This window comes from Lynx rufus, unplaced genomic scaffold, assembly GCF_022079265.1.
Source record: "Lynx rufus isolate CCGP_SWC_20201006 ecotype Redwood Valley unplaced genomic scaffold, mLynRuf1.p SCAF_9, whole genome shotgun sequence".
NCBI classification, from domain to species: Eukaryota; Metazoa; Chordata; class Mammalia; order Carnivora; family Felidae; genus Lynx; species Lynx rufus.
In genome coordinates, this window is record NW_025814897.1 from 62154017 (window position 1) to 62298195 (window position 144179).

The 144179-nt window shown below is 42.6% G+C and overlaps 12 protein-coding genes across 12 annotated transcripts; 3 read left to right on the forward strand and 9 right to left on the reverse strand.

Annotated features, from left to right (window-relative positions):
- Window positions 1-4667: 4667 nt before the first annotated feature.
- On the forward strand, window positions 4668-5636 carry LOC124505589 (olfactory receptor 52D1-like). The gene has a single exon (XM_047071573.1). It carries the CDS (start codon window positions 4680-4682, stop codon window positions 5634-5636), a length of 957 nt encoding a protein of 318 aa, XP_046927529.1. The 5' UTR covers window positions 4668-4679.
- A 16184-nt stretch (window positions 5637-21820) lies between these two features.
- LOC124505482 (olfactory receptor 52D1) lies at window positions 21821-22786 on the forward strand. The gene has a single exon (XM_047071442.1). The coding sequence runs from the start codon at window positions 21830-21832 to the stop codon at window positions 22784-22786; it is 957 nt and encodes a 318-aa protein (XP_046927398.1). The 5' UTR covers window positions 21821-21829.
- Window positions 22787-26673: 3887 nt separating this feature from the next.
- On the reverse strand, window positions 26674-28251 carry LOC124505957 (ubiquilin-3-like). The gene has a single exon (XM_047072000.1). The coding sequence runs from the start codon at window positions 28249-28251 to the stop codon at window positions 26674-26676; it is 1578 nt and encodes a 525-aa protein (XP_046927956.1).
- Window positions 28252-40173: 11922 nt separating this feature from the next.
- On the reverse strand, window positions 40174-42141 carry LOC124504582 (ubiquilin-3-like). The gene has a single exon (XM_047070016.1). It carries the CDS (start codon window positions 42139-42141, stop codon window positions 40174-40176), a length of 1968 nt encoding a protein of 655 aa, XP_046925972.1.
- Window positions 42142-45963: 3822 nt separating this feature from the next.
- On the reverse strand, window positions 45964-47808 carry UBQLNL (ubiquilin like). Its single transcript, XM_047070817.1, has one exon. The coding sequence runs from the start codon at window positions 47806-47808 to the stop codon at window positions 45964-45966; it is 1845 nt and encodes a 614-aa protein (XP_046926773.1).
- Window positions 47809-50228: 2420 nt separating this feature from the next.
- Window positions 50229-64850, reverse strand: LOC124505958 (olfactomedin-4-like). The gene is made up of 6 exons (XM_047072001.1): window positions 64782-64850; window positions 63896-63958; window positions 63504-63647; window positions 53300-53462; window positions 52738-52897; window positions 50229-50952 (listed from the first exon to the last, which is right to left on the reverse strand). Exons 1-6 carry the CDS (start codon window positions 64848-64850, stop codon window positions 50229-50231), a joined length of 1323 nt encoding a protein of 440 aa, XP_046927957.1.
- A 2142-nt stretch (window positions 64851-66992) lies between these two features.
- LOC124505959 (olfactory receptor 52D1-like) lies at window positions 66993-68012 on the reverse strand. The gene has a single exon (XM_047072002.1). It carries the CDS (start codon window positions 68010-68012, stop codon window positions 66993-66995), a length of 1020 nt encoding a protein of 339 aa, XP_046927958.1.
- Window positions 68013-83390: 15378 nt separating this feature from the next.
- Window positions 83391-84338, reverse strand: LOC124505364 (olfactory receptor 52H1). Its single transcript, XM_047071304.1, has one exon. It carries the CDS (start codon window positions 84336-84338, stop codon window positions 83391-83393), a length of 948 nt encoding a protein of 315 aa, XP_046927260.1.
- A 12348-nt stretch (window positions 84339-96686) lies between these two features.
- Window positions 96687-97649, reverse strand: LOC124505494 (olfactory receptor 52H1-like). The gene has a single exon (XM_047071458.1). The coding sequence runs from the start codon at window positions 97647-97649 to the stop codon at window positions 96687-96689; it is 963 nt and encodes a 320-aa protein (XP_046927414.1).
- An 11366-nt stretch (window positions 97650-109015) lies between these two features.
- Window positions 109016-109978, reverse strand: LOC124505368 (olfactory receptor 52H1-like). Its single transcript, XM_047071310.1, has one exon. It carries the CDS (start codon window positions 109976-109978, stop codon window positions 109016-109018), a length of 963 nt encoding a protein of 320 aa, XP_046927266.1.
- Window positions 109979-126795: 16817 nt separating this feature from the next.
- On the forward strand, window positions 126796-127746 carry LOC124506193 (olfactory receptor 52B2-like). The gene is given in 1 exon segment (XM_047072210.1): window positions 126796-127746. A coding segment is annotated over 1 exon segment (951 nt).
- A 5268-nt stretch (window positions 127747-133014) lies between these two features.
- LOC124505528 (olfactory receptor 52H1-like) lies at window positions 133015-133965 on the reverse strand. The gene has a single exon (XM_047071491.1). It carries the CDS (start codon window positions 133963-133965, stop codon window positions 133015-133017), a length of 951 nt encoding a protein of 316 aa, XP_046927447.1.
- Window positions 133966-144179: the final 10214 nt, after the last annotated feature.

Genomic DNA, 144179 nt, shown 5'->3' on the forward strand with positions numbered 1-144179 from the left:
AACCTCCTCTTAGGACCATTGCTGATTACAGCAGTTACTCTCAATTATGTATGTATGTGGCTTAATTGCCACAACACAGAAACAAAACTCCCTCCACTCCCAACTAAGTTACTTACGTAACCAAGGGTTCTCCCAGCTTACTTTTATAAAAGTAAAATTGAGAATAGCTAAGTATGAACCCCACTTCATTGAATCAATATTGACTTGTGAATACATGAGGTAATTTGGAAAAAAGCAAAACTCCATCCACCTCATTAAGGAATACAATGTCCAAAACAAATTAGTCTTATGATTATAATTTACAAAACATAAAGATTATTATATTGTTTTTATTAATATATTATTATAATGATTGTTATAACAAAACATCTTAACATCTGGAGCCTATTGTTACAGTCAATAAAATAACTCCTCGTACTATTACAATTATATGAGTTATCATAATGAGATATTCAAGCAAAAATACACATGTGGGAAAATGGACCAACTTCAAAGAGACAGAGCAATAATTTCGAATTTCTGACAGTTAAGAAAAGCTTGTTCATATACTTTTAAATGGGTAATGTTGAGTTGTAAACTTCTAGGGCATAACGTTTCCATAGGATAAATTAAAAAGTGTCCTAAGGGGCTTTTATTTTTAAATGCCAATATTTACATTATAATAGAAATTACATCTTTTTCTACACTTTAAACTTCTAATGATAAATCTTAGAGTCAACTTAAAGTATGAAGGGAATTGGGGTGCCTAGGTGGCTCAGTCGGTTGGGCGTCCGACTTCACCTCAGGTCATGATCACACAGCTCCTGAGTTCAAGCCTTGTATTGGGCTCTGTGCTGACAGCTCAGAGCCTGGAGCCTGCTTCAGATTCTGTGTCTCCCTCTCTCTCTCCACCTCCCCCACTCATGCTTACTCTCTCTCTCTCTTCTCTCAAAAATAAATAAACGTTAAAAAATGTTTAAAAGTAAAAAAAATAGAGTATGAAGGCAATGCAGTGTTTTGAAAATTCTTTTAGGAATTTCCCATTTCGATTGAAGACCATTACAATGAAATAATTTGAGAGGAGAAAGCTTGTTACAAGGGAAGAGAATAGATTACTCTTAAGTTATGGGAGAAAATACAGTTAATCCTGGAAAGGGCTTTGACAGAGGGAATCCTTGGCGCGGGGACCAGAGAGATGGCTGAGTTAAGCGATCTGAGAGGATCTACCTAGAACACTGATATCATTTCCTGCCAGGCCCAGCTTCAAGGCTAATGAGTGGGGCAGAGGACAGTTGCACAGTGCCCAGGCTCGGAAGGGTCTTGTGCTCTCCTTAAAGCTCTGCTGTCATCATAATAAAATTCTTGGTAATTCGATCTTTGAACTTGTGTTTTGTAAGTGAACGTATGGTACAGTGATGCATGTATGTACCTGCCACCCTTATTTGCTTCCCATGAGCATGGAATTTTGGTCTATTCACAGTGAGAGGGAGTTCAAGAAGACACACAGAAATAAAGAGAAGAGAAGAAATCAAGGAGACAAGGAAAGAAAAGAGAAACAGAGCGATGAGAGGAAAGGATAAAACATAAAACAAAGTATACCGGATGTTTCATTTCCACTTTCCTGGCAAAGTCATCAAGGAAGATTCTCCTTCCTTATTTCTTCCTCATTTTATCACCACCCCCCTTCTTGTTCTCTTTCTCAAAGTGTATTTCATGGACCAAGTCCCTGGAGGTCGCCACTTTGCTTTACACTCCTGAGCATCACAGACAGAGTCAATAAATAAGCTCACTTACCAAGCCCGTTGACCAGAGGAGGCTGGGCCATAGAGCTGAGCCGAAGACATTCACTGAGCCCAGAAAACTCAGGTGAGAGAAAGATCAGCTACTTCAACCCAGATTACACATTCAGCCCCCTCTGCTCCCTCATCCCACACCCACCCAAACTTGCACAGAAACACAGTTTTTACCTCCTTTACTGTAAAACCAGATACACACCTCCGGCACAAGCTGTCCCTGGACGAGCTGTCCACACAGCCTCACACTCAGGACATCTCCAACACAGCTCCAACCTCAGCATGCCCCGCCTGCAAGTGTGTGTCTACCCCAGAGGTTCGGTCTTGAAATCAGATTCCAGCAACCATGTTCAAGGAAAAAACACAGAGTTAACTAATTGAGGTCTAGGTCAGAGAGAGGACTCAAGGAAAAGACCCTGGGGCAATTTGGGGAGAATGCCCCTATTGTGGACCAGAGTGGCACTACCTCAATATCTTATCCATTGTTTCCTAAGGGGGGAATAAATCCAATTCTTCCGTAACCACAGTTTTTCTGGTCTTCACAACCCAGAATATCACAGAGTACCACTATCTCATAATAACCACTTAAAAACTTCCTTCAGGGGCAAGAATAGCCTGGGAAGAGAGGGTGTAGCTGCACACTGAAGATAAAGTTCTCAGACACTTAGGTTGAGCAGACGTGCAGGGCTGCCTCTGCTAGAGAAACAGCAGCAGCAGCAAAAGCAGCAAACTGCACATAGTTTTTATTTTATGTTCACCAGGTATAAACATCAAACAATGTTACAATCTGGGAGGAAAACACAAAGAGCCTCCAGACATAGACCAAACACACATCTGGTGTTTACCTGAAAGCATGCAGGGAAGGTGTGCAGTTTCAAGGACTGCTAGGCAATTACAGTGGGTCTGTCCCCTGAAGGGCTCCTGGGGCGGGGGATCTTGGGGCTCTGTTCTCATGGTGCATTCTACAGCCTTGAGACCAGAACATCGCTGATGTTTCAGCAATTACCCCATTCACTTTCCCAGGGCTTACAATACACTCTCTACAAATAACCCCACAGAGGGGAAGAGAAAGAGAGCTCTCTGCCCTCCACCATTTAAGCCTCTCTCCTCTAGTGACAAGGCTCATGTCAAGGCTGAGCCCAGGGCCAGTTGAGGTCATCAGTGAAAGAGTCTGTGCAAACAGGAGAGGCTCCCTAATTCTCTTTACCTCTTTCTTATTCAGGTAACAAATAAAGTGATTACAGCCTTATGAATTGATATTAGACAAAGTGCCTTGTTTGAAAAACATAGGATTTCAGATATTGGTCACATTTATGCACATTTGGGTAAAGTAAAACTTGAAACTCTGAATCAGGACGCGTAAATCATTTCAGTTGTGCAATTAACATGCTTTGTGATGTGGATGACATCAGTTTACTTCTCTGGACTTTGTCTTCCCACTGATTAGGGGTGCAAATGATGATTATACTCTGTTTTATCCAGAGCGCTGTTAGGAAATAAAGAAGTTGAAAAAAAGGGGGGGTGATTATTTGAGGTGTCAAAATTATAAATCTCATGAATATTACTTTTTGCTGAACCATAAATTTTGTTAAGGTAATAAATCACATGATGCCATTTCAGATTTAGAGATGGAAAAAAAAGAAGTCCCAAAAAGATTGTCATATTTTTCGAATGCCACATAATGAGCAGACCTCAGAGGAAAGAATGACTAGAGTCATTGGTTTTTTAAATTAAAACTGCCCAAAGAAATGGAAGATTTGTTCAAAATCACACATCAGTTTTGTTAGAGAATCCAGTCTAAAATTCAAGTTTCTCAATATCCTACTTAGGTTTCCTTTCAGTAGGTGATGTGCTTTTAAAATTAGTTACCCTTCTACAACAAAACCAGATTCCTTCTCAGAATATCTTCTCTGTGAACAACCCCAGGACACTCCATTTTCTCCCTTAGTCTGCCTTTTCAGCACTTGGTGTTCCGATCTAGCCTCAGTATCCAGCCATCTCACTGGGAGGCATGCAGGTTGGCTTTGCCACAGTAGGGAGTGCCTTCTCTCAGCTACAATGTTTGATGTCACTTGCTTTCTTCTATCATACCCTGACAAATACTCAAACCACCGTAGACACTCAATCATGAGAACTGTAAACATATTTAGGTGGCCTAGCCTCTTTATAATCATTCGAGGTGGGATACAAAATGAAGTTGTGTACTGTATATATATGAAGATACATTACAAATACAGAAAATATAGATTGTATTATTCTTATGAATTTTCAAAGTCAATGGTATCTTACTAAAGTTATCAAAATTGAGTCTTGAGTGAACATTGATCAAAATGTCTAGATCCAGACACAGGCATGATCAGTGTAGAGTACACAATTTCATAAAAGCATGATCTCAGCCAACAGGATTTTGTAAACTATTTGAATGATCAAAAATTAAAAGACCATTAAGGAACAGAAGAAAGTTATGGCATCTGGAATCCAGAAAAACTTTCACTGAAGCATAGAAAAAAGAGAAGGGGAAAATAAAGACAGAAGACTCCATAGGCATGGAAAAGGCATGAACGAGAGAGTCAAGGAACAACCATCAACGTGAGTCAACTAAAAGTTAAAAAATGCTGGACAAGATGTGTAGGAGGTAAGTCGTGAAGGATCAGCTTGGAAATATGCTTAAATACTTTGGAATATGGAACTCAAAACATGATTGACAAGTACAAGAATTAACAGAAAGAAAAATCAGCAGACTGTATGTGATAGAATCTTTCAAGATATTTGAACAAGTTAATAACAGTAAATATTTTTCTTACCTAAAAAGATTATTTAACAGAAAGTTCATCATCTTATGTGAATGATGTTACAGGGAAGGCATTCCATTACCCCTTGGATAAAGGCCTTTATTTACCAAGCAGAATGCCTGCTTCCAACATCAGTGATGACAGTCTCCCAGGCACACTCATCCTGACGGGCATCCCAGGGCTGGAGTGGGCCCACGTCTGGATCGCCATCCCCTTCTGCGCCATGTATCTGGTAGCGCTGGCTGGGAATGCTGCCCTCATCCTGGTCATTGTGACAGACAGTGCTCTTCATGCACCCATGTACCTCTTCCTGTGCCTTCTCTCACTCACCGACCTGGCTCTCAGCTCTGTCACTGTGCCCAAGATGCTGGCCATTTTGTGGCTTCATGCTGGAGAGATTTCCTTTGGTGGATGCCTGGCCCAGATGTTTTGTGTCCATTCTATCTATACCCTGGAGTCTTTAGTTCTTCTAGCCATGGCCTTTGATCGCTATGTGGCTATCTGCAACCCACTGAGATACACAACCATTCTCAACCATACCGTCATAGGCAAAATTGGCCTTGCTGGGCTATGCCGTAGTGTGGCCATTGTGTCCCCATTCATCTTCTTGTTGAGGCGACTGCCTTACTGTGGTCACCATGTCATGGCCCACACATACTGTGAGCACATGGGCATCGCTCGCCTGGCCTGTGCCAACATCACTGTCAATATTGTCTATGGGCTGACTGTGGCCCTGCTGGCCATGGGTCTGGATGCCATCCTCATTGCCATTTCCTACGGCTTTATCCTCCATGCTGTCTTCCGCCTTCCATCTCAAGATGCCAGGCACAAGGCTCTGAGTACCTGTGGCTCCCACCTGGGGGTCATCCTGGTCTTCTACATTCCTGCCTTCTTCTCCTTCCTCACCCACCGCTTTGGCCAGCACCGAGTCCCCAAGAATGTGCACATTTTTCTGGCCAACCTGTACGTGCTGGTGCCTCCTGTGCTCAACCCGATCATCTATGGGGCTAGGACAAAGGAGATTCGGAGCCGACTTCTGAGGCTGCTACATATGAGGAAGGTCTCATTGTGAGTTCTGACCAGTGGTTGGAGATGACAAGACTGCTAAATAGACCTGATAATTGTCTGGATGCATGTGTATGGGTGGAAGCCTTTGATGTGAGAAGGATAATCACTTGTAAGGAAGCACTGGAAAAAAGGGAATGGCCAGATAATTTGGACATGTTAAGGATTACACTGAATATCCCCCTTTAGCAATTCTGAATTGCCCAGAATGAGATTATATTTTTTTCTGTCATCTAAACAGGGAGTATAATTTACCAGGAAGCAATGCATCTCTATCTGTAGTTCACACTGCTTCTCATTGTAGAAATATTCTACTGGGCAATGAAGTAGAATAACAACAAAAACAGCATATTTGGAATGAATCTGAATCTGAGCTTCAAAACTCTGAGCAGTGATTAAGAGCATAAGAGCACAAATGGTGTAATCAGAGTGCTTGGGTTTGAAAACTTGTTTCTCCATTCACTACTTTTGTGCTTTGAGCCTGTTGCTAAATTCTTCTATGCCTATTTAGGTCAACTGTAAGTGGGGATAATAAGATCTAACTCTTGAGGTTGTGGTGAGGATAAAAGAAATTATTGAGTGTATGTAAAAACTTAGAAAAGTATCTGAAGCTTAAAATGTTCAATAAAGAAATGTAAGATGTAAAAGTCATGTGACCTCTCAAAAATTATTTTAGTTTTATAAATCATCTAAGAACAATTTTGTATTTCCTCATCTCACATAATTTTTGTTACTATGTTTATAACTGCTCTATACAGTTAGACTTGTTTGGCACATGATTAGCTCTCACTAAAACCATATTTTTTCCCATTACTACCCACTTCTCTGTTTGCAAGGGTCATTTCCTTTTTAGCCACAAATATATCTCTTATTAGGATTTATAGAAACCTGTTCAGAGTCCCAGTGCTTTTCTGCACAACCCTTGTTCATTTCAATTACTAAGTGTATCTTTTAAATTTATCATATTTGTCATTTATTGAGCTTCTGTTAATTAATATTGTTCATCAAATTAGGAGAGTTTCAGTGTTACTTCTTCCAATGTTCCTTCTCTCTCCTCTGCTCCTTCTCAGACTTTCATACATATATATTGGCATTCTTCACGATATCTCATAAGTGTTTGAGCCTCTGCTCATTTTCTTTCATTATTTTCTCCTTCAGTTACTCAGACTGCATGATCACTATTGACCAATCCTCATGTTTGCTGTTTCTTTCTACTGTATTGTCAAATGTACTGTGGAGCCCTTAGATTAAAATTTTATATCAATTATTGAACTTTATTTAATGCTTATTGATTCATTCTCAGAGAGAGAGAGAGAGAGAGAGAGAGAGAAAGAGAGAGAAAATCCCAAGTAGGCTCCTCACCGCTAGTGCCTAGCCCAACGCAGGCTGAATTTATGAACTACAAGATTATGACCCGAGTCAAAACTCAAAGTCAGATGATTAACAGACTGAGCCACCCAGGTGCCCCTCAATTATTGAATGTTTTTAACTCCATAATTTATATATGTTTTTTTTCCTTTTGTTATTCACATTTTTATTTATTTATTTATTTTTTGAAATTAGAAATTGCTTTTATTAGAAATTACTTTTCTTTTTTTTATATATATATGAAATTTATTGACAAATTGGTTTCCATACAACACCCAGTGCTCATCCCAAAAGGTGCCCTCCTCAATACCCATCCCCCACCCTCCCCTCCCTCCCACCCCCCATCAACCCTCAGTTTGTTCTCAGTTTTTAACAGTCTCTTATGCTTTCGCTCTCTCCCACTCTAACCTCTTTTCTTTTTTTTTTTTTTTTCCTTCCCCTCCCCCGTGGGTTCCTGTTAAGTTTCTCAGGATCCACATAAGAGTGAAACCATATGGTATCTGTCTTTCTCTGTATGGCTTATTTCACTTAACATCACACTCTCCAGTTCCATCCACGTTGCTACAAAGGGCCATATTTCATTCTTTCTCATTGCCACATAGTACTCCATTGTGTATATAAACCACAATTTCTTTATCCATTCATCAGTTGATGGACATTTAGGCTCTTTCCATAATTTGGCTATTGTTGAGAGTGCTGCTATGAACATTGGGGTACAAGTGCCCCTATGCATCAGTACTCCTGTATCCCTTGGATAAATTCCTAGCAGTGCTATTGCTGGGTCATAGGGTAGGTCAATTTTTAATTTTCTGAGGAACCTCCACACTGCTTTCCAGAGTGGCTGCACCAATTTGCATTCCCACCAACAGTGCAGGAGGGTTCCCGTTTCTCCACATCCTCTCCAGCATCTATGGTCTCCTGATTTGTTCATTTTGGCCACTCTGACTGGCATGAGGTGATACCTGAGTGTGGTTTTGATTTGTATTTCCCTGATAAGGAGTGATGCTGAACATCTTTTCATGTGCCTATTGGCCATCTGGATGTCTTCTTTAGAGAAGTGTCTATTCATGTTTTCTGCCCATTTCTTCACTGGGTTATTTGTTTTTCGGGTGTGGAGTTTGGTGAGCTCTTTATAGATTTTAGATACTAGCCCTTTGTCCGATATGTCATTTGCAAATATCTTTTCCCATTCCGTTGGTTGCCTTTTAGTTTTGTTGGTTGTTTCCTTTGCTGTGCAGAAGCTTTTTATCTTCATAAGGTCCCAGTAGTTCACTTTTGCTTTTAATTCCCTTGCCTTTGGGGATGTGTCGAGTAAGAGATTGCTACGGCTGAGGTCAGAGAGGTCTTTTCCTGCTTTCTCCTCTAAGGTTTTGAAGGTTTCCTGTCTCACATTTAGGTCCTTTATCCATTTTGAGTTTATTTTTGTAAATGGTGTGAGAAAGTGGTCTAGTTTCAACCTTCTGCATGTTGCTGTCCAGTTCTCCCAGAACCATTTGTTAAAGAGGCTGTCTTTTTTCCATTGGATGTTCTTTCCTGCTTTGTCAAAGATGAGTTGGCCATACGTTTGTGGGTCTAGTTCTGGGGTCTCTATTCTATTCCATTGGTCTGTGTGTCTGTTTTTGTGCCAATACCATGCTGTCTTGATGATGACAGCTTTGTAGTAGAGGCTAAAGTCTGGGATTGTGATGCCTCCTGTTTTGGTCTTCTTCTTCAAAATTCCTTTGGCTATTCGGGGCCTTTTGTGGTTCCATATGAATTTTAGGATTGCTTGTTCTAGTTTCGAGAAGAATGCTGGTGCAATTTTGATTGGGATTGCATTGAATGTGTAGATAGCTTTGGGTAGTATTGACATTTTGACAATATTTATTTTTCCAATCCATGAGCAGGGAATGTCTTTCCATTTCTTTAAATCTTCTTCAATTACCTTCATAAGCTTTCTGTAGTTTTCAGCATACAGATCCTTTACATCTTTGGTTAGATTTATTCCTAGGTATTTTATGCTTCTTGGTGCAATTGTGAATGGGATCAGTTTCTTTATTTGTCTTTCTGTTGCTTCATTGTTAGTGTATAAGAATGCAACTGATTTCTGTACATTGATTTTGTATCCTGCAACTTTGCTGAATTCATGTATCAGTTCTAGCAGACTTTTGGTGGAGTCTATCGGATTTTCCATGTATAATATCATGTCATCTGCAAAAAGCGAAAGCTTGGCTTCATCTTTGCCAATTTGGATGCCTTTGATTTCCTTTTGTTGTCTGATTGCTGATGCTAGAACTTCCAGCACTATGTTAAACAACAGCGGTGAGAGTGGGCATCCCTGTCGTGTTCCTGACCTCAGGGAAAAAGCTCTCAGTTTTTCCCCGTTGAGGATGATGTTAGCTGTGGGCTTTTCATAAATGGCTTTTATGATCTTTAAGTATGTTCCTTCTATCCCGACTTTCTCAAGGGTTTTTATTAAGAAAGGGTGCTGGATTTTGTCAAAGGCCTTTTCTGCATCGATTGATAGGATCATATGGTTCTTCTCTTTTTTTTTTTGTTAATGTGATGTATCACATTGATTGATTTGCGAATGTTGAACCAGCCCTGCATCCCAGGAATGAATCCCACTTGATCATGGTGAATAATTCTTTTTATATGCTGTTGAATTCGATTTGCTAGTATCTTATTGAGAATTTTTGCATCCATATTCATCAGGGATATTGGCCTGTAGTTCTCTTTTTTTACTGGGTCTCTGTCTGGTTTAGGAATCAAAGTAATACTGGCTTCATAGAATGAGTCTGGAAGTTTTCCTTCCCTTTCTATTTCTTGGAATAGCTTGAGAAGGATAGGTATTATCTCTGCTTTAAATGTCTGGTAGAACTCCCCTGGGAAGCCATCTGGTCCTGGACTCTTATTTGTTGGGAGATTTTTGATAACCGATTCAATGTCTTTGCTGGTTATGGGTCTGTTCAAGCTTTCTATTTCCTCCTGATTGAGTTTTGGAAGAGTGTGGGTGTTCAGGAATTTGTCCATTTCTTCCAGGTTGTCCAATTTGTTGGCATATAATTTTTCATAGTATTCCCTGATAATTGTTTGTATCTCTGAGGGATTGGTTGCAATAATTCCATTTTCATTCATGATTTTATCTATTTGGGTCATCTCCCTTTTCTTTTTGAGAAGCCTGGCTAGAGGTTTGTCAATTTTGTTTATTTTTTCAAAAAACCAACTCTTGGTTTCGTTGATCTGCCCTACAGTTTTTTTAGATTCTATATTGTTTATTTCTGCTCTGATCTTTATTATTTCTCTTCTTCTGCTGGGTTTAGGCTGCCTTTGCTGTTCTGCTTCTATTTCTTTAGGTGTGCTGTTAGATTTTGTATTTGGGATTTTTCTTGTTTCTTGAGATAGGCCTGGATTGCAATGTATTTTCCTCTCAGGACTGCCTTCGCTGCGTCCCAAAGCGTTTGGATTGTTGGATTTTCATTTTCGTTTGTTTCCATATATATTTGATTTCTTCTCTAATTGCCTGGTTGACCCATTCATTCGTTAGTAGGGTGTTCTTTAACCTCCATGCTTTTGAGGTTTTCCAGACTTTTTCCTGTGGTTGATTTCAAGCTTCATAGCGTTGTGGTCTGAAAGTATGCATGGTATAATTTCAATTCTTGTAAACTTGTGAAGGGCTGTTTTGTGACCCAGTATATGATCTATCTTGGAGAATGTTCCATGTGCACTCGAGAAGAAAGTATATTCTGTTGCTTTGGGATGCAGAGTTCTAAATATATCTGTCAAGTCCATCTGATCCAATGTCTCATTCAGGGCCCTTGTTTCTTTATTGACCGTGTGTCTAGATGATCTATCCATTTCTGTAAGTGGGGTGTTAAAGTCCCCAGCTATTACCACATTCTTATCAATAAGGTTGCTTCTGTTTATGAGTAATTGTTTTATATATTTGGGGGCTCCAGTATTCGGCGCATAGACATTTATAATTGTTAGCTCTTCCTGATGGATAGACCCTGTAACTATTATATAATGTCCTCCTTCATCTCTTGTTACAGCCTTTAATTTAAAGTCTAGTTTGTCTGATATAAGTATGGCTACTCCAGCTTTCTTTTGGCTTCCAGTAGCATGATAAATAGTTCTCCATCCCCTCACTCTGAATCTAAAGGTGTCCTCAGGTCTAAAATGAGTCTCTTGTAGACAGCAAATAGATGGGTCTTGTTTTTTTATCCATTCTGATACCCTATGTCTTTTGGTTGGCGCATTTAATCCATTTACATTCAGTGTTATTATAGAAAGATACGGGTTTAGAGTCATTGTGATGTCTGTATGTTTTATGCTTGTAGTGATGTCTCTGGTACTTTGTCTCACAGGGTCCCCCTTAGGATCTCTTGTAGGGCTGGTTTAGTGGTGACAAATTCCTTCAGTTTTTGTTTGTTTGGGAAGACCTTTATCTCTCCTTCTCTTCTAAATGACAGACTTGCTGGATAAAGGATTCTCGGCTGCATATTTTTTCTGTCTAGCACACTGAAAATCTCGTGCCAATTCTTTCTGGTCTGCCAAGTTTCAAAAGAGAGATCAGTCACGAGTCTTATAGGTCTCCCTTTATATGTGAGGGCACGTTTACCCCTTGCTGCTTTCAGAACTTTCTCTTTATCCTTGTATTTTGCCAGTTTCACTATGATATGTCGTGCAGAAGATCGATTCAAGTTACGTCTGAAGGGAGTTCTCTGTGCCTCTTGGATTTCAATGCCTTTTTCCTTCCCCAGTTCAGGGAAGTTCTCAGCTATTATTTCTTCAAGTACCCCTTCAGCACCTTTCCCTCTCTCTTCCTCCTCTGGGATACCAATTATGCGTATATTATTTCTTTTTAGTGTATCACTTAGTTCTCTAATTTTCCCCTCATACTCCTGGATTTTTTTATCTCTCTTTTTCTCAGCTTCCTCTTTTTCCATAACTTTATCTTCTAGTTCACCTATTCTCTCCTCTGCCTCTTCCATCCGAGCCGTGGTGGTTTGCATTTTGTTTTGCATTTCCTTTAAAGCGTTTTTCAGCTCCTCGTGACTGTTCCTTAGTCCCTTGATCTCTGTAGCAAGAGATTCTCTGCTGTCCTGTATGCTGTTTTCCAGCCCAGCGATTAATTTTATGACTATTATTCTAAATTCACTTTCTGTTATATTATTTAAATCCTTTTTGATCAGCTCATTAGCTGTTGTTATTTCCTGGAGATTCTTCTGAGGGGAATTCTTCCGCTTGGTCATTTTGGATAGTCCCTGGTGTGGTGAGGACCTGCAGGGCACTTCCCCTGTGCTGTGGTGTATAACTGGAGTTGGTGGGCGGGGCCGCAGTCAGTCCTGATGTCTGCCCCCAGCGCACCACTGGGGCCACAGTCAGACTGGTGTGTGCCTTCTCTTCCCCTCTCCTAGGGGCAGGATTCACTGTGGGGTGGCGTGGCCCGTCTGGGCTACTTGCACACTGCCAGGCTTGTGATGCTGGGGATCTGGCGTATTAGCTGGGGTGGGAAGGCAAGGTGCACGGCGGCGGGGGGGCAGGCTAGCTCGCTTCTCCTTAGGTGATCCACTTCAGGAGGGGCCCTGTGGCAGCCGGAGGGAGTCAGATCCGCTGCCGGAGGTTTGGCTCCGCAGAAGCACAGAGTTGGGTGTTCGCGCGGAGCGAGCAAGTTCCCTGGCAGGAACCGGTTCCCTTTGGGATTTTGGCTGGGGGATGGGCGGGGGAGATGGCGCTGGCGAGCGCCTTTGTTCCCCGCCAAACTGAGCTCTGTCGTCCGGGGGCTCCGCAGCTCCCCCTCCCTTTGTCCTCCAGCCTTCCCGCTTTCCGAGCAGAGCTGTTAACTTATGACCTCCCAGACGCTAAGTCGCGCTTGCTGTCGGAACACAGTCCGTCAGGCCCCTCCGCTTTTGCAAGCCGGACTCGGGGGCTCTGCTTGGCCGGCGAGCCGCCCCTCCGCCCCGGCTCCCTCCCGCCAGTCCGTGGAGCGCGCACCGCCTCGCCGCCCTTCCTACCCTCTTCCGTGGGCCTCTTGTCTGCACTTGGGTCTGGTGACTCCGTTCTGCTAATCCTCTGGCGGTTTTCTGGGTTATTTAGGCAGGTGTAGGTGGAATCTAAGTGATCAGCAGGACGCGCGGTGAGCCCAGCGTCCTCCTACGCCGCCATCTTCCCCTCTTATATATGATTTTTAAAAATAATTTTTATCTCTTTACTGGTATTATCACAATCACAATTTCCTTTAGTTCATTGAGCCTATTTAAAATGATTGATTTAAAGTCATGATTAATAAGTCTAATGTTTTGACTTCCTCAGGACAGTTTCTGTTGGTATTTTTCCCCTCTGCATGGACCATAATTTTTGTTTCTTTTGATGCCCCATAATCTATTGAAAACTGGACACTTTGTGGCAATTCTGGGAATCACATTTTTCTCTATCCCCAGAATTCATTTTTATTGCTATTTGTTGTTGTTATTGCTGCTGGCATTTACTTAGTGAATTTCTGAATTAATTCTGTAACATCAGTTGTTTTGTGTGCAGCCACTGAAGTCTGCTGAGTTAGCCCAGTGCCAGCTAATAATTGGAAAGAGATTTCCTTACATACCTGGAAGCAGTATTTGTCTTTGCTCAGAGATCTGTAGGCATGTTGGAACACAACTTCAACACCCAGACATTCATTATGGGACTCTACGTTAGTCTTTATCTTTCTGCTCAGGCACAGTCTCAAGATGAGCCAGGGATGAGACATGAGGGCCTTCTCAGACCTTTTCTGGTCATTTCTACAGCCCTGGGCATATGCAGAGCTCTGACATGCACATGGCCTTCTATACCTCAGGTATACGTCAAAAATATTCAAAGCTCTTGTAAATATCTCATTCTTCAGCTTTTCCTTTTTAGCAGTTTGGTTAATTTAATATTTTTCCCAACTGTTATCCACTGTCACAGTCAGCCGCAGAGTTAATTGATTACTGGTAATTGTTTTTGACTTACCCACTGGGAAAATGATGTTTGCATTAAGAGGGCTACAGATCAGATGAAATAGAAACAGTCTAGCAAGAGTGATCTTCACAGGAAGTATCAGGCCAGATAATGACAATTTTCTGGAAAGGAGATTTTGAAAGAAGTCCAGCTCCAAACTGCTCCCTCTGGATGCCCCTGGACTATTGGTTTTCACTGTGCATTCTGGTTATTATTTTTTAAGGCTACAGTAGAGCTAGAGAGTGGGTGAATGGGATTAGGACAAATCAAAATGACACATAGCCACTGATCTTGCAAAAGGTCAACCATTTTTCTTAAATACACTCTACTTGGACAGATGCAAGCCTTTGTTCAATGTCTAGAATTTTGAACAAGTTGATTCAGACCATTTCTTGTCCATTTTCTCATTTTCTCAGTGGAAGAAGAAAATTTCCGAGGTCCTTTACTCTGCCATTTTCACAGATGTTACCACCATTCTCCATATTATTTCCTTGCTGGCAGAGTGGGAGGCAAGATATCCATTAGGGAAAAAGGGAAGAAGTGTGTTATATTTGAGAACATGTTTTTTGGATCATACCTGTTATGAACACCAGGTCACTCACTTGTCAGACGATGCTATCTAAACCATGACTGAAACCTTAGTTTCCCTATTCTTAGAAAAATATAATATCTTACAAACCCCCTCCATATGTTGTTGTGAGTATCATATAGATTATTTACTTAGGTTGCAGGATGGCAGGGGTACAACAGATGTTATTTTCCAGACCAGCATCTATCCCCCTTTTGGGACAATCATAGGACAGACACGGTAGAAACCAGAGAACTTGTCTCCCATCAGTTGTGGATGTTCTCAGGCAGGAATGCTGGGCTGAGAAGGGAATTTCTGACTTCACAGAGGAAGGACTTTCTGTCACTTTTCTTCTAAGGGCACTGCCATTCTCAGCTCTGGTTTAAAATCTTCCACTCCTCTTTGACTATTACTCTCATCCCCATGTCCATTTAGTTTTCAAGTTTCATGGCCTTTCTGCAAACATTTCTTCCATTTTATGTATACCTTATCTGCCTGAATTTAGACTTTTACCATCTGAATTGCCAAAGCAATCTCCTAATTTTTCCCTGCACCAGCTCTGCCAGAATGCATCAATTTCTTCCCTTTGCTCACAGAGTGATCATTATAAAATCTAAATATTCCTCCTTAAGTTCTTCAAAGCATACACATTATCCTTTCTTCCAAAATTAGGTAATGACCGAGGTGTGTACCATCCTTCAGGTCTTGGTCTTAACTCATCAGTCTACTTCTATTACGCATTGATTTTTGGCTAGAATACTTAATCTTCCATTTCTTAGGCAGAAAAAGAAGTGTACATATTATAACCTGGTACAAGTCGCTGTACCATGAGTTGCTCAAGGATATGCTTATTTGGCATTGGATTCCCTTATGTCTTCTTTCATGTTAGTCATTCACTCCTTCATGGACAATATTGTAGTAATATCATACCATAAAACTGTGCGTCCACTGTCACCACTGACCTCAATATTCCTATATATGTTGGATTCTCAATTATGAGGCTGTTACAGTTGACTGTTCCATATTTCTTGATCGTTTCTCCTTTCTCGGATCACTAACTGCCGCACTTCATTGATCCTCCACCTATCTCCACGTTTACTCCCATATTTACCTCCCTTCAGTTTCCTTTACCCTTGTCCATGTAACTGCAGAGGCTGAAAAGTCCCATATTTGTCATGTGCAAGATGGAAACCCTGGGAAGCTGGTGATGTAATGCTATCTAAACCTGAAGGCCTGTGAACCAAAGCAGCTGAAGGTAGAGATTCTAGTCCACTTCTGAGGGCCCGAGAATCAGGAGTACCAAGAACCAGAAAAGATGATGTTCCACCTGAAGCAAACAGAGAAGAAGCACCTAGGTTTTCTTCCTGCAAACTTTTCTCTATTCAGGCCTTCAGTGGCTGGGATTATGTTCACAGATGTTGGGGATGACAACCTGCTTTACTGAGCCCATCAATTCAAATGCTACTTTCATGCAGAAACACTCTTACAAACACACCTAGAAAACTGTTAGCCAACTATCCAGGAACCATGGGAACCATTCAAGTTGTCACATAAAATTAACAACCACACTGTCTAATCTAGACTAGGTGTCATTTGCATGTATTTTTCTCATTCATTCCCCATATCTGTTTCAGTAGTCACCAAACCTTAAATATTCTATATCCCGAGTATAAGTCTGACAGCAAGCTCCAAAGGGGCAATGAATGTTGGAGATAACCCCTAATGGGGAAAATAAAGGTAATTAACCAGAGCAAACAAAATGATTGCTAGACAAAGCTAACGTTTGAGGCCAGGGATATACATTGGGTTAATTTGAGGATATTTATGATTTTTATCCATACTATTTCTATGGGCTGATTGTATATCACAAACAAACAAACAAAAAAAAAACAAAGAAACAAACAAACAAAAAAACACCTCATATGTTGAAGTTGAAGTTCTAAGCCCTAATGTAACTGTGTTGGAAGTTAGCATTTAGAGGCATAATTAAAGTAAATGAGGTCATAAAGTTCTGTCATGACTAAGTTCAGTCATGACTAAGTAAGTCATGGTTCTTTTTTTTAAATTTTTAATGTTTTTGAAAATTTTTTGAGAAAGAGAGAGAGAGCACAAGCTGGGGAGGAGCAGAGAGAGAGACACACAGAATCTGAAGCAGGCTCCAGGCTCTGAGCCGTCAGCACAGAGCCTGACATGGGGCTTTAACTCATAAACTGAGAGGTCATGACCTGAGCTGAAGTCGGATGCTTAACCGACTGAGTCACCCAGGTGCCCCAAGTCATAGTTCTTAATGAGGAGTTACATGAAAGATAATTAAAGAAAGATTCAAAGAGTAAAGACCTCTTTTTTTACTTGGTTAACTTCAGGTAATTTTTGCAATTTTATTTAAATATCTATCACTAGACTATGCTGTTAACTGGAAAGAAAAATAATTCTGAAAGGTGAATTATTAAATTTAGTACTTGTAAATATAACTGTCATATTTTATGAACTCCTCTATTTTTCAAAATTCATTAGATGATTTCTAAAGATAAAAAAATTATGTCATGTTTTATACATGTTTTTGGTTTTAGTGAAGATGTACGTTAGAAAAGTTATGTATTATTCATTAAACACTATTTTTATAAACTTTATAAAATATTTTTGAGTTTTATTAAATCCTAAATTTCGTTAATCTCAGACAATTTTTCCCATGTTCTTAGTGATATGTTTCTCATTTATTTTATAATAAAAAATTATCAAGTATAGCTAAACGAATGGATTTATTTTGATTTTTATATATGATTTATATTTATTAAATCCCAAAATGTCATACAGGTTATAACACACGCATGCACAAATATGAGTACAGGGCTTTTGTGTTACTTGCTAAGCCATCGTCTCTCAGCTTCAAACCCTTCTGTGCTCTGCTTGGGGATGCCTAGGCTGGGACCACGCTTTCCCTCCACCTGCTGGCTGGCTGTTAGACGCTGGCAGTAGAGGGCAGTAGAGGCCGATTAGAGAGCTGGGTCAGGGCTAGGGGATTTGATTATCCCATGCACACTCTGTTCCTGTTCGTGTCAACCAGGTTCCCCTGTTTTCACTGGTGATACCAGTTGATTCTAAGAAACAGTAGGTTTTAAGTGGCTTTTTTTTTGGTCCTTACTTTGAAACAACCTCGTCATGTTCTTCAGATATACCAGCACCACCTGGCTGGAATCCCTCCTCAGAGTACCCACTATGAGGGCACTCTCCTTTGCCAGAAACTCCTCTCTCAGGACCATTGCTGATTACAGCAGTTACTCTCAATTATGACTGGATTCCCACAGTGCGGAAGAAACTCCCTCCATTCCCAACTAAGTTACTTAACTATGGGTTCTTAGAGCTTATTTTTATAAAGGTACAATTAAGAGCATCTAAGTACAAACCCTACTTCACTGAATCAATATGGACTAATGAATACATGAGGTTAGTTGGAAAAAAGTAAAAGCTCCACCAACCTCATTAAGAAAGAATATTCTGAAAACAAATTAGCCCCATGTATATAATTTATAAAATTTAAACATTATCATATTGCTTTTATTAATTAATTATTATAATAATTGTTATATTACAACATTTTAACATTTGCATCCCATAATTACAAGAAATAAAATCTCCTTGTATTATTAGAAACATATAAGTGTTATAATGAGATATTCAAGCAAAAATATACATGTGGGAATACAGACCAACTTTAAAGAGAGAGAGCAACATTTTTGAATTTCTGAAAATTAAGAAAATCTAGCTCAAATACTTTTAAATGGGCATTGCTGAATTGGAAATTTCTAGGGCATACAATTTCCATAAAATAAATTAAAAACTGTCCTATGGGAGTTTTATTTCTAATGTCAATATTCACAAAATACTAGAAATTAGGTCTTTTTCTGCTCTTTAAATTTTTAGTGAAAGTTCTTAGAGTCCTTTTAAAGTTTTGAAGAGAATATAGTGATTCGAAAATTTTTTTAGGGTATATCCACATGAAATGTTTGAAGACCACTAGATTACAATAATTTGAAAGGAGATATGTATATTACAAAATAAGAGAGGTGAGTACTCTGAAGTCATGGAAGAAAAATTACCTATTCTGCAAAGGGTTTTGATGCCAGGAATCCCTGGTGCAGGGACCAGAGAGATGGCTGGAGTTAGGGAGCTGAGGGGATCTACCTAGAGCACTGATGTCATTTCCAACCAGGTCTGGCTTCATGGCAAATGAGCAGGACAGTTACATGGTGCCCATGCTCAGAAGGTCCTTGTGCTTTCCTTAAAGCTCTGCTGTCATCATATTGAAATTCTTGGCAATTTGATATTTGAACTTGTGTTCACTTTGTAAGATCACTTTGTAAGTGAAGCCTACAGTACAATGATGTATGCACTTGTCCACTACCATTATTTCCTGCCCATGAGCATAGAATTCTGGTGGGTTCACAGTGAGAAGAGTTCCAGGAGGACAGAAACAAAGAGAAGAAAAGAAAGGAAGAGACAAGGAAGAAAAGAGAAACAGAGAGATGAGAGGAAAGGATAAAACATAAAACAAAGTATACCGGATGTTTCATTTCCACTTTCCTGGCAAAGTCATCAAGGAAGATTCTCCTTCCTTATTTCTTCCTCATTTTATCACCACCCCCCTTCTTGTTCTCTTTCTCAAAGTGTGTTTCATGGACCAAGTCCCTGGAGGTCGCCACTTTGCTTTACACTCCTGAGCATCACAGACAGAGTCAATAAATAAGCTCACTTATCAAGCCCGTTGACCAGAGGAGGCTGGGCCATAGAGCTGAGCCGAAGACATTCACTGAGCCCAGAAAACTCAGGTGAGAGAAAGATCAGCTACTTCAACCCAGATTACACATTCAGCCCCCTCTGCTCCCTCATCCCACACCCACCCAAACTTGCATAGAAACACAGCTTTTACCTCCTTCAGTCACACAGTGTATTCAGATTCATACCTCCTGCACAAGCTGTCACTCGACCACCCTCTGTCCCCAGAGCCTCACTCTCAGGACACCTCTCACATAGCTCCAACCTCAGCATGCCCCGCCTGCAAGTGTGTGTCTACCACAGAGGTTCGGTCTTGAAATCAGATTCCAACAACTATGTTCAATGAAAGAACACAGAGTTAAATAACTGAGGTCTAGGTCAGAGAGGGGGACTCAAGGACAAGACCCTGGGACATTTGGGTGGATGCCCCCATTGTGTACCAGGGTGGCACCCCCTCAATATCCTTATCCCCTTGCTTCTCAGGGGAAATAAATCCAACTCTTCTGTAACCACAGTTTTGCTGCTCTTCACAACCCAGAATATCACAGAATACCACTATATTATAATAACCACTTAAAAACTTCCTTCAGGGGCAAGAATAGGCTGGGAAGAGAGGGGAAGGGAAGATGGTAATAATTGTCGCTCTCTGCCCTCTACAATCCAAGCCTCTTTCCCCTAGTGTCAAGGCTCGTGTCAAGGTTGAGACCAAGACACTTTGGTGTCATCAGTGAAAATCTCTGTCCAAATAGGAGAGGCTCCCCAATTCTCTTTATCTCTTTGATATTCATTAACTAATGAATTAATTGCAGCCTTATGAATTGATATTAGAAAAAGTGCCTTATTTGAAAGAGATATCTAAGAATTCAGATATTGGTCACATTTATGCATATTTGGGTGAAGTAAAACTTGAAAAATCTGAATCAGGACACATAAATCAGGACCCCTCATTTCAGTTGTGAAATTAACATACTCTGTGATGTAGATGACATCAGTTTACTTCTCTGGACCTTGTCTTCCTATTGATTAAGAGTGCCAATGATAATTGCACTCTATTTTCTCCAGAAGGTTGTTAGATAATAAAGAGGTTGCAAAAAATGGGGGTGATTATTTGTGGTGCCTATATTTTTAATTTCATGAATATTACTTTTTGCACAACCGTAAGTTTTTTGAGGATAGAAATCGCATGATGCCATTTCAAATTTAGTGATAAAAAAAGAAGGCCTAAAAATGTTGTGGGATTATTCCAATGCCACATAATGAGCAGATACAAAACAGAGAATGACTATTGAGTCATTAATTTTTCCAAATTAAGACAACCCAAAGAAGAAAAATATTTCTTCAGTGTCACAATCAATTCTGTTAGAGAATTGGGACTAAAATTCAAGTTTCTCAGAATCCTGTACAGATTTCTTTTTAGTAGACAATGTTTTACTAAGGGAAAATGTTTGAAAATACCAGCTAGACTTCTACAACAAAAACAAATTCCCTTTCCAAAATATCTTTACTGTGAGCAACACCAGGACACTCCATTTTCTCCCCTGATGTGCTTCTGTCAGCACTTGGTCTTCTGATCTAGCCTCAGTATCCAGTCGTTACACTGGGGGTCACACAAGACCTCAGGTTGGCTTTGCCACAGTAGGGAGTGCTGTCTCTCAGCTGGAATGTCTCATGTATCTCTGTCTTTCTTCTACTGTATCCTCGGGAATACTCAGCACACTGTAGATAATCAGGAGATATGGAAGCACAATCAGGTGGACTAGCCTTTTTCTAGACATTCCAGGTAAGATATAAAATGAAGTTATGCACTGTATATTTATGAAGATACATACAAATGCAGAAAATACAGTGATTGCATTATTATATCATGAAGTCAAAAAGTCAATGATATGTTAGTAAAGTTAATGGAATTGAGTCTTAAGTTGACGATTTACAAAATGTCTACATCAGGACTCAGTCATGGTCAGTGTAGAGTATACAATTGCATAAAGGCATAGTCTCAGCCATTGGGATTTTGTAAAGTAGTTGAAGGATAAAAAATAATAATAAAAGATCATTAAGGACCAGAAGAAAGTAAAGTCTTCTGGGAGGCAGAAAAACTAACTGAAGCTTAGAAAAAAGAGAAAAAATCTTAGAAAGGAGGGGGAAAATGAAGACAGAAGATTCTATAAGCATGAATGAAAGAGAGAAGGAATATTCCTCAATATGAGTGGACTAGACTAATAAATGATGGACAGGATATGTAGCAGGTAAGTTGTGAAGGATCATATTGGAAAGATGCTTAAATGTTTGGTGCTTGGAATATAGAACTATAAACATCATGGATGGGTACAGGAATTAGCATAAAGAAAAAAAAGACTATATGTGATAGCATATTTCAAGACTCTTGAGCAAGTTAATAATAATAAATATTTTTCTCCACCTAAAAAGATGGTTTCACAGAAAGTTCATCATTTTATGTGAATGACCCAACAACCTGATATTACAGGGCCAGAATACCATGACCCCTTGGATAGAGGCATTTATTTCCAAGCAGAATGTCAGCTTCCAACTTCAGTGATGATAGTCTCCCAGGCACACTCATCCTGACGGGCATCCCAGGGCTGGAGTGGGCCCATGTCTGGATCGCCATCCCCTTCTGCGCCATGTATCTGGTAGCGCTGGCTGGGAATGCTGCCCTCATCCTGGTCATTGTGACAGACAGTGCTCTTCATGCACCCATGTACCTCTTCCTGTGCCTTCTTTCGCTCACCGACCTGGCTCTCAGCTCCACCACAGTGCCTAAGATGCTGTCCACTTTATGGCTGCATGCTGGAGAGATTTCCTTTGGTGGATGCCTGGCCCAAATGTTTTGTGTCCATTCTATCTATGCTCTGGAGTCCTCAGTTCTTCTAGCCATGGCCTTTGATCGCTATGTGGCAATCTGCAACCCACTGAGATACACAACCATTCTCAACCATACCATCATAGGCATGATTAGCCTTGTTGGGCTATTCCGTGGTGTGGCCATTGTGACCCCATTCATCTTCTTGTTGAGGCGACTGCCTTACTGTGGTCACCATGTCATGGCCCACACATACTGTGAGCACATGGGCATCGCTCGCCTGGCCTGTGCCAACATCACTGTCAATATTGTCTATGGGCTGACTGTGGCCCTGCTGGCCATGGGTCTGGATGCCATCCTCATTGCCATTTCCTACGGCTTTATCCTCCATGCTGTCTTCCGCCTTCCATCTCAAGATGCCAGGCACAAGGCTCTGAGTACCTGTGGCTCCCACCTGGGGGTCATCCTGGTCTTCTACATTCCTGCCTTCTTCTCCTTCCTCACCCACCGCTTTGGCCAGCACCGAGTCCCCAAGAATGTGCACATTTTTCTGGCCAACCTGTACGTGCTGGTGCCTCCTGTGCTCAACCCGATCATCTATGGGGCTAGGACAAAGGAGATTCGGAGCCGACTTCTGAGGCTGCTTCACTTGGGGAAAATTTCAACATGAAATTTGAGTACAGGCTAGGGATAAGGAAAGTAAATGGGTTCTGAGCGTTCTAGGTACATTTACATGGATGGAGGCCTCTAATATGACATAAGCGTGTTTTTAGGAGAGGAAGTAGTGGAAGCAAAGGGAAGGTCGGATGAATTGGAAATACCAAAAATCACATTGAACACACCACATTCTTGAGGCTCTTTGGGCAACGCTGAATAACTCAGAGAGATGATAATATTTTTACTCTTGGGGAAATTTTACAATTAGGAATAAGCACACCTTGGAGATATCTCAGTAGCTACGATAGTGCCCGTGCAGAATGCTCCTGATTTTTTTTCTTTTCCTGCAAATATTTCCATGACTTACTAAAGATCAAGTCAATTCCTTTTCTTAAATGAGTCTGTGTTTCATAGTGGAAATATTCTTCTGTGAGTCCAAGTTTAAAAAAATGATCATTTTAGGTAAATTCGTCTGATTTCAATGTTTTGGATAGTGATGAAGAGCAAAAAGTCTAAGGTCAGAGTTTCTGGGTGTGAATCCTGGTTCCTCTGCTTACTCTTTTTGTGGTCTTGAGCCTGATGCTAAATCTCTCTATGCCTTGGTTTGTCCAACTGTCAAATGAGTAAATGTTAATATCTAACTGTTAATGCGGTGGTGAGGAATAAGTAAGTTAATGAATGCAGAAAACTTAAGACAGTGCCTGACATGTAAAATGGTCAACCAATAAATATGAGAACGTTATGTACACTCTGAACTTTATTAGTCAACTTATAACTTATTTAGGATGGTTTTATATTATATCATTTTACAGGATTATTATGATACCTATATCAAATAACAACTCTAAAATATTTAGACAGGTCTTGGGATATGAATAGTGCCTGTTAAAACTGTATTTTCTCCCATTCCTCCTCTGGTCTTCTGTTTTGAAATCCCTTTCCTTTTAGCCATAAAATTATCCCTCATTAAGAATTCAGAGAGGCCTTCTCAAAATCCAAGTGCCTTTTTTAATAGCCCTTCTTTGCCCTAGTAACCTCAGTTCTAAAATACACAAATAAGTCACCGGTTGCTCCTTCCCATAATTCAAAACATGGTTACTATCAGCATCTTTCATTAAGAGCCTATGATTCAGAGAAGCTAAAAGTGCCAAGATTATGCATCTATATGGACAGTATCTCATACCTTCTTCAGTATGAGATACATGTGAGGATGCCCAGCTGCACAAACACATAGTAGCGGAAGTGAAGACCTGTTATCTTCTGAGGCAGTAAATGGTAAAGAGACCCAGTGATGTAATGATCTCAGGAACAGAGAACAATATATACAAAGGAGCAGAAGATGGGAATGTGGAGGGGAAGTGCTGTTCTGTTCCTGAAATGCTCCTTTGTGGGCCATATGCCTGCTCCCCTAAGATGCTGGCTTCATCTGATCAAAAGGTCTACCTCACAAGGTAACGCTCACCATCACGCTAATTACCTGCCGTGAACCTCACATTTTTCCTAGAAGAAAGAGAGAGTCAGTAACCCAGGAAGTTACTATCAAAGGCAGGGCCAGGATTCAGGACTTTGGACTCCCATAGTAATATTGAAAATGCATCCATCTGGGGGCTAGACTTACAGTACCACAGAGCTACAGGAGACTGAGGTATTGGTAAGTAAATTTAAGTTCAGGAGTGGACAAATGTGTCCGACATAGTTTGCAGGCTAGTGTTCCCTCGTCTCCCCCAACAAATTCATCAACAATTCTCCCCTTTCATGTCTGAGGTCTCAAGGAAGCTTCGAGGAGAAAGCTTACAGGGGTAGAGTGGAAAATAGAAGAGAAGGGGGGATGCAGGATCAACCGGCTGCTAACACCTTGGTACCGGGGTCGGTCTAGCTACAGCCTGTACTCTGGACAGATACCCTGTGGATACAGCACTGGGCGTGTCTTCCCCAGGGTTTCCCATTACTGACTGAAGTCCAAGTTTCACACACGATAGATAATAGACAGATGGAGGATTCTACAGCCCTGGCAGCAAGCTCCACTCCTTAAAGTTCTGTTTTTGGCCCTTTTATCATCCTGAAGCTAAAATGCAATAGTTCCCTAGATGGGGAAGGGGATTTGTAGAAGTCCATAGGCTTCTATAAAACTGGAGGTAGCAGGGTCCAGTCCACAGGAAGACTATTAACATTATTGTCAAGATTTCCCACCTCACTCAGGTGTCTGACCATGGGACTCCACATGATAAAAGAAGAGGCATGCTTCCAGAAGCTCGGGATACTGCCTTGCCCATCACTCACACTTCACCCCAGACTCTCACTCTTCCCTGGGACCAAATGTGCATCCCTGATCTCAGAAATTCAGACTAACATCCTGGTGCCACAGGGAAGTGAAGAATAGAGTGAAGTGTATCAGGACCGTTGGTGGGTCATGTGGTCCCAAAGGTATTTTATCCACAGCCCCTGAAGGCCACAACCTTCAGGTCTCTAGGTTCATGGGGTGTCACAAAACAATGAAGTCACAGTGTGTAGCTCAGAGATGTCCCTCCTCTCTAGCCCCCAGGAAGCACGAGATTCAGCTGTTTTTCAGCCCAGGGTCAGTTGACCCCTGGAGCTGGCTCTGAATCTATAGTCGCTGGTTTCCCCAAAGTAATGCTTCTAATATGCTTCCTACCTCTCTTTCATCAGCTGCTATCCTGCTGCATGGCTACATATGACCCCTGGTCTTCTGGTCATGCTTCATGTGCCTACACTATGAATCTCCTCACTGACAGATGACAGTTTACAAAGACAATGAGTGGATTAGGAAAGTATTGGTGACTTTCACTAAGACACAAGGACCCCAGAATTGAGAGTAGGAATGGGGCCCAGGGAAGGATGCTGAGCTCTTTCTGACCATGCCAGCCAGAGGTTCCTCTGTGACACCCAGGGGTAGGCTGGTAAGCTAAGGAAAGTACAAATGGACTAAGATATTAAGGAACCACAAACATGGAAGTAAGAGCCACAGCAAAGGACATAGTCAAATTCCCTGAATGGTGAATGGAGAATCAATCAGTGTAGCATACTCACAGGAATCACCACTCAAAAACAAAAAAAGGATAAGAAAATAGTGTAAATAAAGCAGCTATATGGGTCTGCATATAAGACTCCATACAAAAAAAATAATGGGAAGAGGAGAAATGACTCACTGCGGTAAGTGTCTGATTGCAGAGGATGGGGAAACATGGGTATTGAAAGAGGAGGAGTTTCACGAAATTCAGAGACAAAAGGAGAGAGAAGTTCAGTGTCTGATAAGGCAGCAGAGTCAAGTATTTTATGACATAAAGGGAAGAAACCTGCCTGGGGTGGGGGTGGGGGGGCGGGGGGGTTCACCTCCTAAAGCAGGATTCTGGCACAGACAGGCAGGAAAGAGCCAGAGCTGAGAGGGAGGTTGAACAGGTTTTCTGTAATACGGAGACACTGGACCCGAAGATGAAAAGAGAGAGGGGCTTCCCGCAGTGGAGTGGGGGGGCGGGGAGGGGGCAGAGCCGGGATTCATTCAGAGTCACTCTGGCGTTGGACCAGAGGTGGCTTGTGACGATGATGGTAATGTTGATAGGGAACTAGGTTGCTGGAAACACTCAGGATTTCCCCACCTCACATTCAAATTTAGAAAAAGCTCTGAGATTAGGGGTATGAGAGTAGGTGCAGCCCAGACCCAAGACCAGGTAACATGATCAATCTCTCCCCCAAACAATATTTTCTTTGCCTACAATACCCCCAAATTGACACCACACATGAGATCCAAGCAATGTTTTTAATGTAGAACAGGCTTGGGCAGTGAGGGAGGGGAGTTGTTCAAGTGTGCACACGATCTAAGTAGGAAGGATTCAAAATAGGCTACTTCCTCTCCCCTCCCTTCCCCCTTCCCTTCCCTCCCTCTCAATGAGGTGGTGCACTGGGGGCGTCAGCTGGAGGCACCTGGGCTTCCGGTACCCCCAGCATCCTGTCAATGGCAGTATGACTATCTCCGCCTGTGGCCATAAGGGCCTGTAGATTGGCATCCCGATTAGTAAAACCCATGGCCCTCAGATGTTCCAGTTCTCGCTGGTAGAGGCCTTCAGTGAGGGGGGATGAGGGTAGTGAGGATTGAGTGGACTGGAAGCAGGCATTGTCCAGTGCGTGGAGAAGCTGAAGAACAGCCAAGGTGGGTTGTATGGAGTCTGCTCTCTGGCCCTGCCCTCCAGCCTTAGCTTCAGGACACTGTCTAGTCCCGTGTGGCCTACCCTGGCCCCATAAGTAAGGTCTCAGCCCAGCCACCTCCTTGGACAGTATCTGCAGGCCCTTTTCTATCTGTATCAATGCCTGCAGTGCTCGTGGATTGGTCAGGATGGAAAGCAGTGGCATGTGATGTCTCAGGGGGCTTCCAGTTGCCAACTGGTGGAGAAGAGCTGGATTCTGCTTCAGGACATGCAAGGTTCTATGCAAGGCAGAGGGTGAGGGTCTAAGCTGACCGGTTAAAGTGGTTTTCCCTGTGGGCTGCTGACCATCCTGAAAGAGAAGATCCTGGCCCAAACTTACATCTGGCATACCAGGCCCGTATCCTGAATTGGCCTGATTTGAGGCCACGCTCCTGGCCTGGGTAACCTCTTCTGCACTGACCTTTTGTGCAAATGGCCTGGCAGGTGCTGAGGCTGTGGGGATGTTGGTAGTAGTGTCAGTACTGCTGTGAGCATTGACCTCCTCTTTATAAACCTCTGAACTTGGGTTGTGGCCTTTGGAGGCAAGTAATGGGGCCAGAGTGAAGAGCATGAGCTGCTGGATATCAGAGCAGACTGGATGCATAGCATTGTCACCACCTGGCACTGCCTTCAAGGCCTCTAGCCCCCACTTGTCTGCCTGCAGGAGCTGCTGTTGCCGGGCTGGGTTCTGCAAGGTTTCCAGAGCCTTAAGAGCTGGCTCAGATTTCTGTACTGGCCTTGAGGATTCAGGAGCATGGCTGGCATTGGCTGCTTTCTCATTTGCCAGGCCTTGGACCATAGGGTCTTCCGAGAAGACCATTAAGAGTTGAGCCATCTGGCCAAGAAAGTCAGCCAGATCAGGGGACCTCCGGGCCAGCCGGCCCAGCCTGGCCAGCATCCCAGCACTGTCCGAGGTGGACGGTCCAGAGCGATGCACACAGTGGCCGGTGGGGCCTAGCAGAGTTCCGGGACCAGGCGGAGTTCCTTTCAGATGGGTCCTCACCACCAAGTGGACCATAGTGCCATCAAGGATGCCACGCTGGCTCAGTATGTCTTGATCCCGGAGGATCTTTCCGGTGAAAATGAGCACCAACTGGTCAGTGTTATAGTGAAGGCGTTTAGAGATCTGTTTCTTGAAGTGGTGGACACTGCTATTTTCTGCCAGCATAAATTCCTGGCAGTCCTGTGGGGTCTTGACAGACACTCTGATGATGCGTGATGATGGCTCCCTACGAGATACCAGCCGGCTGTCCCCTGCTTCTTCCCTAGCCCGGGCCATATGTCCTCAAGCGTGAAATGCAGGGCCACCTGCGGTCATGTAGAAACCCAGATGCAGCACTAAGCACACCTGGATGCAGGGACCATGGGTGTTCAGGGACGTCCACTCACCCACGAACTCCGGACACCACCTCCTAATGCAGCCCTGCAGCCACCTGGCTCTCATAGGGTGTCAGCAGCCCTTCGCCAGGGCCAGCCTCAGGGAATATGATGTCAGTGATGAGGTCACAGTTGAGAAGTAGACCAGAATGGGGGAAGGGCAGAGGTCTCTTCTCCCTGTGTGAGGTTGGCTCTGTTTACAATTTGACTTAAATAGCAATAGAAAAAAATTAAATGTTTCTGTCTAGAAACATGTTTTGCACCAGCTTATTTCACTGTTGAAAATCATACCTCTCGAGTTTTTGGTAAACGAATGTAACTGAGCAGAAAAGGCGCTGGCTTAAGAATCTGGCTCAGGAAGTGCTGATTCTAGTCACCTGTCATTCACTAAATTACTGTACTGGGACCATGGCCCCGTCAAGGCCATAAGTTCCCTTGTTTCTAAATGAACAGAGTGGGGCGCCTGGGTGGCGCAGTCGGTTAAGCGTCCGACTTCAGCCAGGTCACGATCTCGCGGTCCGTGAGTTCGAGCCCCGCGTCGGGCTCTGGGCTGACGGCTCAGAGCCTGGAGCCTGTTTCCGATTCTGTGTCTCCCTCTCTCTCTGCCCCTCCCCCGTTCATGCTCTGTCTCTCTCTGTCCCAAAAATAAATAAACGTTGGAAAAAAAAAATTAAAAAAAAAAATAAATGAACAGAGTGAAGATAAGTATAACCAGTCCATTTGGCCTCATCTGAGGCTTGTAGGAAGCTTGTATCTCTGAGGCCTACCACGCTGAGTAACTTATTGACATGGTTCTAAGAAAAACAGCATCATGTTCCCCAAGAACTTGTGAACTCAGTTGTTCTTAGAGAGATCAAGTCGGATCTCAACTCTCGAGGATCAGAGCTGAGACAAAAGAGATTATGAGAAAGTAATTCTACTCTAGGTCTTGATGACTTAATAATGATTAGATTTAAGATACATTTGAAAAGGAAATTGTCACTTGGGAGGGGACATATTTCAGCTGAAAAAGCAGAAAATGGTGACTCTCTAAGGCACTGTTTTGACCACTCCAGGCAGGTGAGACCCCAGGTAAAGTCGGTCAGATCTCTGAGGTAATTGTATTTTAACTGTGAAGATGTCAGGCTGTCAGTCTTTTGCCATTATATACTTGACCCCTTTTCTGATTCTGTGATTTCCAAGGACTATAAATTTAGAACTTAGCTGTCTACAAGACCACCTTCAGAAGGTACTGCTAGACGTGGGGAACATGAACATCTAGATCCCTCTACAACTAAATTGTTTATGGGACATTGATATATGCTCTTAAACTTGGGATAATTGAAAATTTTTAATGTTTATTTATTTTTGAGAGAGAGAGAGAGAGTGAGTGGGACTGAGTGGGAGAGGGGCAGAGAGAGTGATGGGGAGAGGGAATCCCAAACTGTCAGTGTGGAGCCCAACATGGGGCTTGAAACCACAAACCACAAGATCATGACCTGAGCCGAAGTCGGATGCTTAAACGACTGAAGCCACCCAGGGGCCCCAAACGTGGACTAGTTTGAATCAGCATCTCCTGTATTAAACTAATAGCAGGACTCTGATAAGTTGTAATTTCTGAGTTTAAAAGAGCTCTTCAGTCCTGGGGAACTTCATACAGTGAGCCTCATGGCTGGCTGGTAGCAAGCAGTCTAGTGGGCCTTTCCTAGGAATGCCCAGACCTCAGAACAACTTCTATCGTATGAATATTATTAGCAAACAATTCCTTGTGGGAATTTTCTTTGAGTTTCACCCAGCAGAATTGGATAGTCAAATTAACTTTCCTGGCTTTTCATTAACTAATAAATTAATCTGTAACAGGAATTAAAGAACATTCCAGGTAACAGTTCTCCAGAATTGCCTTCGCATATCTCATGTTTCCAGGGATTTTTCTTCCCATGTAGCCTGTGAGGTGAACCATTGCCTTGTCTCCTCTCTCACAGGTTCTCTTGTCAGGTGGGTGCTCGGGAAGGAGACATCTCAGATCCTGACAATAGAACCAGTAAGAGAGGAGACAAGGGGACCATTCATACACTTGTGTCTCAATGAGGATGCCTTTCCCACATTGTCCACTGAGTTATTTAGCACAGGAATCTCACTTCATCCTTCCTGAGAATCTGACACCATTTGAATATTTTACAGTGTACCTATATTCATTTTATCATTAGAAAATAAAACAATCAACTTGCTATTTTATTTAATCAATTAAAACTTACTACCCAGGGGGAAAATGGGGAACATGGGCTCTCTAGAGTAAAGTAGCCCTGGTTTAAATCCCACTCCTACTACTTTATAACCATCAATAAGTCATTTATCCTTTTTGTAAGCCAGAGTTTTATCATCTATAAATGGGTAGTTTTTCATAGATTTGTTTCAGAGATTCAAGGAGATAATGCATACAAAGTGCCATCCAAAGTAACTGGCACAGAGAACACACTTGTCAAATTGAGTATGACTTCAATACCACAGTCAGTGCCAAGCTTTGGCACATCCTGCGGTCAGGTCTGTAACTAGACTGGGAGACAAGGAGAATAGGTATGTCTGTTAGAGTTGACCAAGTGCCCAGAGGCATATTCAGCTGCAGATGATGGAGACAACTCCAGATGGACTGGTGAGGGAAGTGTGGTCTCCTCTTAGGAGTCCAACCAGTTCAATAAAGCACTGACTTTATGCACCTGCCTTAAAGTTTATTATATTAAGATCTAATTTCCAGAAAACATATTACATTCCCATATTCTTCACAGAGATTGGTTAAGGTTTTCCCATCTCAATAATAGTTTTATTAGACATCAAACTCTATGAAAAGCTTATTATTAAATGCAGTTTCAGTGTTTTTGTCAGCAATTTGCTCCAGAAAAAACTAATGAGAGTTTAACTTTTTTTTTTAACCAAAAATTGTCACCTGGGAGAAGATGGCTCCTGGGTGGCCATGCTAACTGGACATGGACTGCTGTAAGGATTCCCCTTAAATGAAAAATGCCTAATTCTGACCTGCTAGTGAGCTATTTTCCTTTCTATACTCCACTGAGTCGGTTTGAGCCAAGTGTGATTTATGATAATCTTATAAATTTAACTAAACCCCAGAAGGGATTACTCCCCTGGTGGGAGTAGCAAAGATTACCTCCGTATCACCTTTGCAATAAAATCCAAAGCCTTTGTCTAGCTACAAAGCCTTCCTTGGTTGGACTCCTGCTTATCACCTTGACTTTCTGATGGTGATTTCTCCTTCCTTATGAAACCTGGCCACACTGGCCTCCCTCTTATGTCTGAAACAGGCCAAGTGCCTCCCCATACTTAAAGCCATTGCGATTGCCGTTCCCTAAACCTTTAATGCTTGTCCACCTAATCTTTACAGGTTCATCCTTCTTATCTTTCAAATCATCTCTTCACAAAACCCTTTCCAACCATTCTGTATCTTATCAGTCTATTTTAATTATCTGCACAGAATTGATTATGTCATATTTCTTCTTTACTATTCATTTTATGTTTCCATTCCCCTTCACTAGAATATAAGCTCCATGAGAACAAGGACCTTATCTTACTTGCTACTGTAGCCCCATTGCCAGCAGGCCCTTAATAAAATACAGGTAGGAAGGAAGAAAGGAAAGGTGGAAGGGAAAGAGGAAGGAAAGGAGGCAGAAAGAGAAATTGAATTAAGGACACAGACAATGATTTATCATCATGGAAGTTTGTGACGTTTTGCTCACCTAAATAAAATCCAACAACAGAATGAATGTGGAGCAAACATATACAAGAATCCTTTGTTGTCATGATAAATGGAATCATATAAAACAGTGAATGAATTCTTGACTCTCTCTCCGCAAACCTGTTTCTCCCATAGTCTTCCTTATCCCAGCTTGTTTGACAAACAAGACAGCTAATGTCAGAACAGAAACTCAAGTTACTGCTCCCCCTGGCCTCTTCTCCCTTTTCAAAAGATCATCATTCATTTAGTTGTTCAGGCCCAAAACACAGGAATCACCCCTGAGTCCTTTCTTTTCACATTTAATTTATCAGCAAGTATTAGGGCCTTTTTCTTTGACATAAATCCTGACTCTGATCACCTCGACACTTCCAACAACGCCACAGCCTCCTAGCTGGTTTCCCTACTTCCTCTCTTGGCCCATTTGAGTCACTACTTCCCACAGTAGCAAATATAGGTCAATTAACCTCACTTCTGTCTGTTTTTAAAATGTTTATTTTTGAGAGAGTGAGAGAGAGACAGAGTGCAAGCGGGGGAAGGGCAGAGAGAGAGAGAGAGACACAGAATCCGGAGCAGGCTGCAGGCTCTGAGCTGTCAGCACACAGCCCGATGCAGGGCTTGAACTCACGATCTGTGAGATCATGACTTGAGCCAAAGTCTGACACTTAACTGACTGAGCCACCCAGTTCCCCTTATTTATTTTTGAGAAAGAGCATGAGTGGGGGAGGAGGAGAGAGAGGGGGATAGAGGATCCTAAGTAGGCTCTATGCTGACAGCAGAGAGCCTGATGTGGGACTTGAACTCACAAATCGTGAAATCATGACCTGAGCCAAAGTCAGACACTTAACCGACTGAGGCACCCAGGCGCCCCAAACCTCACCTCTTTATGCAAAACTACCAAAGCTTTTCCTATTCTACTTGGATTAATCTAAATGCCTTACCAAGTCTAAAATGCTCTGACAATTTGGCCCCGGGCTGACCGCCTGACTCATCTCCTGAGCACCCTGCCCCGGTCACAGTGGCTTTCTTGTATTCCTGGAACATACCCAGCTCATGCCTGGTTTTTAACTGACATCCCATTTGTGTGGGAACTCTTGCTCCTAACTTTCACTTGCTCACTCACATTATTGATCATATCTCTGATTAAATGCTGTCTTTGGTGATGTTCTTGGTGATTACAAGCTCAAAAAGTCCACCTGTCAATCTCGGTCTCCTTGTTCTGTATTTCTTAGCCTCTTCTTTTGCTTGAAATTACATTACACAGTTAGTCGATGTCTGCCTCTTCTCTGTTGGCTCCATGAAGGCAGGGCTTTGTGATCTAGAACACCTAACATCTCCAGCACCCAGCACCGAACCTGACAGAGATAGAGTGTTCAATTAGTGTTAGCTGAATAAATGAATCTCTAATTCCTCCTTTTCTTTAATCTTGCACGTCCAGTCTTATCAGCACATCAAAAGGGTTTTTTCAATTCCATTTCCAAAATTCTTCAGTTGTCCACTTCTTGCCATATGCCCTTGTAGAGAACCTTAATCTAAGGGCAACACCATCCCTCACCTGGATGATGGCAGGATCTTCCCTCTTGACTTGGTTTCCACCCCTACCACCTTCTCATTCATGCTCCACAGAGAGGACAATGAAATCCACACTCCATGTGGGGTAACAAAGCCCTGTGCCATCCTGCTCACTGTCTCTCCCACCTCACTTTGAAGTGCTCTCCCTCCTTTTCTCAGTACTCCAGACACACTGGCTTTCATTCCTTTTTCTTCAAACGTGTTGAATTCTATTTTTTTTAATGTGTTTAACTTGGGGGTGGGGGAGAGACAGAGAGTGAGAGAGAGAGAGAGAGAGAGAGAATGAATGGGGTAGGGGCAGAGAGAGAGGTAGAGAGAGAGAGAGTCCGAAGCAGGTTCTGCACTGTCAGCTCAGGACCCCACATGGGGCTCACAAACCCTGAGATCCTTACTTAAGTGGAAATCAAGAGACGCTTAACTGACTGAGCCACCCAGGTGCCCTGAACTCTAATTTAACTCAGGGAGCTCCTTTACACTTTCCCCTCTACCTGGAACACTCTTCCCCCAGCTCTTTGAATGTCTGACTTCCTCTTACCCTTCAAGTCTCTACATAAATACTCCCTCCAGAGAGATACACTCACACCACTCTTCTAAAAATATATTTCTCCTCTCTCTAAATGCAATATATGCATGTATTACATGCAATAGAATAGAGACTGAGAGTGTGGCCTCTGGGGGCATCTGGGTGGCTCAGTGGGTTGAGAATCTGACTTCATTTTCAGCTCGGGTCATGATCTCACGGTTCCATGGTTCCCTGGTTCTGGGGTTCGAGCCCCACATTGGGTTTTGTTCTAACAGTGTGGAGTCTGCTTTGGATACTCTGTCCCCCTCTCACTGCCCCCCTTCCCAAAAATGAATAAACATTTAAAAAAAAAGTGTGACCTCTATAAACGCCGTTTCAAATCCCAGCTCCTACTCCACTACTTACTAGCTGTGCAACCTTGGATTAGACACTTAACATTTCTATGTCTTTATTTATCTGTAAAATTGGCTAATGATAGTACCTACATTTGGGGGTTGTTGTAAGAATTAAATGTTAATATGCACAACGCTTATGGAACAATGCCTAGTTCTCAGTGAGTGTTCTGTTAGCTATTCTATTTCTTGTTTTTTTGAAGTGTCTTATCTCCACTATATTGTAAGCTTTTTAGGGCAAAAACTTTATCAGTCTTGTTCACCATTGAATTCCTAGCACCAAACACAGTTTCTGGCATTAATAAGCCTTCAGGAAATATTGGTTAAAGTATGAGTTGCAAAAGCTACTTGGCAACTTGGAAAAAATCTTCGTGATATATTATCAAGTTAAAAAGACAGGTTATAAAACATTATGTATAATAGAATCACTGTTTTGTAAAATATGTGGAAGGACAAACATCATGGTAACAGCATCTCTGGTTTTTATATTCTTACTTTGCTTATCTGTATTATCTGATATATACAGTTAACCCTTGAACAATGCCGAGGTTAGGGGCACTGATCCCATGCAATAAAAAATCTTCTGCATATAACTTTTGATTCCCTAAAAACTGAACTTGATTCCCCAAAAACTTAACTACTACTAGCCTTCTGTTGACCAGAAGCCTTACTGATAATATAAACAGTAGATTAATTCATATTTTGTGTATGAATTATATACTGTACTCTTACAATAAAGTAAGCTAGAGAAAAGAAAGTGTTATTAAGAAAATCAGAAGAGAAAACAGTATTGTATATATATTTATTGGAAAATCTGTCTGTAAGCGGTTGGTCACATAGGGCTGGGGCAGGGGAGGGAGCCATGGGCCTGGCCCGGAGACGGCAGTGTTCTGCAGTGGCCCCTGGGGTGACTGTGGACAGCAACAACAGCCTGGAGCTGTGCCGCCCACCTCTGGCCATCCGCACCTGCCGCTGCAAGTGAGTGCGCTGGCCTTTCTGCGGGGGGAGGGGGGGTAGGGGACACGGGGTGCAGGACTCCCTGCACAGTGCCATCCCTGCCCTCTGGGCGTCTTCCTCCACTTCAGCCCAGCCTCATGCCCGTGAGTCACCTTGGGCACATGGGGTGACCCGCAGCCCAGCCTGATCCTGGCCTTTGGGGACCACCCAAGGTACTCAGAGGGCAGCCGTTACGACCTCTGTGCCAGTTGCCTTGTACTGGGTCTCAAAGAGACCGCGGCAGGCAGTTGTAAATAAATGGCTCGTGGCTTTTGCTCTCAACTCGTAACAAAACTTTAAATTCCACGTAGAAGTAGACCCTCATGGTTTGTACCCGTGTTGTTCAAGGATCAACTGTACTTCTATGTTGTTTTTAAACTGAGAAAACAAGTTAAATTACATTTTAGAAAAGAGGCTTAACAGAACCGTAGAGGCTTTATAACTGTTTTTCAAGGACGCATATAGTTGTTTGCATGGGAATCAGCAAAAAATCTGTGTAAAATAAGGATTCATAATGTAACCAGTGGCAGCAGTTTCATCAGAATAATATCCATCCTGGAAATATAATGGAAAAAATTTCACTCAAAATAATCAGAAAAATATAACAGTTAAATAAACCCAAATGTGTGGGACTTACATAAACTGTAGTTCTTTTGTTATTGTTGTTGAAGTATAATCGACACACAATATCCTCTTAGTTTCTGGTGCACATTACAGTGCTTTGGTATTTTTATACATTATGTCACGAAATGCTATTACAATATGACTAACCACATTCCCTATGCTGTATATTACATTCTCATGATTTATTTATTCTATGGCTGGAGGTTTCTATACCCCTTAATCCCGTTCATCCATTTTGTCTGCTCCCAACTGCTCCTCCTCAGTTAACCAGCACTTGGAGAAACTACCCTTCTTTGTAGAGAAACAAAGGAAACTTGAATGGACACATTCCCTATTCTAAAAGGAAAGAGCGCTATTGTAACTCTCTCGATTCCCTCTATCATAATGTAGAGGAAAGCCAATCAAGATCTCATTTGGCCTTTTCTGAAATTTGACATCTACTCTAAGTGTATGAAGAAAAAGAGACAAAATTAGACAATGGTATTTTGCAAAGGAATAAGGAGTCAAGCATTGAAAATTTTGTCATCAAATATTTCAAACTTAAGGGGCACCTGGGTGGCTCAGTTGGTTAAGTGTCCAACTTTGGCTCAAGTCATGATCTCATGGGCCGTGAGTTCAAGCCCTGTGTCAGCCTCTGTGCTGACAGCTCAGAGCCTGGACCCTGCTTTGGATTCTGTGTCTCCCTCTCTCTCTGCCCCTCCCCGGTTCGTACTCTGTCTCTCTCTCAAAAATAACCACTAAATTTTTTTTTTAAATCTTTCAAAGTTAAAACAATTTAAGAAGAGTGGCCCTAGTAGATTGTTTTAAAAACACCATAAATACACATGTAGAAGCATATATAAGATACGGCAAAGGAAATATTCAGTCCAGTGTAGTTATTTGCAGGGAGGCAAAAATTCAAATTAAAGACGACAAATCCCTGCCCTTTGCAATTTTTTGGGTAGGGATTAAAGCATGAATTAACTTGACTGAGTACAGTGGACTCTGGAATAGACTAATTTCAAATCCTGCCTCGGCTGCGCGGGAGCTACCCAACTTTAAGCAGTGTACTTTCCCCTCTCCCTAAGCCTCAGTTTTTCTCCTCTGAAAGATGGGAATAGTAACACCACCTGCATTAGAGGACTGTTGTGTGGATCCAGATAGGAATTGCTCAGAACAGGGCTGGCATTTGGAAAGCCTCAATAAACATTAACTTTTAAAATTAAGTAGTGAAACCCTAAAATATCTAGAAAAAAAATGTGTGCGTATATTTATGACAGAGGTATTAAGGGAGTATCTAAAGGAAAAAAAAAAGAACAGGTGCATAAAAACACTTTCTGTTGTTTGAAGAACACCTTCCTTTTAAATTGCTGTCCACCTACCTGGCTGGCTATTTGTGATGCAGCGTTACAGGCTTCAATGCTGGTTTTTTTGTTTGTTTGTTTTTGGGGGGGTTTGGGGTGTTTGTTTGTTCTTTTTTATTTCTAGCAAATCACTTGGTCTTGGACTTCTACTAACAGAGGAATCAGAGCAGGGAGAAAGTGGGACATCTCGGGAGGGCTGCCCTTTCAGTAACATCAGCCTGATGGGATTCCCTCTTCCCAAACTCCAATGGCTGCCATTTTCCCAAGCCCCATCCCATGGTACCCTCTTTTGATCCCTGTATGCCTCATTTCCCTAACCTCTTTCTCATTTTCTTGCTCATTTCCTCACTCATCACTCTCATTCATTTATTCAATGTTTTTGATTGCTTTCCATGTGCCAGACCGTACATTAGGTGGAGTCCTAGGTGGCTGACAAGGACTTTCCCTGCCCCAGGAACCCCTTTCTTCCTGGACACCACCATGGAGCTGGACATGTGTCCATGAGTTCAGTCTCTGATGAGGCTACAGCAAATACTCCAAACACCCAATCCACTGTCCAGGGTTCTCCTAAGATATGGCCAGGAAACAGTCTATTAAATGAATACTCTCCTCCTTAGCCAGAACTTTTAGACCCAGACTGTCATCCCCTACCTGCCCTGAGACCTACTCCAAATGAGCTCTTGTGCCTCCTTTGGCCCAATGAAAGACAAATGAAAGGCATATATCTTTCCCAGAGGCTTTTTGTCTTACCTACCTAGCCTTCTGGGGATTCCACTTAGAGATTGCCTTGTACACCTTTCCAGGTCAGAGGCAGTCCACAGCAGCCACCTTGTTAGTTACAGGGGACAGACAGGCAAAGACTGTCCCCTGCCTGCCTAGTACCCTGCCTAGTAGTTCCTTTGATCAGGACAACTCCTGCCCAACTGAGGGGGAGGGAAGAGGAGGTAGAAAGGAGGCTTGAAGCCTCCTGCTTCACCTAGAGACTGAACCCAAAACCAGGGGGAGGAAGTTGCAAAGTTCATTTCACCGCTGACACCTGCTGGCCGCTAAAAGGTAAGACAGGTTGGTTAGTACAGCATCCTGGGTCCCAGGCAGAGGTTCTGTTTCTCCAAGTTCCTAAAGAACCCCCAATGCGAGGTCTCTGATGTTTAAGTACATACCACGGCCACTTTTACCATAGTGGTCCCCTCTGTTAAAGACCCGTTTCCCTGCCTTGACAAGAAGGTCACATTAATGTTTGTGTTTACACCTTCATTCTGTGATGAAACTTTAGCAGACTGTTCTGCGTGTATGTGTGAGCACATGTACACAGATGTGGCCATGTAGTGATGGATTTAAGTGTGAACACGCACTGTATGTTGGTGCATTTCTCCAGAATGTTCACTCATGTGGGGGAGGTATGGTTTGCTTGTTTGATTCATGAACTGTATCACTCTTCCCCTGGAAGGACACGGGTAACGGGCAGCATTTCTGAGTGCAAACAAGAATTTAGTGTGAGATGCCGAGGGCACCTCCTGTGTGTTGTGCACAGCTCGCCTCAGTACCTTTGTCCACAATGGCTCTGTTGCTGGAATGCTCTCCCTTTTCCCATCACATTTTGGCCTACTTCATTCTTACCACTTTTAAGATGTCAGCTTAGAGCACATACTCATGGAGCCTTGCCTGTCTCCCTATACAAGATCAAACCTGTTTGCTGTTTAACAGCTTCTGGTCCTTGCAGCACCTATCATAGTTTGTACTATATATAATAAGTATTCTTCAACTACAGTTTAAACACTCCATGCCACCAGACGATAACCTCGTGAAAGAGGATCGTGACTCTCACGTTGAATTTCAAACCTCGAGCAGAATGCTGAGCGCCGGGTGAGTCCTCCATTTCTGAGCTGCAAGAAAGACAACATCCGGGGTGCCCACCAGGGACAGTACTTTGTGATCTTGGTGGGATTAGGGAATCTTGGAACTTAGCCTGAAATCCTGGGGCTCCCATTCTACTCAGGAATCAGCATCAAATCCAGAAAGTGAGAGCCACCTGTGGGATGCTCTTCAGGGGTGATAGAAATAAGAAACTGTGCCCACTTCCTGGTCAGGCTGGTGGCAGGAATGCTCTAAAGAACAAAGTACATGGTGGCAGCTTCTACAGGACACAAAGTCTGGGGGACCTCTGGAAAGACACCAGGAAAGCTGAAGGCCTCAGCTCACGCTCCTTTGTTCTCTATGCCTCTGAATCTTTGAACTTCAAACTTTTGATCTTCCCCTCCAAGCCCCGCTCCCCACCCATGCAGAGACAGCTCCTATTACCACCTTTCGTCCCATATCCCCCCTTTTACCCATAACCCACAAAGAATCAGACTCAGGCAACTGCAGACACTGGAGATTGGATGTAATTGCATCTCCAGATAGGCATAAGCAGAGTGCAGACTGGGGCCCCAAGATTGTACAGTGGCGGGCGTGGTTGGGTTACTCATAGCACCCCCACCCTGCTTCTGGCTCCAAATCTTCCTCATTGACTCTGGAACAACATTGTCTCCACAGTAAAGGGCATCATAGTGGATTTGGTTTATACTGCAGCTGCATTCAAGATCGGGGGAGTTAGGGTAGTGGCATACGGGGAAAGGGAACAGAGGAAAAGACATGGTCTGAACAACCAGGTCTCCTATGCCTGCCTCAGCTTCTCCACAGCAGCATCCACATCACCCCCAGTGGCTATGAGGGCCTGGAGATTGGCTTCGGGATTCAGGAAACCCATTGCTCGCAGCTGCTCTAGCTGCACCCGGAAGTGAATCTCGGGCTGCATCTGCTGGGGATTGGCACCACTTAGAGCCTGCCACATCTGGAGGAAAGGGATGGAATGGGGGCCCAGCTCCACAGAGCCCTGTTCTGGGGGTACCTCAGGAGCTGGAGCTAGAGGGGGATCCTCAGGCATAAGGGCACCCCCTCTAGGCTCTGTACCACCTACCATACTTCCCAGCCCTGTTAGGCAAGGCATGAACCACAGTAGGAGGCGAGGTGCTTCAGTGGCCAGGATCTGCAGACCCTGCTCAATCTGTAGGAGCGCGTGCATGGCACGAGGGTTGGCCATGGCTGCCTGAAGGTGCAGCAGCAGGGGCAGCTGCCGGCGCATCTCGTCCTGCAGCTGTGGGACCTGGTTCACGCTGGTGGGCCTCAGAGATCTTGGATAAGCTACCGGTGGCAGCCGGGCATGCTCGGGGATCCCAGGGGTAGCTGGCATAGGGGAAACTGATGAAGGGACGAATGGGGCCCTATTGGCAGAATGCCCCAGCCCTAAGACAAGATCAGGCATGTTGGTGCCATGGCCAGTGGAGCCATTCCCTGTGCCACCTTGACCTCTATCTTGTCCAGTACTGCTCTCTGGGGGATATCTCAGGAACAATGGGCAAGAGGACTTTCCCTTGATGGCTCCTGATTCCTTAGGGAGAGGCTGGCCTGACTCACGTTCCTGGGAGGAGGATGAAGTTGGGGGCATTCGGTTTCCTGGTGGTGGTGGTTCTTGGCTCGGACTGAGAGTGGATGTAGTCCCTTGCAGATAGGTTCCCAAGGACTGGGGGGTCTCATGTAATTGCTGAAGATAGTCATAGAGCCTTATATTACCTAGAATGGTGGGAACCCTATTTCTAGTCTCGGATACATCCTGGTCCCCAGGATGCCTGCCTCGCCTGCCAACAGAGCCCCCATATGTGGAAGCCCATGGGTTAGGGAGAGGGTCACAATTCTCTGTCCTCGAAGGTTGGCTGCTGCTGCTGGTGGCATTCGCAGTAGTGGCAGTGGCAAAGGGATTGCCACCAAACTGCTCCTGTACAGCATTAAGCATCGGGTCCATAATATCCGTGTACATAGTACGAAGCACATTGTAGCCACCAGGGATGCTTTCCAGGTTACTGAGTGCCCGGTCCTGGCTACGCATCATCTCTTGCATCATGGCTGGGTTGCGGAGAAACTCCAATGCCTGCCGCATGATTTCGGGGTTGTTGAGAATATGCCCGATCTCAGGGTTGTGCTGGATCAGCTGCTGCATATGGGGGTTATCGAGAACCAGCTGGCGCATCAAGCCTGTGTTGGACAGCAGACCTTGGATGAAAGGGTCATCAATGATCTGAGCCACAAACTCAGGCACAGAGACATGCTGCCACATCAGTGAGCTTGGCTGGTCGGGGAAACTACCGGAGGTCAGGCCTAGCCCATTGAGGCCTGTGAGAACACCTAAGCTAAAGGCGGGTGGCCCATCTGCTGGGTACATGGAGCTTGGTTGAGGGAATGATCTAGGGCTGGAGGCTGGGGCAGGGATTGAAGCAGCTGTGCACTCAGTGCCCATGGTGTGGCGTTGCATCTTGATGACCAGGTGGACAGTGAGGCCATCTCGTACTCCACACTGTGCCAGTGAGTCAGGGTCCTTGAGGATTTTGCCAGCAAAGATTAGGACCAGCTGATCAGGGTGGGCCTTAAAGCGCTGAGATATCTCTTCCTTCAGCTGCTGGATGGTGCAAGTATCTGTAACTGAGAAATCCTCCTTGTCCTTGGGTGTCTTCACCGTCACCTTGATGAGGTGGTGGTCCGGGATCGGCGCTGGGTTGCCCTGTGGCAGGGCCTCTCCGCTTTTGGCCATGGTAGGCAGCAGGAGGCCCAGGTCTGTGGGGACACAGCTGGGGGGTGGGGATGGGGTACCAACATCATCCTTTCAAGCAGTGGTGAAAGTAGGAAAGGTGAGCAGGAATAGGGCTTGGAGTCTCAGGGTGAAAGCACAGGAAGGTCTGCATGGAAGGGTCAATGAGGTCCTCAGGATGGGATGGTTATGGAGGATTATGGGTCTGAGAGGCGTTGGGGTTGGGAGAGGAGACCAAATGCCCTGAGAAAGAGGTCTATTGATGAGTGAAAGGCAAAGTCAGGAAGAAGGGTTTGGGTCGGGGCATACATACCACTCAGCTGTGGCCCCGTCCTTCCTCTTATACAGGGCTCCAAACCGCCCTCATCTTGCTAACAGCCACCCCTGAAGCCTTCTGGGCCGGAACCCACTCCATCAGGAGACCTCTGTGACCTCAGCACTGACATCACAGCCTCACACAATGGATTCTGGAGACCTCTCCAAGGTGCTCTGTATCCCCAGGAACTCCAAACCACCCTCTCCACCTTTACCTCTTCTATTTCCTTTCTCTTGATTGGCTTCTTCATAGGGAGGGGCCTGGGCTGACCCTTCCATCTCAGGCCAAGAATCCTACTTCCACATAACCTGTAGGTAGTGAGTGGAGCCTCAGCTCTGGATTAAGCAATTAGGAAAGGCTTAGCCCCCTATGTCACTGTTAAGACCAAATTCAGCTGCACCCTGAATTGGTCTTCTTGGCATTTGATGTTTCTGTATTCTCTTTGATTCATAAGCCATTAATTTTTTATATATTTTCAGAATGTTGACTTTCTGATGGGCAGGATCTAGAGCATGAAAGAGGGTCCAAAAATGACAAGAAGTTTTTATTTTACTTCTAAAAAGATTATTGTTATTCCCCAGAATAACTTAAAGAATGAATTGGCTATTTACCAAGATGTAAAAAAAAAAAAAAAAAAAGACCGGGGAATAAAGTTGTTAAACAGAAAATCCGGAGTTCGTTGTCACATACATTCAAGATGTCTTATACCCAAATGGACATGAAGGGAGAGAGTTCGTTATTGGGAGTCCACAGTTATCCAGCACTGACTATTTAGAACCATAAGATTAGTGAGTATAGGAACAAGATAGAAGTAAAAAGACCAAGGCATGGGCACTACATATTTTCAAATATGGAATATTAGATGTGTTCTACAAAAGAAATTGAGAAGAAATAAAGCATCAAGTCAGAAAAAGGAGAGAAGGAGAGAAAGCAAATGGAGAAGAGTTTCAAAACGGAGAGAGCGACAATGTCAGATGATGCCAGTAGGTCAGGAAGATAAAGGAAGAGAACTGACCTCTGGATTTGACCAAAAAAAAGGGGGGACCATGATGAGCCCAGTTTAGAAGAGTGGAGGGGGCACTGACTGGAGGGGGTTTCAAAGCAAGTGATTTGGAAAGGAAATGGATTAAATAAGAGTATTACAGGTAAGAGAATGGGTATGATGGCTGTGTGGACATGTGGGGATAAAGACATTTTTGTTTTGCTTTTTCTTAAACTGAGAATGTTACAGCATGCTTTTATTCTGGTGGATATAACACAATGAGGGAAAAATGACACAGAAGGAAGAGAAGATGATTGAAAAAGTCAGCTGTTGAGTAAATGGATTGGAGAGGTTGGGATAAGTGCCCAAGAAAGGGGAGAGCTTGATTTGGGTCCACAGACAATTTATGCATTACAACAGGATGGAGCAGAGAACATGCAGGCTGTCAGTGGAGAGCCAGATCTCAGTCATGGTGAAAAGGTGGGGATCATTTAGAGAAAAGGTTGTAGATACAGTAGGGTTTGCTGTTGCTAAATTATGAGTTCTAAATGGTAGGGTGGAAAAGTGTGGGGGATCGATGACCGGTGGAAAATTGGGTCAGCTGAGGGATTTTCAGAGCATAGTGGGACAAGAATCAGAAAGACGACTCAAACAGCTTGGGTTTTTCATGTAACCTGAGGCAAACAGGGTATAAAGCTTAATCAGACTAATTGATTGGATGGAGGCATCTTAATGGGAAAGTAGAAAATCCATTTTGGTGGTCATGTCTTTCTTGAGACCGATCTTTTTCCTAGTTTGAAGGGGAAGAGTGGGATTCTGGTAGATCCACAGGAGTACTTGGAGTTTTGTGGGCCCTCCTTCACTCTCGCTGATGGCAGAGACAGGGCTGGAGGAAGGTGGTCTGTGAGGAGCACACGGAATTCTGTGGTAACCCTTTGCAGACCACAATATGAATACATGTCACCATCTCCACTGCTCCAGACACTACCATCTCCCACCTGCTCCACTGCAAGGGAGCTGCACCAGCGCTCCCACTTCTACTTGGACCTCTATCATGGTCTTTCTGCACTCGGCAGCTGGAGAATCCACTGAAACACCTCCATCATTTGGTCAAAACCCAGCAGTGATTTTCCGCTGCGTTCATAGTAAAATCCAGAGTCCTTACCAGACCTACAAGGCTCTTCCTGATTTCTCTGATGTCCTGTTTTCCCTCCCACTGTTTTATTCACTCCACTCTAGCTACATCATCTCCTTGTTATTCTTCAAACACATCAAGAATATTCCCACCTCACATTTTTATCCTAAGTCGTCCTCTCTGTCTGGAACATACTTCTCCCAAGGGAGTGCGTGTTCATTTATCCCAATCCCCTCTGGTTTCTGCTCTACTCTTGCCCTTCCAGAGAGGCCTTCCTGGATTGCCCTCTATGTAGAAGACCTTATCCTGCTTTATTTTTCTTCATAGCACTTATTCAAAAGTTAGGTAAAGTACTGTCTTATCCCACAGAAGTAAACCCCATAAATAAAAAATAAAGGAACTTTATATGGTCACTGCTATTTCTTCAGTACCTAAAACAACATTTAACTTATTAAATGATTGAATAATTGCCACAAGTGTTTACATGCCAATTGGCTAGGATGCTCTTGGTGAGGCCAGGAGAGGGGGAGATAGGACCTTGGCTAACTACAGAGAACTCAAGTTATGAACATTAGATATGCTGAAGGACATGATATTCTTGGAAGGTACCATGTCCCCTTGAGGCTGTGTTTTGGTGATGGCAATATACAGTGAGGGTAAGCAGCTGTACCTCTCTAAGTTAAAGAGACAGTGGTAACAGTCCAGAAAAGTCCTATGATTATGACAATTAGTAAGAAATTCCTGGGAGGATAAATACTTACCAAGACCTGGATGAAATGTGGACTTATCCTACTCTGACCCACCAGGCCATTCTTCTCCCACCTTCAGACTTGAACAATTTGACTTGAAAACTTGAGGAAGTCTTTATGACTGAATATCTGTGTCCATCTATAGTATTTTTCCCTTTTTGTTATGACTGTCTTCCTCTACACGTGGGTCAGTGTAGTGTTTTTAGGTATTTGTGTGTTGCTGCACATGCCCATGGCTGTCTGTGCAGTGTGTTGAATGTGTGTGCCTTTATATGTAAATCTTTGGCCATGTGACCTTGTGTATGTGTGCACACCTGTCTGGGGCTACATATACACGTTCTTGGGTATGAGAGTATGGTATGATATCTGTGCTTTATATGCATGGTGTGTGTGTGTGTGTGTGTGTGTGCTCATGTCTGCATCATGAGACAGGGATATCACACACAGACGGTGGCTTTTCTTGCAAGAGAAACAAAACCAAACCTCAGATGGGGGCATGTGGGAGTAGCCATTTTACTGACAGATCTTTTACCCATGGCCAATGCTTCCTGGCTGGAAGCATTGGAAGAGGTGGAAGGGGCAGATGATGTAGTCAAATGGGTCAGCAGGCAGGTAACAAGAAGCACAGAAGTAGGCATGGTGGTTAGAATCCCTGGGATCTCTTGAGCTTGCGAATAGCAGCACCGGTGTCCCCCTCAGTAGCGATGAGTGCCTGCAGATTGGCATGGTGGTTCCCAAATCCCATGGCCTGGAGAGATTCCATTTGCTGGCTGAAACGAATCTCAGGGGCTTGTGGAAGGTGGGAAGAGTCTCCAGCTAAGGATTGTAGCCTCTGCCGGGCTGCTCCGGATTTGTGGCAGCACTCAGGACCTTTGGGTTCAGCCATATCTGGCACATCCCAGGCCCAGGGCACTGTGTCAGGGTAGCTGCAGCTGGGTGAAGGAAGCCAACCCAGGCCCCATAGATAGGGTGCAACCCAGGGTAGAAGAACAGGAGCCTCTGTGGCCAACAGCTGCAGACCCTGCTCAATATGCAATATTGCTTGTGATGCTTTAGGGTTGGCTAAGGCCAGAAGCATGTCGGAAAGCTGTGTCTGCTGCAGGAATGTGGGCAGCTGCTGCCTACACTGTTCACTCAGCTGGGGCATACTTATGAACAACATCATCTGGGCTGCCAAGTAGGGGTTATTCAAAAGCAACTGCACCATGCTTCCTGTGATCTGGGAGCTGCTCTGCTCATCCGACAGCTGGGGATCATCCTTTAATTTCTGGTCAGAGCTATCTCGAGAGGTGGTGGCATCTTTGTCCTCTGCCTGGGGCTGCTGGGTAAGCTCTATGCTAGGTAAGGCTGGTACACCAGTCGGCTGCTGAATGGCCCAGTTATGACTCCGGTCTTTGGTGGAGATAGTGGTAGTACTGGCACTGGAAGTATGGTTCACCTTGTCAGGGGCAACATTGGCTGAGGTGATGGAGGATAAACCACAGGAACTAGTATAGATGACTCGGGTTGTAGGGAGCTGCGGGAGCTGGTCCCTCCGTTCCTGGGGTTGTGGTGGAGACAGGGGTGAGGACTGAACTGGTTCTAAAACATGTCCTTCCAGGAGAGCTGTGAAAGGGTTGCCCCCAAAGGGATCTTGCAAGCTGTTGAGCATGTGGTCATTGCAATCAGCATAACTCCGGCCCAGGGGATTGTCCCCACCTGTCATTGTCTCCAAGCCCGGGTATGACTGTGGGTTCAGTGGATGCTCAAGATTCTGTTCAGGTTGCTGGATCTGCATTATCTCCTGAATCATGGCAAGGTTTCTGGCCAGCTCCAGAGTCTGCCATAGGATCTCAGAATTGTCAAGGAGGTTGGAGACTTCTGGGTTCTGCTGCATCAGCTGTTGCACGTCTGGGTGTTCTGAGATGAACTGTCTCATGGGAGCCATGTTGGACAGGAGCTGCTGGATGCTAGGATTCTGTAGCATCTGTGCTATGCAATCTGGATTACTCACTTCCAGATCCTGGGTATGCACTTTGGGTGCATCAGGCTCCACAGGAAGGGCCGATTCCACTGGAGTGTGACTCACATTGGCAAGTTGGTGTACCCCACTGCTGTTTCCTTTGGTGTTTCTGTTCCGGTGGCAGGGATCTTTGGTCAGCAGGTTCTGGGAGGAATGGGCTAGGGATCTGGACCTATGTTTTGACTTGATGACCAAATGAATGGTGTGGCTGTCTCGGATGCCCCTCTGTCTCAGTGTGTCATGGTCTTTAAGAAGGCGGCCCATGAAAACCAGCACTAGTTGGTCCATTTGGCACTCAAAGTGAGCAGATAGCTTCTCCTTGAACTGCCTCACAGAGGTGTTGTCCGCTATCATAAAGTCCTCCCCCTTGCCTGCTGTCTTCACTATCACTCGGGTGACACTAGGAGAGATGTTCTCGTCTGTAGGCAAACCTGAAGGACGCCCACTCTGGGCCATCTTGGGTGTCTGAGAGATGACATGCGGCATGGACCTTAGTGGGAGGACAGATGGTGAGGAGGTGGAAGCTGGGGCAGAAGGGGTGAGGGCAGACAAATGTTTCCACTGGCCTTCGTCTCAGGCGTCGTGTTCTCAGGCCAAAGGCTGGTTTCCTGGATGCCCAAAAAGGGATGAGTGATGAGGCTGGGGCCAGGTATTTTATGATGTTATACCCCCCACCCCAGGTCTCCAGATGTGGCCCAGCTGAGGCCTGTGGTGGCTACTGATTCATACTTAGTACAAGGTGGGCTAAGTAAAGATGACTCCACCCAGGGATGCCCCTCCCTTTTGCCCCACCCACAGATACCACAACCTCTCAAAAAAAAGGGATATTGTGATGTCAACTCTAGTCTCACAGCCTTTCCAAGGACTAGCTGGGGCAATAAGACATATTTGTGTGGGGGTGGGAGACACCGGGTCTCCATAATAAAATTAAAAAGGTCATTTTCCAGAAAACAGGGGACAAAGTTCTTAGGATGGAACTATTAAAAAAAGGAAGGGGGGAGACCAGATTGCTTATGTGGGATATGTTTCTCTGTGGTCCTGTGTGGGGGTCCCTGTTGGGATGATAGGCTTGCTATAATGGAAAGTTGAGTTTATTGAAGCCATAGATAAAACTACATACCTGTAAGAATGGAATCTTTCCTGTAGGAACGATCTTCTCACTTTTGTTAGTGATCTTGAAAAAGTGAGGCCTTACAAAGAAAAATGGAGCAAGAACAAAGTTCACAAGGGGTAGAGGAGGTCATGTTTTTCTCTGCCTCTAGGCTTAGGGATTCTGCACTTAATTGAGAGTGCTCCCACGTGGGGAAAGATTTCTTCTATTCTAGAAGCAGGAGCGGGGCTCATTGGGGAGGTTTTCTGAGGGCCATTTAAAATTAAAGGTGAGTTAGCCCTTCCTTGCAAAGTATTTTTTATTCATCTCTCACTTGGTCTTTTCTATGTCATTATAGCAGAACTTTTAAAAAGATTTGTTTCAACGTCTTAGCCCAATCTTTGGTGCCCACCTTTGTGTCAAAGCATTAGGGGGAGAGATGCCTGTAAATCAAGAGGTGATGGGGGTGGTGATTCATAGTGAAATTCCTAACAGGGCAACTAGAACAGATTCTCAGTTCCATGCAGCTGTAGGGGATTGTGCTTGATCTTTATTTGGGTAGCACATGAATTTTCTAATAGATATGTTAAAATATACATTTATGTCTATGTAGATGGAATATTGTATACATGTCTGATTGGATGTATATTTGCGAATGTATATACATATGGGGAAGTATAAGCATGAGACTGGGTGTATAAAGTATCTGATATCCTTCATGTGACTGTGAAGACTTTGGGGTCTGAAATCTTGAACATTCCATCCCATTGCATGGAAAAGAAGTGAACCATGCAGATAGATAAGTAATAGGTGGAGTGTCTGATGCTCAGCCATCAGTTGCTCACTTCCTAGAATGGAACTCAAGCCTAAACCCCTCTCCTAGTTGCACTCAGAGTGAGTTTGATTCAGAACAGTGAAACATTGATTTTCACACCAACATGCTGCACTTTTCTCCCCAGCTACCCTGCAAGAGGTTGAGGATAAGAAAGGGGGCCTCTTTTGTAGCAACATGGATGGAACTGGAGAGTGTTATTCTTAGTGGAATAAGTCATATAGAGAAAGACAGATACCATATGTTTTCGCTCTTATGTGGATCCTGAGAAACTTAACAGAAGACCATGGGAGAGGGGAAGGGGGAAAAAGTTACAGAGAGGGAAAGAGGTAAACTATAAGAGACTCTTAAAAACTGAGAATAAACTGAGGGTTGATGGGGGTGGGAGGGAGGGGAAAGTGGCTGATGGGCATTGAGGAGAGCACCTGTTGGGATGAGCACTGGGTGTTGTATGGAAACCAATTTGACAACAAATTTCATATTAAAAAAATCTTAAAAAAAAAAAAAAGAAAGGGGGCCTCTACATACTATTCTAATGACAAGCTGTTTGGAGTCTTCTGCACTGGTACCAGATGCTCTCAACCTAAGACTTACCATTCTAAGCCTAATTCACAGAATTTTATAATTGTAGGAGTTGGATTCACAATTTTCAAAGCACAGAATAGGAGATTTGTTTTACAAATTGGAGTGGAGCTCTTAGAATTGTAGATTTCTAGTAAAGAGGTGTCTTGTTAGGGTTGGTGCTTGTTTCCCAATCAAACCCCAATCAAATCCACCTAGACCATTACTAAAAAGAACTTTAATGTGATTGAGTCATTAGTCATACAGAATTGTCAATTATAAAGAATGATCAATCATAAAAATATAATCAACACTTCTCAATCAGTAGGACTGATGGCCATTTGTGGGGGGGTGTGGGGAGTGATCCATCTGGATGGTGAGGAGGAGGACATATGCTTCCCCCAATACTCTGCCCCAGGGGTCTCAGGGACTAGATGCTTTGTTGGGTTTGACAGGCTTTGGTGCAATAGGAAACCAAGAGAACTTTTCAGCTGGCAGTTTTGATGGCTTATGCTTCAGCATCTGGAAGCTGAGATCATAATTGATCAGATAGCCATCATTGTAGACATAGAGCTTGTGATCCAAGGGGGAGTAATTGATACCATGCAGTGTTTCCAGCATCTTATCCAGCAGGATGCTGAGATGGCGCTCCCGCCCAGTGTTGGTATCAAAAGCATAGAAAATCTCTTCCTGGTGGGTGCTCCGTGGGCGTAGAGCATACAGCACTCCACAGGCCATGAAGGCTCCTGACATGGCTGGCTTGTACTGGTTGGTTTGCCAGGTTTTCTCCACTTCTAAGGTGCTGGTATTGAGGCGGCTTACAACCAGGTTTCCCTTGCTCTCCTCGGTGGCATAGAGCACCCACAGTCCCTTCTCATCACCAGCAAAATCTAAATCTTTCCAGGGCACACCAACATAGGAGAAGCGGTTGTTGTAGGTGGCGCTGGGCAATGGGCGTCGTAGCACCAGGGTGTTGGAGGAAAGATTCAGCTTGGCAATGTCACGTGTGCCATAGTAGTTGAAGTACATGAAGTTTTCGTACACGGTGTTACCACTGCCATCACCATAGCCAAATGACCTCTTCTCATAGTTCTTCATCAATACCAGGTCATCATAGGACTTGTACATCTGGTAGTAGTCAAAGTACCTAGGCCAAGCCCCACACCAGAATTATCAGGGTTCACAATGCTAATAAAAATGAGCAGGCTAGTGTTCAAATTAATAGTTGGAACTTTGGAATCATACAGAACTGATTGGTAATCTCTCTTCTGCTTATAACATACTGTGACAAAAAAATAACTGTAAAAAATCAGTAACAGCAATAACATTAACATCAAATGCAACAATGTCTCATGGACACTGTGCATGCATTATCTCAGTTAATTATAGTGAAAGTACCATAAAGTAGGTTTTATCCCCACAGATTTGAAGACTGGGTCTCAGAAAGACTGAGTAATTTGCTCAAAGTCCCTCAGCTCATAATTAAAATCCATTAAAGGAAAAAAAAGATTCTATCTCATTGATTGTTGGGACTGACCAAAATAATGCAAATAAAACAATTAGAATATTTATCTCAAAGTAAGCAATCAACAAGTGATGGTTATTATTCTTTTCTTCTTTATGGATGCTCTTCCTTATGGATGCCCCCTCCACCCGTCCCTGAGACAATGTCCTGTGGTAGATCATAGTTCTGGAGCTGGATTTGGAGAGATTTATGCTCATTGAGGTCACTTTGGAAACTCCTTTAAATTATCCCTGAATGAGGTGCCTGAGTGGGTCAGTCAGTTAAGTGTCTGACTCTTGATCTCAGCTCAGGTCATTTTCTCATGGTTTGTGAGTTTGAGCCCTACATCAGGCTCTGCGTTGACAGCTCAGAGCCTGCTTGGGATTCTCTGTCTCCTTCTCTCTCTGCCCCTTCCCTGCTTGCACATAGTCTCTCTCCATCTCTCAAAATAAATAAATAAACTTTTACAAATAAATAAATAAATAAATAATTCCTGAATGATGAGTGTTGTCACTGCTTGGCCTTGGTCAGTAAGTCTTCCTTAACCACAGAGATTTGGAGAAGATTTAAAAAGCAAAGACACATAAATTGTGCTTCATATGCTGCAAATGCCTATAGGAATTGGGAGCAATATTATCAGTAACCCTAATCTTTCTGAGATGAGCTTCCACTGAGCTCTTCAATGACAGGTTTAAGCCACGTTCATCCTTCCCTCCTGTGGTGTCCTACTCAGTTGGATCTTTGTCATATTCCTATATAGACTACCTTTAAACACCCTGCCTGTGAGTTGCATCTAGCTTCCTAACCAGGCTGCCAGTTTATTTAAGGGCTCATTCATTTACTCCTTGATTCAATTAGCTATCCTTTCATCTAAAACAAACAAACATTTATCAACACCGACAATGCTGTCCACACTTTTCTTTATAAAATCTCATGTGATATTCTCTAACTATCCTCACCTTCCAGATGGCTAGAATGGGTCTGAGACATTCATGTACTTCTCCAAGTTCACTTATCTTATGTGGCAGTACTCAGATTCAAACTCAACCCTGTCTGAGTCCAAGTCCCAAGTAAAGTCAAGTTCATCTTCTAAATTTCTTCTGAGAAGAACCTAGGATTCTGAAGCCCAGGTAGAGAACAGTTTGTTCTTGAGATAAGATCAGACTACCAATAGAGCCAGTTTGGATTACAATGGGTTTAGAAATTTCAGACAGCAGGTTCAAGAAGGAGCTCACAGCCATCTGTGGCATTCTTAATCATGAGAGGAGCTCTAGAACGTGACCTGTCAGACCTAGGTTAAGTTTGTCCAGGGGCATACCTAAAACAAAGAGAGGAAGTTGTGCTGGGGCCATAAAGAATCCCGTTAGGGTAGGGTAGCAAACATTTGGAATGAACCTGGGTACAAAAGAGAAACCATCCTGAACTTACCTGTTGTCTGTAGTCATAGGGGCCACCCAGTAGAGGGAAGAGTCTGGATTGGGTGCTGAGTCTCGACCCCAGGTACCTGCCTTGTGTGCAAAGCCTCTCCAATTGAGTTGCACCACAAAGGGTCTGCTGACTTTCTGGAGGCCTCCATGGTCACAAGAGCCTGGAGAAGAGAGCAGGCAAGGTAGAAACTAGGAGTGAAGCACAAAGCCCACAGGGAGAGGGCTATGAAAGTGTAATAGCTATGTGTGTGTTTCAGCATGTGTCCGTACATCTGAAGACATGCATAGGTGTATAAGCAGGCTTGACTTTGCACAAATAGAGGTTAGTGTATATGTCTGATTTTAGGTGTATTTATATATATCTATGTTTACTAGGATGCCTATATGTGAGACTATACCTATCTCTGTCTGCATTGCTTAATGATGCACCAAACAAGGAAATGAAAGATTTATTCTACATCAAGACATTCACTGCCCACCCCTCAGTATGCCATAACCAACGCTGCATTCCCAAACCATCTTTGGGGAGAAGAAATTTTCAGAAATTCAGTCTGAGGCCTCACCGGGGGGCAGGGGTGGACCAGAGTGTCCAGAGGCCACTTCTTGCTTCTCCCTCTCACACTCTCTTAGCTGGTCCTTGAGACTATCCACCTCCTGACGAAGAGCACAGAGATCGTGCTGGTCTGAGTCAGCCAGAAGCTTGAGTATGAGGCTGGCATTAGCCACCTGTGGAAATGAGATGTCAAGGATATGGGTCACAGACTGTTCTTAAGAACTGATGTCAGCCTTCCATATTGCTCAGCTCTGTGTCTTTTTTTCCTCCAGAAATAAGTGATTTGGTAAATCATCAAATTTATGAAATTAAGTAAGACAGGAGACTATGGAGGCAGAGGTATTCTCTAATCTATCTATGTATATGGCTCTGGAATTAAGAGAAGAGGCTCTCAGCCTCACTAAGTCCTCCCTTGGCCATAAGCCAGGTCACCAACTCCTGTGGTCTCTCCAGCTGCAGGCACAGCAGGTTGTAGATTGGGGCCTCCTAGGAGGAAGCAAGGGTGGTGGGAATCCTGGACTTCAGGGCACCGTTCATTTCCAAGACCTGGTTATCCTGACCTTCAGTGGTGCGTGTGTACTCACTGACCTGGGTCTGGAGGCATGGACAGGCAGTTCCCCCAAACCTCAACATCCATGACTTTTTTCTTTTATTTGCATGCCCTCAGTGCCACGTAGCCTAAAAAATACTGTCTTGGATCTGTCATTTTATTTTGTTCCATTAACATCCCTTGAGAGAAGTTAAAATGGTGGAGCAGCATGAAGACCCTGAGCTTATCTCATCCCTGAAACGCAGCTAGATCAGCACCAAACCATTTTGAACACCTAGGAAGTTGATCTGAGGATTAATGCAACCACCTGCATAACTTAAGTCACAGAACTTGCCAGGTACACAGTGTGGAGAGGTGAACTTGGGGGAGAAAAGCCTTGGGGGGTAGGGAGCTATTTTTGCAGAGAGAAGACAGAGAGAGAAAGAGAAAGGGAGAGAGTGCAAAACATTGGCATGGTGCAAGAAAGCATTCCCTGCAAAAGTAGCTGGAGAGAAAGAGAAAGAAAGAGTGAAAACACTCGCAGGGGACTGAACAAGAAACCTGTTCCCCAAAACCATTGATGGGGAGAAAAGAGAGGGTGTCAATACCACCAGGATTCTACAAACAGTGGATTGCTGAGTCTGAAGTTCTGGAGCTCAGTACCTGGTGGCGCTCTGATGAGGAAGCTGGGCAAATTCCCAGGAGCAAGCAGTGGGGTCTGACGGGTCCGTGTGCCACAGGGGGAGACGCAGTTCCCCTGCTTGGAGAGCATTTGGTAGAGGCCAAATGGCCTCCCCACAGCAAAGGTTCCAGGGGACCCTGGAGAGGAGCCACATTTGAGGGTATTGGGACAAAGACCCCAGAGTATGGTGAAACCTGGAGCCGGCTGTGTGCTGTGATTTGTCACCATCTCTGAACCTCTGCTGCTGCAGGATCACACAAACATTTTCTGGGGCTAGCTGGCACCCAGCCATTGCTCAGCAAGACCCTCCTACAGAGAATCAGTGGGACCAAGTGAAGGGGTCTCTGAAGTGTTGTATTTTGAAACAACCCCATCTGAAATAAAACTCTGGAGGAAGGTGCCATCTGGCAGGCAGATGGCTTGGACACAGACAGGGTAGAGACAGGAGTGAATGAAGTCCTGAGACAAAGGAGGGATGCTTTATCATGGGTCAGTCAGAGAGGGAATTTCCTGTGCCACAGACTAGGGAGTTGGGTGAAGTCATTTCCACCTATCCTACACATGCACAATGATCCACCCCAGTAAGATAAGCAGCGTCACCTAGTGGATAATGGAGCCATTACACCATGGAGCCACTAGAGTGCTTAGTTTAAGTTCTAGGGGAAACTGGATGTAACTTCATTGGGGTTTCATTGTGTTTGCTGGTTCATTTATTTGTTCACTTTCTTTGCTTCTGTTTTTGCTTAAGTTGTTTTCTTTTTTCTTTCTTTTCTTTGTTGGGTACAGAAAGTGAAAATTTATTTATAGTTTTTTACTTTATTTTATTTTTATTTAAATTTTTTATTGTATTTCATTTTCTTTATTTTATTTTATTCTATAAATATTTTTTAATTTTTAAATTTTTTTCTTACACTTTTCTTCTCTCCTTTCCCTTTTTTCAATATTCTTTCAACAATCAGACTGAAACACACCTAGGATCTAGTTCTTTTATTTGATTTTTTATTGTGTATTTAATTTTTCAATTTTTATTTTTTATTTTATTAATTTTTTCTTCCTCCAAAATGACAAAAATGAAGGAATTCATGCCAAAAGAAAGAACACGAAAAATAACACCAAGGGACTTAATCAACACAAATATAAGTAAGATGTCTGAACTAGAATTTAGAACCATGATAATAAAAATACCATCTGGGGTTGAAAGAGCATAGAAGACACCAGAGAATCCCTTTCTGCAGAGATAAAAGAAGTAAAATCTACTCAGGCTGAAATTGAACATGCTATAACTGAGATGCAATCTCGAATAGATGTCACAATGGCAAGGATGGATGAAACAAAGCAATGAATCAGCGATATAGAAGATCAAATTCTGGAGAATAATGAAGCAGAAAAGAAGAGAAACAAGGGCAAAAGAGCATGACACAAGACTTAGAGAACTCAGTCACCTGTTAAGGAATAAAATCTGAATCACAGGAGTCCCAGAAGATGAATAGAGAGAAAAGGAGGAAGAAGGTTAATGTGAGCAAATTATACCGGAAAACTTTCCTAATCTGTGAAAGGACACAGACATCAAAATTCAAGAAACCTAGAGAACTCCCATCAGATTAAATAAAAACTGACCATCAACAAGGCATATCATAGTGAAATTCACAAAACACAGACAAGGAAAGAATTATAAAAGCAGCAAAGGAAAAAAATCCTTAAACTACAAGGGAAGACAGATAAGTTTCACAGTAGACCTATCCACAGAAACTTGTTAGGCCAGAAAGGAGTGGCAGGATATATTCTACATGCTAAATGAAAAAAATATGAAGCCAAGAATTCTTTTTTTTTTTCAACGTTTCTTTATTTTGGGGACAGAGAGAGACAGAGCATGAACAGGGGAGGGGCAGAGAGAGAGGGAGACACAGAATTGGAAACAGGCTCCAGGCTCTGAGCCATCAGCCCAGAGCCTGACGTGGGGCTCGAACTCCCGGACCGCGAGATCGTGACCTGGCTGAAGTCGGACGCTTAACCAACTGCGCCACCCAGGCGCCCCAAAGCCAAGAATTCTTTATTCTGCAAGGCTGTCATTCAAAATAGAAGGAAATATAGTTTCTGAGACAAACAAACACTAAAGAAATTCGTGACCACTAAACGGCCCTGCAAGAAATTTTAAGAGGGACTCTCTGAGTGGAGAAAAGACAAAACAAAACAAAACAAAAAAGACCCAAAGCAACAAAGACTAGAAAGGACCATTGAACATCACCAACTCTACACATAACACTAAATTCATATCTTTCAGTACTCACTCTAATTGTCACTGGACTAAGTGCTCCAATCAAAAGACATAGGCTATCGGAGCCAAAGCAATCTTGAAAAAGAAAACCAAAGCAGGAGGCATCACAATCCCAGACTTCAAGCCATACTACAAAGCTGTAATCATCAAGACAGTATGGTACTGGCACAAGAACAGATACTCAGATGAATGGAACAAAATAGGGAACCCAGAAATGGACCCACAAACATATGGCCACCTAATCTTTGACAACGCAGGAAAGAATATCCAATGGAATAAAGACAGTCTCTTCAGCAAGTGGTACTGGAAGAATGAACCTGGACCACTTTCTTACACCATACACAAAAATAAACTCAAAATGGATGAAAGACCTCAATATAAGACAGGAAGCCATCCAAATCCTCGAGAAGAAAGCAGGCAAAAACCTCTTTGATCTTGGCCACAGCAACTTCTTACTCAACACATCTCCAGAGGCAAGGGAAACAAAAGCAAAAATGAACTACTGGGACCTCATCAAAATAAAAAGCTTCTGCACATTGAAGGAAACAATCAGAAAAACTAAAAGGCAACCAACAGAATCAGAGAAGATATTTGCAAATGACATATCAGGTAAAGGATTAGTATCCAAAATCTATAAAGAACTTATTAAACTCACCCAAAAAACAAATAATCCAGTGAAGAAATGGGCAAAAGACATGAATAGACACTTCTCCAAAGAAGACATCCAGATGGCCAACCAACACATGAAAAAATGCTCAACATCACGCATCATCAGGGAAATACAAATCAAAACCACAATGAGATACCACCTTACGCGGGTCAGAATGGCTAACATTAACAACTCAGGCAACAACAGACATTGGCGAGGATGCAGAGAAAGAGGATCTCTTTTACATTGTTGTGGGAATGCAAGCTGGTGCAGCCACGCTGGAAAATAGTATGGAAGTTCCTCAGAAAACTAAAAATAGAACTACCCTACGACCCAGAAATTGCACTACTAGGTATTTATTTACAGGATACAGGTGTGCTGCTTCGAAGGGACAATGCATCCCCATGTTTATGGCAGCACTATCAACAATAGCCAAAGTATGGAAAGAGCCCAAATGTCCATCGATGGATGAATGGATTAAAAATTGTGGTATACACACACACACACACACACACACACACACACACACACAATGGGGTATTCCTTGGCAATCAAAAAGAATGAAATCTTGCCATTTGCAACTACATGGATGGAACTGGAGAGTATTATGCTAAGTGAAATTAGTCAGTCAGAGAAAGACAAAAATCATATGACTTCAGTCACATGAGGACTTTAAGAGACAAAACAGATGAACACAAGGCAAGGGAAACAAAAATAATATAAAAACAAGGAGGGGGACAAAACAGAAGAGACTCATAAATATGGAGAACAAACTGAGGGTTACTGGAGGGGCTGTGGGGGGGGGATGCGCTGAATGGGTAAGAGGCACTAAGGAATATACTCCTGAAATCATTATTTCACTGTATGCTAGCTAATTTGGATGTAAATTTTAAAAAATTAAAAGTAAAATGTAAAAAAAGACCTAGGCTATCAGAATGGATAAGAAAACTAGACCCATCTATATGCTGCTTATGAGAGACTCAATTTAGACCTAAAGACACCTGCAGATTGAAAGTGAGGGGATGGAGAACCATCTATCATGCTGATGGTCATCAGAAGAAAGCTGGAGTAGCCATACTTATATCCAACAAACTAGATTTTAAAATAAAGACTGTAACAAGAGATGAAGAAGGGCATTATATCATAATTAAGGGGTCTAACCACCAAGAAGATCTAACAATTGTAAATATTTATGGCCCCAATGTAGAACACCCAAATATATAAATCAATTAATTACAAACATAAAGAAGCTCATTGATAATAATACTATAATTGTAGGGGACCTCAACACCTCACTTACAACAATGGACAGATCACATAAGCAGAAAATCAACAAGGAAACAATGGCTTTGAATGACATACTGGACTAAATGGACTTAACAGATATATTCAGAACATTTCATCCTAAAGCAGCAGAATACACATTCTTCTCAAGTGCCCATGGAACATTCTCCAGAATAGATCACATACTGGGTCACAAATCAGCCCTCAAGAAGTAAAAAAGATCAAGATCATACCTTGCATATTTTCAGGCCACAGTGATATGAAACTCAAAATGAACCACAAGAAAAAACTTGGAAAGACCATGAATATTTGGAGATGAAAGAACATCCTACTAAAAAACGAATGGGTCAAGCAGGAATTTAAAGAGGAAATTAAAAAGTTCATGGAAGCCGATGAAAATGTAAACACAACAGTCCATAATCTCTAAGATGCAGCAAAGCTGGTCATAAGAGGGAAGTATGTAGCAATCTAGGCCTTCCTAAAGGAAGAATGGTCTCAAATACATAACCTAACCTTACACCTAAAACAGCTAGAAAAAGAACAGCAAAAACAGCAGAATAAAGGAAATACTAAAGATTAGAGCAGAAATCAATGATACTAAAATTAAAAAAAAAAGTAGAACAGATCAACGAAACCAGGAGCTGAAAGAATTAACAAAAGAATTTAAAAAATTAATAACCTCCTACTCAGATTGATCAAAAAGAAAAAGCACAGGACCCATATAAATAAAATAACAAATGAAAGATGAGAGATCACAACCAACACCACAGAAATACAAACTACAATAAGAGAATATTATGAGCAATTATATGCCAATGAATTGGGCAATCTGGAAGCAATGGACAAATTCCTAGAAACATATACACTACCAAAACTGAAACAGGAAGAAATAGAAAATTTGAACAGACCCATAACCAGTAAAAAAATTAAACCAGTAATCAAAAATCTCCCAACAAGGAGTCCAGGGCCAGATAGTTTTCCAGGGGAATTCTACCAAACATTGAAGCAAGAGTTAATACCTATTCTTGTGAAGCTGTTCCAAAAAATAGAATGGAAGAAAAATTTCCAAATTCATTTATGAGGCTAACATTACCTTGATTCCAAAACCAGACAAAGACCCACTAAAAAGGAGAATTGTAGACCAATTTCCCTGATGAACATGGATGCATAAATTCTCAACAAGATAGTAGCAAACCGAATCCAACAATATGTTAAAAGAACTATTCAACACGATCAAGTGAGATTTATTCCTTAATGTAGGGCTGGCTCAATATCCACAAATCAATCAATATTATACATCACGTTATACTTTCACATAGAAGAAAGGATAAGAGCCACATTATCCTTTCAATAGATGCAGAGAAAGCATTTGATAAAATACAACACCCTTTCTTTTTTTTTTTTCTTTTTTTTTTCTTTTTTTTTTTCAACGTTTATTTATTTTGGGGACAGAGAGAGACAGAGCATGAATGGGGGAGGGGCAGAGAGAGAGGGAGACACAGAATCGGAAACAGGCTCCAGGCTCTGAGCCATCAGCCCAGAGCCTGACGCGGGGCTCGAACTCACGGACCGCGAGATCGTGACCTGGCTGAAGTCGGACGCTTAACCGACTGCGCCACCCAGGCGCCCCCACCCTTTCTTTATAAAAACCCTGAAGAAAGTTGGGGTAAAAAGATCATACCTCAAGATCATAAAGGCCATATATGAAAAACCCACAGTTAATATCATCCTCAATGGGGAAAAACATAGTTTTCCCACTAATTTCAGGATCACAATAAGGATGTCCACTCTCACCACTGTTATTCAACATAGTGTTAGAAGTCCTAGCCTCAGTAATCAGAAAACACAAAGAAATAAAAGGCATCCAAATCAGCAAGGAGGAAGTCAAACTTACACTGTTCACAAATGACATAATACTCCATATGAAAAACCCAAAAGACTCCACCAAAAAACTACTAGAACTGATCCATTAATTCTGCAAAGTCGCAGGATATAAAATCACTGCACAGAAATCAGTTGCATTTCTATTCACCAATAATGAAGCAGCAGAAAGAGAAATAAATGTATCAATCCCATTTATAATTGCACCAAAAACTATAAAATACCTAGGAATAAACTTAACTAAGGAAGTGAAAATCTACACTGAAAACTATAGAAAGCTTATGAAAGAAATTGAAGAAGACACAAAAAACTGGAAAAACACTCCATGCTCATGGATTGAAAGAACAAATATTGTTAAAATATCGATACTACTCAGAGGAATCTACATATTCAATGCAATCCTTTTCAAAATAACACCAGCAGTCTTCACAGAGCTAGAACAACCAATCCTAAAATTTGTATGGAACCAGAAAAGACCCCAAATAGCCAAAGCAATCCTGAAGAAGAAAACTAAAGCTGGAGACATTATAATTCTGGACTTCATGCGGTATTATGAAGCTACGATCATCAAGACGCTATGGTACTGGCACAAAAACAGACACATAGATCAATGGAACAGAATAGAGAACCCAGAAATGGATCCACAAACATATGGCCAACTAATCTTTGACAAAGCAGGAAAGAATATCCAATGGAGAAAACACAGTCTCTTCAGCAAATGGTTGGGAAAACTGGACAGCAACATGCAGAAGAATGAACCTGGACCACTTTCTTACACCATACACAAAAACAAACTCAAAATGGATGAAAGACCTAAACTTAAGACAAGGAGCCATCAAAATCCTAGAGAAGAAATCAGACAACAACCTCTTTGACCTCAGCCACAGCAACTTCTTACTCAGCATGTCTCCAGAGGCCAGGGAAACAAAAGCAAAATGAACTATTGAGTCCTCATCAAGATAAAAAGCATGGTGAAGGAAACAATCAACAAAACTAGAAGTAACTGACAGAATGGGAGAAGATATTTACAAATGACATATCAGAAAAGGGTTAGCACCCAACATCTACAAAGAACTTACTAAATTCAACACCCCAGAAATAAATAATCCAGTGAAGAAATGGGCAAAAGACATGAAAAGACACTTTTCCAAAGAAAACAACCAGATGGCTAACAGACACGTGAAAAGATGCTCAACATCACTCATCAACAGGGAAATATAAATCAAAACCACAATGAGATATTACCTCACACCTGCCAGAATAGCTAAAATTAATAGCTCAGCCAACAATGGATGTTGGTGAGGATGCAGAAAAAAAGGAACCCTTTTGCACTGCTGGTGGGAATGCAAACTGGTGCAGCCACTCTAGAGAACAGTGTGGAGGTTCCTCAAAAAATTAAAAATAGAACTCCCTTACAACCCAGCAATTGCGCTACTAGGTACCTATCCAAAGGATACAGGAGTGCTAATTTGAAGGAGTATATGCACCCCAATGTTTATAGCAGCGCTATCGACAATAGCCAAAGTATGGAAAGAGCCCAAATGTCCAACAACTGATGAATGGATGAAGAAGATATGGTATATATATACAATGGAATTTTACTTGGTGATCAAAAAGAATGAAATCTCGCCATTTGCAACAGTGTGTATGGAACTAGAATGTATTATGCTAAGTGAAATAAATCAGCAGAGAAAGACAAATATATTATTTCACTCGTATGTGAAATTTAAAAAACAAGAGATGAACAAAGAGAAGGGAAGAAAAAAGATAAAAACAGAGAGGGAGACAAACCAAAAAGACTCTTAAGTACAGAAAACAAACTGAGGGTTGCTGGAGGGGTTTTGGGTGGGGGGAAAGGCTAAATGGGTGACAGGAATTAGGAGGGCACTTGTTGGGATGAACACTGGGTGTTATATGTAAGTGATGAATCACTAAATTCTGTTCCTGAAATCATCATTATTATACTATATGTTAACTAATTTAGATGTAAGTAACTGAGAACAAACTGAGGGTTGATGGGGGGTGGGAGGGAGGGGAGGGTGGGTGATGGGTATTGAGGAGGGCACCTTTTGGGATGAGCACTGGGTGTTGTATGGAAACCAATTTGACAATAAATTTCATATATTGAAAAAATAAATAAATAAATAAATAAATAAATAGATAAATAAAATAATTTGGATGTAAGTAAAAAACAAACAAACAAACAAAAACAACAACAAAAACAAAAACAGCTCTTGAGGTGAGCATTAGTGTTATTTCCATTTCATAGCTGAGGACATTGTGTCCCTCTTTGCTACAGAAAAAAATGACTCTCTCCTCTGTATACCCAGGTTCTCTCTCCCCTTTCCTGATTACAGCCACATTCTCAGGAGTGTCTTGGTGAGTGAATGAATGGACACAGACAGCTAGCTTTCAGGCCCTCTCTCATCAACCTTCCCCAAGTGCCCATTACAAAAAGCAACTGCCCACATCACATGCTGGATGCCACATTTCCATTCACTCCTCACTCTACTGACAGCATCAATTCCAAGCTCACTAGCCTGGTCCACAAGTCTCTCCAGATATTGCCCCTATTTTAGCTCAATTCAAACTCTTTTCTGTCTCCTTTCCACTGGCCATTCCACTTCCTTCTTCTTCTCTAACCTCTTCCCATCTCCCACTGCACTTATACCCACAAATTGGCCTGTTAATGTAGGGAAAGCACATCCTCCACAAACCTCTCTGTATGGTGATGGCCTCTGAGAATCCCAAGGACAATACCTAATTTTTTCCTTCACACTCAGAATTCATCTCAAAGATGAGGGCTATGCTTTCTCCAGGAATTTCTCTACTGGCCCAGCTCATCCTCATGCTGGATGCAGGAGAGAATGTGCTCATGTAACTCCCAGCCTCAACCCGTAGCTCCAGCACTCACCCTCAAGAGCTCCTGATCATACTTGTCCATGAGCTCCTGGGCTGTACTCTGTAGCTGCTCCAGCTTCTTCAGGGGAATGAGGTCATTGGCCAGGTGAACCACACAATGGCACAGGCCATCCTTACCCATAGAGCCTGGCACCAGCTGCAAAAACAAGATCACAGGCACGTTAAGCATAATGAAATACATTGGAGCACAGTGCACGGTTTGGGAACATGAAGCAGAAGAGCTGACCCTACTCTGGAGAGTCTGAGAAGAGACCTCTTGGCACAGGAGGGTGTTCATGACTGTCTAAGTCTCCTTCCGTCGTGAGTTTGACCCTTCCCTTGATTTCCCAGAGCTGAAATATAGTCTCCTTCCAGCTCCTACTGGTGGAACCATCCTCACCCTACCTCATGCACTGACTGGGTCTGGCTGCAGTTCACAGAACTGGGAGTAGACTCTTCTCTGAGGCTCTGTGGAAAAGAGGAAAGATGATCTGAAAAGAAATGTTCGGGGACTAGCTTGGTGGCCGCAGTACCTCTACTCTGGACATAAGTAGATTCCCACAAGTTCACTTTGTCTTGAAGACAGCAGGAACAGAGAGTTCCAAATTGTCAAAGAAGGGAATGAATATTAACAGCACCATTAGGCACCAAAGTCTGGACTGATATTTAGCATTCCCAAGAACACAGGAGGGTATGACTTGAATTCTTTATTTTGTAGTTGAAAAACCAGAGGTTCTCAGAATGTAAAAAAAGAAAAAAAGAAAAAAAAAAGAACCATCTAGGGTTTCCTTATAGATTTTTCAAGAATCAAGATGTGTGGCCACTGTCCTTCTCTGAATAGTCCCACACATATCTTCTGTGGCCCTGGGAGTTAATTTGGCTGTGTCTTCAGTCTTCAACTCCAGCCCAGTGGTTTAGCTTTTGGGGATCATGACACAAAGGGTGCATGCTTACAATAGCCCAGGTTGTCCTTCCTTAGTTCCAGCATCCTTCATACAAGAAAAGGGTGGCATATTTCTGCAGGAAATGATGCCTCATAAAAGAGCAGGATGTACAGCCCAGAGTTCATCCTTGTTTTCCCTCTGTCACCCTACGCCTGACAACAATCAGAGCAACAATCAGAGCACATTGGGTATCCCATCCTCCTTTCAGATGTCCCTGGGTCTCTCCACCTTCACTCTCTCTCAGAACCTGGGGCTTCTTGAAATGGATCAGAGCGGTGAGGGAAGCCAGTCCAAAACCCAGAACCATCTCTTCACCCACTTGAGATCCCTCCATCCTCTGCCTGTACCTGAGGCTGCCCTGGGAGTGCCAGAGGCAGCAGTAGGATGGTTATCAGGAGAGCCAAGGAAGACTGCATGTTGCATCTGCTGCAGGAGGGGAGCAAGACCTATGAGTTCCCCTAGGCTTTTATCTCTTGTCCATGTGAATGGTCTCAGTAGGAGAGATAAGGATTTCATCATCTGAAAGTTCTGAGGGTGTGAGGGGGGTTGGAAAGGGACAGGGCGGGGCATGGGAGGAGAGGGCTGTGCTTCCAGAGAAGGGCTGAAAGTGTGTTTGTGCTTCCAGAGAAGGGCTGGAAGTGACTTTTTACACAAACAAGATCTTTCTCGTCGTGTTCTCAAGCTGAGATCTGTCCTCCATCTGCTGGGCCCTCCTGTCCACATAGATTAAGACTAACCTGAGACACACTGAGGGGGCCTTGGGATGGGTCTCTTTCAGGAGGGACTATGGTCTTTCCCTCAGCTTTAAGGGAGGAATACTCTAGAGGAAAATGTAACCCTACCTGCTCCATCTCCAGGACAGAAGCCATTTATTTAAATAAGTGACCTTGGATGCAGGCCAAGCTGTGAACCTGGGGGGATTGCTTCAGCAGCACAGTGCTGGCTGCTCTGCTCTGTGCCCTCCCTCACAGCTAGAAGTCTGTCCTCCTCACTGTTCTGAGCACTCTATATGTTTCCATCCCACCCAACTAGTATTCAAATGTATCTGCTAATTCAAGCTCCGGATGTCAGCAGCCTCCACTCCCTGTCCTTCAAGAGAGCCCCCTCCCAATATCTCCTTGTCAAGCCTCTGGTCCTCTGGGCTTGGTACCTGGGGTACCCTAAAGAAAAGGAAGAGTTGGTCCTGAGTCATAGCTCAGTGTTCCTAGGGCTGGCCACCAGAAATTACCCCTTTCTCTTCCACTGTGTCTACTGAGAACTTCCCAGGCAGTGGTGAGTCTCAAACCCCCAAATACCTAAGAGGATGTCAGCTTCCTATGAAGACTGCATTTTCCCATTGAGAAATTTGTATCCCTTATTATTTTCCTACTTGTCATTGCAACCCCAATTCAGATATCATAGACATTCAGCATAAAGGCCATTTGCTAATGCATCCCGTCCTTTATAGCCCTTTGCCCAGCACATAATACCTACTAGAGAAAGGCATATGAAGTCTCTACTTTTCCTCCTAGGGAAAGGATGAGAGAGCTTAAGTGAATGGATGACTCCAGGAAGAAATGCCTTGGACTCTCTTGGGCAATCCTTGATGAGAGACCATACCTTCATCTTGCTTTACAGATTTTCACCTTCTGACTCCCTGCTCACAGCCTGGGATCCATTCTCCATCAGCTCCTGTGGCCTAGCCTCTGTCCCAGAGGAGCCACAGAGGTTAGGGAGGTATGACAGGAATGAGTTGGGAACCCTAAGCTACATGGAGCAGAAAACCTATCCTGAATCACTGCGCAGGTGGTTGTTACTAGAACGTTCTGGAAAGAGGGATGGAAAGGAGGAAGTATGAAAGAACACAGAGCCTGAAGCAAGACAACTAGTGCTGGGGTCATCTTCCTATATTCTGCCAATGAAAACTAGTGAGGGGATCTAGCTAGGAGAGCAGGGGAAGGCTCGGCACGTGAGCAGACAGGAGAAAGAGCTTAGGTGGGCAGCATGGGGTAGTCCACTGCCTTCCCTCCCAGAACCAGCAGCTCTCTCAAGATTTAGGTGTTAGTCTCCAGGTCAGAAAGCACATCAATTTCCAGAGCTGTGTGCTCTTTTACTCATATTGTGCCATTTCCTCAGGCCCTCCTGTCTTCATTCCTTCAGCAAACATGGAGTTCCTGCTTAGCGTCATGCGCTATACAAAAGGCCCCACTCAGAGCAACCTTTCAGTAATCTGGCCCTGGCTGGTCAGAGTGATGGGGAAAGATGAGATCTTGATGACCAGGCTGCATCCTGGGCCTCCCTGTTTGCCACAGTCCGGGCCCAGTCTGTTCTATGTGTGTGAGACGCAACTGTGGAGAGCAATACAGAGTTAGAAAGAGCAGGAAAAGTCTATGGAACGGTAGACCCCGGTGGCGAGATGTGTTCAGTGCGCATTCTGTCCACGAGATGGGAACAGGGCTGGGGTGACCATAGCGCCACCTATCGGCAGATGATGAAGATGCCCTGGTCAGAGCTCTGCTCCAAGGATTGCTGTAGCACGACTTGGCCATCTGACGGCACAGGCTGCAGAAAACATGTGCTCATTCACTGCTATGGGAGGCCCTCTCAGGGCTCACACCCCTTCTGGCCCCGACCCAGCACAATCGAAGCAAGTGCCTGAGCCTCTGAGCGATCTGTTGGGTACGTACTCCATAGACCACAGGGTTCAGGGCAGGGGGCACCACCACATACAGGTTAGCCAGTAGGATGTGGATGTGGCCGGGCACCGTGTGGCGGCCGAAACGGTGGGCCAGGAAAGAGAAGAGAGCGGGTGTGTAGAAGAGAGTGATGACACTGGCATGGGCCCCGCAGGTACCCAAGGCTTTGCAGCGGGCACCGTGGGACGGCAGGCGACAGACAGCACGGAGAATGAAGGCATAGGAAGTGGCGATGAGCCCGAAGTCCAGTGCTGGGGATAGAAGTGTGGTGGCTAGTCCGTACCAAACGTTGGGGCGCGTGTCACCACATGCCAGCCGAGCCACACCCATGTGTTCACAGTAGGTGTGGGGGAGCTCCCGCTGCCCACAGTAAGGCAGTCTTTGGAGCAGGGCCACAGGGGGTGCCATGACACAGGCACCACGGGTCACGGCAGCCACCGCCACTCCACCCACCACACGCTGTGTCAGCAATGCCCCATAGCGCAGAGGCTGACAGATGGCCACATAGCGGTCCACGGCCATGGCCAGGAGCACTGAAGATTCAGCAATGAAGGCCACATGGGTAACAAAGAGCTGAGCTAGGCAGGCCGCGAAAGAGATCTCTGCTGACAGGCCCCACAGCACAGCCAGAGCTTTGGGTACCGTGGATGTGGCCAGAACCAAGTCAGCAGCTGCCAGAAGCCCCAGCAGCTGGTACATGGGTGCCTGAAGTGTCTTATCAGCTGCCACCAGCCCCAGTAGAAGGACATTCCCTGCCAAAGCCGCCATGTACAGCAGACATACAGGCACCGCAAGCCAGGCATGCAAGGTCTCCAGTCCTGGCACCCCCAGCAGGACAAAGGGACCGGGCCCAGAGATGAGCACAGTCTGGTTGAGAGCAGCCAGTACAGGATCCATTTCCATCTCCTGGTTCCACTTGGCTCTGTCCCTGCAGGGTATGAATGAGGCCTGTGAGAAGCAATCATCAGTTCCCCAGAGATTTCAGATAGGTGGGGGTGAGGGTCCAGCCTTTGGGTACTAAAGCATTTGCTGATAGCCCTGTGCTGGCCTATGGATTTCCTAGCCTTCTGTGGGTTTGCTAATGTTTCCATATGATAAATGAAGGAATCTGGCTTCTGACAGGTCAACAGACCTACTCCAGGATACCCATCTGGTTAATAAAACTAGGATTTGAATCAAAACTCATCTGATTACAGACCACACTCTTCTGACAGTCATCTCTGGGAGGAATGTCTCCTCAACATCCCAGGCACATGAAAACATTGGAATATGCTTTTCCTGATGACCTGTCCCAGAGGAAGTTATTTGTGTCAAATAAGCCCAATCTTGCCAACATTCTCTGTGTCCCCCTCTACCCCAGGGAAGCTATAAGTCAGAAGGAAGCATATATGGAATGGCTGTTTTTCCATTCATTCACCCACAGGTGCTCAGACAAAGCTCCTCTTCCAAAGTCCTTTTCCAGAAGCCACTTTATTAGCTCACTTACCCTCCCAAACAGTATATTACTTTTAGTTTGTCTAGTATTTTGTCCCAGCTTTCAATGGCTTTGAAATTCTTACCTCCAGCTCTATTCATAATAGTTCAAAATGCCTGGGTTGTGAAAATTAATCCCTGCTTTGACCAGTGTAGAAACTCATCCCTTGACTCAGCTTTGTGGCTCTTTTTTCTTCTGTTCTTTGTCCATGGACAGACCCTTTGGGTTCTGAAGAACTCAGTCTGGAAAAGTTCTGATCACCCGGAGGACACAGAAGAGCATCAAGGTTTGGCTGCAGTGGAAGGGACTAGGGTCAGATACCACAACGACAGTGCAGTATGGTGCATCCAATGGTGGATGTGGACAAACTTTACTTACCTGGGTTTAGGTGGATAAGGAACAGCCTAGAAAAAGGATGCAAGCTAAATGTGCTTTCCACACTCTTCCTAAAGACCACAGTTGTGTCCATGAACTTCATGAGATATTGCATTTGGTATTTTAAGCTGTTCCAGGGAATGAAGGGGCAGGTGAACGGAGAATACAGTGGTCTGGGCATGGGGGCGGGAAGGATGGCTATCAAGCATTTCATGGTCCATGTGTGCTCTAGGCTTCTCTGCAGCAGTGCCTCCTGGGCCTTTTTTCACAGCCCTACATTTTGACTCTTGCAGAGAAGTGTTAGGTAATAAACCAGGATAGACTTTCCCAAATAAAAGTCTTATTGGTTTAGAAACCAGAACTTCCTTCTGAAGAATAAGGCTTTGCCAAGTCATGGGGTCTGGTCTTGACACTCTCATGGTGGGGGAACCGTGGGTTCCTCTGCACCCTGGGGACGTCATTCTAGGACCAACAAGACAGGGCCAGCCTTTCCAAGGAAAGAAAGATGTCAACACCCTCAGGGCCTGGGAATGTCTCTCCCCAAACCGCAGGACAAACATGACCTGTACCAGGCAGGGGCCCCATAAAAAAGTCCTGAACTCAAGGTGTGGACCCTATCAACACACTTCCTTATGGCAAAATTCCAGGAACAACTGCCCCATATCCCACATGCCCACAGTCCACACTTCTGCTCCTTCCATCTCCTTTCAAAGGCTAAGAGAAAGGGGAGAGGGAGAGGCAAAGACCCTGCTCCCAACCTCCAGCCTCAGCTTCTGCTTTGTGCCTGGCTTTCTATAGACAAACTTGCGGTTTCTCATCTTTCACTGCCTGCTCTGCCCTCTGCCCAGTCTCATATGGTCTCCAGGCCTCACACAGCTCAGCATCCTCTCTGAGTCAGGAGTTGCCAAGGGACATGCCGAGGGGGTGGAAGTTGGATGCCCCTCCTCCTGAGCTCCAGGCAGAGCAACGTCTCCGAGCTAAAGGCTGAAGTCCTGGGGCCTCTCCTATGTGCTACCGCATGCATAGTATCACCCTGTCGTGGGTCCCTTTCCGTGATCAGGACACCAATGCACAGAAAAGCTAGGGTCACACACAGCTGGGATATGGAACAAGGACCCCTGGATCCCAGTCCAGGACTGCTTCCTCTCCCGGAAGCCTTGCCATGTTCCTCACTTGACAGCAATTACCCTCTGGGCAGGAGAGGCCGCCTCTGCCACTCACACAGACTCTGCACATCATCTGGTCCTGGGTCTCACTTCCACGCTGAGGGTGTCCTGGCTCTGACTCCATTCACACATGCGCACCTTTGTACTGGGAGGGTCCCTGGGGGTGCACAGACCTGCCTGCACCTGCTGCAGACTGAGACCCGTCTCCCTCCATCGATGCCTCCGCCCCGTGGGTTCCAGGCCAGAGCCCGTGTCCTCCCTCGTCCTTCTCTGTGGATCCTTCTCAGAGAGCCTCCCTGTCCTCAGAGTGGCTCACGTACTGTGTCCTGCCCAAGGGGCTTGAGGGACAAGTTTCCCCTCCAGGGAAGAGCAGAACAAGAACATATTAAATGTGGCTGGCAGCAGTAAGACAAAAAGAAGGCAGAAGGGAAGAGTTCCAGAACTGAACTCTGGCAACATGAGTTCGCCACTATGAACCTGAACTGACTGAGCACTTTGAACCTCCATTTAATCAGAATTTGACATGCCATCCTGATTGTGGGGGGGAGAGGAATGAGAGGGAAACCTATCACAAAGGTCCATTTTTCTTGTTCCCCAGTATTCCCACGTCAGCACAGCCATTTAGATCTAGAGAGGGCTCCGAGGCCGTGTTATCTCGGTTCAAACCCTAATTATTCCACAAACGAGCTGTGTGACTTTGTACAAGATGCTCAACTGCTCTATGCCTTTATTTCTTTTACCTAAACTAGGGATAAGAATAAAGGCACCAACAGTACAGGAATCCTTGAAGGATAAATAAATAACATGTTAAAGCAGTTCTCCCTGGATGACAGTGAATCCCCATACATGTTAAATACTATGGACATAATTATTTGAAGCACTTGTATTGTTTCTTGAGCCCGTTCCTACTGAGCTCCTTTCCAGTGTGATCATAGCTCTCAACTTTATCATCTGAACATCCACCCTTTAAATTATCTTAAAAAGAAATTAAAACAAACCCCAAACTGTGAGTTGGAGACTGAAGGAAGTGTATTTGAAAGCAATGTGATCCCATGTAAGGAAAAAATAATGGCTAAAGACCGCGTAGAGTATCAGATTAGACAGCATCAACCAAAGAAAGAACCTTCTTGCAGGACGGAGCCAATAAAAGGGGGCTGAACACAAGACTGCTTCCACAAAAAAAAAAGAATGTGGTGGTGCTGTCCTCTAATCCCTACTCCTGGTCCCCAGCCCACACCTTCCACATTTTCTGACCCGGAAAGGGTGAGAAGGGGGTGCTGATACCTCACCCCCAGTTCTGAAACTTAACGGCCACGGTGGCCTCTGCCTCATGCTCTCCTTTGCACCCCGAAGTTGTTCTCTGAAAAAGAGTCTGAACCACCTATTTCCATCAGGACAAAGAGGCTTCTCAGACCATCCCATGGGGATGGGCATTTTAGCAGCACCTTCAGTGCTTGGCTCACTGTGGGATAAATCCAGGTAGGGCACAGGGAGGAGACTTTTCAGGAGCCCCCACACCCTGTCTAGGGGGTGCCTGATCTAGGCTGATGAATTCCTGCTGCTGAGGGGTCGGGAGCTCTCACCTCTCTGCTGCGGAGGTGCGATTAGAGACGAGGAAGGGCATCCAGCCTCCACGTACCCAGTGCTGCCTCAGTCCCTACTGCTCCAGCTGGTCCATTCAGGAGTCAGTGCACTGGTGACCAGGGAGTCTCCACAGGGACTCCCGGGGCAAGCCTGGGGGAGAGCAGGGATGGGTGGGATGGATTTATGGGTCGCTTCTCGGGGCCCTCGGGAGGGCTTGGACCCTGCATCCCTGGTGGGGGATTGAGAAGCTGCTGGTCACAGCTGTGCACTGTTAATGAGGAATTAGCAGCGGTCTGCGTTCCTGTCTGCCGACTTTCCTGGTCCCAGGTCTCTATACCTGACGGGCTCAGGACCCAGGAGAGGAAGAGACCAGGCAGGACCACTGGAAGGGGCACAGACAACTCAGATGGAGACGTGCCTCGCCACACACAAATAACACACCCGAGTGCCACCCAGACACGGGCCGTCATCATCACTTGGCATCCGTTCTGCCCCCCAGCCCTATAAACAGACAAAGAAGTGTGATGGGAAGAGCCTGGGCTGTTGAGTCCTGCAGACTGGGAATGATTAAGGCTCCACTACCAGACAGCCTGCAGCAAGTTACTTAAGATTTCCGACCCCAGTGTTTTCCTTTGTACAATGAGGATTCCCGGATCTTCCCAAATAGGTGATGTGAAGATGAGCAGCGAGCGTGGAACCCCAGCAGGTGCCTGTGTTAGGACAGCGGACACCACATCAGTCAAGGCCGTGGCTTGCAGAGTCAGCTGAGGAAAACTGGCTGTCAGACACGCCTGCTGGGCCCACATGGGGTCCTGCCCGGCCCTGGGGTAGACACAATTCCTTTCACAACATCGCCCCTCCCTCAAAAGTGCCCTCCCTTCCAAGTAGCAGGGCCTGAGAGGATGTAGTAATGACAGGTCTTTCACGGTATTTCCTCCACAGCGTGGATTTTTTTGGAGACCTAGATTGAATGAATTGTTTTCTGTTCACACTGTCACAGAACAAACTTACAGGTTATCAAAACAATTCTGTACTATTGTAAAAGTGTCTTTTAATATTCTAGAACAGTCCAGTAACCTCCTCTCATGTCCAGCCTTTCCCTTGTGGAGTCATTGTGGATGCGTTGTAACGGGAACTGTAAAAGCAGCTGTTGATATAAGGCGAGGGACTGTCAACAGCGAGCCCACTGTGCAAACATGGTGATTTCTTCCTAAGAGTCCTAAATGAGGAATGCACCCTGCACTTGTGGTTGCCGTAGGCCGGCTGCCCATTTTACAATGACAGCACAGCACCACATGTTTGGGAACTAGGTCATGTTACAGAAGCCAACTCACAGAGCAAATAAAGCTTTAAAGTATTTTTCGTTGCCCAACATCATAATTTTATTATATGTGTGATTTGCACATAGCAGTGACTTGAAGGTTTCTAAAGTTGCCAACAAACCCAACTAACTCTGAACTGATATAAAACTATGAAGGATACAAATACCAACAAAGGTTTTAAGTTTGGTGTCGAAGTTGTTCTGATGGAACAGTGGCAGCAATGGACAAGAACTGCAGTGCTAACAAGATTGTAACAAGCTTACATCAGAAGTCTTGTTAGGAAAAATGGAGCAGCTAAACAGAATAAGGAATAAGAATGGGGAATTGTAAAAATGTGTTAACTCCAGATTACTGTCTTCATTGTGGGATAGCCCCGAAGCTGATTAAAACCACAGCGGAGTGACTGTTATTTTTTTTAATGCCTTATAAAATAGTTTTAAACTTTTTTTTTAGTTTATTTTTTTCAAATTTACATCCAAATTAGTTAGCATATAGTGCAACAATGATTTCAGGAGTGAATTCCTTAATGCCCCCTACGCATTTAGCCCATTCCCCCCTCTTACAGCCCCTCTAGTAACCCTCTGTTTGGTCTCCATATTTATGAGTCTCTTCTGTTTTGTCCCCCTCCCTGTTTTTATATTATTTTTTCCCTTCCCTTATGTTCATCTATTTTGCCTTTTAAGGTCCTCATATGAGTGAAGTCATATGATTTCTGTCTTTCTCTGACTAATTTCACTTAGCATAATACCCTCTAGTTCCATCCACGTAGTTGCAAATGGCAAGATTTCATTATTTTTGATTGCCGAATAATACTTCATTATATATGTATACCACATCTTCTTGATCCATTCATCATCGATGGACATTTGGGCTCTTTCCATACTTTAGCTATTGTTGGTAGCACTGCTATAACCATGGGGGTGCGTGTGTCCCTTTGAAACAGCACACCTGTATCCCTTGGATAAATACCTAGTAGTGCAGTAGTAGGGTAATTCTACTGTTAGTTTTTTTTTGGACATATTAATAATTAAAATTTTAAATTAAAAAATTTTTACTTTAACGTTCCATAGAGTTTTAGCTGAGAGACATAAATGTTAATAATACCCCATTACTGATGAATTCTCTAAGTAACCATAATTAATAGCTCTATGCAATTATTTTAATCAACACATTGGCTCTTAGAGATATGCATATATACCTACTTAAAGAATTATGAAATTCAATGGGCATTTGAATTTCTATGTATTTTTTGTAATCATCAAATAGGTAGTAAGATAAACTTGAGCTCAACATAGTATTTAGAAATAGTTGATTTTATTTTTTAAATTGAGTTTTTTACCTGTTGAATTTTATTTATTTATTTATTTACTTACTTACTTATTTACTTATTTTAAAGTATAGGTTCAAAGTGGCAGGTATATAGCATAAAAATCTCCAACTGCCCTCTCTCCCTGGTATCTCACCGCTGCGTCAGTGCAGGCATCAGCAAATTAATGAGAGGAGAGAGGAGGCCCCTGCTCTTGGGCACCCGCAGGAACTTACTCCAGCTCCAGACACACCATAAACACTTTCATCTAACGGAAGATAAGCTGTGAGATCGGATTTCTGAACCACAAGACACTTGTGTAAAAACTGCATTCCATGCCAGGCCTGAAATGTTCCAAAGCTCAGTTCGCTATCAGCATCCCAGAAATTATTTTGGCGAGGAGAGAGGGAAGATGGCGGCGTAGGAGGATGCTGGGCTCACCGAGCGTCCTGCTGATCACTTAGATTCCACCTACACCTGCCTAAATAACCCAGAAAATGTCCAGAGGATTAGCAGAACGGAGTCTCCGGAGCCAAGCGCAGACGAGAGGCCCACGGAAGAGGGGCCCCTCCTGAAGTGGATCACCTAAGGAGAAGCGAGCTAAGCCTGCCCCTCCTGCCCCCATGCACCTTGCCTACCCACCCCAGCTAATACGTCAGATCCCCAGCATCACAAGCCTGGCAGTGTGCAAGTAGCCCAGACGGGCCACACCACCCCACAGGGAATCCCGCCCCTAGGAGACGGGAAGAGAAGGCACACACCAGTCTGACTGTGGCCCCAGCGGTGGGCTGGGGGCAGACATCAGGTCGGACTGCGGCCCCGCCCACCAACTCCAGTTATACACCACAGCACAGGGGAAGTGCCTTGCAGGTCCTCACCACGCCAGGGACTATCCAAAATGACCAAGCGGAAGAATTCCCCTCAGAAGAATCTCCAGGAAATAACAATAGCTAATGAACTGATCAAAAAGGATTTAAATAATATAACAGAAAGTGAATTTAGAATAATAGTCATAAAATTAATCGCTGGGCTTGAAAACAGTATAGAGGACAGCAGAGAATCTCTTGCTACAGAGATCAAGGGACTAAGGAACAGTCACGAGGAGCTGAAAAGGGCTTTAAACGAAATGCAAAACAAAATGGAAACGACGACAGCTCGGATAGAAGAGGCAGAGGAGAGAATAGGTGAACTAGAAGATAAAGTTATGGAAAAAGAGGAAGCTGAGAGAAAGAGAGATAAAAAAATCCAGGAGTATGAGGGGAAAATTAGAGAACTAAGTGATACACTAAAAAGAAATAATATACACATAATTGGTATCCCAGAGGAGGAAGAGAGAGGGAAAAGTGCTGAAGGGGTACTTGAAGAAATTATAGCTGAGAACTTCCCTGAACTGGGGAAGGAAAAAGGCATTGAAATCCAAGAGGCACAGAGAACTCCCTTCAGACGTAACTTGAATCGATCTTCTGCACGACATATCATAGTGAAACTGGCAAAATACAAGGATAAAGAGAAAATTCTGAAAGCAGCAAGGGATAAACGTGCCCTCACATATAAAGGGAGACCTATAAGACTCGTGACTGATCTCTTTTTTGAAACTTGGCAGGCCAGAAAGAATTGGCACGAGATCTTCAGTGTGCTAAACAGAAAAAAAATGCAGCCGAGAATCCTTTACCCACCAAGTCTGTCATTTAGAAGAGAAGGAGAGATAAAGGTCTTCCCAAACAAACAAAAACTGAAGGAATTTGTCACCACTAAACCAGCCCTACAAGAGGTCCTAAGGGGGACCCTGTGAGACAAAGTACCAGAGACATCACTACAAGCATAAAACATACAGACATCACAATGACTTTAAACCCGTATCTTTCTATAATAACACTGAATGTAAATGAATTAAATGCGCCAACCAAAAGACATAGGGTATCAGAATGGATAAAAAAATAAGACCCATCTATTTGCTGTCTACAAGAGACTCATTTTAGACCTGAGGACACCTTTAGATTGAGAGTGAGGGGATGGAGAACTATTTATCATGCTACTGGAAGCCAAAAGAAAGCTGGAGTAGCCATACTTATATCAGACAAACTAGACTTTAAATTAAAGGCTGTAACAAGAGATGAAGAAGGGCATTATATAATAATTACAGGGTCTATCCATCAGGAAGAGCTAACAATTATAAATGTCTATGCGCCGAATACCGGAGCCCCCAAATATATAAAACAATTACTCATAAACAGAAGCAACCTTATTGATAAGAATGTGGTAATTGCAGGGGACTTTAACACCCCACTTACAGAAATGGATAGATCATCTAGACACAGGATCAATAAAGAAACAAGGGCCCTGAATGAGACATTGGATCAGATGGACTTGACAGATCTATTTAGAACTCTGCATCCCAAAGCAACAGAATATACTTTCTTCTCGAGTGCACATGGAACATTCTCCAAGATAGATCATATACTGGGTCACAAAACAGCCCTTCATAAGTTTACAAGAATTGAAATTATACCATGCATACTTTCAGACCACAATGCTATGAAGCTTGAAATCAACCATAGGAAAAACTCTGGAAAACCTCCAAAAGCATGGAGGTTAAAGAACACCCTACTAACGAATGAGTGGGTCAACCAGGCAATTAGAGAAGAAATTAAAATATATATGGAAACAAACGAAAATGAAAATCCAACAATCCAAACGCTTTGGGACACAGCAAAGGCAGTCCTGAGAGGAAAATACATTGCAATCCAGGCCTATCTCAAGAAACAAGAAAAATCCCAAATACAAAATCTAACAGCACACCTAAAGGAAATAGAAGCAGAACAGCAAAGGCAGCCTAAACCCAGCAGAAGAAGAGAAATAATAAAGATCAGAGCAGAAATAAACAATATAGAATCTAAAAAAACTGTAGGGCAGATCAACAAAACCAAGAGTTGGTTTTTTGAAAAAATAAACAAAATTGACAAACCTCTAGCCAGGCTTCTCAAAAAGAAAAGGGAGATGACCCAAATAGATAAAATCATGAATGAAAATGGAATTATTACAACCAATCCCTCAGAGATACAAACAATTATCAGGGAATACTATGAAAAATTATATGCCAACAAATTGGACAACCTGGAAGAAATGGACAAATTCCTGAACACCCACACTCTTCCAAAACTCAATCAGGAGGAAATAGAAAGCTTGAACAGACCCATAACCAGCGAAGAAATTGAATCGGTTATCAAAAATCTCCCAACAAATAAGAGTCCAGGACCAGATGGCTTCCCAGGGGAGTTCTACCAGACGTTTAAAGCAGAGATAATACCTATCCTTCTCAAGCTATTCCAAGAAATAGAAGGGGAAGGAAAACTTCCAGACTCATTCTATGAAGCCAGTATTACTTTGAGTCCTAAACCAGACAGAGACCCAGTAAAAAAAGAGAACTACAGGCCAATATCCCTGATGAATATGGATGCAAAAATTCTCAATAAGATACTAGCAAATCGAATTCAACTGCATATAAAAAGAATTATTCACCATGATCAAGTGGGATTCATTCCTGGGATGCAGGGCTGGTTCAACATTCACAAATCAATCAACGTGATACATCACATTAACAAAAAAAAAAGAGAAGAACCATATGATCCTGTCAATCGATGCAGAAAAGGCCTTTGACAAAATCCAGCACCCTTTCTTAATAAAAACCCTTGAGAAAGTCGGGATAGAAGGAACATACTTAAAGATCATAAAAGCCATTTATGAAAAGCCCACAGCTAACATCATCCTCAACGGGGAAAAACTGAGAGCTTTTTCCCTGAGATCAGGAACACGACAGGGATGCCCACTCTCACTGCTGTTGTTTAACATAGTGCTGGAAGTTCTAGCATCAGCAATCAGACAACAAAAGGAAATCAAAGGCATCAAAATTGGCAAAGATGAAGTCAAGCTTTCACTTTTTGCAGATGACACGATATTATACATGGAAAATCCGATAGACTCCACCAAAAGTCTGCTAGAACTGATACATGAATTCAGCAAAGTTGCAGGATACAAAATCAATGTACAGAAATCAGTTGCATTCTTATACACTAACAATGAAGCAACAGAAAGACAAATAAAGAAACTGATCCCATTCACAATTGCACCAAGAAGCATAAAATACCTAGGAATAAATCTAACCAAAGATGTAAAAGATCTGTATGCTGAAAACTATAGAAAACTTATGAAGGTAATTGAAGAAGATTTAAAGAAATGGAAAGACATTCCCTGCTCATGGATTGGAAAAATAAATATTGTCAAAATGTCAATACTACCCAAAGCTATCTACACATTCAATGCAATCCCAATCAAAATTGCACCAGCATTCTTCTCGAAACTAGAACAAGCAATCCTAAAATTCATATGGAACCACAAAAGGCCCCGAATAGCCAAAGTAATTTTGAAGAAGACCAAAGCAGGAGGCATCACAACCCCAGACTTTAGCCTCTACTACAAAGCTGACATCATCAAGACAGCATGGTATTGGCACAAAAACAGACACATAGACCAATGGAATAGAATAGAAACCCCAGAACTAGACCCACAAACGTATGGCCAACTCATCTTTGACAAAGCAGGAAAGAACATCCAATGGAAAAAAGACAGTCTCTTTAACAAATGGTGCTGGGAGAACTGGACAGCAACATGCAGAAGGTTGAAACTAGACCACTTTCTCACACCATTCACAAAAATAAACTCAAAATGGATAAAGGACCTGAATGTGAGACAGGAAACCTTCAAAACTCTAGAGGAGAAAGCAGGAAAAGACCTCTCTGACCTCAGCCGTAGCAATCTCTTACTCGACACATCCCCAAAGGCAAGGGAATTAAAAGCAAAAGTGAATTACTGGGACCTTATGAAGATAAAAAGCTTCTGCACAGCAAAGGAAACAACCAACAAAACTGAAAGGCAACCAACGGAATGGGAAAAGATATTTGCAAATGACATATCGGACAAAGGGCTAGTATCCAAAATCTATAAAGAGCTCACCAAACTCCACACCCGAAAAACAAATAACCCAGTGAAGAAATGGGCAGAAAACATGAATAGACACTTCTCTAAAGAAGACATCCGGATGGCCAACAGGCACATGAAAAGATGTTCAACGTCGCTCCTTATCAGGGAAATACAAATCAAAACCATACTCAGATATCACCTCACGCCAGTCAGAGTGGCCAAAATGAACAAATCAGGAGACTATAGATGCTGGAGAGGATGTGGAGAAACGGGAACCCTCTTGCACTGTTGGTGGGAATGCAAATTGGTGCAGCCGCTCTGGAAAGCAGTGTGGAGGTTCCTCAGAAAATTAAAAATACACCTACCCTATTACCCAGCAATAACACTGCTAGGAATCTACCCAAGGGATACAGGAGTACTGATGCATAGGGGCACTTGTACCCCAATGTTCATAGCAGCACTCTCAACAATAGCCAAATTATGGAAAGAGCCTAAATGTCCATCAACTGATGAATGGATAAAGAAATTGTGGTTTATATACACAATGGAATACTACGTGGCAATGAGAAAAAATGAAATATGGCCTTTTGTAGCAACGTGGATGGAACTGGACAGTGTGATGCTAAGTGAAATAAGCCATACAGAGAAAGACAGATACCGTATGTTTTCACTCTTATGTGGATCCTGAGAAACTTAACAGAAACCCATGGGGGAGGGGAAGGAAAAAAAAAAAAGGAGGTTAGAGTGGGAGAGAGCCAAAGCATAAGAGACTGTTAAAAACTGAGAACAAACTGAGGGTTGATGGGGGGTGGGTGATGGGTATTGAGGAGGGCACCTTTTGGGATGAGCACTGGGTGTTGTATGGAAACCAATTTGACAATAAATTTCATATATTAAAAAAAAATCTCCAACTGCCTCCTTATCTTTAAGACAGACATTGAAATCTATTCCATTCCTCATTTTTAATAAGCCCTACATTATTCTTCTGAGCACTAACCTACAATTAGTTGTCATTTTCTTACAATATAAGACATAAGTACACTATCCGGTCTAGGTAAGTGTGCAAGTGTCTGGCTAAGGTGTGGGTAAACAGGACGGTGGGGTGACTAGGCATCGAGAGCTAAACTATAAGAGGCAACGCAATGGAATCACAGACACCTTGAGAATGGTCACATGTGGAAAGTTTGGAGGAGAGGGTTTAGAGAGACACATTCATGGATTCCTATATCTGTAGAATACAGCTCTAAATTCTGATGATGGGATAATAAAACAGTTTCATCCCCCATTGATAGGGTCAACGTATTTTATATTTAATATAAGGGATGGGGAATTTATAAAAACAACGTATAGGAAACGATAACTTACGTATGAGAAAGTTACCTGCTGATATTTGCATAATTATTGTCTTTCAAATCCAACCAGAACACATAATTTCATTCATAGTCTGACACTGGAACGGAATGTTTGCAGCCAGTGTCACCACAAAGAGCCATTGGGGCAGCCAGGGAGGAGATCGGACCTTGAGAGAAGAGAAACACCAGGCTTAACCTGTTTTTTCCATCAATGAACAGTACAGTGGAGGGAGGATTTTAAGTGACAATGATGAGCTCAGAGTTGCACATGCTGCTGAGATTCTGCTTCCAGATGAGAATGGCAGTGGTAATTAGTCAACTACTAACCTGACATTAGATTAGTATTTTACAGTCTGCAATCCACATTGATCTACATTTTTCATGTACTGCTAATACCGAGCCTATGAGATAGGAAAACAGACACTGAGATTTATCAGGATGCTCTTTTGAAAACTGAGAAAGAGAGTTACCAGAAAAGAGGCCATAAGTCACAGAAATAAATGAACTGTCCTGGGGAAGAAGTAGAAACATAATAACATATAACTGGCCCAAAGATAGTGGGAGAGGGTAAGGGAGACAGTGCAGGAGACAACTGCTTCCTACGTTGGTTTTTCTAGGTCATTAGGCTTTCATGTGAGCGGTTCGTGCCTGTTGGTGAATAACCACAAGTTTGAGTCCCTACCACGATGAAATGAGTATGTACTCTTAAGTTAGCTCAGTCTAGGGGCGCCTGGGTGGCTCAGTCAGTTAGGAGTCCAACTTCAGCTCAGTTCATGATCTCCTGGTTCACAAGTTTGAGCCCTGATTCAGGTTCTGTACAGACAGCTCAGTCTGGATTCTGTGTCTCCCTCTCTTCCCCTTTCCTGCTAGTGTTCTCTCTCTCTCTCTCTCTCTCTCTCTCTCTCTCTCAAAAATAAATAAACTTATGAAATAATAATCAATAAAAATAATAAAAATACAAAATAAATAGCTCAGAATCTATTTATTTACTATCCCTTCCTTCGTAAACTTTTAAAAATATCAGCTCTTGGTTAATCCATGTTCTCAGCAGAATGGAAATAATCAGAAGAGAGTAAAAGATCATCTCTTCAGGGCATTTCTAGCAGCTGGCACAGAAAGCAGACTCCTCCCTTACAAGGATGTGGCTTAATTTATGACAATGAGGCTTCACAGAAACAAGAAAAATGGGCTCTGATATTCCTACTCATGTTTTCTTTTTTACGAGAGTGAGGTTATGTCAAGTGGGGAAAACTCTGAACTGGGGTTTGGCAGAGTCTAGTGTAGCTCCACATTGATGACCGCCCCGCTGTGTGCCTTGGAAAAGTCACGTTCACTCTGCTGGCATCAGTTTCCTCCTCCTACAATGAGGTTCCGATGATTCCAGCCCCACAGGACCCGGCCACGCTCCCCCCTCCTCCCTGCTCCTGCATCCCCGCCTCGCTCTGCTCCAGACACGCTGGCCTCTGCTCTGTGCACAGTCACGTCACACTGTGTCCTGCCCCAGGGCCTTTGCCTTTGCTGTCCTCGCTGCCCTGTCCTCCTCGTCCACTTGTAATGTATCACTGTATTCGCTGCATTTTTCCATCGGTTACATCCCTCTTTGAAGGTGTAGAACTTGTTCTCTCGTTTCTCGGGTGTCACTCTCCTGAGAATATAAGCCCCACAAACGCAGGGTGGAGTCTTTGTATCATTAACCTTCATTTCCCGAATGCTTAGAACCGTGTTGCAATACAGTGGGTACCCAACAAATAATTCCACATCGGCGGATAATGGTCAAAAGAAGAAAAAAGATTTATTGTAAGAACTCTAGATCTTTTTGTGAACACAGCAGTGTTGTCTCTAATGTAATCCTGTGGAACTAGATGCATCTTACCATGGATGCATCACTTTCTTGTAGATTTTCTCTCCTCATCCCCCTTCACTGCACTGATGTGTCTTGTAATTGATTCTCTCTTCCAGTCCAGGAAACACACTCTGTCGATAAAAGTCCCACAGGTCTTCTGCAAATGGGGTTAAACATCTACTTTGCGTTCTCACTGAACTGGCTTGAGGTCTCCTGGCACATCTCTGCAGCTCACTTTCTCAGTGTCTTGGAGCCTAGAAGCTCCTCTCTTCTGCCAGCACTGGGGCTAGAATGCAGGTGTTGAGAAATACATGCTCTCTCCTCCCCGTCACAGGACTGCTGGTTGATCGTGCTGCTCCTAGCTCTGGTTGAATGATTTTATGTGTGTGTCTGTTGGGGGTAGAGGGAATATAAAGTGAATGGCAGAAGCACATGATGAACACTAGTGAGAACTGAATATTATCATAAATGTCCTAAATCCATCTACCAATCCCCTCAATAATGAGTTATTTGTTGATATTTTCACTTTTAGTCTCACTTCCTCAGGGTCTCTGTTGTGCATAACACACTTTTCTGTCTCCACAGAGTCAAATGTCAATTTCCAAATTTGTATTCCTTTGTCCATTTACGCTAAGTCAGCTCTCTGTTTTCACCTCTTCTTCCTGATCATATCCTATACAACTTCATATTCCAGAAGCAAACACACCATCGAGGATTTTTTTATATATAGAATAATGAAAGTCCTTTAAAGAGACCACACCATTTTCCTTGTATGCAAAAGCACCTGCAGACAGTTCTCACTTCAATTAGCCATTTTCTCAGTCTTGCTACATTAATATCCCCTATACAATGATATCTGCTTTTCCATAGCACATTGAAACATCATTCCGTAGCCTTGGTGGAAAACAAAAGTATGACCTTATCTCGGATCTGCTTGGTCTTCACTCCATAGACAATGGGGTTGAGTGCAGGGGGAATAACTATGTAGAGGTTGGCAAACAGGATGTGGAAAGTGCGGGAGACATTGTGTCCAAAGCGATGCGCAAGGATGGAGAAAAAGGCGGGTGTATAAAACATGAGGATGACACAGACATGGGAACCACACGTGCCAAGGGCTTTGTGGCGGGCATCCCGGGAGGGAAGGCGGAAGACGGCACGGAGGATGAGGCTGTAAGAAACGGCAATGAGAATCACATCTGAGATGACCGTCATGATGGGGACACCAAAGCCATACCAGATGTTGATGGAGATGTCAGCACAGGCGAGCCGGGCAACACCTATGTGCTCACAGTATGTGTGCGGTATGATGCGTGTCCTGCAGAAAGGCAGGCGTGTGAGCAAGAATACAACTGGCAGGATAACGCAGAAGCTTCGAAAGGAGATGCCCACTGCAATCTTGATGATGGTCCTGGGAGTCAGAATAGTGGTGTACCTCAGGGGAGAGCAGATGGCCACGTAGCGGTCGAATGCCATGGCCATCAGGATGGCTGAATCCAGGACAAAACTATAGTGGAGGAAGAACATTTGTGTAAGACACCCTGGGAATGTGATTTCTCGAGCCCCGAGCCAAAAGATACTGAGTGTCCTGGGAACACCAGCTGTGGACAGGACGAGGTCAGTCACGGCCAGCATGGCGAGAAAGGAAAACATGGGTTCGTGAAGGCTACGCTCCACCGTGATGAGGTAGAGAAGGATGCAGTTTCCCACCACGGCCACAATGTAGATGATACAGAAGGGAATCCCAATCCACACATGGCATTGCTCCAGGCCTGGGATCCCCACCAGAATGAAGGGTCCTGGGTTGTAATTGCTCAGGTTGAAAGTGACCATGGTCGAACACGGTGACACAGGCCTCAGGTCCTGAGGACAGAGGGTAGTAGAGAGTAGTTAGGGTCATGTGAGTCACTCTCACTTCCAACCACTCATGACTATTGACTCCTAAAGATAAGATGATTTATCATTCAACGTGGGACACCTTTGAAGTGAAAATAGGTTGATATTAAAACGACTGCAGGGAACTTGCATAATCCTGGATTGTCATACTTGCATAATCCTGGATAGTCATACTACCTAATGAGAATATGTTCATTCTTCTGGCCACCTTTGCCCTGTACACAACTCCTCCAAGCAGCTTTCCAGATGGGCTGCAATCACTCTTCTCATTTTATGGTACGCCACTGATACGAGTTTAAAACTACAGCACTTACTTTTTCCAGGTGGAAATAGTCTCTGTGAATTCACAGACATTGTTGTTTGCTTGGTCTTGACAAGACCTTGACAAGATCTGCTTGCTCTGTCATGTGGAATTTCAAAATTTGTCCCAGGATACTTGCTTGCTCTTTCAAGGATCTGTGATGACCATGGCTCTCAGTTTTGTGAGGTCAACACCCCTTCATGGCCATCCAAAAATATAGTCAATTCAGCAAACACAAATTGAGTTCCTACTCTACACTGGATAATACATATAACAAATAAAAATTAGCAACGTTCCATCTAGTGAAGTTCTTGGGTCCTTACTCCTCTCCTCCCCACACACACAAAAAAAACTCATTTTCAAGTACCCCTTAGCTATACAGCTGTATAACATCCTAACATTTGAACTAATAACACTCCAAGTTGAGATTTCTGTCCAGAAGACAAGTGTGTCCTCATAAACTCATATCCTATTGGATATAAACATAGGCCCCTCGAGATACATTGTCTCAGATACACACAATTTATATTTATGATCTCAAATATTCCCTGATCTATACTTACATTCTCTCATACATTTCACCATAATAGATTCACCTACCTATACTCCTACAAGATACACTCCCCCTAGCACCTTGCTCTCTGTGTCACACATACTCACACAGACCTTACACATGTGCATACACCATACACATCATACACAAGGCACACATCATACAAACACATGGCGAGAAAAATATAAACAACATATTTCACAAATGAATTATGGAACTGCTAGTTGCCATGTACGTTTTTACTTGCAAAGCTGCTCTTTCAAAGCCTAGTTTCCTTACCTTCTTCCTCCTCCAGTGATGTCAGTACATAGGAAGTTACTTATAATCTACACATAACCAACCATAGAGCAAGGCCAAGCACTCCCAGGAGCAGCACTGGGAGAGGAAGATGGTGATGTTCCTACACCTACGATTCCTGGACTTACAAGGCCAAGCTCATGTTCAGTCTTGTGCCAACCCCCACATTTTAGCTCATTCTAAGGCCCAGCTCGTCAGACTTACTTTCACCACTCTTCTGCTTTTGGTAAAGGGAAACAAAATACTCTCTTCTTTTCTTTCTGAACCCCCATTTCTATCAGTAAAAAGGTGTAAAAACGCTTTTCTTGGAGCAACAGAACCCTCCTCCATAACATCTCCTTTATATTAGGTTCTGGGCTCTGTGAACACATTCACTGTTCAAAGGTGGCCACAGTCCAGCTCTCGTTTGCTGAGTATTCCTGCTCTCCAGCTGAGTGACCTTTATCTGGTTCTTAAGCACGGAGGGCACTTAGTCACCACCTGTCACCAACAGGAGAGAGCTGATTAGATTGTTCAGGCTTCTTGTGAAAAGTTCCATCCATGTGCTGGTCACATCCTAGAACAAAACCCACATCATGTCCTTGAAACCAGTGCTTGGAATCGCTTCTCTCCCAGCTCCTGTGAGGTCGTCCTTTATTCACACCTATGCGAGGAGGGATCTTCTCTAGTTTTTGTGTGTCATGCACTCAGACACAACGCATCTTCATACAGTCATCCAAGCATCTACAAACACACATACGGACACACATGGGGCGAGTGAACTCTGAGGCTTGTCATTCTAAGGTCAGATGAATCTGGAATGTGGGGCAATCTATGAAACAGTTCGGTCGGTTCACCAAGTCAGTGCCACCAATAGAGTACAGGGAACATAGATGTTAAAAATACTTTTCTAGATTAAATGAATTTAAGAAAGTGAAAGAAGAAATTCTTGATTGGATTCTGTTGAAACAAATCAGTAATGGAATATGATGTATAATTGTGGGAATTTAAATAAGACTCAGGTAATGGATGATATAAAATATAAGTATTCATTTTATTAAATTTTGTGTGTATAGCATTATGGTAGATAAGCGCATACACACACACACACACACACACACACACACACACACAGATGCCACAGTATCTCAGTAAACTATGGGCCATAAGGATATGCTATGGAGCCAGATGGATAAGCACTTTCGTCCCAGATCCATTTTTATTGTCAACCTGTGTGGACATACCTGAACGATAATCCTTAGGTCCCACATTTTTCAAAAGAGCCTAATATCTATAATTCTCATTTATTATAAGGACAAATAATAGATCATATTTGATATCGCCTGTATCATCAGATGACAGAGACAGACAGATGCATATACTAACCAGAGTATCCCCGGCACACACACACAGACACGCACACACACACACACACACACACATCTGCACACTTATCCCACATTTTAGGTGAGGACAGTGAGTCCTTGTCACATGTCCGACCCAGAAGTTTGCTGAACTCAGTTACTTGGCCATGCTTAACCCAGGTGTATGACTGTGCATCCGTTCAAATCTTTTGTGGTCCCTTAAATGGAGTATCTGTGCGAGTCATGTGACCATGACCTGGACTTCTAAGTGGAAATCACTCCAGAAAGGAAGCGACAGTCTCAGTGCGTGTCTTCTGGAAATGGAGCCCTGAGCATTCACCCAACCTCTCTTTCTGGCCAATCCTGGTCCAGGCCCCACACCACAAACAGCCAACACTCACCTATTCATGGAGATTGGGCCAGATCAGAAGAAGAAAGGTCATACTGAGAGATAGCCAGAAACTGCAGGAGGAGCAAACACACCAAAGAAAAAAATGGACGGGAAAGCCCGGGACTGGTGGACAGGTAGATTCCCTGCCCATTTATTATTTCTGGCTGATGTTCAATGGGGGGGAGGAAGAGGTAAATAGGGCCTCAGGGACATCCTATCACTCTCAAGGGGAGAATGGAAAGAAGTTCACGTTAACCCTGCCCATGCCTGGCAGTTCCTATTGCCTACAGTTGTTTATTTTTATGTTTTGCATCACACGTGAGCCCGTATGCCTACGGGACATGGCTGTGCACGTGCCCACCTGCTACATCTCCTCAGGTTCCAGCTCATGTCCTTGCCTCTGTGGTAAAGGGCTTGGACGACGCACTTAATGTGTGCAGGAAGGTGGTAATACAGTACCTACCTCTCGAGATTCCAGAAGGGTGACCAACTAGATAGAACAGTGCTTGTGAAAATGTCTAACACAGCGCGGGCTCACTGAGCCCTTGTTAAACTGCTCACATGGCCCATGTCAAGATGCTCTACTGCCTTCAAAGTGGGGCCCCAGCATCTGCCTTCATAGGCTCCACAGTGGATCTCTGTGCCTTGTTTTCCCCTGGGGGCCCAATGCATATGTGGATGTGAGCATTACAACCGGAAAACAAGAAAGTGGGTTGGCACTGCCTCTACGGAGGCAGAGGAGAGCAGATCCTGGATGCTATTTCCTTTGATGGCCAAAGTCAGTATGTTGCCCTTGGCAATCCAGTGGCTGCTGTTTTGCAATATCTTTGCCTGAACATCCCATTTTTGTTTGAAATCCATCACGTCCTGAACTGCATCCACTCCCCACCCTAGCCCTGCTCTCAGTGCTCCCAGGATCAGCAAATGTCACTTTACTGCTCATGAGGATTGAGGTTTCTTATAAAAATGTGCTGCCGAGCCCTTTTAAAATGCCCTCGAGCCATTCCCTTTTCTTTCTCATTGTCCAGCTACCTTCACTTCTTACCTACATCACTCTCATGGCTTCCTAAAGGATCAGCGTATTTCCTTGTGTCTCCCTCCTGCCTCTCCCCTCTGCACACTGCTCCTCCTACCTTGTGTATCTGATCATGTCCTCCCTTCGCTTCAATCCTGTTCTGTTCTCACCTCTGAGTCCTGGCACCTGCTACTTCCAGTAGTTTTGTCAGTCTTCATGTTTATTTTCCTCTTATCTTTACGTTTTCCTTAATGGGACTCAACCCCAATTGAAACACTAATATAATTTTTATTGGTAAAAACCAATATGAACAATAAAGTACAATCTTGTGGGAAGACTACCAGATATGCCCACCTACACTCTTGGTGGCTTGGAGGCCCAGGTCTGTTTAGACCTGACAGGCGCTTATCCATCCCTCAGATCAGCAGCCAGGTCACTGTCCCTGGGACGGCACAGCCAGAGTCTCTGTCTCTATGCTTGCATAGCTATTGGTCAATGACCCTGAGTAGTGGACCCCAAATTGCCAATTGTTGGTCTTTGTCTCATCCACAGGCATATTTCCTTCTGGTTGGACACACTGTACAAAACTTTCATTTGTTCCAATGTCTATCGTTTTAAATCCTCTATCGCAAGACTATTGAAAATAACGGTCAAATGCACAATGGTGTTTTGTTTGATGTACTAGAAGTGGAAGTTCCTTGGCCAATATTTTACAGGAAGAGGAGATATGTTTAAGTCATATAAGTGTACAATCCTTACCTTTGGTGTAATCTGTCCCCTTCTGGAAACGTCTGCATTCCTTTGTTGATTGTGTGGAGCAGAGCTGGTTATGGAAACTTGAATGAGTCTCATGTGAACACCTGGTCCAATCAGAAGGTTATGTAGAACTTGCAGCTTAGTATTGTCTAATAAAAATCATTGTCTTGGGCTAATAAAAATCATTGTCTCAGTTAAAGATTTCCACTGGACTAAATAGGAATGTGCCCCGGTGCCCCTTCCCACTTTATTTGTAATTTACATCCTAAAAACTTGAGTCACACCTCTCAGCCTTCACACTTCCTTAAATATCATCAAAAACTATTATTTTACACACAGATATTATGGTTCTATTCGCAAGATCGAAGGGTAGCACCTTAATGGACAACTGGCCCTCTGTCTAGGATGCCCCATAGGAGTCCTGACCCACTATTTCAAAATGGTATTTCCTACAATTCAATCACCACCATGTCTGTAGCAGTATGTTTAACTTAAAATCATGTTACTCTTAAAAAAATGATTTAGTGGTGAAATGAGTAAGGAGGAATTTCCTTATGCCTATTTGAATATTTTATACATGCTAATTTTGGCCCCCATCAATTACTTGAACTGGTATTTCACTATTTTGCACAGAATGAAATCGGAGTTTTTTCATGTAGGCTGAGCAAAGCTTTTCTATTGTTTTGTTTCTAATTTGTGGTGAAATTGCCTTTCCTTCAGGCGGTTGAGGGGTTAAGTTTTTTCTTGATCAAAGAGGCTGCCCACCTCCTGAGGGTTAAAATGTATGTGAAAGGGTAGTAGAGTGACTGCTGAATCCAGTGAGCCACCACCGCCCCAAACTATCACAAACCCCGTAAAAAACAATAGATTTAGGAATAATGTTTTAAAATACAATTTGGACTTAGTTGCTGCCTTGATTAAAATTCCTATGACTTCCGGGGTGCCCAGGTGGCTCAGTTGGTTAAGTGTCTAACTCTTGATCTTGGTTCAGGTCTCATGGTTTGTGAGTTCAGGTCCCATGTTGGGCTCTGCAATAATGGCACAGATCCCGCTTGGGATCCTGTCTTTCCTTCTCCCTGCCCCTCCCTGCTCATGATCTCTCTCTCTCACTCTCTCCTCTCTCTCTCTCAAAATCAGAAAACTTCAAAAAAAAGTATAAAATTCCTATGACTTCCCATTGTTCTTAGAATATTACACTCCTTAAAATGATCTGGGTTTTCCAATCTTCTGCAATATTACCATTTTGTATTCTGTCTATCTAACCCCTTCCCCCCACATTAGATTCCAGTTCCCATAATGCACAGACTTTTCAGCTCTGTGTCTTCTCATGTGCTACTTCCTTGCCTTTCTTCCTTCCTTCATTCCTTCCTTCTTTCCTTCCTTCCTTCCTCTCTCTTTCTTCCTTTCTAAATAAGCATCTTGCCATCTGTTCATCCATAAATGTTTACTTTCTTATTTTTTTCAGATTTATTCAGGTATAAATGGCAAATAAAATTATATATATTTAAAGTGTACTAAGTGATGATTTCATATATATATATATATATATATATATATATATATATGTATATAGTGAAATTTTACCACAATCAAGTTGGTTAACATGTCACATAGTTGTGTGTGTGGGTGGGTGTATGTGTGTGTGTTTAGTGAGAACACTTATCATCTACTTTCTTAGTAAATTTCAAAGAAACAATACAGTATTATAAAGTATAGTCATTGTTTCTAACATTAGATCTCTAGAACTTATTCATCTTATAAGTGAAATTTTGGGCCTTTTCTCCAACATTTTCTCGTGTCCCCCCAACCCAGCCCCCAGGAACAATCATTTTACTCTTTGTTTTTATGAGTTTGATTTTTTATTTTTAGATTCCACATACAAATGATACCACACAGCATTTGTCTTTCTCTATCTGGCTCATTTCACTTAGCATAATGCACTTCATCCATGTTGTTGCAAATGGCAAGATTTCATTCTTTCTCATGTCTAAATAATATTCCCTTGTATAAAATGTGATGTACGTATATTTGCTCATCCAAACATGGACACAAGTTCTTTCCATATTTTTTCTATTGTGAACAATGCTGCAATGAACATGGGAGTGCAGATAATCTCTTCAAGAGACAAATTTTGTTTTCTTCCAATATGTACTCAGATGTAAGATAGCTGAATCATATGAGAGTTTTACTTTTAATTTTTTGAGGATCATTCATACTGTTTGCCATAATGGCTGTAACAATTTATATTCCTGCCAGCAGCATACTCCTTTTTCTCCACTTCCATGCCAACATTTGTTACCGTCTTTTTGAAATTAGCCATCCTAACAACTGTGAGATGATTTCAGACTATGCTTCTAATGTGCATTTCCATGACGATTAGTGATGTTGAGCACATTTTCATGTACCTGTTGCCCACTCAAATGTCTTCTTCCTTCTTGCTCCATACATAAAAGTAAACTCAAAATGGATGAAAGACCCAAATGTAAGACAGGAAGCCATAAATAACCTCGAGAAGAAAGCAGGCAAAAACCGCTTTGACCTCGGCCTCAGCAACTTCTTACTGAACATGTCTCCAGAGGCAAGGGAAACAAAAGCTAAATGAACTATTTGGACCTCATCAAGATAAAAAGCTTCTGCATGGCAAAGGAAACAATCAGCAAAACTGAAAGGTAACTGACAGAATGAGAGAAGATATTTGCAAATGACATATCAGATTAAGGGTTAGTACCCAAAATCTGTAAAGAACTTGCCAAACTCAACACCCAAAAAACAAATAATCCAGTGAAGAAATGGGCAAAGATATGAGAAGACACTTTCCAAAGAAGACATCCAGATTGCTAACACACACATCAAAAAATGCTCAACATCACTCCTCATCAGGGAAATACAAATCAAAATCACAATGAGATATCACTTCACACCTGTCAGAATGGCTAACATGAACAACTCAGGCAAGTCAGGCAAGGATGCAGAGAACGAAGAACCCTTTTGCACTGCTGGTGGGAATGCAAACTGGTGCAGCCACTCTGGAAAACAGCATGGAGGTTCCTCAAAAAATTAAAAATAGAAATACCCTTACAACCCAGCAATTGCACTACTAGGTATTTACCCAAGGGATACAGGTGTGCTGTTGCGAAGGGGCACATGCACCCCAATGTTTATAGCAGTGCTAACAACAATAGCCAAAGTATGGAAAGTACCCAAATGTCCACCCACTGATGAATGGATAAAGATGTGGTATATACAATGTAGTATTACTCGGCAATCCAAAAGAATGAAATCTTGCCATTTGCAACAGCATGGATGGAACTAGAGGGTATTATGCTAAGCAAAATTAGAAAAGACAAATATATGTCTTCACTCATATGAGAAATTTAAGACACAAAACAGATGAACACAAGAGAATGGAAGCAAAAATAATATAAAAACAAGGAGAGGGACAAAATATAAGAGACTTAAACATAGAGTACAAACTGAAGGTTGCTAGAGGGGTTGTGGGCGGGGGAATGGACTAAATGGGCAAGGGGCATTAAGGAGGACCCTTGTTGGGATGAGCACTGGGTGTTATATGTAGGGGATAAATCACTGCATTCTGCTCCTTAAATCATTATTGCACTATATGCTAACTAACTTGGATAAATTTTTTTAAATAATTTAAGTAAATAAATAAACAAACAAACAAATAAGTAAAAAGTAGTAAATCGCAGAACGTACTACTCTTCAACAATTATGAATAAACTAGACCAAGATGTACAGATAAAGTTTATAAGCCACTATTAAATGAAAAAGCAAGTTGCAGGACATATACAATTTTAAATAAACATATCATTAATGATAAGTTTAATAACATGCAAAGCAATATATGTTGTTTATGGATATATAAAAATATGAGTATTACATACCAATTTAGGATAGTAATTATCACTGGGAAGGAAGGAAGGGAATAAGATTAGGGAAGGTTAACACCCTTCAATTATATATGGTTTTTTTCCCCTTAAGCTCAATGGTAGCACATGGGTATTTATTGTGTTATTCTCTATATTTCCGTATGCTTGAAATTTTAAAAACTAATAAAATCAGGATACCAATAAATTACAAACTTCAAAAAAAATGTCTTCTTCTTTGAGGAAAAAAGGGTCTATTAGGGTCTTTTGCCCATTGTTTTCATCAGATTATTACTGTTTTACCCTGGAGTTGTATGAATTCCTTACATATTTCAGAAATTAACGCCTTATCAGATGTATGGTTTGTAAATACCTGCCTTTTCTTTGTGTTTATGTTTCTTTTGCTGAGCAGCTTTTTAGTTTGTTGTAGTCCGACTTATTTTATTTCTACTTGCTTTACCTGTGCCGTTGGTATCATATCCAAAAAATCATTGCCAACAACATCAAAGAGCTATCCTCCCATGTTTTCCTGTAGGAGTTTTATAGTTCCAGGTGTTAAATGTAAGCCTTGAGTCCATTTCAAATAAAGCTTTGTGAGTGGTCTAAGACCAGGGTCTAGTTTTATTCTTTTGCATGTAGATATGCACTGTCCCCAACACCATTTCTTGAATAGACTATCCTTTCCATTTTCGGGTCCTTGTTAACAGTATATTCATGGGTTTATTTCTGGCCTCTGTATTCTGTTCCATTTATCTATATGTCTGTTTTTATACTGGTTTCATAGTGTTTTGATTGTTATAGCTTTGTAATACTGTTTGAAATCAGAAACTGTGATGCCCCAGGTTTGTGCTTCTTTCTCAACATGGCTTGGCTTGGCTTTTGCAATTCCATACAAATTTTAGGCTTAGTTTTTCTACTTCTATAAACATGCCATTGGTATTTTTATATGGATTATATTGAATCTGTGGATTTTGGGGGGAATATGTACATTTTATTAATATGAATTCTCCCCGTCCGAACATGGGATACCTTTACACTTACTTGAGTCTTACTCAATTTCTCTGATTAAAGTCTTTCGATTTTCAGTGTACAGGTTTTTCACCTCCTCTGCCTGAATCCTCTGCCTCCCTCCCTCTCCCACCTGACTGGCTTTTTCTCATGAGTCCCATCTTTGTTAGAGAAAATAACGCTTCTTTCAGGAAGAGCTTTCTGCTCACCTAAGTGGAAGCTGGTTTCCTCTGATAGTCTGTCTTCAAGAGCACCGTTTTTAAATTTTTGTTGGTTTCTGTGTGTCCTAAAACCTAACACAACTTGAAGTTACATGTCCATTGGTCTGGTTACATGATTGAGGCTCAGTTCCCTCACTAAATTACAAACACCAGGAGCATAACGCCCATCCCTGTTTTGGTCAACATAGGAAACAGTTTACCTAACACAGTGCTCCAGATTTAGAAAACATTTGTCAAATATTCAGTAAATATTGTTGAATGAATGAATGAATGAATGAAGATTGACTGGAATCTACTCTGTACTCACAATAATCTAGAATATTTGGACCACACCAGACCTAAGGAGATTTGTATTATATTAGCTCCCAGAAAAGTCTGTAGCCTTTATTAAATGAAAATTTAGGATGTTCTACTGCTCTATACTGAGATGAGGGACATAGGAGGCCCAATGAAACTATAATTGGTAAGAATGTGACTAATTACCTTACTGGGAGCTTCTCTCTAAGAGCTTTCTGATGATATCTCTTTCTGTTCTTCATAACAGGAATAGTTCTATTTCTCTGACCATCTCACTGTTTTCTTATTTATATGCAGTGCAAATTATGGAACTAAATCATGCTTATCTCTCACATACTCTAGAGCTTAAATCTTCCCACATATGTAATAAGAGAATAGGAACCCATGAAAATAAAAGTACACTGGCCTATTTCTTACCTTATTTTTTAAAAAAATCTTCATCTATGCTCTTTTGTTTTGTCTCTACTATCTTTTCTACTTACACTTCATAACATTTTTATTTATGGTGTTCAAAATACATCAAATAATTTTGGAAGAAACTATATATGACTGCTGTCACATGTAAAAGAACATATAGTCAAACTATAGTCTCTGTGTCCACAAAAACATATCTTTCTTACTAAAATTATATGTAGAGAGTTACTGTAGAATGGTGAATCTAATCCCACATGAATGGAGGCAGGAAAACAGTAGGAGAGAGACCACATACAACTCTGGTGTTTCATTCAGAGGAAAGCTGACTTGTGTTAGGACCACTGAGGGGAGGGAGACGGTACTCACACTCACTGGTAACTCCTAGAGGTTGTTGAGAAAGAAGCAATGAGCATTGAAGACGTCTTAGATCTGGGAGAAAAGCAGACATCAACTATCCTTGACACTTGACAAATACCAAAAGTAGTGATTCTTCGACTAATTTAGTGACTGTGTGACTCCCTCTGACCAAATTAGACATACTAGATTTGAAAAGAGAATGAATCACACAGGGGTGCCTGGGTAGCTCAGTCAGATAAACGTCTGACTTCAGCTCAGGTCACGATCTAATGGTTCATGGGTTGGAGCCCTGCATCAGGCCCTGTGCTGACAGCTCTGAGCCCGGAGCCTGCTTCAGATTCTGTGTCTCCCTCTCTCTCTACCCCTCCCCCGCTCATGCTCTGTCTCTCTCTCAAAAGCAAATAAACATTTAAAAATTTTTTTTAATTAGAAAAAGAATGCATCATACAGATAAAGATACATATTTACCATTGGACTACATCTCTTTTGAGATTTGAGAAGGAAGAAGAGACTTGGGCCACCCATTCTTCCAATTGTCCAGGTTTCGATCCCTCATCTCAATCTTTTCCATCTCATACTTTTCCTTCTCATTGGCCAAAGGAAGTTAGTGTCATCTTTATATTTGTTCTTAGAGGACTCTAACCATCACACCTCATTTTTCCTCCTCAAGATTGAATGAAAAATGAGCTTTGCATTCTTCATTGCCTTCATTTTGTCCACAATAAATGACTGCACTCTTAATTTAAATTGCATGATTATTTGCCACTCATGTACTTGATAAGCATTCCTTATGCACATATTGTATGCCAAGGCTCATACTTAAAGTCAAAGTCCAGAACTTCAGAGCTATCACAAGAGAAATTCTGTGATCTCCAGTGATGTGTAAACTACTAAGATACATAAAACCGAAAAAAAAAATCTGTTTGCTTAGAAACATATTTATCATGAAAAACAGATGATCATTTTTTATTTTTGTTTTTTATTTTGAGAGACGGAGAGAGAGAATGAGCATGTGAGAGGGTGAGTGAGAGAGACTCTTAAGCAGACTCCACATTCAGCACAGAGTATGATGTGGGGCTCAATCCCACAACCCTGAGATCATGATCTGAGCCAAAATCAAGAGTCTGACGCTTAACCGACAGAGTTACCCAGGTGCCTCATGAGATAGGATTATTTTATTATTTCAATTAAGAGTTTGATAATCATTTCATAACAATAACAAGAAATTGAAAATATATATACACCGTTTCCCAGACACAGAATTTAGTTTTTTGCAACTGGAATTAAGGAGTAAAATTCTGACTAAAATAACAGAGTAGGCAAAACTTCAAATCTTCTTAATAAAGAATTTTTTAATCTGTCCCTTCTCTGAACCACTGGCTACAGGTTCAGCCTTTAAGCTGATATACACTAAGAACTTGCCCCTGCCCACACACTTCAGGCATGCATCACTGGGACCTCTGGGGACAGAGCAGATGGATGACTTTGTCCCAGATCTGTTTGGTCTTTACTCCATAGACAATAGGATTGAGTGCAGGTGGGACGACTACATAGAGGTTGGCAAAGATGATGTGAAAGGTACGAGAGACATTACGCCCAAAGCGATGTGCAAGGATGGAGAAGAATGCTGGTATATAGAACATGAGGATGACACAGACATGGGAAGCACACGTGCCAAGGGCCTTGTGGCGGGCGCCCTGGGAGGGGAGGCGGAAGACGGCATAGAGGATCAGGATGTAGGAGACAGCAATTAGGATCACGTCCGAAATCACCGTCATGATGGGAACACCAAAGCCATACCAGATGTTGACGGAGATGTCAGCACAGGCGAGCCGGGCAACACCTATGTGCTCACAGTATGTGTGCGGTATGATGCGTGTCCTGCAGAAGGGTAGACGATTTGCAAGGAAAACACATGGAACTATAACACAGAAGCTTCTGAAGGAGATTCCCACAATAATTTTGGCAATGGTCCTGGGGGTCAAAATAGTGGTGTACCTCAGGGGAGAGCAGATGGCCACGTAGCGGTCGAATGCCATGGCCAAGAGTATAGCCGAGTCCAGCACAAAGCTGCAGTGCAGAAAGAATAACTGGGTCAGACAACCAGGAAAACTGATTTTCTGGGGACCAAGCCAGAAGATGGTAAGGGTTTTGGGGACACAAGTGGTAGACAGTATCAGATCTGTCATGGCCAGCATGGAAAGGAAAAAGAACATGGGTGCATGAAGACTATGTTCCACAGCAATGAGGTAGAGAAGGATACTATTGCCCACAATGGCCGCGAGATAGATAAAGCAGAAGGGGATGCTGATCCAGACGTGGTACTGCCCGAGGCCAGGGATGCCCAAAAGGGTGAAGTCACCTGTGTGGTCACTACTCAGGTTGTACATGGCCGGTGTGGTCTGATACATAGATTCTGTATCTGAAAAACAAATTGTGTATAATGAACCTGAAAAAACTGTAGGGTAATTCTTCTTCCTTCTTTCTATCTGTTAAGAAAGAACCTCCTACTGCTAGCAAGACCAATGCTTAGGTCTTTAAGACGGATTCCCCAGACATGATACTCCTGGTAGTAGTCACTCAATCACTCTGGAATCTTCTTCATACAGTGTAAAATATTATTGCCGTGTTAATAATGTGTTAATAATTATTGCCGTGTTAATAATTATTCTATTATTTTTTGTTATACAATCTAAAACTCTGAGTGATGATATTATCTAAGATCTCATCTCTAGTAACTGGCCAAGCTAGCATTATGACAGTCCTCAGTTAATACTCCTTTATGCTGTGGTACCATGCCAGGCGATTGCCTCAGGTGTGAGATGAGAGATGTGAGATGCCAAGGACCGAGAAGAGGCATGGGTTGTAGAGAAGACAGTAAGGAAAAGCCTAACACCCAAACTGCAGTGTGTCCAGAACCCTAACCCTTCGCTGATTGCACTTACTCTCCTGATATCCCTTATACAATAGCACTTGGCATTTGCAGACGAGAATGTTCCTGAGACTGATGTTTGGTGCCTCACCAGAACAATATGGAAGCAGATACACGGCTCAGCCTCCAGATCCCTCTTAGGATTTACTGAGGAAATTGGTTCAAGTGTGCTTTTCTTTGTCCTTAAATATGTATTTATATTATTACGTTTTAAAATAATATTTTAAGAGGTTAACTTATATGTAAGAATGTTGTAGTTGACATTTGTCATTTTAGCCCATTTATCATCGTTGTTTCCTAGAATAAGAAAAAAGAATCTTTTTAATGTTTTGAATGAAATAAACTATCAACAATAGCAGTATGATATAAGCAGCGTTATTTATTTATTTATTTACTTACTTACTTACTTATGAGAGAGAGACCTCAAGCAGGGAAGAGGGGCAGGGGGAGAGAGGGAGAATCTTAAGCAGGCTTCAAGCTCAGTGTGGAACCCAATGCAGGGCTGGACCCCATGACCCTGGGATCATGATCTGAGCTGAAACCAGGAGTCCAACAACTTAACTGACTGAGCCACCCAGGCACCCCTAAGTGGCATTATTTTACCCCTTCTATAGAGACTAACGTAAAATATAAATGGTCTGTTTGAGTAAGACCCAAATCCAGATACTTCTTATTTCAAATTGTGTGTTTTAAACTATTCTATCATACTTCTTTCTCAAACTATGCATATGTGGTTTAAAAAAAGGAAAGGGGAAAACAAAACAAAACTCCTGAAGACATGTATTCATAGAAAGTGATTGAAGGCCCTCTAGTGGAAGAAATATAAAATTGCTACCTTCTGAATACGAGGTCAAGATCAAAGAAAGCAAACAACTTTCATAATGAAACTAATATTTTTGGAAACCTCTACAATTTACGCAAGTCTGAAGTTCTTTACGTGAAATGACTTCCATAATCCTCTTAAAACCCTATGACACAGGTAATAATGTTACCTACAGTTTGAAGCTGCAGACACTGAGGCACAGAGAAGTTAAGTAACCCGCCAAAGGCCACATGCATGATAAGCAAATGGTAGAGCTCCACATTAAACGCAGGTCTTTTCATAGACTTTCTGGGATAGAGGAAATCTTCTATAGAGCATATGGCAAATGGCACGTACGTGATATCTGTAGAGCAGAAGATCGAAAATTAGGTCACATAGAGAAAACACAGACCAATACCGTATGATCTTCCAGACAAATGCTCTGTGTGCGATCTAAAACAACCAACACAACAATACAAAAGCTTGGAACTAGTAGACACACAGAACATATTTGTGGGAAGAAGCGGTGGAGGTAAGTGAAATGGGTAAAGGTCGTCTAATGCACGAATTTTCCAGTTATTCACTAGATGAGTCGTGGGAGTGGAATGTACAGCATGGTGACTCTGGTTAATAATACGTATTGTGTATTTGAAACTTGCTAAGAGTCTACGTCTTCATCGTTCACATCACAAGGAAAAAATTCACAATCATGTGGTGATGGATTTTAACTTGACATATTGTGGTGATCATTTTGCAGCAAGTTTACCAGTTGTCACTCACTTACCCCAACCTTTGCCCTAAACGTAATATAACACCTCTTGGATGCTTTATCTTGTTACTATAAATTGAGTACTTGATTCTGGGGTGGGATCTTGAAGTACTGTAGGTTAGAACTCACCTGCCTCCTACATCACACATGTAGTTAGTTTCTCAACAACCTCGAGCCCTCCAGGGCACTTTCTTTTTCACTCATTTCATTCAGTATCCCCTTGTCACTGCATTCCTCTTTTCTAGGCTAAATTCTGATTCATCATGTCAAGCACTCTCTTACACATATTTGGCATGCCCTTGCTCCACTGACCTTCCATCACCTAAAAATGCAAAACTCAATTTCTAGATTCACCGACATAATAAGCACTCTAGGACATGAAGGAAAGATGCTTCCTAACCAGGCATATTTGTATTCCCATAATTTCATCCTAACCAATATTCACTTCACCCCCAATGCCCGATGACCCAACAACATGATCTTGTTCAGCTCAATCTCCCTAGATGATTTTGTCCCTACTTTACTCCAAGCACATCCACCAACTCCAAACCTCTCTTTCTCAAGGGAAAATCTTTTATTTTAATTCACAGAGAAATTTGAAGCTATTAGATATGATATTGTGCAAGACAGTCCTCACATCTACATATATATGTAACACACACACACACACACACACACACGCTACCGTTTTTCTTGTTATAAATGGAAAACTATCCCTCTTGTATCTGACCCAAAACAAACCCATCTCTCTATCATATCTTCCCAATCTTCATTAACCTTCATTCTCTTCTTGCTTCTAAGCTCAACCCAGCCTTTAAAAATTCTACTTCTTCAACATCTAAAACAACTAAACAACTAAAAACGTCAGCAAACAACTAAAGTGTGCTCAGATATTTTCTAGTCTACATTAATAGAAACAATTCTAATCTCTCATTCATAGCTAGATATGTACTCTTCTCCACCACTTATATTCTTCTCATGCCCGGCTTACTCTTTCTCCCATATCAATCTCATTTCTGTCCTCATCTTTCCCCCAGAGGGGCATTTACTAAGATCACCAGTGAAGTCCATGTCCCAAACTCAGTCCTTCCTGACATCTCAGGAGCATTTGACACTATTCACTATGCCCTCAATTTCAGAGAACATTGTATCATCAACTCAGTGAAGGTGCATAACCGTGGCTTCTCACTGCCCGCTCAGCTTTCTGTCCAGTCTCACATGGTCTCCAGGCCTCACACAGCTCAGCATCCTCTCTGAGTCAGGAGTTGCCAAGGGACATGCCGAGGGGGTGGAAGTTGGATGCCCCTCCTCCTGAGCTCCAGGCAGAGCAACGTCTCCGAGCTAAAGGCTGAAGTCCTGGGGCCTCTCCTATGTGCTACCGCATGCATAGTATCACCCTGTCGTGGGTCCCTTTCCGTGATCAGGACACCAATGCACAGAAAAGCTAGGGTCACACACAGCTGGGATATGGAACAAGGACCCCTGGATCCCAGTCCAGGACTGCTTCCTCTCCCGGAAGCCTTGCCATGTTCCTCACTTGACAGCAGTTTCCCTCTGGGCAGGAGAGGCCGCCTCTGCCACTCACACAGACTCTGCACATCATCTGGTCCTGGGTCTCACTTCCACGCTGAGGGTGTCCTGGCTCTGACTCCATTCACACATGCGCACCTTTGTACTGGGAGGGTCCCTGGGGGCGCACAGACCTGCCTGCACCTGCTGCAGACTGAGACCCGTCTCCCTCCATCGATGCCTCCGCCCCGTGGGTTCCAGGCCAGAGCCCGTGTCCTCCCTCGTCCTTCTCTGTGGATCCTTCTCAGAGAGCCTCCCTGTCCTCAGAGTGGCTCACGTACTGTGTCCTGCCCAAGGGGCTTGAGGGACAAGTTTCCCCTCCAGGGAAGAGCAGAACAAGAACATATTAAATGTGGCTGGCAGCAGTAAGACAAAAAGAAGGCAGAAGGGAAGAGTTCCAGAACTGAACTCTGGCAACATGAGTTCGCCACTATGAACCTGAACTGACTGAGCACTTTGAACCTCCATTTAATCAGAATTTGACATGCCATCCTGATTGTGGGGGGGAGAGGAATGAGAGGGAAACCTATCACAAAGGTCCATTTTTCTTGTTCCCCAGTATTCCCACGTCAGCACAGCCGTTTAGATCTAGAGAGGGCTCCGAGGCCGTGTTATCTCGGTTCAAACCCTAATTATTCCACAAACGAGCTGTGTGACTTTGTACAAGATGCTCAACTGCTCTATGCCTTTATTTCTTTTACCTAAACTAGGGATAAGAATAAAGGCACCAACAGTACAGGAATCCTTGAAGGATAAATAAATAACATGTTAAAGCAGTTCTCCCTGGATGACAGTGAATCCCCATACATGTTAAATACTATGGACATAATTATTTGAAGCACTTGTATTGTTTCTTGAGCCCGTTCCTACTGAGCTCCTTTCCAGTGTGATCATAGCTCTCAACTTTATCATCTGAACATCCACCCTTTAAATTATCTTAAAAAGAAATTAAAACAAACCCCAAACTGTGAGTTGGAGACTGAAGGAAGTGTATTTGAAAGCAATGTGATCCCATGTAAGGAAAAAATAATGGCTAAAAGACCGCGTAGAGTATCAGATTAGACGGCATCAACCAAAGAAAGAACCTTCTTGCAGGACGGAGCCAATAAAAGGGGGCTGAACACAAGACTGCTTCCACATAAAAAAGAATGTGGTGGTGCTGTCCTCTAATCCCTACTCCTGGTCCCCAGCCCACACCTTCCACATTTTCTGACCCGGAAAGGGTGAGAAGGGGGTGCTGATACCTCACCCCCAGTTCTGAAACTTAACGGCCACGGTGGCCTCTGCCTCATGCTCTCCTTTGCACCCCGAAGTTGTTCTCTGAAAAAGAGTCTGAACCACCTATTTCCATCAGGACAAAGAGGCTTCTCAGACCATCCCATGGGGATGGGCATTTTAGCAGCACCTTCAGTGCTTGGCTCACTGTGGGATAAATCCAGGTAGGGCACAGGGAGGAGACTTTTCAGGAGCCCCCACACCCTGTCTAGGGGGTGCCTGATCTCGGCTGATGAATTCCTGCTGCTGAGGGGTCGGGAGCTCTCACCTCTCTGCTGCGGAGGTGCGATTAGAGACGAGGAAGGGCATCCAGCCTCCACGTACCCAGTGCTGCCTCAGTCCCTACTGCTCCAGCTGGTCCATTCAGGAGTCAGTGCACTGGTGACCAGGGAGTCTCCACAGGGACTCCCGGGGCAAGCCTGGGGGAGAGCAGGGATGGGTGGGATGGATTTATGGGTCGCTTCTCGGGGCCCTCGGGAGGGCTTGGACCCTGCATCCCTGGTGGGGGATTGAGAAGCTGCTGGTCACAGCTGTGCACTGTTAATGAGGAATTAGCAGCGGTCTGCGTTCCTGTCTGCCGACTTTCCTGGTCCCAGGTCTCTATACCTGACGGGCTCAGGACCCAGGAGAGGAAGAGACCAGGCAGGACCACTGGAAGGGGCACAGACAACTCAGATGGAGACGTGCCTCGCCACACACAAATAACACACCCGAGTGCCACCCAGACACGGGCCGTCATCATCACTTGGCATCCGTTCTGCCCCCCAGCCCTATAAACAGACAAAGAAGTGTGATGGGAAGAGCCTGGGCTGTTGAGTCCTGCAGACTGGGAATGATTAAGGCTCCACTACCAGACAGCCTGCAGCAAGTTACTTAAGATTTCCGACCCCAGTGTTTTCCTTTGTACAATGAGGATTCCCGGATCTTCCCAAACAGGTGATGTGAAGATGAGCAGCGAGCGTGGAACCCCAGCAGGTGCCTGTGTTAGGACAGCGGACACCACATCAGTCAAGGCCGTGGCTTGCAGAGTCAGCTGAGGAAAACTGGCTGTCAGACACGCCTGCTGGGCCCACATGGGGTCCTGCCCGGCCCTGGGGTAGACATAATTCCTTTCACAACATCGCCCCTCCCTCAAAAGTGCCCTCCCTTCCACGTAGCAGGGCCTGAGAGGATGTGGTAATGACAGGTCTTTCACGGTATTTCCTCCACAGCGTGGATTTTTTTGGAGACCTAGATTGAATGAATTGTTTTCTGTTCACACTGTCACAGAACAAACTTACAGGTTATCAAAACAATTCTGTACTATTGTAAAAGTGTCTTTTAATATTCTAGAACAGTCCAGTAACCTCCTCTCATGTCCAGCCTTTCCCTTGTGGAGTCATTGTGGATGCGTTGTAACGGGAACTGTAAAAGCAGCTGTTGATATAAGGCGAGGGACTGTCAACAGCGAGCCCACTGTGCAAACATGGTGATTTCTTCCTAAGAGTCCTAAATGAGGAATGCACCCTGCACTTGTGGTTGCCGTAGGCCGGCTGCCCATTTTACAATGACAGCACAGCACCACATGTTTGGGAACTAGGTCATGTTACAGAAGCCAACTCACAGAGCAAATAAAGCTTTAAAGTATTTTTCGTTGCCCAACATCATAATTTTATTATATGTGTGATTTGCACATAGCAGTGACTTGAAGGTTTCTAAAGTTGCCAACAAACCCAACTAACTCTGAACTGATATAAAACTATGAAGGATACAAATACCAACAAAGGTTTTACGTTTGGTGTCGAAGTTGTTCTGATGGAACAGTGGCAGCAATGGACAAGAACTGCAGTGCTAACAAGATTGTAACAAGCTTACATCAGAAGTCTTGTTAGGAAAAATGGAGCAGCTAAACAGAATAAGGAATAGGAATGGGGAATTGTAAAAATGTGTTAACTCCAGATTACTGTCTTCATTGTGGGATAGCCCCGAAGCTGATTAAAACCACAGCGGAGTGACTGTTATTTTTTTTAATGCCTTATAAAATAGTTTTAAACTTTTTTTTTAGTTTATTTTTTTCAAATTTACATCCGAATTAGTTAGCATATAGTGCAACAATGATTTCAGGAGTGAATTCCTTAATGCCCCCTATGCATTTAGCCCATTCCCCCCTCTTACAGCCCCTCTAGTAACCCTCTGTTTGGTCTCCATATTTATGAGTCTCTTCTGTTTTGTCCCCCTCCCTGTTTTTATATTATTTTTTCCCTTCCCTTATGTTCATCTGTTTTGTCTCTTAAAGCCCTCATATGAGTGAAGTCATATGATTTCTGTCTTTCTCTGACTAATTTCACTTAGCATAATACCCTCTAGTTCCATCCACGTAGTTGCAAATGGCAAGATTTCATTATTTTTGATTGCCGAATAATACTCCATTATATATGTATACCACATCTTCTTGATCCATTCATCATCGATGGACATTTGGGCTCTTTCCATACTTTAGCTATTGTTGGTAGCACTGCTATAACCATGGGGGTGCGTGTGTCCCTTTGAAACAGCACACCTGTATCCTTTGGGTAAATACCTAGTAGTGCAATTGCTGGATCGTAGGGTAATTCTATTTTTAGATTATTAGGACATATTAATTTTTAAAATGTTTTAAATTAAAAAAAATTTACTTTAACATTCCATACAGATATAGCTGAGAGACATAAATGTCAATAATACACCATTACTGATGAATTCTCTAAATAACCATAATTAATAGCTCTATGCCATTATTTTAATCAACACATTAGCTCTTAGAGATATGCATATATACCTACTTAAAGAATTATGAAATTCAATGGGCATTTGAATTTCTATGTATTTTTTGTAATCATCAAATAGGTAGTAAGATAAACTTGTAGTTCAACATAGAATTTAGAAATATTTTATTTTTTAAATTGAGTTTTTTACCTGTTGAATTTTATTTATTTATTTATTTATTTATTTACTTACTTACTTATTTATTTTTAAAGTATAGGTTCAAAGTGGCAGGTATATAACATAAAAATCTCCAACTGCCTCCTTACTTCTAAGACAGACATTGAAATCTATTCCATTCCTCATTTTTAATAAGCCCTACATTATTCTTCTGAGCACAAACCTACATTTAGTTGTCATTTTCTTACAATATAAGACATAAGTACACTATCCGGTCTAGGTACAGTGTGCAAGTGTCTGGCTAAGGTGTGGGTAAACAGGACGGTGGGGTGACTAGGCATCGAGAGCTAAACTATAAGAGGCAACGCAATGGAATCACAGACACCTTGAGAATGGTCACATGTGGAAAGTTTGGAGGAGAGGGTTTAGAGAGACACATTCATGGATCCCTATATCTGTAGAATACAGCTCTAAATTCTGATGATGGGATAATAAAACAGTTTCATCCCCCATTGATAGGGTCAACGTATTTTATATTTAATATAAGGGATGGGGAATTTATAAAAACAACGTATAGGAAACGATAACTTACGTATGAGAAAGTTACCTGCTGATATTTGCATAATTATTGTCTTTTAAATCCAACCACAACACATAATTTCATTCCTAGTCTGTCACTGGAACGGAATGTTTGCAGCCAGTGTCACCACAAAGAGCCATTGGGGCAGCCAGGGAGGAGATCGGACCTTGAGAGAAGAGAAACACCAGGCTTAACCTGTTTTTTCCATCAATGAACAGTACAGTGGAGGGAGGATTTTAAGTGACAATGATGAGCTCAGAGTTGCACATGCTGCTGAGATTCTGCTTCCAGATGAGAATGGCAGTGGTAATTAGTCAACTACTAACCTGACATTAGATTAGTATTTTACAGTCTGCAATCCACATTGATCTACATTTTTCATGTACTGCTAATACCGAGCCTATGAGATAGGAGAACAGACACTGAGATTTATCAGGATGCTCTTTTGAAAACTGAGAAAGAGAGTTACCAGAAAAGAAGCCATAAGTCACAGAAATAAATGAACTGTCCTGGGGAAGAAGTAGAAACATAATAACATATAACTGGCCCAAAGATAGTGGGAGAGGGTAAGGGAGACAGTGCAGGAGACAACTGCTTCCTACGTTGGTTTTTCTAGGTCATTAGGCTTTCATGTGAGCCCTCGTGCCTGTTGGTGAATAACCACAAGTTTGAGTCCCTACCACGATGAAATGAGTATGTACTCTTAAGTTAGCTCAGTCTAGGGGCGCCTGGGTGGCTCAGTCAGTTAGGAGTCCAACTTCAGCTCAGTTCATGATCTCCTGGTTCATAAGTTTGAGCCCTGATTCAGGTTCTGTACAGACAGCTCAGTCTGGATTCTGTGTCTCCCTCTCTTCCCCTTTCCTGCTAGTGTTCTCTCTCTCTCTCTCTCTCTCTCTCTCTCAAAAATAAATAAACTTATGAAATAATAATAAATAAAAATAATAAAAATACAAAATAAATAGCTCAGAATCTATTTATTTACTATCCCTTCCTTCGTAAACTTTTAAAAATATCAGCTCTTGGTTAATCCATGTTCTCAGCAGAATGGAAATAATCAGAAGAGAGTAAAAGATCATCTCTTCAGGGCATTTCTAGCAGCTGGCACAGAAAGCAGACTCCTCCCTTACAAGGATGTGGCTTAATTTATGACAATGAGGCTTCACAGAAACAAGAAAAATGGGCTCTGATATTTCTACTCATGTTTTCTTTTTTATGAGAGTGAGGTTATGTCAAGTGGGGAAAACTCTGAACTGGGGTTTGGCAGAGTCTAGTGTAGCTCCACATTGATGACCGCCCCGCTGTGTGCCTTGGAAAAGTCACGTTCACTCTGCTGGCATCATTTTCCTCCTCCTACAATGAGGTTCCGATGATTCCAGCCCCACAGGACCCGGCCACGCTCCCCCCTCCTCCCTGCTCCTGCATCCCCTGGCTCGCTCTGCTCCAAACACGCTGGCCTCTGCTCTGTGCACAGTCACGTCACACTGTGTCCTGCCCCAGGGCCTTTGCCTTTGCTGTCCTCGCTGCCCTGTCCTCCTCGTCCACTTGTAGTGCATCACTGTATTCGCTGCATTTTTCCATCGGTTACATCCCTCTTTGAAGGTGTAGAACTTGTTCTCTCGTTTCTCGGGTGTCACTCTCCTGAGAATATAAGCTCCACAAACGCAGGGCAGAGTCTTTGTATCGTTAACCTTCATTTCCCGAATGCTTAGAACCGTGTTGCAATACAGTGGGTACCCAACAAATAATTCCACATCGGCGGATAATGGTCAAAAGAAGAAAAAAGATTTATTGTAAGAACTCTAGATCTTTTTCTGAACACAACATGCAGTGTTGTCCCCAATCTAATCCTGGTGGAATTAGATACATCTTTTTTTAATTTTTTTCTTAAATATTTATGTAATTATTTTTGAGAGAGAGAGAGAGTGAGAGAGAGAAAGAGTGAGAGCACTTGAGTGGGGAATGAGCAGAAAGAAAACGAGAATCTCAAACAGGTTCTGCACAGTCAGCACAGAGCCAGATGCGGGGCTCAAACTCACAGAGGCTGAGATCATTAACCGAGCTGAAAACAAGAGTTTCACACTTAACCAACTAGCCATCTTATCAAAGATGCATTAGTTTCTTGTCGATTTCCTCTCCTCACCACCCCTCTTCACTGCACTGATGTGTCTTGTAATTGATTCAGTCTTCCAGTCCAGGAAACACACTGTAGATAAGGGCCTCAAAGTCTTTGGCCAATGGGGTTAGACGTCTAGTTTACTGTTCCAGTGAACTGGCTTGAGGTCTCCTGGCACATCTCTGTGGCTCACTTTCTCAGTGTCTTGGAGCCTAGAAGCTCCTCTCTTCTGCCAGCACTGGAGCTAGAATGCAGGTGTTGAGAAATACATGCTCTCTCCTCCCCGTCACAGCACTGCTGGTAGATGGCACTGCTCCTAGCCCTTGTACTGAATGATTTTATGTGTCATGGTGGGAACGGGGTGCATTGGTAGAGACCTGCAGAAGCATATCACGGACAATAATATTATTGAATATAACCACCAATGCTCCTAATTCATCTACAAATGCCCTCAATAAGAATTCCTCATTGATGTTTTCACTTTTAGTCTCTCTTCTGTTTCTCTGCCTCACTTAACACATTTTTTCTCCCTCCCGCCCAGTTGCAAATCTCAATTTCCAAATTTGTATTGCTTGGTCCATTCACAGTGAGTCAGCTCTCTGTTTTCACCTCTTCTTCCTGATCAAATTCTGTGCAACTTCATGCTCCACAAGCAAACAGGTCATCAAGGAATTTTTACACGTAGAACCGTCTCCTTCATAGAGGCCACACCATTTTCCTCATATGCAAAAGCACCTGCAGGCAGTTCTCATTTTAAATAGAACGTTTGTTTTCTATCTTACTACATTAATATCCCCAATAGAATGACATCAGCTTTTCCATAGCACATTGAAACATCATTCCGTAGCCTTGGTGGAAAACAAAAGTATGACCTTATCTCGGATCTGCTTGGTCTTCACTCCATAGACAATGGGGTTGAGTGCAGGGGGAATAACTATGTAGAGGTTGGCAAACAAGATGTGGAAAGTGCGGGAGACATTGTGTCCAAAGCGATGCGCAAGGATGGAGAAAAAGGCGGGTGTATAAAACATGAGGATGACACAGACATGGGAACCACACGTGCCAAGGGCTTTGTGGCGGGCATCCCGGGAGGGAAGGCGGAAGACGGCACGGAGGATGAGGCTGTAAGAAACGGCAATGAGAATCACATCTGAGATGACCGTCATGATGGGGACACCAAAGCCATACCAGATGTTGATGGAGATGTCAGCACAGGCGAGCCGGGCAACACCTATGTGCTCACAGTATGTGTGCGGTATGATGCGTGTCCTGCAGAAAGGCAGGCGTGTGAGCAAGAATACAACTGGCAGGATAATGCAGAAGCTTCGAAAGGAGATGCCCACTGCAATCTTGATGATGGTCCTGGGAGTCAGAATAGTGGTGTACCTCAGGGGAGAGCAGATGGCCACGTAGCGGTCGAATGCCATGGCCATCAGGATGGCTGAATCTAGGACAAAGCTGCAGTGCAGAAAGAATAACTGGGTCAGACAACCAGGAAAACTTATTTTCTGGGGACCAAGCCAGAAGATGGTAAGGGTTTTGGGGACACAAGTGGTAGACAGTATCAGATCTGTCATGGCCAGCATGGAAAGGAAAAAGAACATGGGTGCATGAAGACTATGTTCCACAGCAATGAGGTAGAGAAGGATACTATTGCCCACAATGGCCGCGAGATAGATAAAGCAGAAGGGGATGCTGATCCAGACGTGGTACTGCCCGAGGCCAGGGATGCCCAAAAGGGTGAAGTCACCTGTGTGGTCACTACTCAGGTTGTACATGGCCGGTGTGGTCTGATACATAGATTCTGTATCTGAAAAACAAATTGTGTATGATAAACCTGAGAAAATTGTATAATTCTTCCTCCACTCTCTCCTTCAGGCTAGTTCTCTTCTTCCCTATCTGCCAAGAAAGAACCTCCCAGTTCTAGTAAGAGCAATACTCATGTCTTGAAAAAGATTCCCCATTAAAATAAGAAAAGAAGAGGAAAGGAAAGGAAAAGGGAAAGGAAAATAGAAAAAGGAAAGGAAAGGAAAGGGAAGAAAAAAAAAGAAAGGAAAGGAAAGGAAAGAGAAAGGAAGGGAAGGGAAGGGAAGGGAAGGGAAGGGAAGGGAAGGAAAGGAAAGGAAAGGAAAGGAAAGGAAAGGAAAGGAAAGGGAAGGGAAGGGAAGAAAAGAAAAGATTCCCTAGGCATGATACTTCTGGTAGTAATCACTCAGTCACTCTGGAATCTTCCAACTGAACAAAATTGTATTCCTATGTTAATGACCAAGTGTTCCTTGGGTCAAAGTAAATTGTTTCTGTATAGACTTGAGTATAGATAAAAACAATCTAACCACATGCAGAGAAAGAAAGAAGCGAAGAAAGTGGGGAACAATTGGGAAAATAAGGAGACAATTGACAATTATGACTCCTATTACATAATAGGAGGCCAGGCTTTACAAAGTATTATCTCATTTAAACAGTCTTCTGAGATATGTATCTTTTTCCCAACAAAAGCAGTTCAACTTTTTTGCAAGAAAGCTAAGAAGGAGCAGGGCAGGGGCGCCTGGGTGGCGCAGTCGGTTAAGCGTCCGACTTCAGCCAGGTCACGATCTCGCGGTCTGTGAGTTCGAGCCCCGCGTCAGGCTCTGGGCTGATGGCTCAGAGCCTGGAGCCTGTTTCCGATTCTGTGTCTCCTTCTCTCTCTGCCCCTCCCCCGTTCACGCTCTGTCTCTCTCTGTCCCAAAAATAAATAAACGTTGAAAAAAAAAAATTAAAAAAAAAAAAAAAAGAAGGAGCAGGGCAAGTGAGGGTCTCTGCAGGAACTCCCATTGCTGTGTAGGACTGCCAGGCCAAGGTCTGTCTGCAAGGCAGGAGAGGATCAGCGTCCTGCCCCATTTGGTCCATTTTGTGACCAGGAGTCCAGGCCCTTCCTACTTGGAGCCCAGGTAGGAAAGAACCTTTAGTGTTTTTTCCCAGGGTCTCCAGCAGAGTGTTCGCATTGTGCTCAGAGTTGATACAAACCTTCTTGTTGGGCAGGTCAATGTCAAATTCAACTCCTCCCACCATATTGAGTACCCTACTGACTGCTTAGAGCAGCCTTCATAGGTCATGTCCATGGAGGACTTGTGCTTCAGCATGACTATGGATGTGGTCTCAGATATGTGTTTTTATCCACCTATTTTTTTTTACAGAATCTGAAACCTGAGAGATGATCTTATCTAAGATCTCATCTCTGGTAACTGGCAGAGCTAGCACATCCAAGTCCTCAGTTAATAATCATTTATGCTGTGGTGCCAGTCCAGGTGATTGTCTCAGGTGACACACTACAGGTTGCCAAGGACTGAGAAGAGGCATGGGTTGTAGAGAAAGAAGACAGTACGGAAAAACCTAACACCAAACTGCAGTGTGCCCAGCACACTAACCCTATTCTGACTGCACTTACTCTCCTGATATCCCTTATACTATAGCATCTGGCATTTTCAGACCAGAATGTTCTCTGAGACTGATGTTTGGTACCTCACCATGGAGAACAATATGGAAATAGATATACAGCTCAACCTCCAGTCCCCTCTTAGGATTTACTGAGGAAATTGGTTCAAGTGTGCTTTTTTTTGTCCTTAAATATGTATTTACATTATTGCATTTTAAGATAATATTAATGAACAAATAAATAATATTTTAAGAGGTTAACATATGTAGGAATGTTGTAGTTGACATTTGTCATTTTATCCCATTTATCATCATTGTTTCCTAGAATTAAAAAAAATAATCTTTATCATGTTTTGAAGGAAAATAAACTATCCACAATAGCAGTATGATATAAGCAACGTTATTTATTTATTTATTTATTTATTTATTTATTTGGGAGAGCTCAAGCAGGGGATAGAGAGAGGGGGGAAGAGAGAATCTTAAGCAGGGTCCAAGATCAGTGTGGAACCCAATGCAGGGTTCCATCCCATGACCATGGGATCATGACCTGAGCTGAAACCAAGAGTCTGACACCGACTGAGCCACCCAGGCACCCCTAAGTAGCATTATACCGCTTTTATAGAAACTAATATAGATGATAAATGGTCTATTTGAGTGAGAGCAAAATCCAGATACCTCTGACTTCAAATTGTGTGTTTTAAACTATTCTATCATACTTCTTCCTCAAACTATACACATGTGGTTTGAAAAAAGGAAAGAGGAAACAAACTCTTGAAGACATGTATTCAAAGAGAGTGATTGAGGGCCCTCTAGTGAAAGAAATATAGAATTGCTACATTCTGAAAACCAGGTCAAGAAAAAAAGAAAGCAAACAACTTCTATAACAAAACTAATATTTTTGGAAACCTCCACAATACTATGCAAGTCTAAAGTTCTTTACGTGAAATAACTTCCATAATCATCTTAAAACCCTATGAGAAAGGAAATAATGTTACCTACAGTTTGAAGGTGCAGAAACTTAGGCACAGAGAAGTTAAGTAACCCGCCAAAGGCCACATGACAAGCAAATGTTAGAGCTCCACATTAAACCTGAGAAGTCTTTACATAAACTGACACGTAATAAAATTCTCTGTAGAGTATATGGCAAATGGCACATGCATGATATCTGCATAGCAGAGGATATAAACTTAAGCCACATGAAGAAAACACAGACAAATATTGTATGATCTCAAAGACAAATGCTGTGTTTGCAAACTAAAGCAACAAACATAACAACAACATGAAAGCATGGAACTCATAGACACAGAGAACAGATTGGTGATTGACAGAGGCGGGTGTAGGACGTGAGTCAAAGGGGTAAAGACCGTCAAATGTACAAACTTCTAGTTATAAAATAAATGAGGGGATGGAATGTGCAGTATGGTGGCTCGGGTTAATAATAATAATGTAATGTAAAAACAGATGAACACAAGGGAAGGGAAGCAAAAACAGTATAAAAACAGAGAGGGGGGAGCAAAACATAAGAGACTCTTAAATACAGAGAACATACTGATGGTTGCTTGAGGGGTTGTGGGTGGGGGATGGGCTAAATGGGCAAGGGGCATTAAGGAAGACACTTGTTGGGATGAGCACTGGGTGTTATATTTGGGGATGAATCACAGGATTCTACTCCTGAAATAATTATTGCACTATATGCTAACTAACTTGACAGTAAATTTATAGAAACAAACAAATAAATGTATTGCATACTTGAAACTTGCTAAGAGAGTAGATCTTCAAAATTGTCATCACGAGAAAAAAATTTTTCAACTATATGCGGTAATATGTGTAACTGGGTGTATTGTGGTGATCATTATGCACCAAGTTTAACATCCTTCCCACTCATCTACCCCAAACTTTTCCCTCAATGTAGCATAACATCATCTTAGACAATTTCATTTTGTTACTGTGAAGTCAGGTGTCCAGCTCCACAGGTGTATCTTGAAGCACTAGAACTTAGAATTGACCTGCCTCACAAATCACACTTGTAGACATGCTACTTGTATCTGCTCAGGTATGTGGTTCAGTGATTGTCATTTGTTCTTCAACAACCTTGAGCCCTCCAAGGTATTGATGCTTTCCATACTTTTCACTCATTATCCTAGTGTCTCTGCATTCCTCCTTTCTAGGTTAAATTCTAATTCATCACATCAAGCACTCTCTTAGACATATTTTGCTTGCCCTTGATCCACTGACTTTCCATCACATATGTAGGCAAAACTCAACTCCTAGATTCACCAATATAATAAGTCCTTCAGATCATTACGGAAAGGCACTTAACTAGACATGTTTGTGTTCCCATAAGTTCATGATCATCAACCTTCAACTTCACCCCCAACACTGCCCGATGACCCAGCAACATGATCTTATTCAGCTCAGTCTCCCTGGATGACTTTTTTCCCTACTTTTCTCCAAGCACGTCCACCAACTCCAACTCCCTCTTTCTCAATAGATAACCTTTCATTTTACTTCACAGAGAAATTCAAAGCCATTGTATGTAAAATCATGTAAGACAGCCTCACATCTGTGCGTGTGTGTGTGTGTGTGAGTGTGTACGCATTTGTCTTCTACCTAGCCTTTCAAGAAGTTTACTCCTTCAACATTTAAACAATTAAAATGTGCTCAAGTATTTTCTGGTCTAAATTACACAGAAACAATTATATTCTCTCATTCATAGCTAGATATGTACTTGTCTACACCACCTACGTTCTTCTCATCTCCTGCTTACCCTTTAACCTATGTTAATCTTACCTCTGTCCTTATCTTTCCACCAAAGCAGCTTTTCCTAAGATCACCAATGAAATCTGCGTCCCACACTGAGTCCTTGCTGGACTTAGCAGCAGCATTTGACCCTATTCCCTATCTCCTCAATCTTGAAATATTGTCTTAATGTTTTATTACAACATTTGGAATTTTTCTTCAACCATCCTGACATCTCATCTCATCCTTTGCCTGTTCTTCTTATTTTGTGTGTCTTAAGTCCTGGGGTGCTTCAAGGCTCTGCTTGAAGCCCACTTTTTTTCTCTTCACACTTTTCTTAATCTGTATCATCCACTCCCAAGATCCCAATTAATAGCTATACATGACGTCTACCAATTCTTTACCTATCATTTACATCTAACAAGACACATACATTCAACTCCATTCTGGATATCCTCTTGTGGATATCTCATAGCACTCAAATTTAATTCTCAAAAATCAAAATAAAAACTCATCATATTCCTTCACAAACCTGATGACCCCTACTGTGTCTAATATTTCACAGAATATCAATATCATCCACTAAATGACCCGAAGCAAAAATCAGAATTTCACCATTTATACCTTTCCCTTTTTAACCCCCCATGCACAATCAATTATAGTAATCCAATCTTTTTGGAATCAAAATTAAAGGTCTTTAACATAGCTAACAAGGTCTCCACAATCTGGTCGTGTTACCTCTTTAGTCTTCCTGTTACACTCCAGGAATGTTTGCCAGAAAAAGAAGTCTTGCTTTTTCTAAAAATGTATATGTTAAAAGCAATTTCCATGTAAGAAATAACAGTAAGTTCCTCCCCCTTTTTATTTCCAGGGTTCCAACTATAGTATTTACGTATTTCCTTGAATTTTGACTTGAGTGTCTGCTGATACCCAAACTTCTTCTCTGCAGATGAACAGAAATGAGGCCAGAGATGTTGGAAAGCCACGTGATGAAGACAAACGAGACCACTGCTATCCCTACAGGGGAGCAATCGCACTGCAAGGTGTTCAAAGAGGTATCCATGCAGTGAGCTGTCATGCATCGATCCTGCACTTCTCTGAACAATTGCCATTCCAGATAAATAAAAGTCTAAACAGATAACGTGCTATGTGAATACAGGTGAGCTAACACATGTTCCCTCAGTGCCAAAGTCTCCTGACTGTAAGAGTATGCAAATATTTCCTCCTTGACTTTAGAACGAATACCCTCATCCCTCTTCCTATCTCCAAGCAAGGCTAGGTTCTACTTATCATTCAGGTCTCTAAGTCCCCTTTCATTCAACTTAAATATTACTTTCCTGGGTACAGTCTTCCTGATCTCTCCGCGTCAGAAAATTCTGTTTCCAAATTGTATCCCTTCTTTTCTGTAGTTCATCACACTTGCAACCACTTGTTTACTATTTATTTTCTCTCCTAGACTGCAGTCTCTGTAAAGGCAAAGATCATGCAAATCTTGTTCTTCCTGCTTTTGTTGTTATCATGGTTTCAAAAATGCTTTCAATATCTGCAGGTTGGTGGCACTTAAAAAGTGCTCAGTGAATATTTCTGGAACTGAATGTTGCTGTTGAGTCAAGACAAAAAGAATATTCTCTGGAAATACATTTGAAATCATTAAATACCTGTTCATGAGTAAATAAAGGAAAATAAACCTATGCAAACTGGCAGCCATAATATGCCAAACCAGGAGAATGTTAAAGGCATTTCCACTAAAGATCTAAAGATCACGGTTATCATAACAGTTGTATTAACATGGCTCAAGAAGTTTTATCCAGAGAAATAAGGCTGCTTACTTTTGCTCACCCTCCTTTGTCTCAGCTGAGGTGAAAATTCTTCCAGAAAACTTTTTCTTAACCACAAGACTGAGTCCTCATATTTACACACACAGCTGGTATGTAAAGGCATTTTCATAATCACAATTTTATTTCTGTTTAAAAAAATTTTAATGTTTATTTACTTTTGAAAGAGAGAGAGAAAGACAGAAGACAAGCAGGGAAGGGCAGAGAGAGAGAGGTAGACACAGAATCTGGAAGAGGGTCCAGGCTCTCAGCTGTCAGCACCGAGCCTGATGCGGGGCTTGAACTCATGAACCGCAAGATCATGACCTGAGCTGAAGTCAGACGCTCAACCAACTGAGCGATCAAGGCACCCCAAATAATTTTATTTCTGACACTAGTTTAATCTCTATAAACTCTCAAGATTTATTAAACAAATAAATAATGTTTAAATCATTGCACACAAGCTCCTGTTTGATATGGGACCTTTGTACTTTTTCAGCCACGACTCTCCCTACCCCACCTCTGCTTTCCCTTCTATTTATATTCCATTAAAATACAGTTTAATTAGTAAGTGGCTAAAATATAATAAACGAACGAGTGAAGTATAACACACACACACACACACACACACACACACACACACACATGAAATGCTAGGCAAAGTTTACACAAAATCACATCATTCCTACTTCTTAAGAACCCAGATTTTAGAGTCAAGTATCAGATTTGCATTGATCAGTGACTGTTTTTTCATTACACCAAACAAGTTATTTGATGTCTCTAAAGTGTCTGTTTCTGCACAGAATTTTTGTGGGCATTAAATGGGAGAAGTCCTCAGCTCAGTGTTAACCTACCAATAAATAGTGACCATCATATGAGGTCATTATTATTACAAACACTTGCAAATATACACGGATGCCAGAAACCCACACAGTAACAGAAAATTTCAAATCACACCGAAAACACAGAGTTGGAGTCCGCTCTTCCAGACCCAAGCTCCCAGACCATGTGGTCGTGGCTGTTGGATTGTGTCCTGAAGACAGCTCCAGTCCTACTTGTTCCCTTCTGCTCCATTTGTCCATCCTCATGCCAACCCCTGAGACTGTTTAAATCTGGCACCCAGGCCTGCAGACTGTATTTCATGGGGAAAACCGGATTGAGCCCACCCCTGTCTTTTCCTAGCATCTCCTTGCCTCTCTTCTTGGGTCCCGTGTATGTCCCTCAGTTAGCTGTCCCAGGATCCAAACCTGAGCTCTGCCTTTGTTTTCTCCAACACTCACCAAACCCAGACCCTTGGGGAGGACCAAGTATGCGGAGAAATGGCACCTCCGTGCAACCAATCCTCTTATTCCTCTTCCTGGACTTCAGAGGGAGCACTCAATACTTGTGGGCCCTTGAGAGGCCACAGCCACGCACCCAATCAGTGAGCCGTGGACTGCACAGGAAGCACTTCCCAGGGGTCTAGCTCCTGAGACTCTGATGTCCTGAAGGCTGGGGTGGTCTGAGTCCCTGCAGACTCCTGTCTTCTAGGACAGGCAGCATCCTGAGCTAGCAGAGTCACCTGGGGTTTGCAAGATGGCAACCACTCTCCACCACTCTGTGTGTGTGTGTGTGTGTGTGTGTGTGTGTGTGCAAGAGAGACAAAGAGACAGAGAAACAGAGAGACAGAGAGGGAGAGGGAGAGAGGACTTGTATGTCTCTGTGAGTTACTGTGTTTACGTTATAAGCATTCAGTCAGCTGTGTAGGTATATGTACCAGTTATTTTAGTATGAAAATGCAAATAGACCTGTGGGAGGAGGGGTACAGGTTCTGGTTTCTGATTCAAGCCTAAAAAGAGACTGCCTTCGTTATCACAGATCAGTCCTATGGATCAAACACTTGAACCGACATGTAAAACTCCTTACACATATGCTGGCGAGCCCGAGCAACTGACACTTTAAAATATTTCTAGAACCACATTCCTCCTTTGTCACCACTCTTCAGTCCCTTGTCACCTCTGTGACTGGACCCTCCTCATTGATCTAAAGATCTCAGTTCCACCCCACCTATTCATCCTCTCCTTGCAAGCCATAATAATCTTTCTAAAATAGAAATATGATCACCGTTCCTGCCAAGTTGATAAAGACTTTAGTATAAAAGAAATCCCCATTGGCATCACACGCAAGATCTAGTGATTTCAGGCCCTTGACTTCCTCTGCAGTGACACCTCTTGCCACTCACCCCTCAAACACTCTAAATTCCATACTAATATATTTCGAGTCCCAAACACACATTAAATTTTTGCAAGCATCATCCCTTTACATACGGTATTCCTTCTTTCTAAAATACCCTTCCTATTTTGGGGTGTCTGGGAGGCTCAGTCAGTTAAGCATCTGACTTCAGCTCAAGTCGTGATCTCGTGGTTCGTGGGTTTAAGCCCTGCCTCGGGTTCTGTGCTAACAGCTCAGAGCCTGGAGTCTGCCTCAGATTCTGTGTCTCCCTCTCTCTCTGCCCCTTTCCTGCTTGTGTTCTGTCTCTTTCTCTCTCAGAAATTAATAAACATCAAAAAATAAAAAAATAGAATACCCTTCCTATTCTTTTCTGGCTGACTCAGCCTAAAATTTAGCATCACCCATTTGGAAAATCACCCCTCACCCCATCATGCCCCCCTGACTTTATGCCTGCCTTGGCACTAATCACACTATGTTACAATGATATGTTTAACGTTTTGTTTCTGCTTCTAGAAGGCAAGTTTCTAGATGACAAGGATCTTACTCCTGATGTTTGCCATCAGATTTCTATGGTTGTTCACAAAGTAGGCATTCAACTATGTTCTCAATTATTAGTAGTTAAAGCAATATTATAGCATCTATTTTTATGACACTTATTTTATAGCATTTTATACATTGAAGTCACTATTCTAATACCAATTAGAAACTAATTTTACATTGCTCAATGCATCTGGAAAAGGCCTGAAATGTATACCTGTATTTTTACAAATATCCCCACTCCCTAATTACCCACCTCTTCACAAACTCTTCATGGTTGCTGTCTTCCTAAAGTCATAGCATAATATAGAGAAGAAAAGAGATAGGACTAATTGCTGAGTCTTAAGAAACAATTAATTTACAGTGATATAAAAAACTCAGATTAAAGTAGAATATTTTCAGAACTGTACATTACAGGAAAACCTCTCTTTTATTGTAACAGTTCTATAGTCTTCTTTCAGTTCAAACCCCTACCTTATGCCAGTTTCTTTTTCAGAAAACTTTACATCCTATGACAAGTATGATTAGTAGGGAGGAAATAAAGAATTGTGGCATCTAATTGCTGTCCTCGATTTACTTTTGTTCTTGGGGAAGCGCTTGCCATGTTTTCTATGAATGCTTCATTTATTCATATAGCATACTTTGGGAAACAGTTGTTATTCTGAGTAGAATCAATGGTGCCAGACATAGTATGGGTATCATGATTTATATGTGGAGCCTAGGGCATTTGAATGTTGATAGCCTGGTGTACGTAGGGGCCCCCAAGGTCAGATGACAAAGCATCACGAAGACAAAGAATTCAGGTTATAAATATAAACAAGAATGGTGGTTTCATAATATGTTCATAGAGGCGCCTGGGCGGCTCAGTTGGTTAAGTGATTAAGTGTCTGAATCTTGATCTCCGCTCAGGTCATGATCTCATGGTTTATAAGTTGTAGCCCTACATCGGGCTCTGCACTGACAGCATGGAGCCTGCTTGGGATTCTCTATCTCCCTCTCTCTCTCTCTCTCTCTTTCAAAATAAATAACTAAACTTAAAAAAAAAAGTATGTTCACAAATTTTATGATACTCCTCTCTTCAAGGGATAGAGCTTAATTCCCCTCCAGTTGTGTATGGGTTGGACTTAGTGATTCATCTCTAACAAATAGCATATGGTGGATGTGTGCCTTCTGAGAGCAGGCTGTGGAAGACATTGAAGGTTCCTTTTTTGCTATCTCTCCTGAATTGCCCACTCTGGGAGAAGCCAGCCTTTGAGACAGGACATTCAAACCACCTGCCTGAGGAGGAGCTGAACCATTTTTTTGTGGTTTTTTTTTTTTGTTTTTGTTTTTGCTAACAAACAGCGCTACCTAGTGATCGTCTTGGAAATAGCTCCTCGGCTTCAGCCAAGCCTTCCTATGTCTGCAACCCCAGCAACATCCGGACTGCAAGCAGTAAGAGACCCAAGACAGAACCTTCTAGGCGGGCCGCTCCTGAGTTCTTAACATACAGAGACTGTGATAATGTTTATTGTTAACTTGTGAAGTAACTTCTTACACAGTATAGATAACTGATATGAAAAGGAACATAGGTTATCCTGTATAGTCTTACCTGTGGATAAGGAAGTAAAGGTCCAGACATTGTAACTGCTGTTATTAGCCACTGGGCTACTTAATGATAATCCACTGTAATTCTATTTAAATCACTCCCTTTGAAACTTACCTCAACAAGGGAAGTCACCAGTATGTGTGAGATACAGTAAGCACCAGGCGTGATATCTGTAAAAGGATTGCAAGATCACTTTCTTCACACAACAAACATTTATGACGGTAAGAATAATATGTCAAGCTCAGGAAACCAGGCATTATGCTACACCCTGGATATTCAGAAATAAATATCAGTATTTCACTTGAGGACATGATCTACTAAGCTCAACAGGCTTGTAAAAATGAAATTTCAATACAGAATGAGACTCATAGGAAACCCAAAGATGTGCATGGAAACTGCATGGAGGAATAATACCACAGTCCAGGGATAAGAAAAGATCTTGAGGGGCAAGTGAACTTAATATGAGTCTTGAGGATGGAAAAAAAGTTAAAGGAAGACAGAAAAAAAAGACACTTCAGGCCAAGAGACCAGCATGTGCAAAAGATTAGAGGTGTAAGGGGATACGATGTGCTCTGGGACATGGGTGTCACTTAGCAGACCCGGGGACATTCTGGGTCATGTATGTTACTTATCAGACTCAGGTACATTTACTAAAATGCTGAGAAATGAAACTAGCCTGAGGGGCAGGCAACCAATCAAGCAGGCAGTGTATCAATACAGATATACTGAGCCCCTGCTAGGAGCAAGGCACTCTGCTAGCCACCAGAAGATATAATACCTCTCCTCATGGAGCTTTCAGTTCATGGAGGAAGAATATGTTCTTCATATAATCAACAGAGTATATGTGTAAAAATAATCACTACCTTTGATAACTGTTATGAAAATCTGTAGGATGTTATGCAAGTCAATTGACAGAGGTATCTGGTCAGACCTGGGGAAGATGAGAAAAGATTCTGTAAGAAAATTATTTTTAAAAGGATGTCAATTTTAACTAAAAGCTAATAAAATAGGTAATATGTACTGGGTTCTTGCTTTATGTTAAATACAGGGCCAAATCCTTTCGAAACATTATCAGATTTAGTCCTTCCTCCCTCCCAGTGAGGTAGATCTCCTTATTGTTTCCATATTACAGACATGAACAATGATACACAGAAAGTTCTTCCAGTTGCTCAGCTGCTTAACAGAGAATTTCCTATCTTAGATAGTCTGGCTCTTGAACCCTACTTCAACTTCACATTACACTACATTGTCTCCAGTAGGCCCAAGGAAAAGGGGACAACATTCCAAACACAGAGAAAAGTATATGCAAAGACCCTTAGGCAAGAAGGAGGAAGATGTGAATACAAGCTCCTTGAAGCAAGTATTTTGTTTTCAGTTGGGCTCATATACTTAAACAAAATTGAATAGGAGTATAACAAATTATGGGCAACAGACGCCATTTTTAGTAAGTGAATAGCCTGTTCAAGGAACCATCTTGAAAGATGACATTCAGCTTAGTGGGTGCATTCCCTGCCCCAGCTTCCCATTCTCGTGTATGCTTTCACCCAACCATCGTCTGTTGGTGAAGTCTATGGGACAGCATGGAGGGGGCAGTGAGGAGAAAGGCTTGAGGCCAAGCACTGACTGCTGGCTGCAATGTACAATTCCAGCAGGCCCATTGGATGAATTAAATATCCAGGCTCCAGTCTCTTTGTGTGTGTGTGGAGATCTCCCCAGCTCACAAGGTTTGAAAAGCGATTTGTGATGCTGTATGTAAGGCACTTTGCACATTGTTTGGGACATTACAGGACAATCGCTTTTAAATTGTTTTATGTTATTCTAGTAACTGTGTAACAGAGGCTGTGGATGCAGATATGGCCAAGGCATTTTTTTTTTTTTTTTTTTACTGTACTCAGGTTGATCACAGATTCCTGGGGAAGCAGGCAATTCCAGGACAGAGTGATGAGATAATATGACCTTAAAAGGCACTGGGAGCTGTGAGGACACAGAAGAGGGTGTTGATATCATTAAAGGAGAGAGCAAGATGGTGAAGAATTTTACGTTCGAGCTGTGTTTTCAAGGAAAACCAGGCAAATCATGGGATGAAAACCGTGCTAGTCAGAGTGAACATTGTTTCAAATGTGCAGCAGCAGGTAAGAACATGGTGAGAGTGGAGAAACAGCTGGAAGTGGGTGAGGCTTAGAGGGATCTGGGAGATCACAAGAGCTTGGAGAGGGCAGCAAGAAACTGCCCCTTGTGTTCCAGAGCTTAGATCTTATTCTCAAGGCTACGGGATGAAGGGGTTCGTGGAGGGTTTTGCTTGGGAGATGACAGAATAAAATTGATACAGGAAAGTCCATGGACTTACTGGTGGACTGGAGCAAGATGCACTTGGAATGAAGCTTTAAAGGAGCAAACTTAGTCTGAGGATTTTCACTGGAGTCCAGGCAGAGATGAGGAGGAGCTAGGTGGGCTGAGAGGACACAAGAATGAATTAAATAATGCCGCCTCCAGAGCTGGGGCTCAAATGAGGCTAGGGAGGCGCGGAGGATGCAAATGTTAAGGCTGAATTCACTCTCAAGGTCTTAGGTGTTCTCTTAAATTTTCCGCCCCAGGCACTTCGATGGGGCTCAAGGTCCTCTTGCCAGTTCAGCAGGAAAGGAGTGAAGTATTTTCTTGACTCATTTGTCCCTGTCTGCAGTTTAAGGAGAGGCAGGAGCAGGAACCAAGTCCCAGCGGTCACTCCCTCAGCCTTTTCCATGAGCAATACATGATCCTAGGCTCATTCTGCCTTTTATGCAGTGGGAGTCTCCCTTCTGTTGAGGAAATGGATGGAAGTTGACCGAGCTAGGTGGCGCAGCTAACAGGTGGACCGTTGCCGGTGAACTTAGACACAGACACGTAGCAGTTACTGTAATCACTTGCATTGCAAGAAGCCATTCCTGTGTCTGTGGACTGGCCACATGAACCGGAGGTTAAAGGAAGCAAGTATTCAGTGTACGTTTTTGACTACCCTTCCTCAGGATCTTCATTCTCTGGATCTGCATTTCCCCTCTGCTCTCCTTGCAGCAATTTCTCCCTACCTCTAGGCTCAGCCTCCTCTTGCTCTTTCCAAGAGTAATAATAACACCTGTACCTTGCTCTCTGAGCCTCCCACAGTGATATTTTAGATGGTCTCATTCTAGTTTGTTACTCACAGGAGAGAGCACGATGAGGACACCAGCTGTCCACCCCAGAAGGAGACGGTCTCTTAACAGGGTCTATTTGAAGAGACTGTTCTGATCTTTTAAGCCCTAGGTGGGACTCCAGATCTGAGCTGTGCCTGAGTAGGTGGTCTGGGGAAAGGGAGCTCTTGAGAGATCAGGGAAGTAATGGATTCTATGGTTGCTCCTCAAATCTTATCCTCTGTGGGTGGCTAAACCCTGACTTTGACTTATTGGTTGCCTGTCTATGAAGTCTGGGCTCACGCCCACAGCTTCTTCCATTTCAAAAGCATGAAACACATGAGACATGTTGTTTTGTTCAGCAAGTCAATCTTTGTAAGTAAGGAAAATGGTCTGATTTTTAACATTGAATAATATCAGGAAGATATCTTTATATGAAGTAAAGAACAAATGTATTATGTATTGCTCTATACACACCTCTTTTCTTCAGTAAATGTAATTCGCTATTCTTTTCCATGCCAATTTATGGTGCCAATGAATATTTCAAGTGATGGTAATCAAAACCAGATTTACCAGCTTATTTTAAACAGTCCAAGGACAACTATAGATTGGTCATTGGCCTGAAGCTATCCCAACAGAATGTTAGATTACTGTGGATTAGAAGGGATTTTGGGAAAATCCTCTAAAGATGGAAGATACAGGGGTGCCTGGGTGACTCAGTCAGTTAAGCTTCCTACTTTGGCTCAGGTGATCTCACGGTAGGTGAGTTCACACCCGCATCACGCCCTGCACTGACAGCTCTGAGCCTGGAGCCTGCTTCGGATTCTGTCTCCCTCTCTCTCTGCCCCTACCTCTCTCTCTCTCTCTCTCTCTCTCTCTCAAAAATAAATAAACGTTTAAAAATTTTAAAGGTGGAAGACATAAATCAAATAACTTAAAAAATTTTTTTTATGTTTATTTATTTTTGAAAGACAGAGTGTGAGTGGGGGAGGGGTAGACACACACACACACACACACACACACACACACACACAGAATCCAAAGCAGGCTCCAGGCCCCAAGCTGTCAGCACAGAACCTGATGTGGGGCTCAAACCCATGGATCACGAGATCATGACCAGAGCCGAAGTCAGACACTTAACCGACTAAGCCACCCAGGCGCCCCCAAATCAAATAACTTTTAATGAAAGCTTGCACTTTTAGTGCTCTCTTTAATAACAACAAAACGACTTCATCAAATTATTGTCATATATTTTACAATAGTAAAACAATATACTTTTCCATATAATAGAAAATAGAAACTATCAAGACAAAACAAAAATAAAATAAAATCACCTATTAGTTTACTACATGGATATAACAATAATTATTTCCATGTTTTATCCCTCAGAAATCCTATCTATGAAAATATGTATTTTTATGTACCATTGATATTGTTCAACAATGACATTAAGCATAAGCATTTTGTGAACTTTTTAAAATTTAATATCAAGTGGCAAATATTAAGTGTGATTCATTTTTTAAATAAAACTAATTCAGCTATCTTTGTGTATAAGCTGATATTTCCTGATGCAGAATGAGAAGGTTTTTCTTTGTTAACAAGAAAATTAATTTTGTTTTTTAATGAAAACTAACTTGCTTTTTAGTGAAGATTTTAGGCTATTCAAAATGAGGGCAGGATTGGACATTTTATTTTGACTTTCTTTAAGGAGTATAGTATATTCCATTATCTCTTACCATTTCAGTGATCAAACCCATTTAGTACGAGGTGGAGGGTTACTGAAAAATCTCTGGGAAGAGAGATTTGAGGAAAGTCAACTGCATTACAATCCCTGAAGGATAGAACTTTCTTGTTTACTAGTTTTATTCAAATTCAGTGCTTGCACCATATGAAATAAAACGTGAAGGAATTAAAAACCAACGAAGAAAGGAATGATCAAATCTATTTTTTTCTAAAATTTTTTTTAATGTTTCTTCACTTCTTGAGAGACAGAGACAGAGTGTGAGCAGGGCAGGGGAAGAGAGAGAGGGAGACACAGAATCCGAAGCAGGCTCCAGGTTCTGAGCGGTCAGCACAGAGCCTGATGCAGGGCTTGAACTCACGAACCTGGCCGAGTTGGATGCTTAACCGACTGAGCCACCCAGGTGCCCCCCCCCTTTTTTTATCAAATCTATTTTTAAAGGAGTTTAAATAAGAAGCGGTTGGTAGCGGCATCCAGTTACTTCTATGAGTTCTGTTTTTAATTTCCTCAAGTTACTTATTTCTGATCACATTTCTTTAAAGTAATGAAGGTAGGATGTATTAACAAAAAACTGAGATAGAAACAATGTTTTGAATAATCTGGGTGAAAGCCTCATCCTGAGTTTCAGAAAAGTACTGTGCTGTAAACAACTCCATCTATTCTCAAGTAGCAGCATCCCCACCTGTAATGATGATGGTTCGTAATTTAATCAAATCTTTCACTATTGAAACTTCACACCAAAGGATATCTGTAATCAATGGTTAGTAATTTATTTAACAAACACAAAACCCCTTTACTGGCACCGTGCTTGTATAAACTATGCCCTGATACACAGGATTTCTATTTTACAGGCTTTGAACTCCTTTTCCCTTTTATGAACATGGAGCTATCTCTATACATATTGTAGGTTATTAACAGATGTTTAGTTGATCAATAGATCAATAGGTGATTAGGTAAATATATGTGCCAGATAACAGGATTGTTGTTTAACTAGTTCAATCAGAAAAAAAAAACTCTTGTTTTTATTTGGTTTTTAATATTCTTTACAAAAATTTATAATTTTCTTCCATTTCTTAAAGTGTTTAGTCAGAGACTACAAATTATTATTACAAGTTTTAAAATTTTGCATGACCATCATTTTTCATTTATGACCATTGTGTGAGAAAACAGTACCAGGCTCAGGATTTTCCTCGGAAGCATCTTTATGAAATTCTTTGATCTTACTTTGAATTTTTAGAACCTTTCTCCACAATGTAGAATACTACACACAATTAGGTCTGCGTCGGAGAAAACTTACTAATGGAAATTTTACATGGCAGATGTCTGAGTCCATTAACTAATAAATATATGCTAGTTGATTGTGAAGGGCTAGCTCTCAAACTTTCTTTCTCCTTACAGACAAGTGATGAAGGTTCCATACCATAATTCAGGCATGGTTGATCCCAATGACTCCACTGTCAATTATGATATGTTTGTCCTCAATGGCATCCCTGGCCTGAAGGAGCTGCACATGTGGATCTCCATCGCCTTCTGCCTGATGTACCTGGTTGCTGTGTCAGGAAATGTTATCCTGATCTGTGTGGTGGCAGTGGAGCAAAGTCTTCATGAACCTATGTACCTCTTCCTCTCTGTGTTGGCTTTTTGGGATCTGATTCTATCCACATCCACAGTACCCAAAGCCCTGAGCATCTTCTGATTTGATGATGTGGACATCTCTTTTGGTGGCTGTATAACCCAGCTCTTCTTTATGCATTTTGCCTTTGTGGTGGAATCAGACATTCTCTTGGCCATGGCTTTTGATTACTATGTGGCCATCTGCTACCCACGGAGGTACACCATCATTCCTAGCCATGGTGTCATCGGTAAAATAGGGCGTGTTGTAGTGCTCAGGAGTTTTGCAACTGTTTGCCCCGTTATCTTTCTAGTGAGGCGCCTGCCCTTCTGCCAGACAAACATCATTGCCCACACGTTCTGTGAACACATGGGGCTGCTTAAGTTGGCTTATGCTGATATCACCGTCAACGTTTGGTATGGAATCTCTGTGCCATTACTCAGTGTAATGCTAGATATGGTGACAATAGTCGTCTCCTATAGGCTCATTCTCCAGGCGGTCTTCAGGCTGCCATCCCATGATGTGCAGATGAAAACACTCAGCACCTGTGGTTCCCATGTCTGTGTCATCCTCATGTTCTACCTTCCTGGGATTTTCACTGTCATTGCTCAGCACTTTGGCCGAAAAATCCCTAAGCATGTCCACATCCTGTTGGCCGATCTCTATGTTCTCATTCCCCCCGTGATGAACCCAATTATCTATGGAGTAAAGACCAAACAGATTCGTGAAAGAGTGGCCCTTGTGTTTTCTTCAAAAAGGAAGTGTTGCTAAGGATGATTGGCTCTCATTGTGATTTTTTAGAAGTGAGGAGGAAGGATCCTATTTAAAAAAGCAGACAGAGGGGCGCCTGGGTGGCGCAGTCGGTTAAGCGTCCGACTTCAGCCAGGTCAGGATCTCGCGGTCCGTGAGTTCAAGCCCCGCGTCAGGCTCTGGGCTGATGGCTCAGAGCCTGGAGCCTGTTTCCGATTCTGTGTCTCCCTCTCTCTCTGCCCCTCCCCTGCTTGCACCCTATCTCTCTCTCTCTCTCTCTCTCTCTCTCTCTCTCAAAAATAAAGAAACATTTTGGGCGCCTGGGTGGCGCAGTCGGTTAAGCGTCCGACTTCAGCCAGGTCACGATCTCGCGGTCCGTGAGTTCGAGCCCCGCGTCGGGCTCTGGGCTGATGGCTCAGAGCCTGGAGCCTGTTTCCGATTCTGTGTCTCCCTCTCTCTCTGCCCCTCCCCCGTTCATGCTCTGTCTCTCTCTGTCCCAAAAATAAATAAACGTTGAAAAAAAAATTTAAAAAAAATAATAAATAAATAAATAAAAAAGCGGACGGATAAGTTGTCATCTAGGATAGACTCTACCTGCTATGGAATTAGTTTTTTTTTTTTCATTCAATAGAAATGACCCAAATTGTATGAGTCCCTTATTTCAAAGGTTCTTGAAAACCCGTGTATTCATAGGCATAAAACTACTATTTTAAATGTCTATAGGGTTCTTCACTATTTACTAGTAACATTTCTATTTCTATCAAACAAAAATAAGATTCATAGAATACATCTCTATGTGTCCTTCCCAACTGCTATATTAAATACAAATGAGAGTGAACAGGGGCGCGTGGGTCCCTCAGTTGGTTAAGCCTCTGACTTTGGCTCAGGTCATGATCTCACCGTGATTCCTGAGTTCAAGCCCTACATTGGACTCTCTGCTGTCGATGCAGAGCCTGCTTTGGATCCTCTGTCTCCCTCTCTCTCTGCCCCTCCCTCACTCTCAATCTCCCACTGTCTCAAAATGAATAAACATTAAAGAAAACAAACTAGAGTGCACACCTTAAATAAGGGAAATGTTGAGGTTCCCTCTTCTATCTCATTTTATTAACAAAAGAACACCTTCACAATCTCATTACACAAATGGGAATATTTGATGATGCAATCCGCACAAAGGAAATCTTTACTGCTGTGAGTATGTGATTTAGGAAGGCAAAAAAAGGACAAGGCAATTAAGTGTTTGGAAACACGAACTGCCTTGGATGCTGGGTGTCCTGTGCAACCCTTCTAATCTGCACTGGAGTAACCCTCTTTTCAGACTCCTTAACATCTATCTCACAGGGTTGTGGTATGAAGAGCCAAAGAGAAACTGAACACTAGAGCACTTTAGAAATTATAAAATGCTATACAAATGTGTTGTGTCACTGCCGTTAATGGCATTAAGTTCCCTGGTTTGAACTTTCACCCTGCTTATGGCCAAAGGTTAAGAACAAAACAAAGCAAAAAACCCCCGTCCTTTGTCTGCAGCAAAGTCCTTCTATCTCCTGCCTCCCTTCTTTTCCCAGCAGGGTGAATCTAGCCACAGGGAGGTGTCCTCTCAAGGCTTGTCCCTATCAGAGGTGCGCCACCCACTTCTGATGGGGGACGACGACAGACACTATTCAGCTACTCAGGCTGCACTGTCCCTATTCCAGGCAGTGTGGGCTGGCTTCCTACTTCCTTCATAAGCCCGTCTAGGAATTTTCAAGGAAATTCTACCTTGCTCCAGAACCACAGAACTTCCTTCTCAGCTGTCTGCTCAGATTCCTGGCGTATTGTGGGTATAGAGAAAGTATTTTTGTTTTTCCTGAGCTGGGTTTTCTGAAGAACTTTTGCCAAAATCTTGGCATCCTGGGCTAAGAGCAAGTCTTGGGAAGTTAATTTACAATAGTGCAATAACTACAGATAGAAAACTCCAGAGAGATTTAGCTAATTGCAGAAGTACAAAGACATGGCTGGGTTTAGAGCTGAAGATGAGTGTCTCATCTTTTCCCTGGAGAGATTTATTCCTCATCAGTCTCTCAGGAAACTTTCCCCCAAAAGAGGGGAGGAGACAAGGAGAGGAAAAATAGTCTCTCTGGCTTCTACAAGCAGAGAAAATACATTTTTCTTTAATCTTAGATTTTGCACATATAGGACATTTGTATGTGTAGGACATGTGACCTAGCCTTCATTGTAAAGCCCTACTGGTAAGAAGCAAATATGGGGAACCACAGAGTTATTTGCTCTTTACGTAAATAATGATCATCTGTCTCTGATCGAGAACACTTTGCCTGTGCATTCAGAACAAGGTTGATAACGTGAGTATTTAAAAGGCAACACATGATTGGGGCACCTGGTGACTCAGTCAGTTAAGTGTCAGACTTTGGCTCAGGTCATGATCTCACAGTTCATGGGTTCAAGCCCTGTGTCAGGCTCTGTGATGACAGCTCAGAGCCGAGAGCCTGCTTCAGATTCTGTGTCTCCCTCTCTCTCTGCCCCTCCCCTGCTCATGCTCTGTCTCTCTCTCTCTCTCTCTCAAAAATAAATAAACATGAAAAAAAAAGCCACACATGCTCAGTCCAAACTTCCAGTATAAATGGTCTTCTACTTCCACAATACTCAACCATGTAATCAACCATGTAAGTCTTGGCTGGCTGCTGTCCCTGTGCCTGTCCCTGTCCCTGTCTCTCCTCCCCATTCTATTCCTGTAGCCTGGGTGGCTCAGTTGGTTGAGCATCTGACTTTGGCTCAGGTCATGATTTTGCGGTTCCTGAGTTCAACCCCGCATCGGGCTCTGTGCTGACATCTTGGAGCCTGGAGCCTGCTTCAGATTCTGTGTCTCCCTCACTCTCTGACCCTTCCCCTCTTGAGCTCTGTCTCTGTCTTTCTCTCTGTCTCTCAAAAATAAATAAATATTTTAAAAAAATAAGAAATCAGACAGATTTATTAGCTTTATACTCATCATTTATTATTTATATGATGCTGAGCATATTATTTAACTTTTTTATTAAGGTAAGATTCACATCACATAAAATTCTCCATCTCAGCCATTTACAGTGTGTCATTTAGTGACTTTTAGTGCATTTACAATGTTGTGCAAGCATCACCACCATCTAATTCCAGAACATTTTTATCACCCTGAACAGAAACCACGTTCTCACTAAGAAGTTACTCTTTATTTCACCTTCCCTCAGTCACCTCGCCACTACTAACTGACTTTCTGTCTCTATGGATTTGACTATTCTGGACTTTTGACATAAATGGAATCATATGATACAGAAGTAGTCTTCTGTGTCCAGCTACTTTCACTTTGCATAGTGTTTTCAAGGTTCATCTGTGTTATATTATGTATCACAACTTCATTCCTCTTTATGACTGACAAAGGCCCCATTGTTCAGATTGAATGTATTTGTTTTATCCATTCATCAGTTGATATGCATTTGATATGAGTTGTTTCCATTTTGGGGGCTAATGTAAATAATGCCACTATAACATTTATTTACAAGTTTTGGGTTGAACATCTGTTTTCAATTCTTTTTGGTTTATACCGAAGAGTAGGAATGGGTCATTTGATAATTCTACATTTATCTTTTTGAGGAACTGCCAATCTCTATTCTACAGAGGCTGCACCATTTTACATTCTCACTAGCAATGCATTAGGGTTCCAATTTCTCCGCATCCTCACCAACATATGTTATTTCTCATTTTTAAGAAATTACAGTCATCCTGGTGGGTGTGAAATAGAACAATAAGAAGGGATTGAAAAATTATTTCCTGGGGCGCCTGGGTGGCGCAGTCGGTTAAGCGTCCGACTTCAGCCAGGTCACGATCTCGCGGTCCGTGAGTTCGAGCCCCGCGTCAGGCTCTGGGCTGATGGCTCAGAGCCTGGAGCCTGTTTCCGATTCTGTGTCTCCCTCTCTCTCTGCCCCTCCCCCGTTCATGCTCTGTCTCTCTCTGTCCCAAAAATAAATAAACGTTGAAAAAAAATTAAAAAAAAAAAAGAAAAATTATTTCCTTTCACTCCCTTTCCTACCCAAGTTCAAGCTCAGCTTCAGATTCCAGAGGAAATAGTATGTGTGAAAGTCCAGAAGGAAGGAGAATAGAGTTTGAAAAAGCATAAGACACACAGGGTGATTATAGCATGAGGCGGATGTAAGGAGGAAAGGGGAGAGGAAAGGGGAGAAGAAAGGGGAGAGGTGGTCAGCGAATACCATGCAAAAACTGGTTAGCACCAACAATGCTGTAAAAGGCTTTGAAGATATATTAGGGCATCTGAGTTTTCTTCCAAGAAAAATGGGCAACCTGAATGATTTTTTTTTGAGAGAGAGAGAGAAAGCATGTGCGTGCACATGGGTGGAGGGGGGCATGAGGGGAGAAAGAGAGAGAGAGAAGGAGAGAGAGAGAATCCCAAGCAGGCTCTGTGCTGACATGGGCCTTGATCTGTGAGATCATGACCTGAGCCAAAACCAAGAGTTGGTTGCTTAACCCAATGAGTTACCCAGGTGTCCCGTGAATCATTTTTAAGTAGAGGATCAACATAATCTAATTGGGGTTAGTAAGAACAGTCTAGTTTCTGAGTAAAAAATGGATGGGAAAGAGAATAATTTGTAGTTAGCAAATTCCAAATGGGGCTGTTGAAAAGATTCAGGACACACACAGAGAAAGAGGTAATCATATTTTAATGTGAAACATGTGAGTGAATTTAAAGGATATTCAGAAGACATAATCAATGATAAGTGAATTTTGGTTCATGTTTATTGTGAAGTTTCAGTTGGATAACGAGGAGGAGCTACCAAATACAGAGTTGGCTATGTGGGATAGAGAAAGAATTGGGAGTAGAGCTTTAGATGTGGGAATTTTCAGCATGCAGATGGTTATTGAATTTATGAGCTTACTGAGTGGTAAACAACCTATGAATAAAGTACTATTTTTTCTTTTCTTTCCTTTTCAAAATGTATTTAAAGAGGACATTGAAACAGGATAAAAGGACCAAAGGAAGTGTAAACCTATCTTGCATTTATGTTTTTGATCGTAGAAAATTAGGATACTTCCATCTGATGTCTGCCATTTTCTAGGGACTTGAAAAATCCTTACCTTTCTTACTGTAATTCTACCAATGATTTTCTCCAACAGAATTAAGGTCTTGAAATTCATGGGAATTGAATCCGTATTGGAGGGCTTCCTGCTACTGATTTACACAAGAAATTCTATTAAATCAATACGATTACTTGACTTTTCATAATTTTTCCTCTCCATGTTCTCAGCCCGCGGTCACTTCATCCCTTTAGGAAAGAGTAGGAAGATGACCTTGTCCCTGATCTGCTTGGTTTTCACCCCATAAATGATGGGATTGAGTGCAGGAGGGATTGCCACATAGAGGTTGGCAAATATGATGTGAAAGGTGCGAGAGATATTGTGTCCGAAGCGATGAGTGAGGACAGAGAATATGGCTGGTGTATAGAATATGAGAATGACACAGACATGGGAACCGCAGGTGCTGAGGGCTTTCTGGCGGGCATCTCTGGATGGAAGATGGAAAACAGCATGAAGGATGAGAGCATAGGAAATACCAATGAGGACCAGGTCTGAGATAATAGTCATCACAGGCACATCAAAACCATACCAGATGTTGATGGAGATGTCAGCACAGGCGAGTCGGGCAACCCCTATATGTTCACAGTATGTGTGAGGGATGATACGTGACTTGCAGAAGGGCAAACGCTTCACCAGGAAAACAACAGGCATAATGACACCAAAGCTCCGACCCACAATGCCCACCATGATCTTGACAATTGTCCTTGGTGTCAAAACACTTGTGTATCTCAAAGGGCAGCAAATGGCCATGTAACGGTCAAATGCCATGCCCAACAAAATGGCGGAGTCCAGAAAAAAGCTGAAGTGAAGAAAGAACAACTGGGTAAGGCAACCAGGAAAAGTGATTTTCTGAGCTTTCAACCAGAATATGCCAAGTGTTTTGGGGACACACGTGGTGCATAATACGAGGTCTGCAGAGGCCAGCATGGAGAGAAAGAAGAACATGGGTTCGTGGAGGCTGTGGTCCACAGTGATGAGGTAAAGAAGGATGCCATTACCAGCAAGGGCCACCAGATAGATAGTGAAGAAAGGAATCCCAATCCAGATGTGGAATTGCTCCAGCCCTGGGATCCCCACCAAAATGAAGGAGCCTGGATTGAAACTTGTCAGATTCAATGTGGCCATCATGGTAACTGTAATTCCTTGAAGACAAAATGTAATTTTTTTTTCCTAGAACTGAGTGGCCATAAATTCCCTTTAAGTCTTTTCCAGAACTAAGATCCTTTCATTCCCAACACATAACAAACACTAAGGCAAACACAACCTACTTCCTGTCACAATCTCTGTAGCATTTACCAAAGGCTGCCAAGAGACATCAACTAAACCAATAATTCCCTATCTATAGACATTACCATAACGGTATTGTTACTATATTGGGACTATGTCCCACCAGATCCATGACCTGGGATCATTACTGGCCCCTTGTTGTCAACTAAAGTTCCAAGTTCAGTCTGAAATTTCTCAAAGCTGTAAGTATTGAATATCCTACCTGGCATAAGTCTCAGTAACATCTTACTGAGGTATCCATTCAAAGAAATAACAGGGGTCAGGTGCGAATTAGCAAATCTGCATTCCTTATTGCCAGTGCATCATTAGGACTCTGGCAAACCAGCCTACTGCTGCCTATTTGCCCCACTTCTTCAATATCTGGAGGAAAATTTTCACCTAAATATTCTTCTGTCAATTCAACAATTCTCCACAACTCATTATTTTTTCACCTGCCAACTTCCTGACCAGCTACCTTATTCTTTCATCACATCATTCTCCCACCACTGGAGCATGGTGATCTGAGGGTTGACTGGGGCTCTTCTTCGTCTTTCAGTCCCTGTGTGTCATCTGCCAGCTCTTCTGATCCTCTTTAAAATCCCTGTTTGATCTGCCTACTCCACTTCTTCTCCACTTCCTCACCTAATCGCTTCAAATCATTAATCATTAATCGCTTATTGGAGCCATGCAATAAGACATCCATCCCATTCTTTCAGTATCTTGCAAGCCTTTTTCTTTATCTCATGCTGCCAGATTTCTCTCTTAAAATATGAAATTCTTAAGACACTCACAACCTTATTTAAAAATTTGTAACTGGCATTACACCTACAAAATATTTTATCTCCTGCTTGGGAGGCAATAGTTTCCTTTCATATTTTAGTTCTACCTATGTGAATGTGTCTCTCATTCTTCCCTACAAGGCATCCATATAGGCTTCCATAGATCTCTCCATCGTTCCTACATCTCATTGCTTGGATTGCTGCCTTTTCTATCAGTGCAATATTGTCTTCTCTCAACATGTGTAAATTCTATTCCTTGCTCCTGATCCTTACAAGCACTAATGTCTCCAGGAAACCTTCTCCAGTAATCCTAAACCATGCAGTCCATTCCCCTGCTTACAAAATCACAGCTCTTAATCATTTTACCAAAAAAAAAATCAGATGGCTGTATTGAATTTTACATGATTTTCCTGGATTCTCTTTCCTAGATATATGAGCATCCTCTGTTAATGATTGGGAATCCTTCTCGAGGACAAATTTTCTGTTCTCATGTTTCTCTTCCAGAGTAAAAGAAGGCAAGATTTCACATAGAATAACCATTCATACAATGTAAGGAATAAAACTGTTATTCCATTGTTTACTTATTTTTTCACTGTGTCCTCTTTGGGCCAGAAAGTATTGAATATATATATCTGTGTACACACACACACACACACACACACACACACAAATATCCTTGGCTTCTTTTTGCTTCCACCATCTTCAAAGACAATAAAAGTGGATTGAGTGTTTTTTCAAATCTCATTCTAACCTCTGTAGTCACATCTCTGTCTCTCTCTACAAACTTTTCTGTCTCCCTTTTCTACTTATAAGACCACTGCAATTACATCAGACTCACTCAGATAATCCAGTATAATATCCCTATTTTAAAGTCAAGTGATTAGCAACCATAAATCTCCTTTGACATATAAATAACTTACGAGCAGGTTCTAGGGGTTAGGCTATGCATATCTTTGCAGGGCCATTCATTAATCTAGCTACCATAACGTTTTTCTGGATCTTCCCCATCTGTCTCCCCAAGACCCCTACCACAATTACCACATTCAGATAATACTCACAGACACCTTATTCTGATGTTAGAAAACCAATAAAGGGCTTGAAGAGGGTAAGTTCAAGATGAGAACAGAAAGGTGCAGGAGGTAACACCATTGGGGAGGACATGTAAAAAGAAAGAAGCATACCTAGATGAGAGGTGAGGCATGGGAACAAAGAAATTTAATTCCACCCAGGAAAGACAGACACACCTGCACAGCATAACTTTTTATTTCTCATTGTTTTTCTCAGGGGATGGAAAGACTTCAAAGTGAGGGCTCTGAAATATAGGGGGACTCCAGGGACTCCAGTCAACAGTGAATACTATTAGGATTAGTGTGTAAATGTTTACATTAATATTTTCCTGATCTAGAAATGACATCATATATAAACATGCTTTGATTCAGAGTTTTAGATAGAGAGGAGAAACCAGGAAGTGCTAGAATTCCTGTGTAGACTAGTCATTCACAGATCATCAAAAAATAATTTTTGAAAGAAAAAACAAATTAAAATAGCTAGGCTCCTGGTTCTGACTGGGGAGAATGGTGTGATAATAACCCTTTAAATTCTGGATCCCAAATGTTTATGTGAATGTTTGGAGAAAAGACAGTAGACTGGTTAGGGATGTGGGTAAGTTCTGATCATATGGTTGTAGATATAAACATCACCTTTTAGCCCATTGGATAGGGCTTTCCGGTTTCTAGTTGTAACTTCATCGAGGTACTTCTTAGACTGAAGAAATTCTGACTTCTGAGCAAGAAGAGTTAAACTTTTGCATAAACCACTTCCTCAGGTCATTGCAGGCTATTCAATGTTTACCATAGGGCTGGAGATGTATCATTAATGTTCAGAGGCTTATGGCAGAAACCTTAAAGTTCTTCTTGAAACAGCTTTCTCTCACTTCCCTTGTTTTCTTTCATTTTACTGATTCTATTAAATGCGTCGCTAAAAAGAACTACTTCTAGTCTTAGTGTCTTACACCTTTCACATTTGAATTGTCTTGTGTAACAGTGTAATAAACATATAGGGAAGAGCAAGCTTTGCATACTACAGAAAGAGCTGAAGTTACCTTGTAATTTTGTGGTGCTAACTAAGCTCTCCATTTCACTGAATCAGATAAAAATAACAAGTTCAGAATACCTTCAGGGAAAATAGACCAGCTATTAAAGGTTGTAAAGCTGGGTGTATCAACTGTGGCACAGAAAAATGGGTAAAGTAACTTCCTGCTTCCCTAAAGATATACTCTTTTGTCTCTGCTGTGTCCCAGAGTTCTTGCAGATCTCTCAGCAACTTACATGAAATTGACTTTCTCTCATCTCAACCAGTCAGAGTGGAAATTCTGTAGCAAAAAATAAAATTGAGCACACAGGGACACCAACCTGGTTCGTTCCAACAATATAGAAAAATAAATTTAACATTTTAAATTAAAAACACATGGTATACATAAAAACTCCATTTAAAAAATCAAAGTAAAATAGTAGCACATTGAAACATTTTAAAACTATACTGCTGTATCCAAGAAGAGCCTAAAGGAGACGGGACAACTCAATATAATGAGGTTTCCTGGACAGGACTCTGGGTCAGAAAAAGGACATCAATTAAATCTAGAGAAATCTACTATGGCTGCTTGTACTAAATTCTCCTTTGTCTCTGACCTAGTATTCCTGTGCCTTCCACCAGCCACCATGAAATGAATAACTTGTTAGTTTGCAAGTAGAAGAAAATTTCATACTCCTCACAGTTCTTGACACAGACAATTTGGGAATATAAAATAAATATACTCTGAGTGGAAAAACAGGTAAACAAAATATCCCTAAGAAACAGTGACTCACAGACATCAAAACTATCTTTACTATTGTCTGACCTCTTTATTAAACCATCAATATTATAATTCTTTGGAACAAACAAATGTAATTATAAAATGACTTGTTGAAAATGGAGCAGATATATACCATTCTAGAATGCTATATCACGATAAGTAGTGTTAAGTTACAGCTCTTACTTTTTTTTTTAATTCTTAAAAATGTTTATTTATTTATTTTGAGAGAGAGAGAGAAAGAGCAGGGGAGGGGCAGAGAGAGAGAGGGAGAGAGAGAATCCCAAGCAGGCTCCACACAGTTGGCACAAGCTTGATGCGGGACTCAAACTCATGAACACTGAGATCATGACCTGAGCCAAAACCAAGAGTCTGATGCTCAACTGACTGAGCCACCCAGGTGCCCCTTGAGTTGCAACTCTTTCTGATAAACATGAGTTACTTCCTGAAGTTACAAAACATGTAGTAAATGCTCAAAAGATGTTTAACTATTATTATTGGCTCTTGTATATAATAAAGAATATATATGTATGTATATACAGGATACATATACATATATGTACATACACATACGTGTACACATATGTAAATACGTGTGTGTACATATACATATATGTATATACAGGCTTTTGCCACTTTTATTCAACAGTGTACTAAAGGTCTTAGCCAAGGAAATTAGGCAAAAATAAAAAATAAAAGGCATCTAGATTGGAAGAGAATAAGTAAAGCTATCTCAATTTATAGAGGACCTGACCTTGATATAGAAATTCCTAAGGAATCCACTAAAAATAATTATTAGAACTAGCAAATGAGTTTATCAAGGTTGCAGGTCAATATACAATATTTAAGATCAATACACAAAATTGTTTATATTTCTATTCATTTGTAATGTACAATCTAATAACAAATTAGAAAAATGATTCAATTTATAAGAACATCATAAAGAATAAAATACTTAGGAAGAAGTTTAAGAAGTATAAATTTTATACTCTGAGAGATAGAAAATATTGTTGAAAAAAATTAAAGGAGATCTAAATAAATGGGAAAATTTCCCATGTTCAGGGATGGAAAACTCAACATTGTGAAGATGACAATACTTCCTAAACTGATCTGCAGATTCAACTCAATCCCTACCAGAATCACAGCAGAATTCTTCACAGAAATTAGCAAACTAGGGGCACCTGGGTGGTTCATCAATTGGGCGTGGGACTTCAGCTCAGGTCATGATCTCACGGATTGTGCATTTAAGCCCCGCATCAGGCTCCTTGCTGGCGGTGCATAGCCTGCTTGGGATTCTCTCTCCCTCTCTTTCTGCCCCTCCCCAGCTTGCACTTTCTCTCTCTCTCAAAATAAATAAATAAACAAACAAACAAAAAAAGAAAATTAACAAACTGATTCTAAAATCCATATGGAGTTACAAGGGATGCAGAAGAGTCAAATCAACTCTAATAGAGTAAAATAGGACTTGTACTTCCTGACTTTAAATTTTTTTAATGTTTTATTTATTTTTGAGACAGAGAGAGACAGAGCATGAGCAAGGGAAGAGCAGAGAGAGAGGGAGACACAGAATGTGAAGCAGGCTCCAGGCTCTGAGCTGTCAGCACAGAGCCCCACGCTGGGCTTGAACTCTCAAACCGTGAGATCATGACCTGAGCCGGAGTCTGATGCTTAACCGACTGAGCCACCCGGGCGCCCCTCATACTTCCTGACTTTAAAACTTATTATAAAGCCACAGTGATCAAGAACATGTGGTGCTAACACAAGAACAGGCAATTCAGTCAATGGAAACTTCTAAAGTTCTTTCACATTCATTGTCTCAGTTGGCACTTTAAAAAGTCATAAACACACATGGACACACACATGTGTGCACACCACATCCATTTCAGTCCCAGCTGCAATCTGACACTTTGTGAAGCCTCCCCTAACTTTACCAGGCAGAATTATTCTTCTGGCCTCTGGATTCCATAGCACTTTGTACCATTACTTTATGGTAATTACTAGTACCCGCTCATGGTAAGAGGACATGATTCCCTTACCTATTTACCTGAAATGCTTACCAAAAAAGGGATCAATCTTGTCAAATTGTTGAATGAGCAAGACTAGGGACAATGATTCCTATATATCCTTTCCTTCCTGATGCCATATGAGTGCAATAGATTTTTAGGGGCAGTGAAGGAGTGAAAAGAGAGTGAAGGTTAAAAAGACACAGAGATTTGGAGACAGACACTAGGCAGATAATGAAAGAAGCCCAAGAGGAAAATGCCTTAGGGAAGACAAAATGATGAGAGGAAGAGAGAAGAGAGAGGGGGGTTGAAGGCATGGAGGAGAATGAGTATTGAAGCAGGAAATGCAAAAACAAGTTCAAAGGAAACTCTCATGCTAAGAGCCTCTGAGTTGGTGCTGACCACCACCGCCCGCTCCCTAAGATGCTCAGTGTCTATCAATAGATTTCTTCTCTCTGGCTCTATGCCAGAGCATATCCTTGCCTGCCTTAGGTCCTTGTGTTGAACAGAAGCATATTGGCCCAGATGGCAGGGAAGGGATTTGAAACTAAGGGAGGAAAGGGGACACCAAGGGAGGAGAATCCCCATTCCCAAAGGAGAAGAGGAAATAAACACCATATGGAGCAAGGCCCCAGATTCAACTCTATATATGGAGGAAGTTGAGCTGTGTATGAAATGTTGACTTGAGAAACTGTGATGCTGAGAAGGAGGCCTCAGGGAGGTAAGTGTGGGTCACACATTTTCAGGATGGAGAGGAGGTGACTAATATGGAGGAATGGATGGGAAATGGGTACGAGATAAGTAGACAGCTTTGTAGCAACGTTCAAGGAGAAGTGATGAGTGAAGAGGAAGAATGGGCTAGGTCACTTTGTTCTCCTGTGGAGTGAGATGGGGGAAGAGCAGTTTGAAGGGTCACTTTACAGGTGAGGATGCGAGACAAATGAGCAAATCGTCCTTGGCTTGTAAGGAGGATGCAAGAATCATAAATGACACACAGCTCTATCCTCAGACATTGAGAAACAATGGGGGAAATGTTATTTTATTGCAGTTGTAGGGGGAGGGGGAGCATTTATAAAGGATAACATTCCGGGGCTCCTAGGTGGCTCAGTTGCCTGGGCATCAGATTTCAGCCCAGGTCGTGATCTCGTGGTTCATGAGTTCAAGCCCCACATCGGGCTCTGTGCTGACAGCTCACACAGCACAGATTCTGTGTCTCCCCCTCTCTCTGCCCCTCCCCTGCTCATTCTCTGTTTCTCCCTCTCTCTCAAAAATAAATAAACATTAAAAACAATTTTTTTAAAAAAGGATAACATTCCTGAATGGAGCAGTCAGGTAAAGGATTCAAAAACAAGTGGGAGTACAAATTCATTGGAATAGAAGGAACATGTTTTTTGGTGATTTTCCCAAAGCACAGAGAAGCAAGAATGAGAGGGCAAGAGAACTGGGCATACAAGCAGCGGAGGGTCTGAAAACAGGAGCTGCTGGAGAGAAAACTTAAAGCGGGGCTTTTGTGCCTGAACTGGAGTGAAAACACAAGTCCCATGGATTAGCGATAGGGAGGTGCTGTCAACAAAGGCTGCCTTGGAGGCTGACTATCTAGGAGGAGAACCGGAGCTGGAGAAGCAAAGTTTGCATAGGGGGCCAATGTGACCCACGGAGGTGGGAGCAGGTGGCGGAGGATGCACGTGGTGAGTCACGTGGGAAGCATGAGTGCAAAAGGCACAGGACAAGAAGAGGGTGTGAGAACAGAGGATCTGTGATTACAAACCCATGATTTTTATGGCATGAGTGTGTGTCCCTGACAGTGTGAACTTACACGGCTGTGTGGATAGAAACCTACCTATTCTCTCATTTTTGTTAGCATTCACTACATGTCAACTCTATCCCAGACACCAGTGGATAAGATGCAGCCCCGACCCTGAAGGAGCTTCACAATATATTAGGGCTGAAAATACTTCAATGTGATAAGTGGAGAGAGAGGTAATTGCAGGGGAACATAGGTGCACAGAGGAAGCGCATAGCCCAGCCTTGAGGGATGAAGAAAGTCTTCCTGAATGAGAAATATAAACTGGGTGAATAAAAGTGAGGAAGGAGGTAGAGGAAGCAAAATGTAAACTCAGAGGCATGCATTTGATCCAGTATTAGAAGAGCAAGTGGGCAAGTTATTTGTGAGAATCATTCAGGCAGAAGGAAATTAGTATCTGTAATCAAGTAAGTACCATGCTCAAAATTATCTGTAGGAAACATAACTTATGCATGGAGTCTGGCTTAGAGACTGGAAGGACTGCAGACTAGTTGGGACGAGGACGTGGGTAAGTGGGTCTGAAGCCTGGAAAACAATATGGATGGCAGATATAGACTTGGGAAGTACTAGCATAGGTGGGCTAAATGAAGCTAAGGCAGTGGACCAGATTAGCCAGGGGAAATGGGCAGTAAGGAGAGGTTAGAGACACCTGATAGCAAATACCTGATAGCAAATCCTGCTGGGACAGAATCACCCTTAATATGGACTGGAAAGGAAGATCAGGAGACTGGAAAAGCACCAGGGGAGGGTAGAGACGTCAAAGCCCAAAGAGATGTGTATGGAAGGACTGACTTTGAATATTTATTTTTGAGAGACAGAGAGAGACAGAGCATGAGTATGGGAGGGACAGAGAGAAAGGGAAACACAGAATCCGAAGCAGGCTCCAGGTTCTGAGCTGTCAGCACAGAGCCCAACTTGGGGCTCGAACTCATGAACTGCTGCGTCTTATTCACTGGTGTCTGGGATAGAGTTGATATGTAGTGAATGCTAACAAAAATGAGAGAATAGGAAGGTTTCCACTCACACTCACACCTGAGCCAAAGTCAGACGCTTAACCAATTGAGCCACCCAGGCACCCCTGGAAGGACTGACTTTGGAAAAAAGGAAGAAAGACGCAACAGATTAGTAGAATAAGATATTTTTATGACAGCTGTTGTTATTTTTTGTTTGTTTTCAAGGTTATAAAGATTTGAATGTTTATAAATGCAAAAGATCTAAGAAGGAAGATCCAAGAATTTAGGAGAAACTGAAGATATAGAAGAGAGGGGATAAATTGGCAGAACAAAGTCCCTGAGGAGGTAGGAAAGAGGGGATTCAGAGGATAGATGGAGAAATTATTCTTTTAGACATACATACACACTTAACGCATATGCACATATGTATATATGCACATGTACAAGTATACAGGGGTGTGTATTTATCCATCTGGTTTTAAAAATAATTTAAGACCACACACACAAAAAGTAACTATGGGAGGTGATGGATAATAAGTTAATTAACTTGATTGTGGCAATAATTTGACAATGTACACTTTGAATATATACAATTTTTACTTGCCTATTATTCAAATAAGTTAAAACTTAAAAAACAAACTATACATTTATTTTGAGAAAGCTGATGTCTTAACAATCACTTGGGTCCTCTGACTTGTATACATGGTGTACATCTCCATCTTTTTATGTTGTAAAAAATCTCAGCAGTAGTTTGCAGCTCTCAGTGTAGGGGCTTTGCAAACTTCAGTTACATTTATTTTTAAGTATGTGGTTTGTTAACATACATTTTGTATGCTTTTATGTTTATATTGTAATGGAACTTTTAAAATTTAATTTTCCAGTTGTTTGCTGCCAGCATAGAAAGTCACAATTGATTTATATTATCTCTAAATAAATCAGTAAAATAACTTGAAGGGGCTTTTTTTATACCTAAGTGAAGTAAAATGTATTCCAGCTCTAACAAAGGAATTGTTGAAGCACAGGAAAAACAGTCACACCGCTTTCTCTAAAACTGGAGGAAATGAAAGGAGAATGGGTGCAGAGATAAGTCTGTAAGAGTGGAATAATGATATGAGGAGTTGGCTCCCGACAAAGTTGAGGTCTGGGTTATACAGGAGAAAAGTTCAGTTGATAGAAGAATAGGAATTTGGGCAGTGGTAAAAGTTGTACGTTCGTTGTGAGAACGTTGGAGAGGGCTGAGGGGTCAAGTGGCTTAATTCGTAGTACCGACTGCATGGTCCTGTCATTTTCTCCACATCCTGACCATGTGAGCTAAGGATCACACTGGTTAGATGTAGCAGAAGTCTAGGCATTTCCAGGGAGAATGCTGCAAAACCAGTCGGAACTGAGAAGCTATTGATCCCGGAAGATGGGATGGGCATCTGGACCAGACACGGAGGAAAGGGAAAAAGTCTTGTATCAGTGGCTCAGAAACTTTAGCATGAGTCAGAGTCACCTGGTGGCCTCGCTAAAAAGTAGATTGCTGCCTCGAAGCCCAGGTTCTGACTCATGAGATTTGTGGTAGGGTTCAAGAATCTGCAAGTTCCCTGATGATGCTGGTGATGCTGATCAGAGGACCTCACCTTCTGAAGCATCACACCACACCTTCCTTCTTGTTCCTGGTGACTGCATCACACTTCAGAGCCAGAT

Bases quoted from the DNA above. Each gene is read 5' to 3' on its own strand.
- LOC124505368 (XM_047071310.1), bottom strand. From the start codon at position 109,978: ATGTATCAGACCACACCGGCCATGTACAACCTGAGTAGTGACCACACA.
- LOC124504582 (XM_047070016.1), bottom strand. From the start codon at position 42,141: ATGGCCAAAAGCGGAGAGGCCCTGCCACAGGGCAACCCAGCGCCGATC.
- LOC124505528 (XM_047071491.1), bottom strand. From the start codon at position 133,965: ATGATGGCCACATTGAATCTGACAAGTTTCAATCCAGGCTCCTTCATT.
- LOC124505957 (XM_047072000.1), bottom strand. From the start codon at position 28,251: ATGGCCCGGGCTAGGGAAGAAGCAGGGGACAGCCGGCTGGTATCTCGT.
- LOC124505482 (XM_047071442.1), top strand. From the start codon at position 21,830: ATGTCAGCTTCCAACTTCAGTGATGATAGTCTCCCAGGCACACTCATC.
- LOC124505589 (XM_047071573.1), top strand. From the start codon at position 4,680: ATGCCTGCTTCCAACATCAGTGATGACAGTCTCCCAGGCACACTCATC.
- UBQLNL (XM_047070817.1), bottom strand. From the start codon at position 47,808: ATGCCGCATGTCATCTCTCAGACACCCAAGATGGCCCAGAGTGGGCGT.
- LOC124505494 (XM_047071458.1), bottom strand. From the start codon at position 97,649: ATGTATCAGACCACACCGGCCATGTACAACCTGAGTAGTGACCACACA.
- LOC124505959 (XM_047072002.1), bottom strand. From the start codon at position 68,012: ATGGAAATGGATCCTGTACTGGCTGCTCTCAACCAGACTGTGCTCATC.
- LOC124505364 (XM_047071304.1), bottom strand. From the start codon at position 84,338: ATGGTCACTTTCAACCTGAGCAATTACAACCCAGGACCCTTCATTCTG.
- LOC124505958 (XM_047072001.1), bottom strand. From the start codon at position 64,850: ATGCAGTCTTCCTTGGCTCTCCTGATAACCATCCTACTGCTGCCTCTG. The intron at 52,898-53,299 runs GTGAGGCCTCAG...TCTCTTCTCCAG, and splicing joins TGGTCCACCCCTGCCCCCCG to GCTCTTGTGACCATGGAGGC. The intron at 50,953-52,737 runs GTAAGTTCAGGA...GGCTTGGCCTAG, and splicing joins CCTATGACTACAGACAACAG to GTACTTTGACTACTACCAGA.